Source organism: Epinephelus lanceolatus, chromosome 3, assembly GCF_041903045.1.
Source record: "Epinephelus lanceolatus isolate andai-2023 chromosome 3, ASM4190304v1, whole genome shotgun sequence".
In the NCBI taxonomy this organism is placed as follows: domain Eukaryota; kingdom Metazoa; phylum Chordata; class Actinopteri; order Perciformes; family Serranidae; genus Epinephelus; species Epinephelus lanceolatus.
In genome coordinates this window covers 7,389,816-7,533,994 of record NC_135736.1, presented here as the reverse complement: position 1 = coordinate 7,533,994, position 144,179 = coordinate 7,389,816, and the positions used below count along the sequence as shown (strand labels likewise).

The window sequence follows — 144,179 nt, the reverse complement described above, 5'->3', positions numbered from 1 at the left end:
AAAGTGACTCAGCAGAGGTGGGATATCGTTACGATCAGAGCCAAGTGGGAAGGATTAAGGGAAAGAAATGACTCAGCAGAAATTCTACGATAAAAGAGCGAGCGCAAACAAAGAAATTCCAGCCTTGCTCCGGAGCTTGGCTCATTTGGGTTGTGATGTGTTTGTTGCCTGCGAGCACATTAAACTCAGTTGCATCTGATTCTATGTGTCTCCAGTGATTTTTTTTTACCTCTGAGTATCTGAGTTTTTGATATCTAATGGAAGATAAAGAAAGTCCGTTTGAGAGGAAAAGAGCGAGGTCGCGAGCTAACTGGCCCGGCTCGGGACCTTGACTTTTTTGCTTCTACAAGATCTTGATGGATGTAAAGTGGCCTATAGTGCTGAGCTCAGCCCTTGGCGCTGAATATGATGAAACTGGAGGTGAAAAGGGTGGAGGAGGGTGGTGCCAATACGCACTGAAATGACAGCTGACAGCAGGAGAGAGGAGAACATTAGAAATCTAGTTGGCTTAACATAAAAAGCAAGAGATATAGTCAGCTGATAAACAACAAAGTGGGATAAGTAATGAGAGAGAAATGTCAATGAATTAGTAGCCTAAATATAGTCTTCCTAGGCTTCACTACAATGATGTATATGAAGGCTAAATGAGGTCATGTGGCTGAATGGGGTTTTTTTTTTCATTCCATTATCTTTTTTCCACTGGAAAAAAGGCCACTCCAAAAATAAGTTAAAAAAAAACAAAAAACAAGAAAGCAAAAAAATCTACCAATGTGAAAATTCGCTTGAAAAGATTTCTTGAAATAAGACATTATATTTAAGCCTTACAAGATAAGAGATCTTAAAATTAGCAGAGAAAACTCATTCTTAGCTATATTGTACTAGTATTGTGAAGTTTTGTGTCTTATAATAAGCTGGTGATGCTCAAAAATAGTATTTTTCCCCTCAAAAGGCTTTGGCGTTGCTTCTTATGTTACATATTTGTGGCATTGACTCTGAAACAACTTCTGAGTCACATTAACACCGTGCACAGTCGCAGCCCTGACTTGTGGTGTGTGGAATTGATGGCTGTCCGATTGGGTACAGGGTGTATAACTCCTCCTACTATCACGTAAAGTGGACACACACGCATCATCTTCTCCAAGTTGAAGTGGCGGAGGCGGAAGGACCGACTCGCCATGGTTTACCCAGAGCAGGTGAAAGGACATCCGCAGACGACCAAAGAAATGCAAGCCCTGTGCCTGAGGGGGAGGGCTCAAGCATCGCCATCCCAACAGTAAATCGTACACAAGTCGTGACACAAGCACAAATCGGGCTGTGTTTGATCCGAGCACGTCAACTAAACATGTTTGTTTTTGTCAATGACAGACTCAGGTTGTAATTTCAAACTAAAGTAGGCTAATAGCAGTGTTGAAAGTAATGCGTTACTGTAATTCCACTACTAACGAGTAATCGAACCAGTTCCCTCCTTTATTAGCTTATTGGAATACAAGTTCAGTTCAAAGGCCTATAGAAATCTTAATTTATTGGCAAGAGAGCAAGTGAAGGGATACTTTTTAGTGTGTATGTCAATCTTAACACTCATGAAGTACAGGTTTTTCTGATGCTGTCAACGTCATTGTTTTTTTTTACAGTTTTGTTTTAATTATTTGTTGTTTTTGTTGTTATTTTACATACTCAAAATAAAGACATCAATCAGTAAAAATTTACCCATCTTATACCTTTTTATAGGAAGGAATCTAGCTAGCTAGATTACCTGGGTAGTTACTGTCAGAGTGTCTGGTGGTGCTACCCACCAATGCCAACATTTTTCCTGTTTTAATAGATAAGTTTGTTGTTAATCTGTTTCAGAGTGGATTTCAAGAAGATGGAGAAGGTCGCATAAATGTTCACCTACCTAAACATGCAACTGCCTTTGTGCTTCAAGCCAGAGAAACCCATCAACTGACACAGTGGTTTATTTTCCAATTAATTGTATTTCATTTTTAGTAGCAAGCTTGAAAGCAATAAGCTTAAACTGTAGAATGACACATACTTTGCTTATAAAATCTGCCCATCCACTATATTTAGAATAGAATAGAGACAACATAATACATACAACACTCATACTTTTATTGAGCACTGTCCACTTGTGATCCTATTGCTCAAAACATGTTATATGACCAACTGTAGATAAGGTCTTAAAGCTGCAGAAGGCCATATTATTTCATTATAGTTGCTATTATTTCATTGCACATCACTAACTATGTAACTGAAGGGTAAAGTGTTTCTGTGAGTTTGCGTGTTGACTGCATTTTTATATGAATTTCATAATGTAGTATTTTTTTGGTTTGTTTGGTTTTTTTTTCCTCCCCAGAAAGCTGTTAACCAAATGGTGAGTGGAGTCCTGCAATATCAGGCCACATTACTGAGAAAACATCTATGTTTTAAATGTGTCAGTGTATTGTTTTGAATGCCAACCTCTCTCTGCAGTTGGGTGGAATGATCATCATTTAGCTCACGAGGCAGAAGTTCCCTACCTAGCTCAAGCCAATATTTTTGTGGATGTTCAAAAGTTTGTTGATTATACACCATACTACTATGTAAATTTCAATAATAGCAAGTACATTCCACTGAAGTTTGATCTCACAGACATCATCAAACATCATTCTTAAGTCTGTATTGAGTGCGGGTATTTGGGCTTTTTGGGCTTTTTTAAGCACTAACAAACACTGTTATTGATAACAGTATGTATTTTTACTTCTTATTTTTGTAATAATGCGTTGCAGTCTGTCCAGAATATATCAGAACAGAGAAGGATATTTAATTCCAGCTTTTGCTTCTGTCTTTTTTACATATCACATGGACATGGTTTGATGGAAATGTAAGAAAAATAGCAATTTTCAATAAAGCAGATTTGTTGTTTTAATTGAGTTAGTTAAGTGTATTTCTTGAAACAAGACGATTCATCTTTTACAAATAATACAGCAGCTTAAAAACTTTTTTGACATTTTGAAAATGTCAAAAAAGCTGGTTTCATCTGAGATATGACTCAAAACAAGATGTTTTCAAGACTATTTCACTTAACAAGATATTCAAGATGCACCATCTAAAAACAAGCTCCTATAGCTCACTTAAATGTTACTTTTTAGGTGATTATGTCTTGTATTAAGTGTGATGAGATATTTTGACTAGAAATTAGAAAAATATACTTGGCAAGATTTTGAGTTTTTGCAGAGGAACTACAACCATGGACACTCTTGTCTCTCATAGATGCCCATTAGCATTGGCAGCAACAGAAGCTTGCCTTGCTCCCAAACTGCACAAAGAGGCTGGGGCATGACCTTGCAACAAGATGTGCGAGGTCATGCCATAAAAATTATTTCATGGACAAAACCCACCTCCAACTGTATCTCGATGACTATTGAGATTCATTTTCTTTTAAGCATTTATACCCGTTGTGTATGACAAGGTCAAAAAAATGAGGTGCACATAGCTGTCAGTAGTGAGACTAACAAGTTGACATCTGCAGGCATATGTCTTGAATGAGTCATACACGTGAAGTGAAGCCTGTACTGCAGGTTTTTGTAATAAACCGCTACATTTCTTACCCACAGTTCCAACACAATGGTCTTCATAGCAATCAAGCTGAATGTCTCCTCAAGAGAAGTATTTTGTTAACATTTTACTTGCAACACGGGGCCGGATGTGGTCCATGTCTAAGTAATTTCTTTTTTCTGCTCGACACTTTTGCACTCACTGAAGCAAAAAAAACCTCAAGCACAAACATAGGTCACAACATGGGATTGTGACAGGTGCAGGATTTGGAGCTGTTTACAGGCGCCTTTGACAGAGCTACTTTGGCTGCTGAGTAACACGTAAAGTCATGTAATTACTTTTTCAATGAGTAATTGATTACAATTAACTTGCCCAACACACAGAAACTGATGTGCTATTCTGATGTTTATATGTTGGTCAAAGATATATGATGGAAAAATCATGGATATTTGCTGGAAAATCTCAAAAGATTCTTCAAAATATGTATAATCAATGTTTATATTTAATCTGATATTTTACTTTGGACCAGTGGTCGAAAGTAACCTGAACATTTTTCTGTTTAGAGCAGCACACACCGATGTACGACCTGGTGGTCTATAAAAAAAAAACATAACTCAGCACCTAACTACAGTAAAAACTGAAAAGCCAAAGAAAATGGCAACTTATGAGTCACAGTAGCATGGTAATTGTTTTCACATAACTAAAAGGCATTAGTCTGTTATGGCAAGTTTTCATAAGAAGTGTCCAAATGTAGTCCCGCTCCACAGTGGGGGTGTGTGTGTGTGTGGGGGGGGGATCGCTCAGTAAATGACTTGCTGGGTTAAATGCAGAGCTGCTGTTTCTTGCTGGCAACACATCGCCTCAGACAAGTGAACAGAAATTTACCTTCACTGTCAAATAATACTGAAAGGTTTTTTTTTTTTGGGGGGGGGGGGGGGGGGGGGGGATTTATTGAATAAACCTGCTGACCATGTTTTCAGCACAGCGAGAGACATCATTAAAGCGTGTGTGCCATTAAAGCAAGCTGTTAAGGTAATATTTCTGAAGGCCAATTGTGGGAGTAAGTGGTTTTCTGATCATAAAATGCTACACTTACAGCCTGTGCCTGCCACTCTAAAAACTGCTGGGTTAGAAGTAACCCAATTTAGGTTGTTTTGATAACCCACTGCTGGGTCAAAAAGGGACTGAGTTGTTATAACCCAACAGGGTTGGGTCATGGGTTAGACTAGACTCATTTTTATTTATTTATTCATTTATTTTTATTATTATTATTTTTTTCTTCCTTTCCCCCCTTCCTCACTCTGAAATTATATAAAGCAAAGTAAGCTCTGGCTGTGCATCCCCACCTTATGTCACTGTACTCGCTGGGCACTAATAAGATTTTTCTCGCCAGTTATATTTTAGGGGTCCTTTTGATTGTCCCCTGGCACACTGGCTCTATTATGTTGGTATACTGTAGATTATTTTATGTTGGAAGCTTAGGAACTTCACTCTGTGTTTTATGTTCTGTCTTTTTGTCTTATCTGTGTACATGTCCTTCAGAAATCAGGTTGCACTGGCAAACTCTATCATTTAAAGAGAATTATGGTTGGTCTTAACCATCTAACTCTGAATGTGCAAGGCTTAAACTCTCCAGTAAAAAGATTGAAGTGCCTGCAGTATCTATATCGCTCTTATGCAAGAAACAAATCTGAAATCTGCAGATGTCAATAGATTTCAGGCTATAATATATAAAGTGTTAGCTTTTTCTTCTACCCCAAATAAGACGAAGGGGGTGCTGATTTTAGTTAGAAGGAAATTAAATTTATCCCTAAAATTATCTGGTTCCGATGATGAAGGAAGATTTTGCTATGTGATTGTGACTTTCAACAATTCTAAGATCTGTCTGACAGTTCAATTCAGTTCAATTCAATTCAATTCAATTCAATTCAATTCAATTCAATTCAATTCAATTCAATTTATGCCCCCAATGTCTTAAATGTCTTATTTTTTTTGACTCTATCAAATCCACCCTGCTGTCGTTTCCTGATACTATTCTGATTTTGGGTGGGGACTTCAATGTGTTAGTTGATCCTGATATTGATTCTTCTAGTCCTAAACAGGATTCACGAAAAGCCTCATCTGCCTGTATAAGATCTTTTTTAAAGGACTTAAATTTGGTCGATATATGGCGTCTTTTAAACCCTGCAGCTAAGGATTACACATTTTTTTCTGCACGACATCACTCATTTTCTCGTATTGATTATTTTTTCATTTCTCCCATGTTATTAAAGTGCACCTCCTATGTATCCATACTTCCCATGCTACTCTCTGACCATTCTCCAATTATACTCTCTTTAGAAAATATTTCAGGCTTAGCTAAATTTAAGAGATGTTCTGTTAAGTTAACATACCGGTCACTTTCTACTGCACAGGCGGAATTTCTTCATTTGAAAATGTTTTTGCAGAAAGACCTAGTATGCTCTTAGCTCTTAAATCAAAACAATCAGAACAATTGGCCTCTGTGGAGTGTGTTAAGGATAAAGATGGTGTACTGTGTACTAATCCATTGGACATCAATCATGCTTTCACATCCTTTTACTCCAATTTATATTCGTCCGCAGCATCTGGTGAGAGGCAGTATGTGGTGGAGTTCCTTAACTCTTTAAATTTACCATCCCTCTCACCTTTGCAATCTTCACAATTAGATGCTCCAATTACTTTAAAAGAGCTCAAGGATTCTCTTGATGCAATGCCAAAAAACAAATTGCCTGGTCTGGATGGAATCCCTTCAGAACTGCTTTCTGAGCTATGGCATATAGTAGGTCCCATCCTCCTTGGGTCTATTAATTATTCTCTTATGAACGGCTCTTACCACAGGGATCAAAATATTGCTCTTATCTCTCTTCTTTTAAAAAAGGATAAGGATCCATTGGGGTGCTCCAGTTACCGTCCTATAACCATTATTATTTGTTGCCGTTTGGCATGTGATAACATCTGCCATTTACTACATATAATTGAGGCAGCATTTGAAGAACATCCTTGGGCAGTCTTATCTTTAGACGCAGAGAAGGCATTTGATTGCGTCGATGTGGACTGTTTTGCGACGTTTTGATTTTGGTTCCTCTTCTATAAAAATGGTTGGCACCAGGGGCGATTCTAGGGTCAGAGGTTTAGGGGAGCTGAGCACCCAGAGAGCTGCCCGGCCAGGCAAGATAAATTTCACTGTTTTGTACATTTTAACTCAATTTCATTCCCACATTTGTGAAAGAAAAATACTTTTTGGGAAAGTCTGTGACTAAACCATCAAATCTGATAAAGGTTATTTAAATGCTGAGCCACAGCAAAAGTGGAATGGATTGGAATCATAAAAGAAACATATCGTAACCCTAATTTCTGGGGGAAGACAACTCATTTTGATACAGCAGCTCCTCAACATACACATAAACAGTATGTATGTTTCTGGAGTAAACCAGCCCCCTATAGTGAGTACCAAAAATACCAAAAATGGACCTTGGACTTATTTTTTGGACTTTTATTTGAAATGCAATGCACAACATGTAACATTAACACATTAACAGTAATTGACTTTTTCATTGTTTGTCTCTGCCTTTTTCCTTCTTGCCTGTATTATATAATACAAATACATAAATAAAAATACACTTCAAAAAAGAAAAGTGCTTGAAATCTACAAAATAATAATAATAATAAATACACACAATAGGAGTTATAATGTTAATGGGCATCCAGTCAGTTAGCTAGTCAGTAGCACCTTGGCTTTAATCAAGGGCGTAGGTTTGATTTTCACATTGGTAGGGACATAAAAGTGCTCCATGGCGGCGACCTGTACGTTGATGATTTTTTAATGCAATTTCACGTCATGTGAAACTGATCACTGCTTTGTAATGAATATTTAGATATCTACACTAAATACAAGAATGTCTTGGTTAATGTATTCTCTAATGTTATCAGTTACATGAATATACACTGATAACTTCACCACATCTGTCCGTATGTGCTTCCCAGGGTAAACTATAATAATAACAATAACAGTATACTTCGAAGGGCGTAACTTCAGTACCAGCCTGCGGTCTGCAGTTGGGTTGATAATAGTGATCCAAATTGATATTGATATTGGGTAAAAACATATATTATGCATGAATCAATATTTTTATTTACCTCTAGTCACAATGCTGAATCTCACTATCAACATATATCCTTCATGATTCAATCTCACCTGTGAGGCTCCTGTCTCTCCTCCATTTCCTTCTGTCTCTCTTCCTGCCTCTCCTCCTCCATCTCCTCCAGTCTCTCTACTACTTGTCATCTGACAAAAACTGGATCTCTAGATCCATCTGTAAAAATAGTCAAAGTATTGTCTCTAATTGAATTTAGATGTTCTGCTATTTTTGGAGCTACCAGCTTCTTATCTTTTTCCTGTAGAAAGACCAGTTCAATGTTCAGCTTGGGCAGCACCCAATATGGCATAGGTAGACAGCTTGTATGTTCCGCTACACTAACCTGTTCCAAACCCAGCCTCCCAGCCCACTGATTTATATTTGCAGAAAATGTTTTATACTTATTGCCTCCGTCAGACTCTTGTAACAGGCACCTTGCTGGAAAAGTTTGATGACACCCACTTAGTTTTACCCAGTACTGTAACCCTAACTTAATGCGCCTTAACCGTAAGGGCATTTCTCCCGTTTCAATAAGCAGGGCAGGGACTGGCGAAGTTCTGAAGGCCCCACAGCAAAGCCTCAAAGCCCTGGCCTGCAGCACATCCAGCCTTGCCAGAACAGATTTGGACGCAGACCCATACACAAAGCACCCATAGTCAAGAGAAGATCTGATCATGGCCTGGAAAATTAGAAGCATTGTCTCCCTGTCAGCCCCCCACTCACAGCCAGCCAGACTTCTGATAACATTCAAAACTTTTTCACATTTCACCAAAATTTTACTGACATGCACAGCCCAAGTCATCCGCTCTTCAAACCAAACGCCCAAAAATTTGAACGCTTTTACCTTCTCCAGTGGAGACCCATACGTATACAATCCAATATTAGGCAGCTTCCTTTTAAATCCAAATACCATATATTTAGACTTAGAGGCAGATATTTTGAAGCCCCATGTGTTCCCCCATTCCTCTACTGACTCTAATGCTCTTTGAATCTGCTTTAAAATAAACTCAACATTTCGCCCTCTTTTCCAGATAGCCCCATCATCGGCAAACAAAGACAACCCGAATGCTCCCTCTACTTTGCCGAAAATGTCATTAATCATTATATTAAATAAAACTGGACTAATAACACTTCCCTGTGGGGTTCCATTCTCTATTTCTACACTCTTTGAGCTAACACCACCCACCATAACTTGTATAGTTCTATTCATTAAAAAATCCTTGATCCAATTAAACATCCACCCCCTCACTCCTAAGTCAAACATTTTAATCATTAAACCCTCCTTCCACAAAGAATCATATGCCTTCTCAATATCCAAAAATACACTGACTACACTCTCCTTATTGCTAAATGCCCTTTTAATGTCCTGATCTAAGACTGCAACTGACTCCATTGTGGACCTCCCATTTCGGAAGCCATTCTGGAAACCAACAAGGAGTCCTTTGGTCTCTAAAAAATACACTAATCTATTAGTAACAGTTCTCTCCATAATTTTACATAGCACTGCTGTGAGTGTTATAGGGCAGTATGAGCTAGGGTCAGATGCCTCTTTGCCTGGCTTCATGATAGGGACCACAACCGCATGTTTCCATTCCTTTGGCAAGCAACCCCCTGCTCACACAGTATTAAACAAAGCCAAAATGTCCTCAAGTACCATATCATCCAGATGTTTAAATAACTCGTATGACAACCTATCTCTCCCTGGGGTAGTATTTGCCCCAGACATAATTGCTTCTTTCAACTCTTTAATAGTAAAAAACAGATTAATGGGATTATCATTATCTAAACTCCCCTCCAGTTTCCACTGGTTAACTGTCATCACCTCTGTCCTCTTCCTACATGTCTCAACTCCCAGGCTCCCTGAACTGTGCACTGCTTGAAAAATTTCCACAAACATGTCTGCTTTTTCTTTATTGGAAACTGCTACAATCTCTCCTTTTCGTAACACAGGTATTGATCTGCTTTTATATACCCCTGACATTTTATGTACAGCTGACCACAGCTGCCTTACTGGAATCTCAGGACCTAGCATACCACAAAATTTCCTCCAACTACATCTCTTCGCCTCTTTTATAACTTTTCTTGCCACTGCCCTTAGTCTTTTATACCCTGTTGCATTAAACATTATTGGATACTTTTTTAATCTTCTATATGCTACATTCCTATTCCTTACAGCTTCGTCACACTCTTTTTTCCACCATGGAACCAGCATACGAGGCCTAGGTGCCTGCTTCACAGGAATGGAACACCGAGCAACCTCATGTAACATGAAGCTAATGGCAGCATTCCAATTGTCCACAGAATCCTCACTATCAACCTCTCCAATTAAGCTTTGGGCACTCTCCTGGAATTTATCCCATTTAGCTTTAGAAAAATTATATTTAGGAATGTTCTCTTCCACTTCTCTCCTCAAATCCCTACCAAACCTGCAAATAATTGGATAATGATTGCTACGCAGATTGTGTTTGTCCATTACATCCCATTCACCAATTCTAGCTAAGTTTGAGGAAGCAATTGATAAATCTATATGGCTACACGTATTTCTCAGAATATCATACCTAGTTGGCCTTCCATCATTTATCACTACCAGATCATACTTATCTAAAAAATCTTCTATTATCACACCATTACTATCCCTGTGGTCACTGCCCCATAAAGGATTATGCGCATTAAAATCTCCCACCCATATAACAGGACACCTTACCTTCTCCATTATATCATCAAAATCTGACAGTACCAAAGGTTTACAGGGATTATAATAATTTAGCACAGTTATAGAATTATGACTGCTCCAAACCTCCACAGCCAGACACTCATTACAAGAGTAAACATCAACTTTTCTATATTGCAATCCATTCTTAACAAAAGTTGCACAACCCCCACCTGATCTATCAGACCTATCTAGCCTCAAACACTCATATCCTGGGATTACAAAATCCAGACAGGGCTTTAGCCATGTTTCTTGAATACATATCAATTCTGGTGCCTCTTTACATTCATTAACAAATCTCTTTAACTCCTGGCCATTTGCAATCAGACTCCAGGCATTCCATTGAAGAATATACCACATTCAAATGTTAAGGAACCTCATCATCATCGCTTACATCCTCCAAACTGCTGGTCCTCATCAACTGTGACATGTCCATGCCCTGATTCTCTATCATGTATTGATGCAACTTTTCTGGCAGCTGCTTTGTTCTGAGGAACCTTTCGGCAGCCCCCACCACTAGCCTGATGATGTCTGACCTGTTAACTGCTTTTTGAGCTCCCACCAACACATCAGAGACAAAAGCCAAAAATGATTCCTTATTAAAAATCAACATGTCAGAGGGAAGCGACGGCAGCAGTTTTGGCACATTTGGCTGGCTCCCCGTCACTGCTCCTTCCCTGGCAGTGGAATCTGTGCGTTCTCTAGCCACTCCTTGAACTGCCTCTGCATAGGACACCTTGTCATTCTCCCTCACAGCCTGCACTCGCCTAGCCTGGACTGAGTGCATACAACCACAAAACGCTGCTGCATGATCCCCACCACAATTAGGGCACTTCGGAGCCTCTACCTCACAGTTTTGAATTACATGATCTCCATCACATTTTGCACACTTTCTTTTACCCCGACAAGACCCGGCCACATGTCCAAATCGCTGGCAATTATAACAGCGCAGCGGAGGTCTGATGTACTCCCTTACCTGATATGCCATACTTCCTAAAAACACTCTCTGCGGCAGCACACTGTCTGTGAATGTTAATAGGACCGGTGGATCCCCATCGGCTCCCTCCCTGTGCCTAAATCTCAGTACCTCAGTTACCTGGCCGCCCTTAACATTTTCTAAGATTTCCTTCTCCGACAAGCCAGCAAACACTCCATACACAACTCCCCTGAGCCCCCTGCTGGCTTCCTTTAGGAACCAAACTCTCCACCTTAACCACCAACTTCCCCACTGCCCGAGCATCATTATATTGTTTCTTGTTTTTGCAGCAAACTCTCAGCATTCCATTATATAGTATCTTGGCTTGAAAATCCCTGCCTATCTGGTTCTCTAAAGTGTTAGTTACCTTTAATGGATTTATTGCTTTAAACCCCAGATCTCCCTGATTAGCCCCCTTAACTTTAAACAGTACCACAAACTCTTCATTTGCTCCAGTTCTCCTAATTTTATTTCCTTCATCTCCTGACATGTCAGGTCTCTCACTCGATGCCATTCTCTTGTTCCCCCCCTTTTCCCAACACACTGTCTGCCAATTACCACTCTGAGCCCCCCCCCCCCAGAAGCCATGGGCCTCAAAACCCCTTACTTTCCTTAACACTGATCTAAATCTATACTAGCCCTATTCTTATGAAAAAGAAACAAAGATATACAGCGTGAACAAAAAAAAGAAAAAGAAAAAAAAACCGAAGGCCCAGCGCAACGTCAGAAACTATCTCACACAGCTCCTCGTGCAGTTGCTGACCACGCGTCCCAACCGACTTCCAGTCGGGGAAAGGTGGGAGGGATGGGGTGGATCAAACCATTTTTGAGGCTGGGGGGGGGGTGCTGTATTTTTGTTGTTAAAATATTACGTTGCAACCAAGTTTGACACTTGACTTTGACACTTTTGTAGCTTGTTAAAAAGGGACATACAGTAAAAAAAAAAAATTAAAAAAATCTCTCAAATTTTAGGGGTGCTGGGATTCAATTTAGGGGTGCTTCAGCACCCCCAAAAATGGGCTAGAAATGCCTATGGTTGGCACGCTATATTCCTCTCCCTCTGCTCGCGTTCAGACTGGTCACTCTGGCCCCTCTGATTTTGTTTTATCAGGAGGAACCAGGTAAGGCTGCCCTCTCTCCCCAAGTCTCTTTGCTCTGTCTCTGGAACCATTAGCTCAGGCAGTCAGGGAAAGTCTTAATATATTACCCATTAAAATTAAAGGGACATCACATCATACTTCTCAGTATGCTGACGAAATCAATACTCATGCCCCTATTCAAGTCTAGTTCAACTTACAATTTATCTAATGTCCCAGTTTCTTTACAATCTCAGGGTTTTACTTATTTAGGTATACATATCAGACCAACAATTTCACAAATAATTAAGGACAATTTTAGCTTAATTCTCACCAAAGTTAAGAAAGACCTTAGCAATTGGTCAGCTTTAAATGCCGGCCTACATGGTCATGTTTCAGCTATAAAGATAAACATACTCCCTAGAATTAACTTCTTATTTGCCATGTTATCTGCCCCCCCCCCCCCCCTATTTGGCATAACAATGCCCTGTTATCTGGATCAGCAACCTTTTTCACAGTGGTCTAAACAAGGTATTCATGTGTTGGGTGATGTTTTTAATCATCAAGGCTTTTGTTCTATTCAAGATTTAAAGGATTCTTATTCTCTTCCAGGCACTTCTTGTTTTTTTTTTCATCTTAAGCTCCGCACAGCACTTAAAACATATGGCGTTCCCTGGAGTACATCTCTACTTCATCACCCTTTGGTAGCAGTCCTAACAAACAGTACTAAATTGGTAGCCTCAATCTATAGAAAACTCTCCTCACACGACTACAAAGCTCTTCCAATAACTGCTAGTTGGGAGAATGATTTTAAATCTCTCAAGTTTAAGTGGAACTGGTCAGTCATTTGGAACATGGTATTTTCTTCTTCTAAAAATATGGCTCATCAGATATGGAGCTTTATCCCTATCTTTATTCAGATCTAACTGGTCTATCAGTTTTAGAGCATTATTTATTGATTTCACGCTCAAAAACCCTGCCCTTGCATTCAAATAGCCTCTGCTTGCGCTTGGATCTACTCTGTTTCTGCTCAAATTGTGTGCATGCACCATGTTGCTCGCACTCAGATAACATGTTGCTCGCACTCAGATACCATGTTGCTCGCACTCAGATACCATGTTGCTTGCACAGATTTCCTGATAGAGCTGTTTCCTGTTTATCCACCGCCAGTGGCTCGCACGTGTGGCATCATCCATAACTCCTCCCACAAGTCTTCAACAGCCACTCCCGCTGCGGAAGGCCACCTCAGTCTGTTTAAACTAAAAGGGTTCCACCAACATGACTACCCAACGAGGCGGAAAATTGGGTGCCTTGGATCAACTCGCCAATCCGCCTCTGTGTGTCTAAATGCTCACAGCTTGCCAGCAAATCAGCCCAACATTTGCAGAAAATCTGGCAGTGTAATAGGGGCTATAGAGACGGACAAGAGGAGAAACTCAATTACAACCTGCTGTACATGTTTAACTTGTAATGACATGTTGAAGGTTTTTTTTTTTTTTTTACCAGTTTTTCTTTGCTATGTAATAAACTGTGAGTTTCATGTGTAGTTGTTGCTCCTTGAAGAGATAACATTGAATTGGCAATTAATCTTCTGTAGTGCTTAACAGTTACTGTACAGAGTAGGCCTAATAATGTTAGCTTATGTTAGCAAGCTGAGTCATTAATAGGTCTGATTTGTGCCATAATGGTGTAATGCAAAATGTTACACATTAAATTCACAAGTTTTTACATGACTGACAAAACAAACTACAACACAACAGGCCAATGTTTAATGTGAGTTTAATGTGGGCCAATGTTTAATGTGAGCCAAGCGGCACATCTCACAACACCACACAAATGGCCACAAAGTACTTTATAATGTTATTTATAGGGAAAATATGCTAAGCATAATTTAATGTTTTTATCACAAATATGCATGTCAGTATTTGTTGGATGGATCACCAGCCAACATTGATATGGCATGTTTTAATTGAGCGACAGCAATGAGGTATTTAATGGCACAGAGAAAATGACCTAGTAGTGTTCAAAAGTGTTGTTTTTTTCATGTAGCAGATGAGCTCACTATATAATCCTCTACAGAGAACTCTAACCTGACCTCCTTCTCTGCTCCCATAGTAGTTACTATGGACCCTAGATGCCACCTTACAATAAACGTAAGCATGGGTTGTAATAAGCTGCTTGTACAGTCAACCGTTTTTTTGGTGAGAGTGACCTGTGTAAAATGTATAAAATTGTATAGAAAATGTCTAACATAAATGTCACACTCATGTTTCTCAGACCAAACCTTCTTTTGGCAAACAATTACATACAAAAAAAAAAGTTTTCAATATATGTTTATGGACTAATTAGATCAGTAAGCCAGAAAACAACAGAATTACATTATCATATCCGTATACAGCTAACCAAAGCCATAAGTTAATATTTATATTAACACTCATATATATACTCCTCCTCAGTATTTACTTTTGTAAAATAAGAGCCAAAGTATTAATAAAATGTATTTCTATAATTAGTCAAGTCAAAGTTTATTCATAAAGCACATTTAAAAAACAACCTCAGTTGACCAAAGTGCTGTACAGTTACTAAGATACAATATAAATAATCAAACACAAATATGGTAATAGATAAAACAATAATAAGAAATCAATTTAGAACAAAGTTACAATAAAAGAGAAAGTAAGAAACAAAGAGCCAAGAATACTCGCCTAGCATGGATTGAACACCAAGGAGAAAAGATGGAGCAACTGGTTTGACGACCTAAGTGCCCTGGTAGTAGTGTGAGGCTGAACAAGCTCTGAGAAATAAGATGGTGCCAAACCATTTAAACATTTTAAAACAATTAATAAAACTCTGAACTGGATCCTAAAATTAACGGGCAGCCAGTGCAAAGATGCAAGGACAGGACTAATGTGATCACGCTTTTTCTTTCCAGTCAGCAGGCGGGCGGCTGCATTTTGGATTGCCTGTAAACGGTGCAGTGCTGACTGGCCGAGACCAACAAACAAAGAATTACAGTAGTCTAAGCGTGATTAAACAAAGGTATGGATAACTCTCTCAAAATCATTTATGGGAAGATATGCCTTTACTTTTGTTAATAGTCTCAACTGAAAAAAGCTCATTTTGACTATAGAGCTTATTTGTTTATCAAATCTAAAATCACTAAGTAAAACCATGGTTCCTTGCAAAAGGATGACAATGAGACTTAAGGGTCCCAATGGCACTGCCATAGCCATCCAAGAAGTTTTGTTGGCCAAATAAAATGATCTCAGTTTTATTTTTGTTCAAGGAGAGAAAGTTTACTTCCATCCTTTATTGAGGCAGTCAAATAAAACTTGGAAGAGGTTCGATCATTTGTTTTTAACTGCACATAGATATGTACATCATCTGCAAAGCAATGAAACGAAGAATACTGGCCCAGCTGGACAGAAAAGCTTCTATCTGAGAGGTAGGATTGAAACCACTTCAGAACAGTACCCCTAATGCCCACACAAGTATTTAAGCGTGACAGGAGAATATTGTGATCAACTGTATCAAAAGCAGCTGTCAGATCCAGAAGGACCAAGACAGCAGAGTTACTACAGTCAAGTGTTAAAAGACGGTCATTTAAAAAGCTTAAAACCAGACTAGAACTTTTCAGAAATGCCATTTAGATCAATAAAAGACTGCAGCTGTTCATATACCACCTTCTCCAAGACCTTAGAAAAAAAAGGAAGCTTGGAGATGAGCCTAAAGTTGGATAAGACTGTGGGTTTAAGATTTGAGCACTTCTTCCACCACTGTTCCTGTGTGCAGGCCTGCTGTCAGGGGGCAGTCAAAGGGTATACCCAATGCCCAGGGGGTGTCCATACAAAGGTCTGTGACTGACCCTTACGGCCCTGACACACAAAGCTGATGGTCACCCTTCAAACATTTCGTGATGGCTTGTATTACTGTTTACTGGCGCACAGTAAATATGCTTTGATCTTTCAACGCTGGATTGTGTTGTTAATGTGTTAATTGGCAAACTAGTGTCCTGTTGGTCCTCCTGTTTCCTTTTTGGATGATGACTACCACCACCTGCTGGTGCGGAGAGTTACTTCCTCTCACACAGACTGAACGTACGTGCTGGTTGGCCATCAGCTGTAGTCTTTGCGGTGTGTTCATGTGCAACTTTTTTTGGCTGTGGCACAGGTGACATGAGGCAAAGCAGCAGAGGGCTTTTGTTGGCACTAGTTCTCTGAAGTCAGTTTGGTGTGTCTGGGCCATTTAATGGGATCAAGTAGCAACAATTTACTCAGGCCTACTGACCTATACCACTGACTATACAAGTTATATGTATTTACACTTTATGTTATCATTAAAACACATTTTACCTTGTTATCTGATACCCACCTCCTGCATGCTGTTATTGTAAAAATAATGCCGTCCAGTTTCTACCATACCAAGTACTACAGGCAGAAGCTGAACGTGTTAAGGTGAGTAGCTAGGCAGACGAGCAAATAAAACCCACTCTAGCTGGTTTAGTTACAAAGTTATGTGAAACATGACACCATAAGACATCCATTAGTACCAATCATGTCATGTTGTCAGGACGGGGATCAATAATGCTCCAAATTCAGGCTAAATTTTAGCGAGGGAAAAACATTTTTCAAAATGCTGTTTATGAGTATTTCTTCTGGGTTGAACTGTCGTGGTGAAGAAAGCGCTGAGCCAGAAGGCAAAGCTTTTGATTTACTGGTTGAGCTACGTCCCAACCCTCACCTATGGTCATGAGCTTTGGATAGTGACTGAAAGGATCTGATCAGGATGCCTCCTGGGTGCCTCCTGTTGGAGGTGTTCCAGGCACGTCCAACTGAAGGGAGGCAATGGGGCAGACCCAGAACACACTGAAGGGACTATATATCTCGTCTGGCCTGGGAACACCGTAGGATCACCCAGGAGGAGCTGGAAAGTGTTGCTGGGGAGAGGGACATCTGGAGTACTTTGACCTGGCCTTGGATAAGCAATTGAAAATGGAATGGAATGGAAAAATGGGGTCCATAAACAGTTTTGGAGTTGCATAAATAACACATTATAGACACTGGATTTGGAAATTATACTAGATGAAGAGTAACTGACTTGACCTTTTGTGCTTTGTTATCATATTGAGTATATGTGTGCAAAACAGAGCATGAGCTGGACAGGTTTATAACACTGGGTATGGAAATAATTATTAGAGACTCTGTTTCTGTCACAACAAGGCTAATGGCCAAGAGCTTATTTGAAATTGCTTGTGTGAGCTAAAGCTGGATGGTGGTGTGAATGAGTGGCCCCATTTGAAAAATGTTGTCCCCTGACCATAATTCCTGACAGCTGCCCTGCCTGTGTGTATTATGGTAAATAGATAAACTGTGTGTTAAATTAGTTGTTGTAAATTGAATTTATGAGAGGAAAAAGACACATTTCTTTTTAAATAATGGTTTAACAATATATCAATTTGTGTGCAATGATAAATGGTATGGTCCATGTTTTGCATTTTCTCTGTATTTGCAACTTTTGATCTACAATAGAATACTGATCAGCCTACTGCTGTGACTTGATCACTCTGGAGAATAACCACAGGGGGGACAACAGATGAAGGCAAGTTGGAGCAAACTTATTTCCATGTAATTCTGCTAACTCTTCCCTCCACCTGTGCTATCACATTCTGAAATAGAACCACATCTCTCAAACTTTTCTTGGTCTTGTTGTACTTCACCGTGTCTCCTGAAAATACATTGTTGGACGGATTTTTGTAACCACTTAAGCGTCAAACAATCTAGTATATAAATGTAATTTCTAGGAGACGGGTTTGCACTTATCAATTTCGGGTTTATGATGAATGCTTTATTTCTCCTTTCTGTTGCAGAGGATTATGCCTGTGTACACCAAGAATATATAGTTCCTCTTTCTGTAGCCTTCAGTGTCGCACCTTTCTACCCTTTCCTGTTTGAAGAAACATTAGGTCAGATCCAAGCTTCAGTAGCGACAAATATGTCACATTGCTGCCATAAGCACAGACTAAGAGGGTACAGTCAGTGTTAAAGTGCATGGGCCAGTTTGAACAGGTGGGATTTCAGATGGGATTTGAAGGATGTAATGCTGTTGCACTGTCAAATGTGCGGAGGTAGGGAGTTCCAGAGCCTGGGGGCAGTGCAGCTGAAAGCCCTGGCGCCCATGGTGCTGAGGCGTGAGGTGGGGATGGTCAGGAGACCAGCAGAGAAAGGAGCGCAAGGAGCGGGAGGGGGTGCACTACTGGAGGAGGTCAGAGAGATAGGTGGGGGCTAGGTTGTGGAGGGCTTTGAAGGTAAGCAGAAGGTTTTTGTAATCAATCCGGTACTGAACAGGGAGCCAGTGTAGCTGGAGGAGAATGGGGTTGATGTGATCAGATGATTTTGTGATCCGGGCAGCAGAGTTTTGAATGATTTGCAGCCTGCTAATGAGTTTGGTGAGAAGGCCAGAGAGTACTGCATTACAATAGTCAATACGAGATGTAACAAATGTATGGCCCAAGACGTCAGTGCTGGACTGGGACACTGATGGGCAGAGTCTAGAAATGTTGCGGAGGTGAAAGAAAGAAATGTTCACATTGCACATCTGTGCAATACTAAATAACATGTATTGCACATGACACTGCTCAAGCAGGCGACTAGTGAACCGACTGAGCCATTACTGAACTGCTGAATGAATGAGACAAATCAAAGTCTGCTTATACCTTTTAGCATCAGATACTTCTGATGACTTAGAGTAGTTGACAATAGTGCTATTATAGTATGAATGCCTAGTAAAAGCACCAGATGGCACCATAAACAGTTACTATTAGGACCAATATGCTGTGCACTAAGAAGAAGAATTCAAGTGTGGTTCAAGTAAAATCACCAAATAGTCTTCTAATCCTAACTCATCCCCTTTGTCATTCTCAGTCTAGAAGACTGCTACTCTGTCTTGCCAAGGCTTCAAAATGTTTCTCCAGCCTGCACAATTGTTAAATCATCTGACGTTCATCCTTACACACTCTGGTACAACCAGATAGGGGAGAGCGGGGTCGGTTGGGACACTTTTGTATTGACACAAAATAACTTTTCATTATTCAAAGACCACTTGAATGGTAACGAAAATTATATGATTCCTGAACAGATACAGGTGTCTTTTAACAATATTTAATTTTTTTAGAGCTCTACCCAAACGTGAAAGGCACAATTTTGTTAAATGTATACGGAGTGCATTTCCCCCAAAAGTCAACCTGCCCCAGACAATTAGGACAGTGCAGGGTCAGTTTGGACACCTTGTTTTGAGCTAAAAAAATAATAAAAAAAAAAAAACAGTCTAAACCAAACAGTTTATCCAGGAAATCAAGGGTAAACAGATTTATGAGCTATGATATAATCTGCTGTTAGCAGAAAACTATCATTCATGCCTCCTAGAGTGTAGCAATTCCCCTCTGCAGCACAGGGGTGTGTGAGGAGGGCAAAAAGGGTTTCTGACCTGCTGCAGCTTAAATAAACACTCAGTGACTTCACAGAGGGTCTTATTCAATTAGGAAAAGCCTTTGTCTTGTTTTGCCACTTTTTTTAACAAGGTAGGAACTACCCCAGCAGTGTTGGGCTTGTTACTCCAAAAATGTAATATATTACTCATTGCTCGTTACTCTTTTAAAAAGTAATAATATTACATTCCTTATTACTCCCTGCCAACAGTAATTCATTACACTATTTGTCATATTACTTTTCCATTGCACCCCATAAAATTGATAGTTCTCCCCAAAATCCAGATGTATGCCTCTGTGTGAATGTCTGGGTGATTGCTGGTAAATGTAGCTAAGGCTCCAAGCAAATGATTTGTTGTTTTTTTTGTACCTGGGGGTCTTCAGCTGCCTGTGACCAGTATTTTCCAAAGGCTCCGCCTGAAAGCCAGAGACTCATTTCATTCACAAAATATGCAGCCACAAGCTTCATCACTTCTTTGTAGCCTGCAGCTGTCCACAATTAAAATCCAGTTTTGGTTGTTTAGCCAGTGTGGCACTACAGCCAACCTCCATGGCCGAGGACAGCTCACCTTTAGTGGGGTGTATTTCCTGGAGCTTCGCTTTGTTCTGCTGTCGGCTGTAGTCAGTATTTCAGACTGGAGGTATCAAGATGTGTTTTTTTTGCAGTGATAAAGAGTTTTATTATGACTACCAATATGACTAACTGCCTCAGCCTATGAATCAAGCCAAATACCTGTCTGTAATGCATGGGAATTGAGGCAAATGTCTGCTCAAGTATATCTGAACAAAATCATAAATACTGTGTCTCGCAGCTTAAAAGGCACTACCTGACCCTGCTTGCTTTTCTCTGTAATCATCCTCACTGATTGTGGCAATTACACTGTTTAGGACCGTAGCTTAGAAACAGACAAGTGGCATCAGATCTAAAATTAGGTACTGGATATGTCAAATAGACTTGCAAGGTAATGCAGAAAATGGTGAAAACTAATCAGTTTTTGTCTCATCTTAAATCATCTTCTTCTACCTTTGACAAAATCACATTTAAGTATTGGTGAATAAAATAACAAAAAGAAGTTATCCAACATTTGAGCACCAGGCGTGAAAGGATGAATCCCATCACATCTAAAAATATGAAGTGTTGCCTGCAGATTGAACCCTTTCAGAGGCGAATATGAAAGAAATCTCTGTCAGGTTAAAGGCCAAGGGACTGGATGATACACTGTCTCCAATTTGATGCATTTTTGTGACAAAGCAACAGTACCTCAATTCAGACCATGTTACCCTTTGGGATCAAAAGGAACATTTGACTCTCACAAGTTTTCTTTTTACTTTGATGTTCTTTCAGTTAGAAAAACTAATTAAAGAAACTCATTATGAATCACCTGCATTTGGTGGCAGCAGTCAAAAGCACTGGTAGTCTGTTTAATCACACACCTGTCAATCTCCTACAGTTATAAAGCACTACCTTCACCATAAAGGGAAGATGAAGGGAAGGAGCTAACAATCTCTGGTGGACGAAAGAAAACCTAGCACCATTAAGCTACTAAATGCCAAGGTTAGTTGCAAACATAACAATGATAAAATATTATTCACAGGAAGAGCAATCTTGGGACTGAAAGAAAAAGGCTTTTTTCGTGTAAATGGAAATCTATCTATCTAGCCCAGGGTTTTTAGTCCTCAATTAATTCTGAAAGTGATGCAACAAAAAACGGGTGAAATCACCTCTTTTGGCCACAAATGAACATTAAGAATCTGGTGGGAAATTAACAAATAGGAGGCTTGTCTTCACACCCCGTGGAGCCCAAGCAAAGGTGTGTAAAAACAACCACCGGAAGGCATTATGGTTTAACTTAAAGACACAGACAACCATTCACACTTACATTCACATCTATGGCCAATTTAGAGTCGCCAGTTATCCTAGCCTGTATGTCTTTGGATTGTGGGAGGAAGCAGGAGAACCCAGAGAAAACCCACACCGACAGGGGGAGAACATGCAGGCTCCACACAGAAGGGTTCCCCCACCCCGGGGGTCCAACCTCCCACCCAGGGTTTGAAACAGGAACCCACTGCACCACAGTGCTGCCCAACTGGGGTTAGTTATTTCACAAATAGAGAAAGATTAAAAAAAAATATTATTAAAACTAGAAAGCATCTTGGGATGGCATCACTCAGCTGCAATACAGTGATCTATCACTTGAAGCGTATGTAAGAAAGGGTGGAAACTGGGGGGGCCAATCGCCCCTTCAGTACCTCCTAGCACCTTAGTTCCAGTCCCTTTGTTTGGACCATATCCATCTTCAAACTCAGCCTTTATTCTGATCTAAACTACACATTTGTAAAGTGTCGTGACTGTGTCTCTCATGGTTTCAAAATTTGTTTTTGCTGCTGAGTCAGTTTTACATCCTGAATATATGCTTCACACACATATTATAGACCTCTCTGTCTGCTTCTCTCTGAAATCGCTTTTTCATGTTACCCAAAAATTTGATAATATTTAATCAGGAAGTGCAGTTAGTTATAGTGTGGGCTCCATGCTAGCTCTGACAGCTTGAGCATCACAAAGGGCGTGGCATAGCATTGGTGTCACCAGGACCACCCAGAGAGTGGTCGTTGTGAAGATCAAATGTATTGGGTAAATATTTTCTGTATACTTTTGACTTAATGTTGATTTTCTTCTTCTTCTTCTTTTTCTTCTTCTTCTTCTTTTTCTTCTCCTTCTTCTTCTTCTTCTTCTTCTGATTATTATTATTATTATTATTATCTGTCCAAAGTTGCCTTAAAGGGGTAGTCTACCAATCTGAACATGAATGAACATTGAAATCAGTTTACTTGTCATGGGGAGTACTACCCTGCCTGTTTTGGCTTTGGAGGAGCTTTGTCAGGTCTGACACCAAATTAACCCTGTAGATGTCATCAGGGTTATGTCGGACTGGGCTTGAGCTGCTCCACAGACAATGAGTAGGAGCCTGATTTTTTGGGCCCACAAAATGTTTGTTTATTTTTATAACTGAATGAGCTTTATTCTATTGTAGAGTTCTCAGTTCTGAAACAGAGCATGTACCCATATACTCAGAGCATTCCCCCTGGCTGCTCTCTGTGTCATCTACAACATCTTTCCCAATTGATTGTTGGAGCATTTCCAGACTTTATACCATATGACATCACAAATTTGACTTTCGGCACTCTAGGTTTTGGATTTGGGAGAGTTGTTCATGCTTACTAATATAATTATTAATATTAATAATATTATTACACCATAGGAATATGTATGAATTTTTAATTTTTCCTCAAGTGTATTGAAAGCCCTGTTTTTAAGGTTGTGTAAATGTTAGGAAGAAATAAACTTGATAATCCTCAGAATTCTTACCGCTTGCTGTTTTACCAGCATTTACTTGTACTTTTACTTTCAATACTTCATTAAATTTGATACAATAAAAATACTTTTGATACATCAGTACTTTTATTTAAGTCAGTACTTTTATTTAAGTCATATTCTGGTAAGATATCTGTACTTCTACTCAAGTATGGCTTTCAGGCACTTCACTGCACCACCACTGCAAAAAAGACATTTCTCAGATTGAGAAAAAAATAGATAAGTGAACTGTTTGATTGTACATAGGAATTAATACTGACACTTCATATAGTGGCTCATGTGATCATCTGATTATCCACTTTGTAAGTTTATTGCTGGGTTTTTTTCTTGTCTTACTCATTTATTTGGTCATACATTATTTTTCATCTTCTTTAATTCATTTTGAAATGATTGCCTTTTGTAACTTGACATTCCCCTGTATTAAAACGCTGATGGTACATTGTTGCAGTGGAAAAGGCTGTTTTGTACATGACGCAATTTAAAAGGAAAAAAAAGTGTGGAGAATACGTCATGGGTTATCACCCAATCGCATCGTTCTAAAAGTAAAAAAAACAGTAGTACACTACGCGTCTCTACTGCGCAGACTCACACACAGAGGAGGAGACAGGGCTCGCTTCCCCACAGAGGAATTTAAGTCTTCTTAAAAAGGTAATAAAATACAACTCCTTTGGCTCGTTTGCAGTCTTTTCGATGGTCACAAGTGTAGGTAACCTTTATTTCGTTCACTGTCTGTATGTAGAATATCAAAGCCCCATCAATACTATTCTCCTGCGTCCCACTTGTGTTATTATGCTAACCGGCGATAGCTAGCTAATCTAGCTAACATCACCAAGTAGTAGTTAGCTTGGCACCTTCCTCTAAAGCTAACGTCAGCTTTTGTTTCGTTCGGCACCTCTGGTTCTGGTTTGTCCTGTGAGCCCTCGCTCCTCGAGGTTTTTGTACACCCGGACACACGAAACTGATCAAATAACATATCCAATTAGTTATTAGATATGATATCGACCAGGGTTGAAGTGAGCACTGTTTTCATTGATAGTCGGAATAATGAACTGTAGTGGTTGTCATTGGTAAACCTCTGTGCCGTCTATACATACACACATAGGTACATACATACATATATGTATGTGTGTGTGTGTGTGTGTGTGTGTGTGTAAAGGTCATTCATATAGCACAATTTAATTCTATTCAACAAACAGTATTAAACACAGTATGAAATCCATCATGAAACTCACATTCAAAGGATAGAAACCATTTTAAATGGTATCGTGGGATATAAACAGGGAAATAATGACAACGTAGCCAGAGTTGTACATTAAAGGACCAGTGTGTAGGAGCATCTATTGGCAGAAATGGAATACTGTATTCATAACTATGCGTTGATTAGTTTATGATCACCTGAAAATAAAAATTGTTGAGTTTTTGTTAACTTAGAATGAGCTGTGTATGTCTACTAAGTGAGCAGGTTGTCTTTCATGAAGTATGCCATGTTGTTCTACAGCATCCCAGAACGGACAAACCAAACACTGGCTCAAGATCTGGTCATTTGCATGTATGCGTCAGCCACTGTAGTTCTCCTAACCCAGGGATATTTAACCTGTGGCTCTGGAGCCACATGTGGCTCTTCGGCTAGTGTCCAGTGGCTCCCTGTGGTTTTGACAGAAAAATTCTATAATGATAAGGTTATTCTGTTGTAGGCCAAAATAAATTCTTAGATTCTCCAATTGCAACAAAACACCAAATGAAAAACTGTTGTAAGATTTAGTCAGCTAAAAGTGCATAATACGTAAATGGCCTGGTGCTTTTCCCTCTAGATTTTGCTGAACATCAGCAGTGGTCGCTAGTCTTGAGTCTAGCCTTGGCTTGGCTAGCTATGGATTTGGTTTTTGTAAACTTAATAGGCTGCGTTATCCTCATTATAAGGTTCTAGACAGATTTTTCTTTCTTTAATTTTTTGTCAAAAATGGCTCTTTTGACAGTAAAGGTTGCTCTCCCGTCTTAAATGCTTTGCACATGGGAGAAGTTTCAGTTTTGCAGCCTTACCACTAAATGCCACTAAATTCTACACACTGGACTTTTAAGTGTAAGGTATATAATGATGATGCTCTATAGTGCTCAGTAACTAAATGCTTTGATTTTTATTTAAGACACTGGATGTGTTTAAAGGACCTCTGCCAGATGACAGAATCGCATCGTAACAGTCAGAGATGTATTTTGGTCCCAGGTCATAGAGAGACTTATAGAAAAGCAGCAGTTATTTAAACTCTCTCTGATAACTATTTAGTTTGTAAGGTTCTACTATATTTTTCTACTATAAGTTTTTGTTAAATTTAAGATGACATTATTATTTGGACAGTCTGATGGCCTGATGGTAAATGCAGCTACAAGGACTGTGAACATAGAGCTTAAAAGCTCTGAAGTTAACATGTTAAAGTTGAACTGTACGGGCACTGTGAATTACAACATCCCCTGTCTGAGTGCAGCTAGGGACCTGCATCTGTCTCACCATGTTCTCTGTCATCTCTGCTGTCCATTATAAAGCCATAAAATTGGTAACAAAATACTTGCAAAAATTGACCTGTATAAAGCCATCTCTGCTTATGCGTTTTGGTGGGAAAGGAGACAAATGATGAAACTGAATGAAAAGCTGAAACTTTCTTCAGGTCTTAAGTCTTGTTCTGTAATGTATGCATATCTGTAAGCAAGGCAAAGTTGACATATTCTGCTGTGATGTTGGCAAAATGTTTGAGTGCTTTCCCATAAAAAGTCAAAAGCTGAGAAATATATCAAGAATTGGCCATTGTTGTTTGCTATTGAGCCACCTTTTTAGATTCCTTTATGTCATGCAAAAAGGTAAACATGCCTTAGGAATAATTGAGCAGATGTGCTTGAAGTTTACACGCTTCTGAAATTAACATTTCACTGCTTTGAAAACTACAAACCCTAGCTTCCTTTGTTACTTACCAGAATGAAAATACATCTGATAGTATCTTTTATTTGTGTTTCTGTGTGCACGCTTGTTTTCTTTGCATCAGCTCTCAGGAGCTCATCACCACCAGTAAAGCTGTATAAGCACCGGGTTGACGGGACTGAAGGAAGTGGCGCGTCGTACGGGGAGCTGCCTGCTGAAATCGCCATGAGTTACAAACCCATTGCTCCTGCGCCGTCTGGCTCCAACCACACGCCTCCAGGTTCTGACACCTAGCAGCCACGTAGCCATAATGTTGGACATGCAGTTATTTGCCAGTTGCCATTTTTCTTTGTTACGGATATAAAACATTTTACACCATGGCCATGAGACATAATTTTGCTTTACACTCTAATTACTATTGTAAATCAAAATTAGTCTAGCCAATATTAGATTGCAAATAACCATAGCAACAAGACATAATCATTGTCATGACTCCTCACAAAGAGAATGCAAAGGGCCATGGTATACAAGTGATAAAGCGCTCTAAGGTGTCTATAGTGGAAAAAATAATGGACTTGGTTTATGTGTATCAGGGACCCTTACAGTGAATTATTACTTACAATTACTTAATGAAATGTTTCAGAGGGCAAATTTCTTCTAATTGTTTTTGTGTTGCAAATTCCAGCTACAGTGTGTTACATCTGTCCTCCTCCTCTGTCCAGGATCCTCTGTCCCCTCTCCATCCCTGCCCTCGTCATCCAACTTTAGGCCGGCATTTAGTGACTTTGGCCCACCCTCCATGGGCTTTGTTCAGGTATGTTTGCAGTGTTTTGTAATTCTTAGTAATACCATATACATACATAAACCCCAATTCCAAAAAGTTGGGACACTATAAAACGTAAATAAAAACAGAATGCAATGATTTGCAAATCCTTTTTGACATACAGGAAATAAGTATTTAACGTGAACATTTGTTTTGTTTCACATTAGTACAATGCAGCCATTCACATAAAATTCTGCCAGGCATTGGGTCTCATTTACCAATATATTCCCAAGTTTTTTCTTAAGATAAGATAAGATAAGATACACCTTTATTGATCCCACAATTGAGAAATTCCAGTGTTACAGTTACAGTAGTCAAGGGGAAAGAGTCAAATTAAAGATTTCAGTATTTAAAAACTTAAAAAAAAGTAGGCATGCAGAAAAAAGTACAAAAAAATACAAGAAACAGCAATAAATAATAATAATAATAATAATAATGAGTAGTGGATAAAAAGTGAGCAATGGATTAAAGTGAACATATTTAGTGCAAAGTGAATATTGAATGTGCAAATAAACAACAACATGGGGGACAGCAACGCTTATAGTGGTGTCCCTAAAGTGTCCATGGTGCAGTTTACTGTGAGCAGTGCTGGTTATGTAGCCTGACAGCAGCAGGCAGGAAGGACCTGTGATAGTGTTCCTTCACACACTTTGGGTGAATCAGTCTATCGCTGAAGGAGCTCTCCAGAGCTTTTATCTCCTCCTGCAGGGGGTGTGAGTCATTAGTCCTCAGAGATGACAGCTTGGCTTAAAGTTGTTTTTAAGAAAGGTCCTAGGAAATGTCTATGTCAGATCCATGACATGTCTGTAAACAGCAGAATTGTTCACATCTGTGTTTTTATAATGATGAATCCCATTGCCCTCGTAAGTTAAAAGCGTGTGCCAGTTAATTCTAAAGAGCACAGGTAAACACTCTGCAAGTCCCTATAAAAGAGCATAAGCACAAGGCAGTGTGCACACAGGGAGACTGAACGAGGAGAAAAGTCAAGAATGTTTACCAGATGTCCAAAGAGGGTAATAATAATAAAAATCATAATAACCTTTATTTATATAGCACTTTTCAAAACATATGTTACAAAGTGCTTTACAGAACAATTAAAACATAGAGTACACAATTCCAATGCATGAAAACAGTAAATGACAGATAAAATCAAAAAAGGCTTTCCAGTAAAAATGTGTTTTTAGAAGAGATTTAAAAGAGATCACTAAAATCAATTCTAAAACGTACTGGCAGCCAATGTAGAGATGCTAAAATAGGTGTGATGTGATCGTGTTTTTTAGTTCTGGTTAAAAGCCTCGCAGCAGAGTTCTGCACCATTATATTGGTGTAAAGCACTGGACTTCAAACATAAAACAAACTTTTGTTTTGAAGTGGAGGTGCTTCTGCAGAGAGTGAACGCCAAACGAGCTGTCACATTTAGTAGCATCAGGCGTGGATATAAAATGCTACACACAAAAAAAATAAAATGAAAAAAATTCATGGGATGCTAGAAATACTTGTTAATCAACCACCTGACCAGCAAACCACAAACTTAACAGAGCTGTCAAGGGAGTGTGTGTTTAGAGAGAAAGAGAGGGCAAGAGAGGGAGATCATAAATAACTAAAGTTATTAATAATTTGTCACTTTTTATCTCACCTGTCCAACCCCTTACATAATTGCGCAATCACAGTTCCCATAAATATAACTTACTTGAATTAAATGTAAAGGTGAGTCATCACTGAGACTGTTTTTCCTCCAAAATTGTTGCATGTCTAAAAACAAATACAACCTTGCGTTGTGTCAATCACGCTTACACACTGACTCCAAAACTTTCACTCGTCACAAGTTTTTGGAACAGGTTCAGTTTGCTGCGCTTTTTTGCATTTCAATAGTTGTTCAACCAAGAAGCAGTGAAGTAAATGTGGGGAAGGGACACAACCCCAACAAGGGATAGAAACGGGTTGCAGAGAGTGGTGACAGACAGGGAGGGAACTCCAGAGGAGAGACGCAAGGGAGCAAATGTGTTTTTTCATGTTGTCTGACATTGTGAATCTTTGCAACAAATAGAACAATAAAAAGCATCAGACTGTGCAAGGTTTCTGAGTGTAACAGTTTTTTTCTGATGACAGATTTCTTAAAAAACGCTTATGAAAGCTGTAGTCTGAAGTCTGTAGTCTTCATTTTAAAAGACCATAATGCTTCTATTTAAATAATGAAAGAAGTTATTGAATATATAATAAATGATAAAATATTATTGTTATATAAATCCTATAATAATAAACGACTATAGAATTGAAAAAACACAACAACCAATTATTCTTCACAAACAGATCATCACAAAATGTGCACAAGAGCGTTCTTGAGTGTGCATAGATTCTGTTTTACCTGAGAACAAATCCCAAATAGGATAACATTGGTCATTATCATTGTGAAAATTACATAGAGCTGAAAACACCCCATCACTGCCGCAGCGTAACTTGTTGTATGACGCATGTCAAGTGTTCCCCTAGCACACACAGAACTCCCCACACTGCAGCAAGAGAAGACAACACAGTTATTACTACTTTTTCCAAAGGATTTGTGCTTGTTTCACCTCTGCATTAGCTGAAAATCGTGTGCATTTTATGTGTGGACACCCATTAATTAAACTTGATTTCTCACTTGTAGAGCCGATCTCTGGAGCTCTGGCTCACCAGGCAATATCTTCTTGGCCTTGTCTTTATAGTGATGGGATTGCTGGTTGTATAGCTTGGGATATTTTTCAACCTCAACACTCTCTCCTCATCTGTTCTTTGATACACATGAGAGACAGCAATTGCAACAGTATTCTGTTTATGCATCCATGGTGAGGAGAGGAGTCAAGCTGTCATAGGAGCAGCGGGGGGTATTATTCCTTAAGTGGCATTCAGTGCTGATGTGTTTTGGCCTTGGTGTGCTTTGGCCTTAAGTGGGTTTTAAGAATACATTTTTTTTTTTAAAAATGATAGATGAACAAGTCAATAAAGCAGAAGGACACAGGAAGAAAGTATTGGACAGGCTAACTGAAATGTATTAAATACTTGGAGAAGCCTTGGTTTGCAATGCCAGCTTCAAGATGCTTCCTGGATGTAGAAACTAATCTCTCTTAAACAACCAGTGTCGTTGGTTCCCAGATGCTTACTGAGTGCTATTGAAAGAAAGGGTGGTAAACATGCTCGTGTCCCAAATTTTTTGGAACATGTTGCAGGCATCAAATTCACAATGAGTGTATATTTACATTAAATATTGTGTCTTGTGCCGTATTTAGTTGAATATAGACCGTTTCAAACTGGACAACATAAACATTCTAAATGGGTCCCTTTGTATTTCCTGTTTGAATGTATGTTAATGCAGAAACTGACAGGAAGTAAACAGGGACCAAAGTTGTCGCCCTAGCAACAGAATAGCAATGAAATGGTCCATAGGTTGGCAGGGATTTGCAAATCATTCCATTCTGTTTTTAATCATGTTCAACGCAGTGTCCAAGCTTTTTGTATTGGGCTTGTATATGCATACAAGTAGACCGAATCAAGTAACAACCAGTTTTAATGATTTGTTTCATGTGTGCTTGTGCAGGTTGAAGAGTAGAGCTCGAACTTGTTTTACAGCTTTGTCAGTCACTTATCATAAAAGCCCTCTCTAGGGCTGCAGCAGTGTAATACCTGCAAAGAAACTGATTGACTATTGTCTCACAAAATTGTTTGCCTGTTTTTTATTGAAGAGGAACAGAACGTAAATTGTTTCAAACAAACGCTCCAGAACAAGAGTGAGCTGAACACACCCGCCGGCTGTTATTTCAAAGCCGATCATTAATTGTAAACTGGCTTGTTTTTTAGAAACTTAGGTTGATTTTATGAGGAAGCCTTCCTTCATTTGCAGCAGCACAGATCCTGTGAAATTTTAGATTTACTGGTGTGTACCATTAAAAGAAAAAAAATCAACAGTTGAGTTGAAGTACAACATTCAGATACGCAGCAAGACGGAGGAGAGAGTTTGCTGAGTGCATGTCTCTGTATTCAAGGAGTACAGTAAATATTGACAGCTCTGGAAGGCTGTTACTGTGAGGCAGCTGTAGGCATGTGACCTTCATGGCAGTGGTGAGATAGCAAAGGGCATGAAAAAAAAAACATATTTTTTCACATATATGTAGTGGAACAGTGGAAGGGAGGAATGGACTGATTGTAGCTGTGAAAGCAGGGGCATGCAGAAATGCTTAGATGGGAGCAGTTGGGGAGCAGTCTGTTAGACATACAAATGAATGTTATCAATGTTAATTTGATAATTATTTCAGTCATGTTGCAGTTCTACTTAGCATTTTGAATTATTGTCTTCAAAATATAGATACCATATGCCTTCCTGTATAATAACTTCATGCTACAGTTGTGTTCAAAATTTTACATACACTTGGAAAGAAGTTGTTTGTCATGACTTCCAATAATTTCTACAACCCTTATTTTTATGTGTTTGGAGGACATTCTATTTTGTAACAAAAAAACACTCAGGAGTTTTGGTTGTTTTATGAATCTATAATGGTCTCCTGAAAATGTGACCACATCTACCATGTCAAAAATATACACACAGCAACATGAATTATCAATTTTGGTGATGTACAAAGCTGTGTCAGTCAAATTTGCTTGTTGACATGGCCTCTTAATTTCTTTCTTTCTCCAGCTGGTGACTTCCCTGAGTCCATTAAAATTGGGATTTTTGGTGCACTCATTCGTTTCAGCCACAAACACTAAAATAGGAAAGTCTAGGGAGCTCAGCGTGGATCTAAAAAAAGCAGATCATTGACTTGAAGAAGTCAGGAAAGTCACTCGGTTCATAACAATTCAAAACAGCTATAAGTCCCAGGATCCAATGTGCAAATAATTGTTTCTAAGTATAAAGTGCATAGCACAGTTATGTCACTGCCATGATTAAGAAGAAAACATAAGCTATCACCTGCAGCCAAGAGAGAACTGGTTAGGATGGTCAACCAACCATCTGCAATGAATCAGAAGCAGCTAGAACACAGGTGTCAGTGTCCACAGTCAAGCGTGTTTTACATCGCCATGGGCTGCCACGCAAGAATGAAGTCCTTTGGTCAGTAGCGGCATCTCAAGACTTGAAGTGTGCTGCAGATCATATGGAAGAAAAGGCTTTTTGGAGGAAAGGTCTGTTGTCAGATGAAATAAAAATTGAGGTATTTGGCCAGAATGACAAGAAATACATTTGGAATAGAGAAGATGAGGCCTTTTACCCCAAGCATATCACACCTACAGTCAAGCATAGTGGTGGCAGTGTAATGCTCTTGGTCTGTTTTGCTGCCAGTGGAACTGGTGCTTTACACAAAGTGAATGGAATAATGAAGAAGGAGGATTATCTCCAAACCCCTCAGGAAAACCTAAAATCATTAGCCAGAAGGTTGAGTCTTAGACACAGTTGGGTATTCCAACAGGACAGTGACCATAAACACATCAACAGTGGTAACAGAATTATTAAATCAGGCTAGAATTAAGGTTCTGCAATGGCCTTCCCAAAGTTCTGGCTTGAACCCCATTGAGAACATATGGGCTGTGCTGAAGAAACAAGTCTGTGCCAGAAAGCCAACGGATTTAGTCAAACTGTGTTGACTTTATCTAGAGAAGTGGTCAAAAATATAACTAGAAGCTTGCCAAGAGCCTGTGGATGGCTACCAGAATCACCCAATAGAGGCGAAAATGGCCAAAGGGCTTCTAAAATATAAGCATTGCTGTGTGTATATTTTTGGCCACACAGATTTGGTCACATTTTCAAGAGATCCATAATAAATTCATGAGAGAACCAAAATTCCTGAATGTTTTTTTTGTAACAAAGTAGTATGCACTTCAGTCATTCCATCACAGGAAAATTAGAGTGTAGTAATTATTGGAAAGTCAGGACTTCCACGACAAACATGTTCTTTACAAGTGTATGTAAACTTCTGACCACAACTGTGTCATATTAGCAAAGAGTCTTCATTTTCCATTGTTCTTTGTTTTTCCTTGTAATGGGATGATGGGAGTTTCCAGCTGTGACAAGTCCTGACAGATCTTTTTTTTTTTTTCTTCTCCCCAAACATGACATGTTTGTGAAAAACACAAACAGCCTGTCAAAGTGTCTCAAGGGTCCACCTACAGTGAGCTTCTGTCTGTCATCGAGGAGATGAGCCGTGAGATCAGGCCAACATACGCTGGGAGCAAGAGCGCTATGGAGAGGCTAAAGAGAGGTATGTTGATGACCTTTGTCATCAGTTAATGAGAATCAAAGAAATCTCTTGTGATCTTGTGTGAGAGCAGGGCTTTGTTCTGTGTACAACAGGAACATTGTGCAAAATATTATTAAAGGGGAACTAAAGCCCCCTCTCTGGGCATTACTCCACCCACAGCTTGAATTCAGAAAAGATAGGCTGAGCTGAGGGGCAGGGGGGTTGGCGTGTGGGACAGGCGAGCAGCTGAGGAAGGGGGCGGGGTGAAGATTGTCCCTCGCTGCGGGGAGAGGAGAGGGCTTCCCCGGAGGTCGGCCTCTTTACCCGGTCCCTCTCCTCCACACTTAGACTTATTTTCATTGTGGCGATGGTGGCTTGGAAAACCGCCCCTAACTGTGTCACACGGGCAGAAGGGAAGGTGGCTGGAGATCGGCCTCTTTCCCCCTGTTCACCCTTCTCCCCATCTCCACATTCTTTCACCCTGCCGACAGTGGAGCTTATTTTCATTGTGCCGATGGTGGCTTGGAAAACCGCCCCTAACTGTGTCACACGGGCAGAAGGGAACGCGGCTGGAGTCTTATTTTATCCTACTTGGTTCTATTTCTCCCTCTCTGGGAGTCTGGGCTCACCGTGCAGCAGCCCACCGCATCCATCCACCCCTCCCTCCCTCACGGCCCCGCACATATACCACCGAGGCTTGGCTCTCTCTCACCGCACAGCGGCCCTCCACATCCCTCCCTCGCCACCCCGCACATATACTCCTGAGCCTCGGCGCCTCTCCTTGACCAACTAACCTAAATACTATAAACACACTACTAACTGTAAACCTACACTAAAATACACTATGCTAACAATACGATTCGACAAATTACTAGCTATTCTCTCTGCTCTACTACTCTCTCTGCTCTGATCCAACCTACTTGCTATCAGTTTGATAACTGCGGACAGAATGGTTTTATAGCAAGGGGAGGAGTAAAGGGAGGAGGGCAGGTTTAGCGTGGACGGTTAGTGACGTCATTCGCCCCGAAAAAGAGTCATTCGCCTCCAATGTAATGTAATGTAAATTCAAATGTAGTAACCAGGTTTCAAGCTGTAGAGGGCACTCCATACCACATTTTTAAAATAAAATGTAGATTTTCAACAGTTTGCACTAAACTGTCAAGATTTTGAGCAGGATCAGTCAGTAACACTACTATACAACCAGAAACAATGATTATCAGCTGAAAAAAATGGTTTTAGGATTTAGTTACTCTTTAACCAGTAGCTTCAGTACAAAAGAATCTGTATCAGACTTCTATGATAAAACAGTATGGCAGGTGTGTATAGTGTGTATAGAGTCAGGATATTTTCACATCTAACTGGTCAAATTAATCATTTATTTCAACCAAACCAGAGTTGGTGATTGATGGAACAGTGGAAACATGAACCACAATGTTTTTTTGTGAGTTTTATTTTGTTTCTGTCAACTTTAAGTGAAGTGTGTTTTACTATGATAAAATTACTTTTTATTTAAATATAATCTGGTGGGTTTGAAGATAGCAATTTTGGGGCTGTTTCTGGTTAGATAGAAAGGATCTTATTTTTTAACAAAAAGGTCTATCTCTGTAGGGATCCTTTCCATAATGTTGTCAGACACCTCGAATGATGAGTCTGAGCCTATCAGTGATAAAAACAAGCACTTTTTGGGGGCGTGCATTGATGGTGCTCAGTTCCCCCGAAGGATTACATTGCAGCCTGTTTGGCTGCTACTGGCTCTAGCAAAAATTGTCATACAGCCACTTGGACACAAACACATGGGAAAGTAGTCTAGGTTGAAAAGAAAACAGAGTTACCCTTTAATGGTAAATTCCATAATTTTCACACCAAAGAGAAAGCAAAGAGAAGTATTACCAGATTAGTACCTTTCCACATCCAGGGTTTAAGTAAAGTCATAAGCAAAGAAAATAAGAAAAGGAAAAACACTTGTTGATTTTGCTGTTAATATACAAATATTTTTATACATACTACAGTGGGATATGTGGACATCAACCAATGGAGAAGTGAAGCCATTGTCCACAAAACACAAGGGGTTAAACAGACCATGTTTTGGTTTAACATTTAAGATTCATTCAGATTCAGATTTAAAATTCAGTGTTAACATCCTTTGTCAATGCCGATCAATATATAGTCAGTGAGGGAAGGAAAACTTAGAATGGTAAATGAAACCAATAAAGAATAAAAATAATAAAAATGAATAAATAAAAAGACCAACACCCACGTATAAGAAAGGATGGTTGTAAAAAATAAGATTGTATCACAAATAATGCCTCTCACCCTCATCTTTATTTCTATTGACTAACATTCTATTTCAGTACATTTCTAAAGGATGGCTATAAAAAGGGGATATAACAACTATAACAACTACTAACTATATACAACTAGAGAGGTAGAGATAAAGAATAAATATGCTTGCAGCAGTTTGGCTTTACAGATTGCACATTACTATACAATATCTGGACAAATAAGAGAACACAGTAGAGAAAACAGTTAAGGATGTTCCCTCAAGTGATTATCTGAACAAAATCAGGTCTCAGTGGCTTGACATATTGCACCAATTTCTCCCAGTGCTGCATGAAAATGTCCATCTTTAGGTGTACAGAGAAAGTAACCCTCTCCATCATGTATATCTCCATTGTCACATCTATCCAGTCATTTATTGTCGGACCAATGTGCATCATTCATTTTCTTGTCAGAGCCTTTTTCCCTGCTGCCATCAATATACACATGAAGCATTTGCCAATACTTTTTACTTCAGGGGGGATACAGCCTAAATATATAACTCTGAAATCTAATGGTATGTGCAAATTAAAAATTTGTTGTATTGCTGTGTATATCTTTCTAGTAATTCCTCCAGCACTACTACTGTCATAGTGTGCTGTCAAGAGAGGAGTGATAAAAAAATTGAACATTTTTCCAGCAAAATTCTTTCCATGCATGAAGTGCTTTTCCATTGAAAAGAATATCTTGCCATATTTCATCTGTGATTGACAGGTCTCCTTCCTTTTCTCATCTAATCATAATATATTTTGTTGAATAGACTTTTAGGCAGTGGAGAGATTTATAGAGTTGGGAGATGACCCCTTTCTTTTAGTATCCATTTATATGCATTTATAAATAGTTGAATGAAGGGTTTACTGGCTTCACTGATATCCTTTTTGGATTTTTTGATTGTAATCATTTCTTAATTGGAGGTATCTATAAAAGTCCTGCTTTTATAATGAAAATGTCACTCTTAAGGTTTGGAACAACGTAATTTCATCTTTCTGTATAATTCTAGATAGGGATGTTATGCCTTTTTTTAATCCAAAACTTAAATCTATCATCCAGCAAGTAAAATCTGAGTCACATGCACACCAACTCAGGTTTTTAATATCTTTCTCCAATTTATGCTTTTTTTATAACAGCTTTCCAAACCTCAAAATAGATAGATATAGAATACAGCAATGCTCTAATCTGTGCTGAGATATAGTAATTTTTCAAGGATGGTAAGCCCCAGCCTCATTTTTCTTTGGGGAGTTGTAATGTTTTGTACTGTACTCGGGGACTCCTTCCTTACCATATAAATCTTGATATCATTTGTCCTACTCTATGAATTGGTGTGGGGTGATTGTAATTGGGAGGGTTTGAAAAAGATACAAAAATCTCGGCAGAATGTTGATTTTAATTTGTTTAAATTCTTGAACCTCCACTTCAGTGGATATGCATTCTTGAGTTTTTCTTATGTTGTATATCAGAGTTTCTGTTTTATCTAAGTTCAATTTGTAACCTGATAGTGGACCTATAGAGAATTCATCACTTCTGGTATAGATATTTCAGGGTTTTTTAATTGTAAAAGAACATCATCTGCATAACAAGCCATTTTATGTTCTACTCCATTAATTTCAATACCCTTAATTTTGTCATTCTAATTACAATTTTGTGGCCCGAGGAGGAAATGATCATTCTGCTACTCCCTTTTCTGCTCTGTTTTTTCAATTCTGATGAATAGAAATGAAGGTATGTAGCATTAATGGATGGGTGTGATTGAAATAGAATCACATGCATTAAAAACCGGAGTAACTGCAGTCACTATGGTGCTAATTGAACAGGCAGATAGAAGGCTGAACCCAATGTTCTCTATACCTGACCTGCTATTTTCTTGGTTAAGAGCAGCCTTTTTGTTATCTCAGCAATAGTGGTGGCTTGGATGCATTAGCATTTTTTAGTTGAGGTAGACTCGGCCAGAAGACAGAAATTGCTGCCAATTATTTGAGCAATTTATCTTATTAATGTAAAACTGTTGATTTAATGCCTCCTTGCACTTTGTGTCTGTCTCGTGCAGGAATAATCCATGCCCGTGCACTGGTCAGGGAGTGTCTTGCAGAGACGGAGAGAAGCGCCCGCACATAACCTTTTCGAAAGCTCCCTTCACTCCTCACTCTTTCCCTGTAGAAGCCTGTCCTCATCAAGATCCTCATCGTCTGTTTTACAACCTTTTTTTTGTGACCCTCTCACCTTTTGCGCTTTCCTCAGCAGCTTTTTATAGGTGCATTATGTCCTTCTTGTCTCCACTGTTCCCTGCATTCCACCACACCGATTTTGGTAATCACAAACTATCTGTGAACTGTGGGGTGTACACAAAATGCATTTTTGTATCTATTTGAAATGAGAGTGTGGGGAATTTCATCCCATTTTCAAGTTGAGCTGTGGATTACAACCTTAGTAAAATGAGTAGGAATGTTTAAAGTATTATTTGTTCAATAATGGCAATTGACCAAGAAAGTTCAGGGTTTTTAACGATGAAATGTTCCAGCTGCTCAAGTTTCTATTCTGAACGTAACTGTGGAACCACTGAATATTTTTTTTGTTAATCAGAGCATCTTGAATATACCCCATTTCCATCCACCCTTGTTTTGTTTCATCATATTTTGTAGTGAAAAACACACATTAGATGTTTCTCAATCCCAAGAACGCTGTACATCTCAAGTCAATTTGTTAGTATGGAAATTTTGTAAACCAGATTTTTGCAGTTCTGTATGTATATCTTAATTAAATAACAGAAAAAAAACACGTTGAACGGCTGTTTGATTTGTGTAACATAATTAATAGGTTGCTGTGGAGTTGATGGGTACATTTTCTACTTCAGCTGTGATGATTTATCAGACATTGATGAGGCACATTGATATGAAATGTGTTTTTAATTCAAATAAAACCTTCATTATTGATGGTTGACAAAAACGCTGTCAACACATTGTCAATTAACCTTGAAATCCTTCAGGCTTAATGAATAAACCCCATAATGAAGCCCACAATATGTGAGAGTTGTGAAAACCAGTTTACCTTGTGCTAAGAATTAATTTTTCAATTTATTAAAATCATATCATAAATTATTTTCATATCGTGTCGGCACGTCACAACTATATTCAACACCTACATACTGTTCATATTCTACACCTTCACAGTATGGTACCCAAAAAATCCCCCTATAGCAAGTGTCTATACCAAATTTTAAGCCACAGATGTATTAAGAATGTATAAATAGCTTATCTGACTGATGGTAATTTATCCTTGTTTAATGTGTCATATAGCTGGAAGAGTGTAATTTTCAGGTTTTATACCCCTTGTTAGCATTATCTACTATCACACATCATCATGTTCTATTTTACATGAAAACATAATAGCCATAATGATTTGACTCTATTTTACTGAGACTGGAAATGGCCAGAACATTCTGAAACCATGGGACTTATGGCAGTTACAACCATCAAGTACTGTCTTTACTGCTATATTGTTTAAAAAAAACAAAAACATTATACCTACTTCCTTATTAGAACTATTAACTATTAATTCAACATCAAACCAGCAAACAAAAACAATTGCTAAGGGACTATTCTTTATCAAAGGAGGAGGGTGGCTGGGGTGTGAATTTTGTTTATTATTTATTGTTATCCTTTGATGTTTTAAAGTTCAAAGTAAAAAGTTGAAGTCGAAATCTTGGAGAAGAAAAAAGTCTGTTTTTCACTTTTGTCGTGCATACTGGTTAGTTAGTAGGGGTGGGAATCTCCAGGCACCTCACGATTCCATTCGAATGGTTAGTTCATGCAAACCCTTCAGTTTTAAATGAGACAAAATATCACGATTATCAGATTTGGCGATGAACGCTTATCGCACATGGTGTGTCCAAGGACCAGCTGAAATTTGAAAATCCAATGTTAATTTCTGTTTTTACAGTTTCTGGTTGTGATAAATGGTGTCATGTTGGCAACTTTTCGTTCAAAATCTTTTTTATTGCAATTTTTCACTGTATATCAAAAGTGCAGGAGTATGAGGTAAGCAAAGGTATATATCAACAGCAGCTAGCATCAGTGTATCCAAGGAAATATGGACTGAGTAAACATAAATCAGGGTAAGGAAAAAAAGGGAAACAGAACAGTTCAAAAACAATACACATATAGAAAAGTACAAAATAATCCCTCCCCAGTCACTGCTAGTGTACTAGAGATAATATGAACTCACTGTCACACCTAGAGTCTGCACTGAGTGAATGAATAGTGTGCAGCGAAGTTAAGCTGCAACCAGAGGCCTCACCTTTATAGGGTCTGGAATGCTTTTAGAAGAGGACCCCACGCTTTCTGTGTATGCCCCTCCCCTAAGGCAAAATAAAAACACTGCATGTGTGTTTCCCACAGTCACAAGAAATTGTTCCTGTTTTGGAGTCCCTTTTGTTGCAGCTCAGGTACATTTATAGTCTCATGATTCCCCAGCCCCTTCTTTTGATCTCTGTTGGTTAGATGGGATTGCTGGGTTTTAATTTGTTTTTGTTTGGGAATATTGCAGGTGCTTGTGTTTGCAGGTGCAGAGCTCACAACAATGTGAGGACAGCCTGTGACGTCTGTGTTATGTGCACCAGATATGATCACGCCTTTGCTGTTTTACTCTTTCACTGTTTTGAGATTTCCCCATGAAACTTCGATGACCAACATGTGCCTTTCTCAGTGGGAACACAAGACGTTTTAATGTCAGTATCAAGGTCCCCCTTGAGCTCTGTCACTACTGTCCCATAAAAACATGGAATGGACAGTTTCACAGTTCCAGGATTCCATAAGACCACTGTTTTACTTGATTTGTCCCACACTGGAAGATTGAAAATCCATGTCAATAGATTCGAGTCCAACTGACCCAGAACGACCTCAATGTGCAAAAATTTGTAGCACCTTTACAAAAGTATGAAATGTTATTCATTTTCATTTTAGCAACTTTTGGTTCACTTTAGAAAATGTCCTCAAATTTCAGGCTAGAAGAAAAGCTTTTAGAGTGTCAGGCAGGGGCGTCAAACGTACGGCCTGCAGACCAGGACCAGCTCACCAAAGGGTCCAATCCGGCCCACTGGATGAATTTACATACATAATATTTGGTGCTCCTCAAAGTCCAGGAGGGATCCTTAAACGGCTGAATTTCAAGGAGGCTACATCATCAAATCCCTGGAAGGACTGCTCCAGTGTCAAGGATCCTTCTAATTCTTGCAAGGACACAGTCCTTCCTTTAGAGGATTTTGAAGAATGCACGTGTGTATCCTCAGTGGGCAGGAAGTACCTGCAATTCTTTGTGCACAGTTTGCCAGAATAAAAAGCAAGGCTTCTTCAATGACGCACACTTCAATGACTTGGAGGCCGAGGAGGAATCCTTGACTTTCAGAGGCACCAGCTGATGCACTTGTGAAGGGGTACCAGGTTTCAGGAACAACAAGCAGAGTATTTCATGACCAGAATAAAGTACTCTGAAAAAATTAATACCTAGTAGTCATAATAAAAGATAAACATTGTGCAAAATACTGTAAATCAGCAGCTTCAGTACAAAACAATCTGTTTCAGACCTCTATCTTTCAACATTATCGGTGGCACCCTGCTGCTAAGGCACTACCAAAATGTTTGATTTGACAGTGGTTTGTACCTGCTTCCCCAACAGCTTCCACTGTAGCTTGGTGATGCTGGCATTGCTACAGAGGAGCACATGTAATGACAGTAAGTAGCAGACTGACTGAATGAGTGAGTCTGTTCATCCATTTTGTAAATTGATGAACATTTTCAGAATGGACTCGTACTTCTTTACACTAAAAGAAATGGAAACATTTAAAAGTGTTTTTATTAATAGGTTAGATGAAATGGTTTTACTGGTCCAGCCCACATCAGATCCAACTGGGCTGTATGTGGTCAGAGAACTAGACCGATTTTGGTACCCGTGATGATAAGGTTAGGGTGATTACTGCTGTTAAATGTCAAAATGTGTACGTAAGTATAAAAGAAAATGCAAAGCCGGGGATAAACACAAATTTATTTTCAGTTACATAATCACAACCTCGACAACATCTCACTTCGGTAGAGCTGGGCTAATGACCCGCTGCTTCACATGAAGAGTGATGATATGCTCTTACTAAGCAGGAGAAGGAGACAATGAGGACTTTGTTGAGTACATCTCGACAAAAACATAATGGTATACTTCTTACATAAATGAAATAAGTACATAGGAGAAAGCAAAGATAACACAAGTCCATGTGTTATATATAATGATTGTCACAGACAGCTCGGTTTCGCAGTCGCATCCACCAGGAGATAATGGTCTCCTGCTTATTCCAGTGCCTCCACTGTGACCAAGATTATAGAGGGGCTCTGGCGGTGAAAGGCAGAGGTGTGCATGTGAGTACATGATGTCCCTTGTGCAAAAAAAATAAATAAATAAAAAATATTCCTTGGTTTTCTGACAGGAGAGCATTTCTACCTGGAATCCACTGAACCTTGTTGGGCTGTGTAATTTTAGGATTATCCAGCAGCTCTGCACATACTTCAAAAAAAGCATGCAAAGAAAAAATGCTTTAGCTAGCTGTTTCTAATACTGTGGCAAACAGCTCTTTGCTTTATAGATCGTCATACAATGACTTTTGGGCCATTACTGTGAGCAAGTTATTTACCAAGACCGTTAAAACTTCTGGAGCCATAACAAGCTAAGAGTTCCCTTGGACTGAAGACCATGATGCTCTGATATAATGATGCCGTTGGCTGGAACATATTTTATGTATGGTTTCTGTGGGATACTGGACTTTCATTAGTGTCAAGCTGATAAAGTCAGCATGTCCTCATAAAAATCTTAATTTGACCTTTAGAGAGTGGGAGCCTAGAGGAACAAGGCAAGACTGAGAGTCACACCTCAGTATATATATATATATATCTCTCTATATATAGAGATATATAGATGTATATATATGAGTGACATTGTGTGTATGACCCGACAGTGTGTGAGAAGGTTTCTGTGTGTACCATGGAGGGCAGGGTGGCAGAGTGTATGGCTTGGGTGCATGGATAAAAACGAAAACACGAGCAGCGTCTACTGTTTCTTCTCCATCTTGAAATTCACAGGTATCCTCTTGTTCCAACCCACTGTGAGATTCAACCCTGCGAGAAAGAAGAGCAGATACGTCTTTAAGTTTCAGCTATATGACATTATACCAAATAAGCCTCAATAGTTGCGAGATAGATGCCATGAAAACAAATGAAACTCAAAGCAGACTGACTGTAGTGGCAGTGGCTGGTGGTGTGTTGTAGTTAAATAGGCCTTTGTAGCGACCCTTTTCCTCCTTCTCTTTGGTGCGGATCCTCTCCTCCATGGCCTTCAGCTCCTTGGCAACAGACGGCCCCAGAGAGGGGTCCAGCTCCAACACCTTATTGAAGTCCGCCCGTGCCTCTACCTCATTCCACACTGCAGCGTGGGCCTTAGCCCGCTTGTAGAAGGCCTTCACATTGTCTGTTAGGGAGGGAACAAAGAAAATAAATAAAGCTGTTGGCACTGTTATCAACAACTTAACATGAAAACAGATTCACAACATTTGCAGACAGGGCTGTGCCAACAATCTGAGACAACACACTTCAAGCAATTTAAAGGAGGATGATAGCTTCTAGGACAACACTAATACGAGCTGTTATGAAGTTGAAATGAGGCCCTGAGCACACCAAAACTCAATGCTGGAAACGCATCACCAACAAAACCTTGTTTTCCTATGGTACAGCACATCTTGCGTGTACCTCTCTCTTGTGCCACGTTTTTCTAGTGGTTTTTAGATGTGCATAAAAGTTTAAATACTCTCAACTTTTCAGCGCAAGGATCGAAGTCCACACTTTTTTAAATCTACACCGATCAAAATGTAGTAGAAACAGAAATCTTTCCTCTCTGCCTGTTTTTGTACAGCACCAGCGAAGCCTTACCCTCATATTTGAAGACAATGGACGTGCAGTGTTCTATGACTTCGTAGTACTGGCCCTGGAGTAGCTTGCACTGGCAGTAGTTGAGGAGCAGTGGTGTGATCATATGGTCCAACTTTACCCATGCTTCATCTCCAGGGTGCTCCTTAAAGAGAGACAAAGGTCACAGAGAGGAGTTAGAGAATGTATTTTATTATAAATTCAAGTGTCTATACTAAAGTAGATACTAAAACTGGATCTGATCTTCATTCTATTGTATTCAGCTGTACTCAAACCTTCATCTGTAGATTTTTGAGGCAGGCAACTCCATTGTAGTACTTCTCTGTGGCTTCCTGAATCTGGCCCTGTTTGAAAAGTGTGTTGCCCTCCTCATGGATTTGAGGCACGAACTCGAGTTTCTCTTCATCTGTCATAGCCCACACATCGAGCTGGAACGTTCCTGGAGGCATAACCTGCGCAGAGACAGAGACTGAAGATCAGTGGAAGCTGGAGCTTACACGGTAGCAGAGTAAAACCAAGGTTGTGCTTAGTAGCACATAGTAACTCTGTGGGGTACATATATTTTACATCTAATGCCATTCATTACAATACCCCTGCAATGAGTCTCATCTTCGTGGAAGCCTTATAAATTTCTGTTTTGGCTTAAGCTTTGCATTATATCAAGAGGTCTTTCAAATACTTTGTCACCCTCATTAGTCTAATACCTAGATAGGGTCCCCCTGCACCCCCCGGTACTTCTAATCAGTGTTTCTAGATTGGAAAACATGTGTAGAAAATGACTAGCTATGGCCTCAAGCTGATAAAATGTCCCACATACCATTTTTATGCAAATTACAATTATAAAATTACAATTTTCGCCATATGTCAGCCAATATTTCAGGTAACTGAAAAAATAAGGTGAGCAGCCCCATGTTTTGAAGGGTGTGGGTCATGATAAAACTATTCCTAACATGATCACATGTGTCTGTGGTATGCTAGAATGCAAATTAGTGCTTTAATTACAAAATAATCACAGTTTTACAAAATAATAGACTTCAATTAAAGTGCGTCTAGACAAATGATCAGTGTAATTGTTGGCTGACAAATCAAACAACAATGTCTGCCTACCTGGCAAAAGCCATGGTAGTTTTTCTTGTTGACAAATAACTGCCTGCATAGACAGTGATGTTCACAGTAGAATTTTATGTAAGCCTGAGTGACATTCATCAGCTCTCTGTTTTATCAGTCTCCCTTGACTCGTTTGTGTTGTATGGGCCATGTGGTCATGGTGATGTAAATGCCTCTCTGACCACTGAAATTTAGTGGTGGATCTAGCGCATCTGCTGGCTACAACAACTGTCAAACAGCGTACAGACTTCACCTACTCAATACACCACAGGCGTATGCCGGCATGGCAATGGTGCAGACCCACAGTGGACTTAAGATGACGTAAGATTCAGGCAGATATGTGGGTCTCTAGTGATTGGTTAGGGTAAAACCAAATCCTCCTCCCCCACAGAAATCAATGAAGTGGACGCAATGTCAGACTGAAGATGGAGACGGAGTGAATTAAGTTGACAAGTCTGTTTGATATCTGGCAACTATGATGTCGTTGTGTGCCAGATTTTCTTTATATGGTCATTTGCTTCGAGCATCGAGCTTGGAGCACGCTACAGCGAGTGTTTACATTAGCCTACACTATACGTAGCCTCCACTGCTAGATGCTAACATCAGGGAAACTTGGCTGCCGACGTTAGAAATTTCTCCCTGATTTATGATCATATTCCTGCTGGAACATGTCTGGATTTGTTTACCTGAACATAAACATAACAGGTCACCTTTAAACATGTTCAAGTAAGATATAAAAAAGGGACTGGTATTTCTACCAAAACTGAGGTATAGGGTTAGTGCTACAATGTAAAGAAAAACCTCACAGAAACAACACCGTTTTGACATTGCAGACCTGAATACAACCCAATAAAATACCAACATTGATATGAAACTGTGGGCTCTTCCATGCCTGCTCACCTCCAGCAGCTCGATGGTGAAGACAAGAGGCTGTAGACTGGCTTGAAGCTGATCCAGGTCCTTGTGCCCCAGAGAGTGGTGGGAGTGGATCTGGGCAATGCCACAGCAATGCCTCTGACCTTCCAGCGGGTCCTTACCAGCGCTGATGTTTCTCAGGGACTGGGACACAAGCGGGTACAGCGACGTGTGCTGAGGGGTGAACAGAAATGGTCAGTGGCAAAGAAATAAACAAGACTGCCACTCCATCCCATATGGCCAGCTCACTAACCTTGATGTCGCAGGTAAATTCTGCAATTTCGCCCTTTTTCATGGTGATGACCACCCTCTCCCACACAGCTAATTTGAACTTCTTGCCCAAGATGAGCTCCATGGGTTTGTTGCGGCCCCCCATGGTTCTGGAGTCATCCAGCACTGTGCCATCCAACAGGCTGGTGCGGTAGTGGAAGACTACCTGTGAAGAAGAGTAAGGACGAACACGGGCAACATTAAACACTGCTCAACAGAACTATCTGTTTAAAATAACTGTTGCGTATCCACCGCTTTAAGGACACGAGATTGATAAACCGTGTTTTCTAGACACAAAAGCAATATCGGCACTTGTCTGACAGGCCTGGAGAACGTCTACGCTCCGTCATTTTCTGACCAATCACAACAATGGAAAATTGATTGACGTGGTACGCCGCCCAATCAGCATTCGTATACGCCTAACATCCTGTCCCGCCCCTGATCTTTCCATCAGATGAAAAAATAAGGGGAAAAAACAGAACCCGGCTAAAAAAAAAACAGCCAGTACCAAGAAAATCTAGCATATTATCACCACTAAGACAGCAAAACTCACACGCTTGCAAACGGATTCCTATACACTAGGGCACTGCGGTTGGTGTAACGTCAACATCAACCTAAGTTAGCTGATAGTCTAACGTTAATGTGTTAGCTTGTGGTAGCATTAGCTAACGTGCTTCGTCGCATTTCTCAAACTAATTCAAAGGACTGGACTCACACCGCCGACATAGTATAGTTTACCTTGGTTCCATTAGGAAAGGACGATAGCTCTCCTTTACCAGGACTGATCAATTTCTTTCTTATTCCTTCCTCGAAAAGCTTGCGTGCCTCTTCCTCCATCCTTGACCGAGTCTCAGTTCACGACAAGTGACGATGTCTGCCGAAGCAAGTCGTTTCGTGAGACGTCGCTGTAGGCCACAGAGCGCCCTCTAGAGGTACACTGCGTAAGTGTCATTACAGAAGAGGCCGAGGACTGCAAGGCTCCTTTTTCACAATAAAATAGTTAATTGTCTTGCACACCATTTCAGTAAAATATACATAACAAATCAAGTCTTAATTCACGGAAAACACAATGTATTAGTCTCTTACCACTATACTTAAGATTTTTAGGGACTTGTACTCTGAAGAAGTAATTTAAGGGACTGTTCCTTACTGATGAGGGTTGAGGCGGGGGTTGCAAAAAGGGAGAGGCATGTTAAATAATTTTTGAGCATTGAAGAGAGACTTGAGTTTTTTATTTTGGTTTAGGGGAGGGACGAATACATTTAAATGATTGTATTTTGTATTTATTTCACCACCAATTTTGAGAAAACGTGAGGCATGTTTTCTTTAAAAATTGCCATGATTACACCATTTATCATAAGCAGAAACTGCAAAAACAAAAATTAGTGTTGCATTTTCAAATTTCTGATGGTCATTGGAAACACCATGTGCCATGAACGCTTCCATCAGATAAAAAAACAAACAAATCTGAGCTTAAAATACTGATATTTCATCAAAAGCATCATCATTTAAACTTTGGTCAAAAATAAACTGTTTGCATGAACTAGTTTTTTTTTTTTCAACTCCAGGATTTCATCTTCAACTTATTACTTTTAACTTTCAAAGTAATCAAATCGTATCTTGAGGTGCCTGTGGATTCCAACCCCTACTAACTAACCAGCATGCACGACAAGAGTAAAAAACAGAGACCTTTTTTCAACTCCAGGCTTTCCTTTTCAGCTTTAACTTTCAAAAATCAAAGGGTACATTTTAAAAATCTAATTACTTATTTATGATTGAGAGAGGGTCATGCATTTTCCACCAGTCACTCAGGGAGGGTCAAAGAAAAATATCTGTAGCTCCAAGGCAGGTTAAAAAACAAAGTCACACCCCAGCAACCCCCTCTCCTGATAAATAAAGAATAGTCCCCAATCTAATAACATTTCACTATCTTTTAGAGGAAATGATTATACTGCCTAATGGCTATAGTCACTGGTTACTTTGCAGATTCACTTTTTCAAACAAAATCTCTGATGAGCTGCTGAAAGACAGTGCATGACTCTCTTAATCTACCTCAGTCGACTGCAGTATTGATTTGCATGATGTAAACAATAATCATGGTCACTTTATTGTTAATTCTGAGGTCAAAAATGCTATGAGTTGTCATTTACACCTACAGTTCTTAAAGCAGGCAAAATAACTGCAAAGTGCTGTATGTGTGAACTGTAGATGTGCTGGAGCTACTGTGTATGTGATGCCATATTAAAATTGGCACCTGATGTACCTACTTCAGGGTTTATACAGAGATAAGGGTAGAATTGGTGTGTAGATGGATACTCTGCTATGAGAGAATGAACATTTTCATGCAAAAAAAAATGAGTTCAAGCTGAAGTTAGAATAGAGTGCACAAAATAATGACTCACATCTTTTGGCCTTCAATTTTTAAAGGGCTTAATTGTTTTGTTCGTTTGCTAATGTGCCAGCCAAAAGCCTCTAAAGTACCTTAATAAGCTTTTTATTTTAGCCTCCACAAGCCAAGCCAAACTATTTCAGTAAAACATTATGCTGATTCTCTGTTGAAAACTAAACATTTGCTCAGTTTAATACCAAGGAAACCTGAGCAAATGCAAAAAACTTAATGCCACTTGAAATGTACGAAAAAACTGGATAGTGGTATTTACTACCTGTGTCTTATAGACATTGTGACTGTACAGTATGTTATAGAACAGTGGACAGATGGAGTGGATGGATACAAGCTTAGAGCAAAACATCAGCAGAATAATTACACATTGGAAGGTCCGAACAAAAACAAATATATGTCAGGGACTACTGTGTCTTTCATTTTGAATTAAAGCAATACTGTTACACACTGTTCTATATTATATGTCCCTCTTGAGTTGCCACTGGGCAGAGAACGTAAGCCCAAAACTTTCTCTCCCTTACAATGCAAGAGGGACACACAATATAGAACTGTTACATTACAATTTCTTATGTCGAGAATTTGAATTGTATATGGTAGCTAATGCTGGCTTTCAGGCTGTGAAAATTAATAACTTGTAGGTACTCCATGTAACTGCTTTACTTCCACGGGGCATGGCTACCCTGATAAAATGCTGCACTTCACGATAATAACTGAACGCCAACACTACTATTGTTAAGAGGCTGTTGTGCAATAATTTTTTAAGATAGCAAGTTAGCACGAAGGTTGTGTTATCTTGTGAAACTCGACAACCTAAGGCATTCATTGGCACCAATAATGGTCATGCTAGCTTATCAAGAAGGGGGCAAAGTTGCGTAATGCTCCACAGTTTGGCTAAATTTTGGTGAGGAAACACTGGCTTGGCCATTTTCAAAGGGGTCCCTTGAACTTTCACCTCAAGTTATCTGTATGGAAATGGGTTCTATGGTTTACCCATGAGTCTCCCCTAAAGAGCCTCTGTATTTTTATAGGTGCCCATGTAAACAGATTAGAGCAACGCTGCTAAGGCATGGCTCAACTGCTGAACATCTAGAGATCTGGAGTCTTGCCTATTTTTTTTCCGTGCGATGCACACAGTTTTGTGCAAAAGCAGACAGTGAAAATGGTCTTTTGATGATCATATTGACATTGCTACAGTTAAATGTCTATATCTGTTACTGACATGACAAAAATATACATCCTTTTAGCTCTACCCTTCCTGTCTCCGTTTCAAAGTTAACACCCTCTGACAACGTTTCTGTGGACAAATTCCTCTCATTTGTTGACACAAGGCTTTACATTGTGAAATATCTGCAGGCCTGTGTTGTTGACAATGCAGTGGCTCGCACAGCTCCATATATGGGCCGAGAATCAGCTGTTTATTGTGGAATACTGTAGTTATAGCAGCAGAAAGCTCTGCAGCAGCAACGCTGTCCCTTGAACACCTTACACGTGCGAACAGCAGCAGTTCAGCGAGGCAGCTGTCACACGCTGCTCATGCAGGCAGTGTTGCCAGGGTGCTATAAACTTCAATAGCATAATATAATTGCGTTAATTCAGTGATAGTTTTTGGTTTTCAGGGGCCCCATCTCACCACCCCTATGAAAAATTTCTGGGAGCACCACTGGTAACTGATCAGAGAACTTGTAAATGGCAATAAACAACTTCATGCAATGATATTGGTATGTGTTTGTTTCTCACTGGCTCGAAGGTGTGCATTAAAACACTTAAACTCAAGTTTAATCTCTGTTTAAATGTAGCTACTGATTTGCAAATAAAACCCTTGTAACCATGGCAATATGAAGAGACAGCAGCAAGCCAAGTAAACAAACCACTTGCTTTGTAAAGTCAACTCACTCACATGATAAAAGCAGGATAAGATTATGGTATGACCAAGGTGAGCAGCTCAGAAGTGCATGGGTAAATGATTTTACCACAAGTCCCAGAACTCTGCCTTTGTTGAATTTTGTAGTTGTTAACCACAAACCTCATCAGATTGCTCCTGATTTGGTTTGACCCCTCCCCTCAACACATTGCCCTTGTTTGATAAACTGACTCAACTGACACAAAATAAAATATACAAAAGTTTTATTGTAATTTCACAGTCATTATTCACACGACATGGAAAACACAGGCAAGACCAATCTCCTTCTTTTTTTCGTGTTCACATACAGCAATATCAGTTCATGTAGTGGAAACACAGTCGAGGCACTGAGTGGCTGAATTAGTAGTGGTCATTACAATGACAAGAAAAAACAACCATGTGACAATACATTTTTGTTACAAGTGACAAAATACAAATCATTTTCAGATAGCAAACAAAGAAATGTAGTGTTTCATGAAATGTCATTTTTCAAAATAAGGTAGGTAGAACAATTTGAAGCCTCTTCTTCCACGGACTGCACAGCTGATGTAGATCACATGGTACACTGCAGGAAATGCAGGCAATGATGTCATTAATATCAACTAAACAAGATGTGCATTTACTGGTACAGGCCAGGGTCAAGTAAAAGAAAAGCTCAAGGAAACATAGGATGCATTTACCTCCAGGGATGAAGAGAAGGAATCCAGGTACAAAGAAAATAGCACTTGAAACACCTGTAGGGACAGTTTCATTAGTGAACAACACTGATCAACGCAACCACACATTCAGATAATGGTTCAACATTTTGAGAAATATGCTTATTTGCTTCCTTGTCAGGAGCTGGATGAGAAGATCAACAACAACAATTAACCTGTCTCTGTTCAAGGGTAACTGTCTAAAGCTCACTCATTGACATTTTATATCTTTTTTTTAAATCACTTCTAAAAAAATAAAGTGTAAAGATGGACATAAGAGTGTTTCCCAAAATATCAAACATTTCTTTTGAAAGAGATTCCAACAATGTACTGGCTGCAAGTATCCTCCTTTTATCCTTTCACAAAAGAATGATATTAAAGGCAACTACTTTTGATAGAGTTGCCTAACACAGAAAACAGACACTTTGCCAAATTTTCAACCAGCTTTGTATCATAACAATGTGAGTAGTATGTTTGATGAACTGTCTCAAACTTCCCTCCGTCTTGCCAGCACCCAGATCTCCCTGCTCACTTGTTCTAGGGCTGTTACTCAAACTACAGGAGATAAAATGAATTTGGCTCTTCTAAACTTTTGAAATGTTATCGGACTGAATGGATCAAATTTCGACAGTGAAGCAAGTCATTCTGTGTGGGTTGTGGCTCTCCAAAAATGTATCCACAGATTAACAGATGTCTCTTTCACAATGTAAGTCTAATGGGCCCAGTAGCATCTCGTGTTGACCTGTGAGTTGCACTTCCACTTTTGGCCACTATGTAAAATAGTGCCGCACTGCTCCTAGAGGCTTGGTCAAAACAGATAAGCTTGCATTAAGTCACCCCCCAGCAGGAGCGTTAATTAAGCCCTTTTCTAATGCAGCACCTTTTTTAAGTTATTTTTTCCTCATGTGACAGGTAGCTCTAATTTCATAAATAATTGTGTCTTTCTACTACTTACACGGCCCAGACGACCATCTATTCCAACAAAGAAATACCCCTTTAACATTATCCTTTTATTTTAACAATTTCTGCCACTTGTCACTTGGAAAATGTTCTTACCGACAACTTTGTAGAGTAATTTATTTCTCTCTTTCTATCTGTACAAAAAATTCAATAGTAATGGTAATAGAAGGTTAAAGCGCAATGACAGCAGAAAAGTTGTAACCTGAGACAATTGTTGGTTCCTGACTTAGTTACAAACTACAACTTCACTGTCCAAGAATTTCACTACCAGTTGTCAAGTATAATACCTGTACAGCATGCTGCTACTGTGTACTTTATGCTGGAACATTTTAGGTCCATCTCTCCCACAGGTTTTTGTTTTTCAGCTCTGTTCCTTCACACCAGTAGTAAAAGCAGAGGTATGAACAGGACAGATGTGTCCTGGATTGAGAAACACTGCTTTTTATCATCAAAAGGACTTTGGCCTTGAAAGACTGGCGCTTCCTCACCAGTGTGTGTGTGTGTGTGTGTGTGTGTGTGTGTGTGATGGTGTCACAGGAACAGTGTGCAGACAAGATTACACACAGAGCTGCCAAGCTTTGTTTGTGGGACGCCAGAAAACATTCATAGACTCCAGTCAAAACATACAGTTCTGAATTTTACCATGTAAATACACAGAGCAAAGAACATATTTTTTTATTTGCGCACTAGTTTAAATAAATAGAGATATTTTTAAATGGGAGTTTCTTTTCCAATTTATTTATTTGTTTTGTGTTTGTGAGTTAGTATTTGCTTGTAAATTAATCATTTGCTTAATTTTAAGTTCTTTCATACAATGTTTGTTTTCACTGTTTTCCTGCCTCTATATCAGCTCATACAACAGAGCACACACTTAGCATTACGTGCTTTTTGAAAATGCTTAAATTATTGCTGATAACTTGCATCTGGACCAACAAACTTGTGTCATTACTGGATATCAAAATCATAAAGTTTACCTCGATGGTTTATTTTCCTTACCTGCATTTGGATTCAGCTGTATGACAATACCTGTGAAAATAAGAGCTAAAAACAAACAATACAAAGTACATCAGTGAGGTGGGGGTGACAACCAAGTATATATAAAAAACACTTTTTTTCATTAACTGATAACTGGCATCTTTCATACAGAGAGGATCAACAAGGGGACAAAGTTCAGTGTGCTAAGCATGTGTCTGACACGGCGCTAAACAAACTACCTGGTCTGAACCTTCAAAGCTACTCAAAGCAGTATTCAAATAATAGAGCACATGCACAATTTCACATGAAGCACTATTTTGTCGCAAAAAATAGTTTCTCTGCTGTTTCCATATTCATTTTTGATCTCAATCACTTAAATGTCTTTTTATTACTTTATCAAAGAAAAAAGGGATAATACATTTTAATTCTTAAACCATCTACTGTACGTTTCCAGAAACTAATCTTAAAGAGCCAATTTGAGCAAACATGATTCCAGTGACACTAGAATAAACATGAGGAGAAACATTGGAAACTGTGAGGAAAAAAAGGAGGAGATGGCAGAAATAAAATAAAAGTATTTTATTTTTTTATTTCTCGAAAATAATATCACAATATTTTTAGGCTATATTGCGATATAATATAGATATCACGATCACTTTTGAAATCAACTCTAAAATACTGTAAACTATCCAGGAAGAGGAAGGTTATTTAAGTGTGGGAGTGGCCTATTTTAATCCCTTTTGTTTGAGACCATGCTGCAAGCTGAGTGTGTTTGCTGATTCTGTGAGTTAATCTTTTCTATCTCCCTTAACTTTAGCTTATATTTGAGTTATGATATGTAGTGTGTGAAATAGGGTATGGTGAATGTGCTAGGAAAGGTAGCATCGGCACCGTCGCTACCTGGAGCTCGCATAAACGGAGCCTGGGTTTGTTGAAGGTGGCAGTGCTGTTTGGGCTGAAAAAGCCTGTGAGTTTATCTTCTCTATCTCCTTTAACTTTAATTATATTGGAGTTATGTTATGTAGCATGTGAAATAGGGTATGGTGAGTGTGCTAGGAAAGGTAGCATTGGCATGGTCGCTACCTGGAGCTCGCATAAATGGAGCCTGGGTTTGGTGGAAGGTGGCGGTGCTGTTTGGGCTGAGAAAGCCATGTGTAATGTAAGGTAAAGGAGGTTGTTGGGTTGGTGCGGGGAGCAGTGAGAGCTGGATTAGGGGAGTGTCTCTGGGACGCCAGAGATCACTGTCTAGCCTCCTGGAGGTGTCGTGGGACCAACTAGATGAAACACTGGTGAAAGGAGGTTCCCACCTGATGACCCCAAAGACATGTTAGTTATCACTGCTCTTAAGCCTTGCCATAATAGCTTATCATAGGGCTTAGGAGGTTATTCACTGAGTGCTGATCCTTTATCTAGAGCACAAATTTTTTTATTATAAAGTTAAGTACTGTCATAACAAAGTTAAATTACATAATGTTATAAGAAAAGTTAAAGTACTTTAAATAAAGTACTGTTATAATAAAGTTAAATAAAGTATTGTTATAATTAAATAAATCAAAGTGGAACCACTGGTGCTTTTATTTCAAAGCACTCGGCTCACCTTGGGCCAGAAGTGTTGATGTTTTTGTCAACAGTCACATATTAGCAGTTGGCACAAATTCAAACTGTTGCTGTTGCACCTTTAAACGTGATGATTTATTCACTGTAAGCTGGTAACAAATTAACAGCTCTCCAATTCATATATCAATAATATTTGTAAGTCACATGGGTGCTCCATGGTCACAAAATGTGACTAAATAGTCACGGTCTGGAGCCCTGAGGCACAGACACACAAGCCTTCTCTGCTCACACTATCGGTAATCTCATTAACTTCAGCTGTTACCGGGGTGCAGTTAAAGGTGATGATTTATTCATTGTAAGCTGGTAACAAACTAACAGCTCTCCAATTCCTATGATAATAGTATTTGCAAGACACACTGGTGCTCCATGGTCACAAAATGTGACTAAATAGTAGGGGTCTGGAGCCCTACAGATGAACACACCTTTCCTGCTCACACACGATCACTCGGGAGAAAGTGATCTGGATGGGCAGAGGAGTTTTTGTGTGACGTATCATGTTTGTGGGTCTTTCTTTATGTGTGTCTGTGAGAGGGAGAGAGCCACAGGAGAGAGCGAGAGAACTTAAACGCCGAAGCAAGTCTCATGTCAGTGGCTTAAAAGAAACAAGACAGTTTATATTCCATATTTGGGATATAGTCATTTTGTAAATTCCACATGGAATAAACTGTGATAGACTGAGTATATTCGATATATCACCCACCCTAGTCTCTATGTACAGACTCTACAATGTAGAGTCTGTAGGCAAACCCCAGAGATCTTGCCTCTGGAAGAAGAGCGGAAGAGCCCTGGTTTCCGGTTGTAGGCTGTTTGTAGTCCGCGTGATATTGACCAATCACGTTTGAGCCGGCTGCAGTTGTTGCCAGGTTAAACGGTCCGTGCGGTGAACTAACGAGGCGGAACATAATTGGTGTCACTGCAAACTCTGAATCCATCGCAATGGTTCAGCATATTTACTTATATATAAACGGAAGTCGGAAACGGAAATTCACCTCCTCCGCCCAAATCAAACCAGAATGCCAAAAAATTGGGGGTCTGCCCCCAGAGGCTGTATCGCCATCTGCCGGAAGTCAGACGCCGAATACAGCCGATGGGTTCCGAGAATGCGCCCACCCAGACCAGTAATTATTATTTTTATTTCAACTGTTTTGATTTTTTTATATTTCTGTATTATTTTATCATTCTGTTCTTTCACTGCTTTTATGATTTGTAACTCCAGTATTATTATGTCACATAATGTCATAAAAACAAGACTTACCAACTCCAGTGATGAGGAGAAGGAACGAAGCAAGAACAACTTTCCTGTTTTTCTTCACCAGCGGGTGGGACACCCACCTGAGCAAAACAATTTTTAAAGTAACTGTGTTTGTTGTTGTGAGTGTGATACGTGTGTGTGTGTGTTTGTTTGAACTCACCCACAGCAGTGTGCAGAAAGCTGTGTGACAGAACTCAAGGTGCTGAAGGACCACTGAGAGCTGCAGTAAGACAGAGTGGCAGGGTCGCTGTGGAGAGAGCACAAACACACTTTATCTCACATTCAAAGTACATGCAGGTAAAATCACATCAGTAGCTCCACCTAGAGAACCCACCTGATTTTGAAGAAGTTATTGAAAGAGGAATTTCCATTGCTGCCCAAGGCATCTTCATTTTCCAGATTCTAAAGGAGCAACACATGATAAAGGAGTTGCAGTTTCAAGAAAACAACTTTTTTTATATACTTTACTTGCACGCACAGAAGGTGTGTGTGTGTGTGTGTGTGTGTGTGTGTGTACCTGATACTTTAGGTTACTGTGTTCAGGGGAGCCAGTAGCAGCAGGTGAGGGATGAGTCTGAGGTTTAGAGAAAGAAAGAGGACCAAATGTCATCTCTCCTTCTCTGTCCTTGTCTCTGCCCTTCCATCCCTCTGCCTCTCCATCAGACACAGCTCCCTCCTCATCTCCCTCCAATACAAAGGCATCATCGATACTAAACTGCGTTGCCATGGTGACTGCCTCTTACACCCCGAGGTCCTGTGGCTTGATGCTCACTGTGGGTTCAGAGTAAAGATCAGTGTTATTCACAGTACATTTGTACTCTACCCATTCTTAAGAAATGGGACAAATCATGGCCTACCAAACAATTACAACTAATCAACATTTCTAGTAGAAGTTTAGAAGTTCAATTTTTTAAACTTATAAACTTGCCATGTCAGTAAACAGCCTCGTCCCAGACAAAAATTCACAACTATTAATAGTTAAAAAATATGTTAAAAGCCTTTAAAATCGAAAACTAACAGTGCATACTAATAACATATGTGTAAAAATGTACTTATATATTCATCTTTGTTTTAAAATAACTCCGTTACACTCATTAATTCTGCAGCTTTGATATGTCTTAAAAAAGTTGGTTGCTAACAAGTGGCTAAATGAGACTACAGAAAGTCATCATGCCAAATACGGCTTTACAACCTTGTTGTGGTGGCAACACTGAAGTCATGTGACCGAGGACTGGTTGGTTTATAGCTCTATAACGTTAGCTTTTTACTTCTGGCTATTGCATTTAGGCTTCAATAATCATGAGAGTGGCGTTCGTTTGTGAAGATTATCTGGTTGAACAACACGTGTAAGTATCATAAACATTTGTTTGCCACAGAGACTGTGACAGAAAGACAGAGACAGACTTTTGTCTCTTTTGTTCCATCAACATCACCTTATCAATAAACATTTAGATAGATTATTGACATTTGTGAATCAATGCTGAATTGTCCACGTCTGCCATACAGGCCTTCATCAGCACAGTTCAACTGCCCTGGTGAAGGCCTGTATGGCTGAAACACGTAGGCGTTTTTAAATGACTTTGTAGCCCAGTTAATGAAGGCTTTTTATAAATGTCCCTCTGAGTGCCTCAGATTGTTTTGAAATGTCAAGACTGAGATTCCTGTATTGAAGAGCACCAGAGGCTGACCATTTTCACACTTTCTGAAGACTCCTGCAGCACTCCATGCATTTCTTTTTTCTGATTAGTTATATTTTTTTCTGCACTCATCATACAAGATGTGTCCATGGACTTCAGTAACTTGAAAATCGAACAGTAATTTCTGTTTTTACCAGTTTCTGGCTATGATAAATGGTGTAATTTTGTCAATTTTTAAAGAAAACATGCCTTCCAAATCTGCAGGTCTTCTTTAGAAGTCTGCGGTAAAACATACACACAAAATACAACCATTTAAATGTGTGTGCCCCTCCCCTAAGCCAAAATATAAAAAAAACTCCCCAATGCTTAGAAAAATATTTGACATGCCCCCCTGGTTTAAAATAAACTGAGTTTATTTTAATCAAAATTCCCTATGGTACTCTTAATATGTGGTTTTTGTGCCATAAATGACACACAATTTTGATGCCTTTATGAAGTAAAAATAAGGAAAATGTTTTTTAAAAAACACATTTATTGAATCATTAATCTCTGTTTCTCAAATGATATGAAAATGTATTGAGGATATTAAAACGTTTAAGAATTATTATAAATTCTAGTCACAAAATATGATACTGGATAACTGTCCACACCTCATGGTAAAATGCAGAAAAGCTCCAAGTGTTAAAAATCGAATAAAACCCCAAATCTCTGCTGCAGGCATTACTGTAGCAGTGTTGCCAACAACACATTCAAATATTACAAAAAATATGAAATCCAGTTTATCGTCTGAAAACTGGCTGTTGGCCAAAGTCATCTGGGATAACAAGCAATCGCTAGCAATTTTATGGGCCTTTCATATGTGTGTGTGTGTGTGTGTGTGTGTGTGTGTGTGTGTGTAAATATATATATGTAAACATAGTCAGACAGGATTTTACACAATTGGGTGGGACCCCGAGAGACCCCCAAACAAGTTTGAAAGGTTATAAAGTCTCTACATTATTCTAGGGACTAAATTTCTGTGCCATCTAAGATAACGTTAGAACACTTATCTAGTGTTGTTTTTATGCAAATGTATTTATTTAATATGAGAAGTTCAAGGTTGCACATTTCTATAGGTAGCCAAAACAACTTCCTGATTAAGGTTCACACTGAGTTTTGCCATACGAGGTGACAATTTTGTCATATAGGATAATTTTGTTTATCACAAAGACAACTTATCAACAGAAATTGTGAGGGAGCAACTTTATGAAAGCATTAGAGTAAATGCTTTCATAAGCATTCATAAGCACCCCTCCCCACCAAAATAAGGGTTTTGTCCCAGTTTCCAAGAATGAGTGACTTCACTGTAATGGGAAACATTTTATATATGTCTACACAGCCAGGACAACAGTGGAGTTAAGAAGCTATTAAGTTTACTGTAGGGACTTGTATTTACATTTAGGGTGTAATTTCTGCCTCTGTCAACTTGAGTATTTCTCTTGAAACAGTTGAGGAACGCGTGCGCGTGCCTCTACGCACACAAAAGACTCAGCGGCTCCATACCATCTCGCTATACAATAAACTTTACCACCGTGTACGAAGCTAAAACCGCAAATATGAGCATGAAGTAAGAAAACTGTTACAGTACTGCCTTGGCACGGCCTAACGTTACATATTTCAGCTGACTGGACCACAGTGAACTAAAGTGAACCATGAGCTCACTGGTTGTGTTGTTGGTCCCTGCCATTGTTTGTGCTCTTTCCGCTACTCGATCAGATGACCAGGAGGAAAACTTACTGTCTGAAGTTAATCTTTTCTCCGAGGAGGCTCAGCTCGACTCCACGCTGCCAGCACACAGGTCACATACTTGTACACTCTGTGGAAACTCTCTATGATGTCTTCTTACTGCTCGTTGTTTTGTTCTTTAGTACGAAAAAAGATTTTGTAAAAGTTTTGAGTCTCTTGCTTTTTTTTTTGTTCAACACCCGGCGCTCGATTGCACACGTCTGATTACGCCCAAAGGTCTCCTCGGGAGTCAGTGCACTGAATCGAGTGTCGGTGTGTCGATCGACATTTAATCTCACAGGATCAGTGGAAGAGCAATAACTACACTGTAAAAAATGCTCTATTACAAGTTAAACTCCCGCATTGAAAATGTTACTAAAGTAAAGGTATGTATGTATAAACAGAAAAATATATTTAAAGCATTAAAAGTAGATTAGCATGTGTAAATGTGTAGCTAAGCAACATTTGGCTGTTGTAGTTGAGGTGGAGCGAATTTTGAACTTATTTTATGCCTATAGGACTGCAACTTATTGACTGGTTTTGCTAATCAGTTATTTCCTCGATCAATCAACTCAGTTCAGTTCAGTTCAATTCGGATAGTGAATAGTGACACCTTCACAATTCTCTCTTTCCAAACAATAGTCCAAACCTCATTTTTTGAAATTAATTAAAATAATAAAAAAGGAAAAGCAGCAGAAGTTCACCTGTGAGAAGCTGGAATCTTGAAATGTTTATTATTTTGTACATGGAAAAAATGACTAAAATGACATTCAAAGTAGCTGCTGTTATTTTTTTTTCAGTTGTCTAATCAATTGATCAGCTGACTGTTTCAGCTGCGTTGGAGTGGGACACTTAGGCTTCTGGATAATTAACAGTGTTGATAGTTAAACACAATAACTGTTATTGTGTTAATTCTGAATATTTGCTGGACAGTAAACAGAAGTTTAGCAAACTTAGTTTATTAAACCAAATTCCTCCAGCTGATTCTATTCAGTAGCAGTGTATTTGACCACTGAATACTGTGAATACTATGAATAATGTATGGATGCAGTTTTATTAAACAGAGATATTTAAGGAAATATTGTCATGCTTAAATGCATGATAAGTTTTAATGCTTAAACAATGTTCCACTGTACCAATAAACGTGTCCCACTTCACCTTAAATCACCCATTGTAATGCCACTGTTAAATGTTCTTGAGCATTGACTCTATCAGCTGTTGATGTATGATGTCTCAATAATATTGCTATTGATTTAACCATTAGTTAAGAGGAAATGATTGTATTTTAAATTACTTTTTAATGGGATAGTCTTTTGTTAATATATAGAGTGTGAAGGTTTTAAAATTATTTGCTTAGTTTAAACAGTCTTGAGGGTAAAACCACCTTGTTTTGACCAAATGACGTGAATGTCATCTCCTAATTTATTCTTTAGATTGGATAGAATTCAGAGATGGCTGTTATGTTATTTGGTAATTTTTAATGTGTTTATTAACAGCTATTTAAACACTATTTAAAACCCTTTAATATATTACAATCAAATTCAAATTAATAAGCCTATTTTAAAAACCCCCATTTGGGGTTAAGCCCTGAATTGGCACCGTAATTGGAAAACTAAGATATAAATTAAGTGGCAATGTGGTTTTCTAAATTATTAGGGATTTTTAATCCATGCAGAAAGCCCTTTAAAAACACCAGTTACAGTCCATTACTCTATTGTAACCCTAATCCTAATGACCACAATGACATCTTAAAATAAAACACCAAATATGATTTATGGAAATTATGGATGGAAAGAATAGTAGACAATACAATATATTAGTTTTACATTCTTCATGATGTGATATTAAGAGTACTATGTATTTTAGCAACTGGACTCTCTGTCTAAATGAGTAAAGTTTCCACAGTTGCTTTGGTTGTTCCACCATCTGCCATTTCTGCTACTGGGGACTTGTAACTAAAATAAAAAACTTACAGTAACTATACTCTTATGTTCAGGGGTAGCTAAAACAAAAGCATTACCCTCTTTCTGCTTTGGTTGAGCAGTGGTTGACGCACTTCCTCTGTGCCGTATTATATGGAGCCTTTATTTTCTCAGGAGATCATACCCAGTGACAGACAGAATTGCACAGTAAAAGTGAGGCTTATAGGGAACCAATCTAAATGCCGATGGTGTCATTATCAAATAGCCATTACATTGTGCAATCGACATTTACTTCATAAGATAAAGCAAAAAGTTGTCTATTTCCACTTTAATAACTTCACTAAGTGGTAAATCAAATTGGGAAAAGTACCTCCAGCTGAGGATCATGATAGGTCGATACTTAGACACATATAAATAAAAAACTGTTCTTAATATACTAATTAAGTTAATGACTCCATTAAAACACTGCCTCCATCACTTTGGTACTTCACTGATACATGTTATGATTGTTGTCCACAAATGTGACAACCCTGTTTTCTGCCAATTAGCACAAACTCGGCCTGTGTTTGCCCTCCGCTTGTGTCTGTGTTTATCACCCAGTGCAACCTTCGGCAAAATTAAATCATGTAAACACTTCAGGCAAAAACATTTTAATAGGCAAACTGAAGATGAGCCAAAGTCAAACTGCTTATCCACCCCCAACTACTCATTGCTATGTTTCACTTGCCAAGATTAAGCAGTTACAGTTGATGATAACAAAAAAACAACCTATGCTTAAGCACTGATATCATGCTGTGATAAAATACTATATCTTTGCAATGTAAAAATGAATGCAATAAGGCAAAATAAAAACAGGACCTTGAATCATCCCACTAGTGTCTGTTGCCAACATGTGAAATCATGTGATTTCCAGCAAGTCAGACGACCTGCATTATGCAAACAAACATCTCTAAACCAACAATCACTGATTAGTGGTTGCTGGCTGCAGTTTAGAGGAGCAGACAGTCAGAGGTGGTGAGCGGGTGTGGCAGAAATATTACTGCTAAAAACTGGTGACTGAATTTGGATACATTTGGAAATCCAAGAGGTGTGAGGTATTTAATGTCTCTACTTTTTTGATTAATCTCTGAACCAAAGCAGAAATATACAGATTACTATGCATTACTGTTATATAAAACTATACTTTATCCTCTGAAATCTTTTATATAATTAATCTCTGACAAGGATGTGTTTTTTTGCAAATGGAAGCTGTAGCTAAATGATCATAGTTTTAAAAGAAGGATTCATCACTGTGGTTCACAGATTGCACCACATTATTGATCTTTTTGCCGGCTCGATGCCATATTCATTTGGAAATCCTCACTTGCAAAACAACTATCAACTTGCCAAATGCTCCTTTTACTCCTTGTTCTGCTTTAGATGAAACTACAGGCCGTACTCTGCCTCTTGCTGCTGCTCGTTTTCGAGGTAAACTTACCCAAGAAATGTAGCATGAGCTCTTCATAGCTCAGGCCGAATGTTTCCAAATATCTTTATTGTTATACTACATGACCAAAGAGCTGAAACATCATCCTCCTTGCAGCTTTACGTCAAACATATAACTCTGTGTTTCTGTTTAGCTTTCTTCATGCAGACATTTCGAGGTGATACCTGGTTCTAATCTGGAGCTGCCCTGTCTCTCATTTCAAGATGTCTACACTGGAGGGACCATCACCTGGAAATTCAATGGTCTTATAACATTTATGTAACTACAACCACTGTACTCACTGTATTGTAAATGTACACAGTTATACATATTTTCAATTTGATTTTTTTTGGAATACAGGTGAAGATCTAAGTCTCAGCGCTCAGTCGCCTGACTCGCCAAGAATGAAAAAGGGTGGCATGGTTCTCTCTGTATCCCCTGTTACTGCCGCCAGCCAGGGCGAGTACAGTTGTACGATAGAGGAGAACAATCTGGAGATGTCAAGTACATACACCATTGAAGTTGGTGAGGAACATAGATGCATTTCCCTTTTATCACACACATTTGGAGCATTTTGAATTTTGGTAGAATGAGTATAACATTTAACAAAAAGCTTGTATCTAGAAGAGTTTGAAGTGTTTGTGCCTTTTTCTGCAGTACACATGATCTATACCATGAAGGTGACCCAAGGCTCCACAGCTCAACTCCAGTGCCATTTCCCAACTTCCAGCCAAGTCACAGCCAATGCACTTTGGTTCAAAGTGGACAATAATGGCACGAGGACACAGCTGGACACTGAAGACGAGTCAAGTGATAACAGAGTGAACCTGCTTTATCCACTCGACCATGATCAGACCATCACGATCAAAAACATTGTCATGGAGGATTCTGGAAATTACTTGTGTGAATCTGCTGGGGGGCAAACACTGAGCTCAGTATATATCATTGTTCAAGGTAGGTTCAGCAACCTTTTCTGTTCTACTTATGTTACTGCAAACTATATGTACAATTAGGTATTTTTTCAATAAGGAAATGTGGATACAGCATTTTTGTACATTTTTAACTGTCTGCTTAACTCTCTTTCAGTTGCTCCTACTCCTGTCCCTCACTCGTGCCTTGGCTTCACCGCAGCATGGGAGCCCTGCCAGGATGAGAACAGTCGCACAGGGGAACCCATTTTGCAGGAGTCCATCACAGAGTTTTCAATGAAGCTGTATTCTTACCTCAGAGAATCACAACCCTCCAGCAATCTACTCTTCTCTCCTATCAGTATCAGCGGGGTGCTGTCCCATTTGTTGCTAGGTATGACAAAAAGAAGAAGGTTCCTCTTATAAAAATGAATCAACTAATATAACTAATCATTTAATCTTGAATATTTTAAAAGTATTCTTATTGTCAACAAATCCGACAAAAAGACCAAGTATTGCCCAGGTGTCAAAAGTCTGCTTTGTGCCACAGGCCTTCATCATTGTCTGTGTTGCATGCATGCTTATATTCTACTGTTGTTCTAAATATGACAATATTCTGAATTTGATGTTGGTCATATAAACAGCATATTCCATTTAATATTCAAAATGAGGCCTTTTTCCGACTTTTCCAATTAAGAAATGTGAGACATGCCGGTATTATTTGGGTTTTAGGAGCATTCTTTGGACATGTATACAGCACATTCAGTAAATGCGTCTAAATAGGTTTTTTTTACTACCATTTGCGACTCATGGCCTCTTGTCTGTTTACATTTGTAGTCAGAAGGAGAAACACACCTTCCTTTTAAACATTATGAAAGACTTGAATATTGACAGATTCTAGAATATGTGCAAATATCGCAGCACAAGAAGTTGGTTAAAGGCATGAAAGAGTGAGTCTGTGTTCACATGATTCAACAAGTCCACCACTGGTAAGAAACTGAAAAATCCTATTTTGATGCAGAGAAGCAAAATGACATGCAGCTTCAGCCAGTCTGCTTTACCATGTTTTGACATGATAAATGACATGTTTGGGCGCGGAGTATACATGGCTGCATGGAACTGGTATATTAGTGGAATGTTCAGTTTCATTAGCAGTGTAAACAACTGAGTAAAAATATTGTCTTTTTCAGAACAAGGGCAAAAAACAGAGTATTTTGTGCATGTAAACATAGCGACTGTGCACTGGGTCACATGTTGCTTCATTATGAGAAATGTGGGCACTGTAGTTTACTTTGAGTTGATCTCTCATACATTGTCCCGCTATGGGGTGCTGTTTGTAAAGTGGCGCGCACTGAAATTAACAGCAACATTTTGCCACATTTAACTTAAGACAATGTTTAAAAAAAGTGGTGTGAATTTTTTAAAGTCACTTTTTACCACATTTATAGCAATATTTGAAATATGTTAGATATAATGTCACAGTTAAATGTAGATATTAAATGTTAAACCTAAATGTTAAATCTGAATCTAAATGTTAAATGTTAAATCTAAATCTAAATGTTAAATATAATCAAAATGTTAAATATAAATCTAAATGTTAAATCTAAATGTGCTTGGTGAAACTTAATATTTAGCTCATATGCAAATGCACACTACCAACGGAAGTACCAAAATAAAAGCCTGGGTGGTCAGACTGTGTTTATAGCATCAAATAACAAATTAAAACCCAAACTAATTGGAGAAAATGAACACGAACATATATCAGCGTGATAAGAACTACCTTAAATGACAGAAACCATGTTTGGGGAAATTTTTGTTTTTTTTTTAGTGTCCCATCTGCCAACATGGAGGGTGCAGAATTTATGGGTACACTCCACTGTCGGTCACTTTCTCCGTGCTCTCCTTGCTTGCCAACATGCCAACTTGTCCGGCGATTTAGCTGAAAACACTGGAAGGGCCGTTTTGGCCGCAATTCAGAATTTCAGCAGTGCATCATTGGTGACAGCGACAGTATCCACCATAGAGCCACCACAGCACTCAGTAAGTGTGTTTTCTAACTCACGTAGCATATGTTCCTTATGTTAAGATGTAAGGTATATGAAACTAGCTAATGTTAGCCCAGTAGAGATTTGCTGCTAGCATCAATGTACTTCACGCATAGCGTATTTGTTTCGTTTTTGACCACTGGACATTGTAACGTTACAACACACAAAAAGAAAATGTCACTAATATTTTGTAAATGTCTCCTCAGGCTTCCACCAAATCTCTACTGGGCTAATGTTAGCTAGTTTCATATAGCTTACATAAGGAACACATGCTACGCAAGTTAGAAAACAAACTTACCGAGTGCTGTGGTGGCTCTATGGTGGATACAGTCACTGTCGCCAACGATGCACTGCTGAAATTCAGATGGGACACTAAAAACTCAAAGCACACGTCAAATAAAATTTCCCCAAACATGGTTTCTGTCATTTAAGGTAGTTCTTATCACGCTGATGTATGTTCAAGTGTTCATTTTCTCCAGTTAGTTTGATTTGACCACTCAGGCTTTTATTTTGGTACATCCGTTGACCGGCAGTGTGCATTTGCATATTAGCTAATTATGTCGTTTCACCAAGCACATTTAGATTTAACATTTAACATTTAGATTCAGATTTAACATTTGAATTTGGATTTAACATTTAGATTTAGATTTAAATTTAACATTTAGATTTAACATTTAATATTTAGATTTAGATTTAATGTTTAGATTTAGATTTAACATTTAACATTTAGATTTAGATTTAATATTCAGATTTAGATTTAACATTTAACATTTAGATTTAACATTTAATATTTAGATTTAGATTTAACATTTAGATTTAGATTTAGATTTTACATTTAGATCTAGATTTAGATTTTACATTTAACATTTAGATTTAACATTTGGATTTAACATTTAGATTTAGATTTAAATTTAACATTTAGATTAACATTTAGATTTAGATTCATCTTTTGGATTTAACATTTAACATTCAGGGCTCTAGTTTCGCAGACCGGGTGAGGCGGGGGCACACACCTGATTTAACAGATTTAACATTTGGATTTAACATTTAGATAAACATTTAACATTTAGATTTAGATTCATCTTTTGGATTTAACATTTAACATTTAGATTTAGATTTAACATTTAATATTTAGATTTAACATTTAGATTTAGATTTAACATTTGTATTTAACATTTAGATTTTACATTTAGATCTAGATGTAGATTTTACATTTAACATTTAGATTTAACATTTGGATTTAACATTTAGATTTAGATTTAAATTTAACATTTAGATTTAGATTCATCTTTTGGATTTAACATTTAACATTCAGGGCTCTAGTTTCGCAGACCGGGTGCGGCGGGGGCACAGCGCACTTGCGCTTCACCAACTGGGTGTGGCCAGGCGGATTTTGCAAGTTTGGCACACCGTGCGCCTGGCGCAGCTACTCCTCTTTCCCACCTCCGTCCCTCCTACCTGCACAAGTCGGAAAGAGGGAGGAGAGAAGGTGTGGAGTGGGTTTTACACACATCACACCAATCAAATGACCCCTCTCCTCGCCCTTAAATGCGCCGCGCGAGGGCGTAATAAGAGTTTACTCAATTCGCCATGGCAGAAGAGAGCAGCAGCGTCAGATGGCCAAACTTCTCCCAGGAGGAAACTGATGTTTTGGCCTGGGAGGTCCAAGCTCGCAGTGTCCGAATATATGGAACTGCGAGCAGACCTCCACGGGCTGATGATGCAAAGGTAGCCTGGGAGGAGGTCACCACAATTGTAAATCAATGTTGCGTTTCTCTCGTGCGCGCACGCTCTCTCTTTCTCTCTTGCAGTCTCACTCTGTTTCTTTTCTTTTGGCTTTTCTAAGATGACAGATGCTGAATATATACTCCCTATCTGATGCTGTGGCTGTTTGTGGTTGGCTGAGAGGGATGTCAACTCATTAGTTTGCAGCTGTGTTAATCAAATCAGGTTGGGTTTCCATTACGCGTGCCAAACATGCAAACGGTGCCAATCCCCTTTGATCTGACATCACATGTGACGGGACAGTCGATATAGAGATACATTTATGTGCTGATTGCAGATAGTTGCATTGAATAGTGTTTTTTTTGGGTATTTATTGCATCGTTAATGTGCCTGATATTCTGGAAACCTGCCTGTGAGGTTTTGGTGACGTGTGCGCACTGTCCGCCGGTCAGCCAAACTTCGGTTTACACCGGCTGCGCTCCCCCTGCTGACAGTAGACCTGGTTTCAGCTGGCAAGCTTTTAGCGCACCTTCAGCGAAGCCTTTTGGCACAAAACTGTCACTGCGCCAAGCTGGATCTGTCGACACCTCCCCCTGCTGCGCTGCCACACCCATCTCAGCGCACCTCGGTCTGCCAGACTACCAAACTGAGCGCGCCTCGGGTTGCGCTGCTCGAAACGAGCTCTGCGCAGGGTTCGCTACCCTAAATATTTATAGGCAGCCCTGTCGCTAGAAGAAAATGTTGGCATAGTATGTTTCTGCAAACCACGAATATGTTACATTTGCATCTTGTATGATATCAATGTTTCTAAAGTGACGTACTATCATGAAGAGGTGAAAGGACTTTTTCTTTTTCTTTTTTTGTCTGTGTCTGACACCAGAAGTCACTGACCAAGTGTGAGTATTCCACAATGTCAAAGTGAGATCAGGTTAGTTTTTCCAGTGGGGATAGTGCCACAAAAACAGTTGTTTTTACCAAGACATCGCTGGGTCTCTTGCAGGGATCCAAACATGATCAGTGGTTCTGCCTCAACCTAACAACACATTAACCACTGTGTTGTTAAAACATAAAGTTTCAGTGTATCTGCTACATAAAATGCAAATGTAATGTATCTGTGGTTTGCGGAACTGTAGGATGCCAACATTTTTTCTGACGATTGGGTCGTTACAGGTCCACCTTCAGTATAGGAACAGCTGGGCTTAGGGCTGATAGCTACAGAAAGGAAGAGTAGGTCTTGAGGGGACAGATCAACGCATTGTTATTTTCCTTTTCATAGAATATGTTGACAATAAAGGCCTTTGCACACAAGTTTTGGAGTCAGTGTGTAAATGTGAGGTTGTATTGATTTTACGTGCAACAATTTTGGACATTGTGTGCAAAGGCCTTAAGAAAAATATAGAATAACACCAATGTTATCCTTAAAAAGTCTTTGGACTAACAAACAACATCAGCCCTGTGTCATCTGTGCACATGTAGACAACATGAACATTTATATAACTTGGAAGTTACATAAAAGATGTTTTTCACTTTAAAATGTCACAGGGGTATTTCTGTACTTAAATTAAATGTCAGACATACCTTGCAGCTTTCAATACCACTCTAAAGTACATTAGGCCTGTGTCTATCTATAAATGGTCTTTTCTTCATTCTGTTACATTTAGGTGCCAGGGATAACACCCGTAGAGCCATTGAGACGGCTGTCAGTGTGCCTCATGACTTCCACTGTGTTCACCTCCAGATGAAGAAGCTTAGAGAGAAGTTGGCCGGCTCCTTGCAGATGGCTTCTCAGATCTACTATAACCCTTATAGTATTACTATCACTGTGTGAAGATCACAAAATAGCTTGTCTGCAGTCAAAGAGATTGATGCAGAGATTCTGAGTGCATACAAAAAGATCCCAATCTCTGTAGCTCATCATGGTTTCTCTGTTCTCCTCCTCAGATATGAATCTGAGCGAGTCCTTTACCAACCAGTCCATCCAGTTTTATGAAGCAAAGCCCACCAGGCTGCTGGAAACCAGTGAGGAAAACACACAGATGATCAACAGCTGGGTGGCAAATAAGACCAACAATAAGATCCAACATTTGGTTGACTCTGTATCACCCAATACACAGATGATGCTGCTCAACGCAGTCTCCTTTAGCGGTCAGTAAAGTGTGTGTGCATAAATGTGTGGATGCCCATGTGGAAGTGATGGAAACTAAAAAACTCTGTGTGTGTGTGTGTGTGTGTGTGCGTGTCTGTGTGTCTGTGTGTGTGTGTGTGTCTGTGTGTGTGTGTGTGTGTGTGTGTGTGTGTGTTTTTCAGGTCAGTGGAAGGTCAAGTATGATATGAAACCCCGGAAAGGACTTTTCACAAAACTGGATGGTGATATGGTGTCGGTGCCAATCCTCTATCATTCGCGATACATGGCAGCTACTAAGTATGTAGTCGAGCTGAAGGCACACGTAAGGAACAGCCAATACCCACTTTAACCCACCCATTCACACAGAGTACAGCTGAGGTTTGTAAACTGTGAGGAGAGTAGAAGGGGGCCATGGGAGATGTGAGGTAAAGATACTGTGTGAGATGAAAGGGGAAACTGCATCAAAATCCGCACTGCTTCTTCAAATCATAGCTCAGTCAAATCTGAGGACACTGACATGAAACATTTGTTTACATTCAGTGTGACTTACAATCTCTCAGAATATCATTTCCATCATGAATAAACATCCATAAATCCTCTTAGCAATCATAGAAAAAGGATGCTTCTTATGACTCAGAACCTGTTTGAGAATCATCAAGTTTTTAAGTTTTCTTCAATATCAGTGTAAACCTGGGATAGCTGCCTATAAATCTATACTTGAATTGCAAACAGTAACTGTTAATAACCACTTTGGCAAACATGTAATGGTGCCAATTTGCCAAGGGGTAAAAGAATACAGGCAAAAGTCTTCGAGTAACTAGCCAACTGAGTGTATGACAACCACATGATTTGTGGATTCCTGTTTTGAAGCCTTGAATTTGGCATACTGACCATCACCATCTTGGATTTTTGGAGCCAGAAGTGACCATATTTGGAATAGAAGGTGGAGCTAACCCTAACAGTAGCTGCTAGCTTGGTAAGCACAGTGCATTTACAGCTATAGTTATCTGCTAATGCTAATGCTAATTTTCACTTGTGAAAAAACAGGCTTAAAACAATTTCTACAAAAATGCAAAAACTAAGTATCCGAGCCCTCAGAGGGTCATGTTATAACCAAACACTGAACAAGAAATTTTTAGGCATAACCAAAATATTACAGTTTAACTCTGATACACTGACAACAGACTGAAATAGCGACAGTGACAGCTACAGCTACACTCTGTGAGTCTGGGGATATGCCATGGTTACGTTACCTAACAAACGTTGTTGTGGTAGCAACCTGTCAATGGGCGGCAACCACCTGTCACTCAAAGCGGCCATGCCCCTACTTATTCATAACTTTAACCCTTAATTACATTTAAACAGGTGAATTATATAAAACTTTTAGCCCTGTAGAGATGTCATGAATGAGGAAATGAACTTTAGAGACCAAAACAGCTTTTTGTACCAGGCTGTAAACACGTTTATTTCTGCTGTAAAGTTGGGCATTTTAACAGGAGAATCTATGGGGATTAACTTGCTTTTGAAGCCAGCCTCCAGTGGCCATTAAAGGAACTGCAATTTTTGGCACTTCTGTGTTGCACCTTGATGGCAACAGTATAAATTTCTTACCACTGGTGCAGTATTGTGGCCTCTGTTTGGTTTAAATCCATTATAACAAAACAAAAACAAAATTCTAAGAGGCTGTTAACTCCTTATACAGGGCACATGCTGCCTGTGTAAAAGTGAATGAAGATTTTACAGAATGGTTTTCCATGCCCTCTGGTGTTAAACAAGGGGATGTTCTATCGCCAGCATTATTTGCTGTCTTTATCAATGATCTGGCAAGAGAGGTAGAACAGCTGGGGGAAGGGGTATTATGTGACCATGTACTTACATACATTTTTCTTAATGCTGATTATATTATTTTGCTGTCAAAAAATGAGGAGGATCTACAAAAAAATGCTGATGTGTTGCTGAAGGGTGCAAAAGATGTAGACTGTATCATTTAAAAAAAAAAACAAGTTATGCATTTTCAGAAAACAGGCATAGAAAGGAGTAGTTTTAAGTATTGTGTTGGTAAGAAACAATTTTACAGATAAATATAAGTATCTTGTTATTTTTTCTAGATGAAAGCATGTCTGTTATAGATGGCGCATCAGTTCTAGCGGACTCTGCAAGTAGGCCGCTGGGAGGTTTTATCGGTAAAACAAAAATGCTGAGAGATATAGGATATTCTGCATATTTCAGACGTAGCAAACATGTTTATGTCCTGTTTAAGATTATGTATCAGGAATATAGGGTGACAAAAAGTTTTAAAAAATGAACATGTCCAGAATCAGACAATTTGTGACTTCATTTGTTTTGGCATTTGTGGGAGACATGAGGTGAGCATGGTGAGCCTGCATGTGGAACAGGCTGTGGTGTGGCGAGTAAAATATTTAACTGGAGGTTAATGGGCACGTGGGAGAGTTTAAACATTGGGTCTGGGCTAAATGCACACAATCGTTGGCAGAGGAAATATGGCAAAAGCCAAAATTGAGAACTTAATGTTTATTTAAGGGAGACTCCAAATGTGGAAAATATTATTAGTATAACTTATGTCAGATATCACTCTGTGCACAGCTAAAGCATGGTATATTACCACTGTAAATTGAAACTGGAGGATACAAATGTGTGACTGAAGATGAAAGACTGAATATTGTGAGCTGAATGAGGTGGGAAATTAAATGAACTTCATTCTTTTTAAGACAAATATTGTTAAAATGTCAAATTCCTGATTTAGCTTTGGTAATGGTGGAGGATGGGGCTTTAAGTGAATATCTTTTTGATAATGTCATGCATTCTCTGAGTATTTTTTTAGGGCGTGGGATAGGAGTAGAAAGAAAGCGTATAACTGACCCCAACTTTGTTTTGTTTTGTTTGGACTGCGGATTATTGGTCTGTGAAATGGATCAAATAGTATTTGGCACTGATTCATGTAGATGTAGATTTTGTCTTGTTTGAATTTATGTATTGTGTCTTGTACTCATAGGGCTTTGTTTGGGCTTTCTGTTTCTTTTTTGTTGTTGGATATCTCTCGATACATTGTTTGTTGGAGATTTATGTCTTTTTTTTTTTGCCTGATAATGTTGGTGCTTATGTCTGGATGTTATATATGTATTGAGCTGTTGGATGATGGTGGGTTACCATACTGGAATTTTGGGTTTGTTATTGGTTGTGTGTGAATAATCCCATGAGAGATGAGTCATCTAAATGTCCAGACACAAAAATAAAATATTCATTCATTTATTCAAGGAATTTATAGGAGAGTATACCCACTTCCTCCTCAGTAACCTACTCATCTACCAAGTACTTCACCCACCTTATCAACGTTCACTCAACTGATACTTCCTGTTTATATCCCCCAAAAATTTTGGACACTATTGTTCCAAAATTTGGTGCATGATTATCCCCTAAAAATCAAAGTAAGACAAAAAATAATAATAGGAGAGACCCATTATTATGTATATATTCAATGTTGCACTGTCAAGAGAGACCCCCACCCCGCCTACGAGAGTAGACGGGGTGGGGGTCTCGGGGGGAAACACAGTAACACCTGGATCTTTTATTTTGCCAACAGGTGGCGAGGTTGGCTCTCACGGGTGACAACAGTCTTTACATCCTGCTGCCTCGCTCCAACAAAGTGAGTGACCTGCAGCAGTTGGAGGAGAAGATGACGGACACAGCTGTGCGTCAAGTGATTGAACAACTGAAAACAACATCTCCTCAGCGTGTCGAGGTCACTCTGCCCAAAATCAAGCTGCAGGTTGAGCCAGACATGAACTTACTCATTAAGAAATTAGGTTTGTTTGTCTTTCATGCTCTTTTCTGTCCATCAGACTCATTCAGCTACGGAAAAAATAAAATACCACAAAAAAAAAAAAACACTGTGCTTTTAGCTTGAGTATTACTTTATCTACCAACCAGCAAGTCTCATTTTGTATATAAGCATACCCTTCTGCTCTTTTATCTCCTGGTATCTAATCCTTTCTTCCCCCGCCATCACCTCTCTGCCCTTTTCTCTCCCTTTGCCCCCAACCAGGACTGTCATTACTCTTTGAGAATCCCAACCTGTGTGGTCTCTACTCGGAAGACAGGATAGCTTTGGATGATGCCAGACACAGAGCCTTCCTCGCACTGACTGAACAAGGAGTTGAGGCCGGGGCCGCCACCAGCATGGCCTTCTCTCGTTCCTTCTCTTCCTTCTCTGCCCTGCGGCCTTTCATCATGCTGCTGTGGAGTGACCAGGCTAATGTACCACTCTTTGTTGGCAGAGTGACCAACCCATGAGAGAGAGAAACGGAGAGAGGGAGTGCAGATGTAACAGATGGGCAAAAGGGCAGGAAAGAAACAAAGATATTATAAACAAAGCCCATCTGGTAGAATGGAAAATACATGTAATAATCTTACTGTGCTTTAACACTGTACATTCAGTATCAGTATTGCTTCAGGTAGTTACTAAAGTGAGCAGTGACCCTCACAGAAACATCCAGTTCTGAATGTGGATTGTTTTCAAGGATGATGATGAATAAACTCATATTAGCACAACACACCTGCTGTCTGTCTTATGTTTTGGAAGAATGAAGCACAATGTGGATCATTCAAAAGAAGAGAGACGACCACTGAAACGACTTCTCTTTATTTTGCGAAGTAGTTACACAAACCCACCACAGGATGGCAGCCATACTGTGTGATTGACATTGACAGTGAATACACAGGGACTGCAGTAGTGAATTCCCCATCTCATTCGCCCCTGCCCTCCTGCATCATTCCCACTGATATCAATTTAAGGAAGACGAAGTGTCAAAATCTGTGACAGTAAAGGTTTTGTCTTTTAAAGCAATAGCTTGCTTGGTAAAGCAAAGCAACTGAGCAAAAAATACCCTGAATCATCGTATTCACAAACAAATACACACTGATGGCAGAGACTGTAAACACATCAGCATTCAGATTGATCAGCTATGGTTGCACTCTATTATACACGCTGATATAATGGTCGCTAAACATGCAGCTGTATTGCAAATAAAGTGATTACAGAAACAAAGCAGGGTCAATAGACAAGTCAGAAAATTTGGTGACTGTAAACAAAACCAACAGATCCAGAGACAGGAAGAAGCAACCATCCAGCCTGAAATGTGAACTCTATTAGATCACTTTCACCCAGCCTAGCCCCAATCAAAGTACTGAGTATTCCCAGAAAATGCATCTTTGATGCCTGGATAACATAATGTTGTTGTTTTGGTTTGATTATCTCACTGCCGACGTGCTGGGAGTTCTGATGTGCATAGAGAAAGTACCGAATAATCTTTGCCCAACCCTCTTGTTAAAGTAATTTAAGGTCTAACTGAAAATGTGTTTAAGCTTCCTGTTACACCACATGGTTTAGTTCCGAGCTTTGATAATGCCCAAGCCCTTTTTTATTCTAAACCTAATTCACCACTGAAGGATCCTTTTTTTTTTCTTTTTTCTTTTTTCTTTTTTTTGCAGTCAGCGATGAGACATTCACAAGGTTGTTGAAGGACACCAAGAATATGAGCAGCCGGATCGATTCAACAGTTAGAAAAACTCCCGGAGGCCACTGACTGACTGTGGGTGTGCTTTTGTGAACCTGTGTATGGCCAGAGCTGTAGTAAAAGATGAACCAGTGGAATACATTTGATATTCTGGCAGGCATTTAGACAGTGGGTGATCTAGCATAGTTTTTCAGTATCTTGGATCCTGGCCTTCGATGATCCACTGTCTCCTGCTGCCATGCACGCAGGGTGAAATTGACTGCCTGAGGTTAAAGGAATAGTTCAGATTTTTTGAAGTAGGGTTGTATGGGGTAACTATCCATTGTCAGTGTGTCAGTCGGTAGATCTCAGTCGGCACTCCCCGTGTTTGGAGAAGCGACAGGAGTACCAATATGGAAACTAAGCAGCGTACTGCTGTAAATGGGGGAGGCAGCAAAATGTATTTTAGCCAACTTAAAAAGTCCAAACTAAAAAGATCCATTACAGTTTAAGTGTATGCTATATTGAGAGTATTTTCACTGCTGTACTTCTCCGTCGGACAGCCCGTTCTGACAGGGAAGCTAATAGCGGCGTCAGGTCCCCATCTGTGCTCTCATCAAAGCCACCATACTCCACTGAATTAAACAGTAATTTTTGCGCACTGAACATAGTTGAGTCTGGCTCTGAAGACAGGGATATGATGGTTTCAGACGGGATGAGCGAGTACACCATTATCTGTATCTATCCATATTTGATCTTAGAAAGGGCAGAGTTTAGACCAGAAGTGGGTGGGGTTTAACTTAAAATGGGTGGGGCCTAATCAGAACTTGTTATTTACATCTGCAGTTGATATTGGCTGATCAGAAGTTGCTTCATTTATTATTTATTATAAAACTATTTACAGAACATATAGAACATCACAGAAGTGAGCTTCAGACAATTTTTTGAGTTAGAGACCGAACACAGCTATTCAAATGATGATTCTCCTTCATGACAACTACAGACATTGACACGTTTTACTTAAATAATACTTGTAAAAAGTACATTTTCCGTACTGGGTATTTATTCCCTCTGACTATTGGGCTCAACCCTAGGCTTCAGAAAAGAACTGTCTGATAGCAAGGTAAAGCAGTGAAAATTCAAAATATAAGTGTGCACTTGATTTTTTTTTAGGAAGGACTTTTTTTTAGGTTGCTAAAAGACATTTTGTTGTTGACCCCCCATCCACAGAAGTACATTGCTTAGCTTTCATGTTGGACTCCAGCCTGCTTCTCCAAACCGGAGACATGCCAGCAGACATGTAATACAATGAGTATAGGTAAGTACTGCATACAACCGCACTTCAAAAGACGTGAACTATCTCCTTTAAAATGTAGGTGGACATCATGTCACAGACATGGACACAATAGTCCTGGTGTCTCTTTTCCAGAGGATGAAATACATGTCACTACAGACCTGATATTTTACAGGTCAGAGGTAATGGGATGAATGCAACACTGATCACAGGAATGACACCCTTTAGATGAAGATGAGGAAGAAGAAGAAGAAGAAGAAGAAGAAGAAGAAGAAGAAGAGCTATGGTTGAGACGGTTGATGTAGATTTCAGCCAAATTTCTTGAACATACTTTTTACATTCTCTCCAGAACAGTGTCTGAGGGTGTAAAATGTTGAATTGGGGACTTTTTTCAGGCTATTGGGAGTCCCTATTCTCATAAATCTGATAATAGGACCAATCAAATGCCTGAATTTTCAAATTAATGCATTACTGCTGGGATATTGCCGTGCAGGGAGAAAATATTGCATCATCTGTGACTCTGTTGGAGCAGAATTGGAGTCACTGAGGTAAAACCTGCTTGGGTCCTGTTGAAATCTGAAAAGCTGCAGTGAAATGAAGCTACAAACGGCACCTCCAAAAAGCAATATCTGTATATCCATTCATCCTTTCATCAGGAAAGCTTAAAAAGAGCGGTCAGAGGTTACAATCAAGATAAAATCCATCCTGAAAGTTGCACTATGACTGGCTGGCAATGGGAGACATTGATGGCAAAGGTTCTGGCACACACATGATTGACAGCTTGTCAGTGTCCCCCAGCCAGGAGCACTCACACCACTGAGGCCTGCGGTGGCGTAGGGTTTCTCTCATGTCTTTCTTGTCCTTTGTTAATATTTCTTCTCACCTCGCTCTGTGCTTCTTAACTTTGGATGGAGACATTTTGAATGGGGTGTGATGTGAATACAGATACACACACACACACACACACACACACACATACACACTGCACAGACAGAAAATGTAGGCACTCATATTCTCATAGCCCTCATGCACACACACGCACACACTGACACATTAATGTCTGGTATGAAGGTGTATAGAAAGCCACTGTCACTTAAAGACAATGAAAGACATAAGAACAAGAACACTGAAACGGTAAAGGTACAAATCCACCATATGGATCATTTTGTGCTTTATAATACGGTGTGTTGTTTTGCATCAGATCAACAACCACTAAAATAGAAACTTCTTCTCAGTACAGAATCACTCTTTCATTACATTTCTGCTTCTTTAACTACGTACCACATTATGAGTCACTAGCGTGCACATACTTTTGGCGCCTTTCACTGAATGAACTTTGAGTACATTAATCTCAAATCTCTTCATTAGGTGTAAATTTGAATGACAGAATATGAGTGACTTCCACGATACATTAAAGTCTAAAGCACAATTTTGTAAGTATTGTTTTGTTACGTTAACACTTTAATGAGGACATTGTCACAATTTGGTTCACCTTTGAAAAAAAAAAAGTATTCAGATTACAACCTTTTACCATCACTAATATTAGTATGAATATCATATACTAATACTTGGTGCAGTAATTGTTGGCGTTATATGATCAGTTTCAACATTATTATTATTATTGCATGTTTTATCCTTTGTTCTTACTACTGTTTGACTTGGTCTCTGTTATCAACCATCTTCCAGTGTGTGTTTGTGTGTGTACGTGTGCGTGTATGCATGAATTTTTTGTGTGATCTAGTCCGGTTTGTCACTGCTCGGGGCTCCTTGCTGTGTGAGCGTATGCCAGTACTCCACTTTCTTCCCTTTGTTTTTGAGACAGTCGAACCAGTGTCTGAGTCTCTGTCCACTTGCATTGATGCCCAGCTCCACTCCGCCTGTAAACACAAAGGCAGAAATGGAGAAGAGTAAGGAGGTGATGGGAATTTTATTTTGGTGGGTGACGAAAGGAGAAAGAAAGTGGGAGGAATCAAGGAAAGGAATAAAAGGTGAAAGGCCAGTGGTGGAGGAAGCACTCAGATCCTTAAGTTAGGTCAAAGTACAAATACAACAATGTAAAAACACTCCATTACAAGTAAAATTTCTGCAGGAAAGTGTCACCTGGAACTGATATATTATTATATATTGCATTATTTAAAGCTTGGGTAGGCAAAATCTAATCTGTAAGCATACTGTAGACCAAGTCGACTGCAAACTAAACTCTGCACCCTCTCTTGGCTCTGTGTTTAGGCTTTAGAAAATCTAGCCCGTGGCAGGAGACTTTTGCCAATCACAGGTCATTTCAGAGAGAGGGCGTTCCTACTGGCTGCTCTACAAATGCAGATGTGCGGTCACATCCCTTTGGTAAAAGTCTGATTCAGTGCCAGAGAATCCTGCAGAGAAAGTTACTATTCCAGCATTGGCAATAACTGCCTACACTGCAGATCAACCCAAAAAAGGAAGACAAACTTATCAAAAAGAGAGTCTAAAAGAGAAACTGAAAAAAACTGCAATAAAACACGTGTTATCAACAAAGCATTTCAGGGATGGAGATTAGCCCTCTGCTGACATGAACTAAAGGCTCATAGCTGCAGCTTCAAGTTCATGTTTATGTAGCTAACGTTAGCTGGAGCCTTGAATCACAGAGTGTTCTTTGCCTCACTGCCCTCCGCAACAGACCACTTCAGAGGGAGGAGAGCGTGAAGCAGCTCCAGAGATGCACCTCCTGTCAGCGGCCACAGTAAAACAACCAGCGCAAATCCCAACCCCGCCGGATCAGCAAACTTTCTGTTGCTGCCTTGGTCTGGAGGTCTGGAGCTACCACCCACTTTCCTCCTGGGGAAGCATTCCATAGTGAAGGGGAGTGAGGCAGAGGGTCCATTGGGTGGTTTGCTAGTTCATTCTTTTCTCATTTGTGGTCTGATAAGAGGGAGAGAGTGGGGCAAGGAAGGACTGAGCGAATGTGTCGTGTACAACGCTACAATAAAATAAAACTAAATAAATCAATGTATGGGGAAACACTGGGTTACTGTATGAAGGATGTGCATACAGTATGTCTGTGGTCATCTGCTGGGAGGGCCTTAGGACAGACAGGGGTGAGCTGCAGGAAGAGCTTGTATTTCCAAATTTTGCTGTTTTTTTTTCTTTTCAGATTTTTGTCTACACTTTCCTCTTTGTCCCTACTCATGCTTTTTTGGTAAAATGTGAGGTAATGTTAGGCCCTTAAAAATGGAGAAAATTAAAATCATGAATTTTCTTTCTTTTTTTTTTCTTGGTCACTTGGGGGAGACAGAAAAAAGTTGTTAACACACACCCCAGTCACCAGAAAAAAATGTTGGTATTGTATGTGTACTGTATGATAAATTTGCACATTTCATACATTTCAGTTGGTTTTTATTGAGACATCGCTGTTTTCCGAGATTTTGCCCCCCAAACAGAGTGCTTTGAGCAAAAACATGATATTTTCCTTACCATGTCCATAAGCAAGTGGTTTTTGTGCTTAAACCTAACCACACGTTAACCACAGCGTTGCTAAAATGTAAATGTACAGTTTCAACATATCTGCAACATAATGACGTGCAAATATATCAGTGTTTTGCAGAACATACAATGCCAATATTTTTTTCTGGCGACTGGGTTGGAACACAACACTGACGCTGAACTTACTTACACACCCAGCAGCTATCATTCATCTGGACTTGACCTATGGCTAAGCCCCGCCCTCAAACGCGATGAGCCAATCACAGTGCCTAAAACCATTCCCATACACTCGGACATTCTCTGCCTGGACGTCCATTGAAATGCATTGCAAAAAGTCAGTTTCATTCAGATTTATGAGCTTTTTCTGAGATTTGAAGTTTAAAAATAGTCAAACGGTTTGCATGGGGTACATGCAACTCCGACACAAGGTATCCTGAGAGGCTGGGCGACAGGGTGTCTTTTTTACACTTTCCTAAACCACATCTCAACCGAGAAACATGTCTTCTTTGGATAAAGTTGTGCCGTAATGTTAGACGACAACATTAACTCAACGTGAATAAGATTAACAATGATGTCTACATCTGTTCTAAGGTAAGTCAACATTGTGTTTGAGGCAACATATTGTCACTTTGCTGGAAAGAAATATAAAGTTATCTTTAACATCTCTAGCTGACGTTAGCTAAAGTTAGCCTAATGTTAGCTCCTAGCTGCATTGTTCATCATGTCACCTTGTTTGCTGGGAGGTCATTAGCCTATTTTGTTCTAGATTTTGTACTTTGGTGATCAAACATCATTGTTAGTTGTTGTCCAAAGGGTTCTAGTTAAGCTAACGTTAACTTCTGGGGCTTAGCTTCATTAATTTATCTGTAATTGCAGAGATAACAAAGGTTAACAAACGTTATGCTGAATGATTCAGTGTAAATACTGTAGCACCAAACTAACGGAGAGACACTCTTGGTAAAGATGGTAAAAAGGCTGTTATCCTTTTCTCATATTCTGAGCCAAAAACCTTAACTTCAGTGGCACTTTGATGCACCAAAATTTGATCGTTATGTCTCCAAAAATCATCAATTGCCTCCTGCAAATATACTGTGACACCTGCCATAGCGTTGGTCACTGAATATTGATATTTTGTCTGAGTGAGTGGAGGGGGGCGTGGCTTAGCCATAGGTCAATTGTGTTTCTGCCAAGTCAACATTCATTCTCTTTCACCTCTGTTTTTGGTCTCCTCCAACTCCTGAGGGAAATATCTGTCTTTTTAGCTGCTAAATGCTCCACTCAGTTCACCAGACAATCTTTAACTTAATCTGTCTGCGGTTTGCTGAGCAGATAGTGCACAGTGTTGAGAGCTTTTGAGAGCTTTTTTTAGGGAGAAAACAACGCCATGACAACAGTTAAAGTTCAGCAAAATGTTAAAGTTGCAGCCGCACAGCTAAACAATGAGCTGAAACTCACTGTAACGTGAAGGTTCGATAGGTGGTATTTAGACACTCTTCATGAGAGGAAACAGCAAGATTGAGACAGATGACTGTTAAGCAGAACTTTACTGAGGCTCCCGGCATCTGAATCACAACAACAATTACACTTCCTTGTCTCTAACCCCCATGTGACTAACCCAACCAATCAGAGGCCAGGAATGACCTAGACCAGGGTAAATATAACTGAAATGAGGTAAAACCACAGAAGCAGATTCAAGAGACTGTTTTAACTGTTTCAAAAGATGCTGGTGTAAATATCTGAACTGTAAATATGTAGATAATAAAGCACAAATATATGACTAATTGACAGCGTAAACATTGGAAATATATTTTTGGTAAATTAACTCAAATGTATAAATTAACTTAACTTTTAAATCTTACACTCACTATAAACCTCTGTAAAACCGAGAGGAGCTGCCGATTAGCGTGATAATTCTCTGTCAGCCCATTAGAGAACTCCTTCTCACATTTTCATTTGATACATTGTCATGATGATGCTTTAAATGACACCATATGAGACATTTTCAGTGGAACTGCTAACAACTGATAGACATGTAAAATGTGACAAGGGGCTCCAGCTAGAGTCTGTTTGATTTAATCTTATAAGCTTATCATGTATTTTTAAGTAAAACCTTATCTTGAAAAGTAACTATAGGTGCCAGATAAAAAGTACATTATTTCCCTCATAAATTTAATCAAGAAGAAAATAAAAAGTGGTGTAAAATGTAACTAATCAAGTAAGGAACAAGTATCTCAAAAATGACTAGCAATGCTTAAGTAAATGTAGTTACTTTCCACCACTGGTGACATTAGAAAACAACAACAAACAAGGGGACAGCCTTACAGACATTTTGCCTTCTTGTTAAAATCTAATACTCAGTAATGTAGCTGCTTTGGCAATAATGTAGCCTACATTCATGCCAATAAAGATGATTATTATTTGATGAGTAGACAGACATGGGAGAAAAGACGGAAGTAAAAAGACATTTGAGACAAAGTCCTCCAGGCAGAGAGAGAGAGAAACAGGCTGCTAGCTGGGGAATTACAAGACAGAGAGATTGAGATAACGAAAGATTTATTGAAAGAGCATGGAGGAAATAAATATGCATAGAAGCAGGAAATGACTCAGGTGAAAGTGAGCGGAGGTGACGGAGGCGTTGGTGGAGAGGCAGACCGTAAGCCAGAGAGATGCAGGCAGTTGTCACACCGAGGTTATTACAAAGCCATTCCCTTGGCTGTGATTGCACAGTTAATGGAGCGTGAAGTTTTAAACACCGTATTTTGGCAATGCTGCCTTCTAACAGCGCCTTGGAAAATGATGGCCGCGAGCAAACCAGGCTCGATTGTTGATCTGCAACTCATCTGAGCCCAGTATTAAATGCTGCCTTGAGATGCTGCTTCTGGGAGGAAAAAGGCAGCCTTTAAGTGTTTCCTATCTTGTATCCTCCCTCCCTGTCCTTTCACACAGGACTCAGAGAGAAGTTCGAAACCTGTTGACAGAGTTTCGATGGCATAATCACGAACATTACTTAGTCACCTCCGCCCCCACAACACTCCCACCACCTCCGAACAGAGATCGATGGAGTGTTGTCTGAGCCTGCGGGTTGCCAATGACAAACGGTCAGCCATCCTGACATGCGTTTGGGGACAGAAGAAGGATGAGGAACCAGAGCCGGAGGAGATGGCACAGACAAGGGTGAGGCTGACACTGGCGAGCAGGTGTGCAGCAACATTTGCACAGGTTCGACCCTGTTCTCTGTCTGCTTATTTTTACCCCTCACAACATTGTCCTCCGCTGCACATCTGCCTCATTCGACCCAACCAGCAGATACACAAGAATGTGTGAACTAAATATCCAGCACAAATGTAGACTGGAAGGCATACGCTTCAAACAAAGTGCTCGTTGGCTCATCAATCATTGTGTCTGACCATTTTAGCAACTTTCTAAAAACCAACAGTCTAACAAACATCCCTACTTCGCCCAGCGATAGGCCAGGAGTGCGTTGGTGAGAAAGTATGTAGGATTTTGACTTTTCACTCTAAGGGCTCATTTATGCTCCTCATTAGATATGAACACAGAGATGGATGGAACCTTTTGTCTATACTCTGCGTTCATTGCATTGTACTTGAGCATGCTTTCTGAAAACTTATGGATATGGACAAAACAGAGCATTACCAACGGAGATCATGGAGGCAATGTAGTGTTGTTCATGCATAATAGGACCATAGAGGATGACAAAGAAATAATAGCATTACAGAATGAATTTTTAATATTGTGAAAAGAATTCCTGGTCCACATGTCAGCATGCCTTCAAAACAATGTAATAACTTTTATATTTATTGTTAATATTACAAAAAAGAACAAGAGCTAATGGGAAATCAACACAAATGAACAACTTTGCGAACAAGCAAAAATTATTCCTTTTTTTCTTTTTCTGTATTGTGCCCTGATGGCTTTTTACGCAATTTATGTAAAGTTACGGAGGTAAGGTTTGGGCAAGTAAAGTTACAGTGGTTACGTTAAGGAAAAGAAACATGGTGAGGATGTACCTTAAAATCACTCAAGGTTCACTCAGAGTTCACGTGGTTCTAAACAAGTGTCTCCTGGGGAAAGTCCCGGGAGGAAAGACCATGGTTTTGTGACCCATCCACGACCCCAACCTGTCTCCTCACAGACTGCTAAGGACTGCTCTCTAGTTTACTCCCATCAGCACACTAGTCACATGACCACAGCCTTCCAAAATACGTGGGTTGTGCATGAATTACTGGCTCATGATTATGTGGGATATGTATGAATTTGGATGCATTACTTTTTGTAGAAAAACATACACTTTATGAGAACAGCCTGTGCAGGCAGGATTCAGTCGAAAAAATTTTGACCTCGCTTCTCAGGGCTTCCGTAATAAACTGTATTTAATTGGATCAGTTGCATCTTGCCCAATAACTCACCTGCTTATCAGCACACATACTGATTTTGGGTATCAGATCAACTAACCCTTTCTTAAGACTTGATATGAACTTGTCTCAATTGACATGAGACTTGTCTTCCACCAAAAGACTTTAAGGACCAGTGTGTAGGATTTAGGAGGATAAATTGGCAGAAATTGAATATAATATTAAAGTATGTTTTCTTTAGTGTATAATCACCTGAAAATGTGAATTGTTGTGTTCTCCTTCTAAGAAGCCATTTGTGTTTCCATAGGGAGCAGGTCTTTGTTTATGGAGATTGCCATGTTGTATCACCACGTTTCTACAGTAGCTCAGAATGGACAAACCAAACTAAACACTGGCTCTAGATAAGGCCATTTGCGTTTTTGTGTTGGCCACGTTAGTTAGAAGCCAAACTGCAATGTGCAGCACCAGACAAAAATTGACATATAACGTGAAACTGCTTTATTCAGTGTTTCTAGTAGTTGACATCACGTGGTCTGTTTGTTTAGAGAGGAAGAAGCCTTTGTGGATATTCCGGTGAAAATGTTGTGGACATCTGCATCTTATGTCATCGGAGTAAAAAAAGGTTGACTTCACATTAGCAAGTGTTGCACTAGCAACGTGCCAAAGTCTTTACCAGTTTAAATTGCCAGGTCTGTTTATTAAGGAAAGGAAGAGACTCACAATTAAATCTCCTGGATGTCTGCATCAGAAAAAGGTGAGCACACATTAGCTTATGAGAGAAAAGGGGTGAGCATACAATAGCATGTTGTGGGTGAGCCTTGTTATGCTGAATAGCGTCGGAGAAGTACTGATCTGTAACGTGAAACTGCTTTGTTTAGTGTTTTTAGCTAATCTTATTGCCTGGTCTGTTTTTTTCGGGAGAAAAAGAGACTTCTGTAGATAATTTGGCCCCCATTATAAACTTCTGAACAATAAACAGTGAAGGAATTCTGGACAGCAGAAGTTTTTGCTGGTTGCAATCTGCAATTTACTGCTACATGCCACCAAATTCCCCCAAATCGTACACACATCACCTTTAAAGACTTGTATATCTATATCTATAGGCCCAATCCCAATACACCCCTTAACCCTACCACTTGCCCCTACCCCTCTGTTTCACGTGTTCACGCATAGGGGTAGGGATGTCCCGATTCTCATTGAGGCAGAGGGGAAGGGCAGAGAGCTAGGGCTATATGGCCCTCCAAACGGAGTTTTTTCAGAGGCACACTTCAAAGCGAGTGCTACGAGAAATCTCCCAGAATGCCTTGTGAATCACCGGCAAGATGGCAGGGAAGGCTTCAGAGGTAATGAATGAAAACCATAAATGTAAGTATTTTCTTCGTAACCAAAGATTTAAAGACTATGATAACCATCGGAAATGTCGTTTCAATGTATTATATAAATTTGTTCTAACAGACATAACAAAAGTATGTTTCCCCGGCAACATACTCGTTGCGCCTTTTTATGATGTCACAGATGACTAATGATGACGTTTCCGGGTATGAAGGGTTGTCCCATTTCATAGGGGAATATTTCAACCCCTACCCCTTGTAACTTTGTTGCAAGGGGCAAGGGGCACTCGAAAAAGAGGGGTAGGGGTAGGGGCGAAAATGAGAAATGGGATTGGGCCATAGTGTCTCTTCAGTTTCTTCGGCTGTTGTCTCATGAAATAGACTTTGTAAAACACAACGTGACTCACTCAGAAGAGGTTGAGAATGATTCATGGTGAGGATGAAATTTCCCATCTCTCCTTGTGTATCGATCTTTCCAACAAGTCATCCACTTGATTTATTGCCTGTGTTTTTTTGTGTACGTTTGCCCTCAAATTTATTCCCTCATTGTCGAGTTTTCTCCTCCATGTATCTCTGAAATCTCACCTTTTACCAGGTGACAGCCCCTATATCTTCTGCCAAGCCTATTAGCCTGCTTCTTACTGCTCTCACTCTTACACAAGTGACTGGGACTATGTTCACTTGCCTCTTTATCAGATCTCTTTCTCCATTTTTCTGTGTTGCTATGTCATTTTTCTCCCAGCCCCAATTAACATAACTGGCATGCTAGCAGACCTGTAATGATAATGGTCAGGGGAATGGCCGTTATCTGGGGCTGTATGTTAGACTGATGGCCTTTTCTCCCAGCAGGGCTAATAACTCACTGTGCTTATCTTTACACTGGGTGTCTCCCAACAACCCACCCACGGCCTCACACTCATGTGCACACACACACAGACACACACATACACACACACGCAAACATGCACACACACACATTAGACAGAGTAAAACGCTTTGATCTGAAGGCCTCCAAGCTCACAGGGTGGTAATCCATTCTGACTGTGCCTCCCCACTACTTCCCCATCACTCCCTAAGCTCCCATGTGTTCCATTGCTGTGATATACACATCAGGCCATGCCAAAGCTGTTAAGCATTCTGACGAAGCAGCAGCAATCTGATGTGCCAAGTCCACGAAGGATGGGGATCCTTTTTGATTTCTAAAGCATCTCCATTTCCTTTTCCACTCAAACTCGCCTTGGCTTGCTCAAATCGTTCTCCTCAAGCCTCATAATTACCCCTCATCTCCGCATTTTCTTTCTTTCTTTTTTTTTTTTTTACTTTTCTCTCCACCCACGCTCGGCCTGGTTTTTATGTTTTCTGCAATTGCGTCGCTTTCATTCAAACACTCTTGTACAGTCATCTACTTTGCTGCCGCAGCTTCCCTCTCCACCCCTCCCCTCCATACATCAGCTTTTTCTTAGCCTACCTATGAAGTCGTTGCTCATTCCCAAGTCATAGTCCCACACAGAGATCTCCAGGGTTTTCTTCGCCAGCTGGTCCAGCGTTACTTCGTATGAAAACTCCTATGCAGGTGGTGCACACAAGAGCATATTTATATCAGTGAGTCATTAACACGAGAGTTGAAAGGAAATGAATTAGTAATTTAATTCATTTTCAGTAGAAACATGCAGATTGATGGTGAGAAAACATTCAAGGAAGGCATGTCAGATTTGAAGTAAGTCTAAAACAGTATACTTAATTGCAATGCTCATCCAAACCTCAGACACACCACAGAACATCTTGAGCTCAGTACAGCAAGATGCTGCCAGGTGTACTGTGGTTATTTGCAGAGCGGGAGACAAGTTGTACCTCATTGAATTCGGGGTTGAGAGTCTTTTTCTTCACTGATGTCTTGTACTTGGACTTTTTCCCCATGTCTGGCTGCAAGATGCTGAGGAAGTGAGAAAAAAGAGAGCAAGGGATTAAAAGTACAGAAATTCATTGGGCCCCTGTACACTCTAAAGGTTGTGTCCAACCTCAGGAAACAGCTTTAACTTTAAGAACTATTTCACTGCTGGAGATATATATATATATATATATATATATATACATATATATATTTTTTCCATAAAACTTGGCTGTCCATGCAGTAGAAAGACACAGATACTTTTGAAATTGGTCCTACATGACCAGAGAAAAAGGGCTGTGGCATTCGCTTTTGCTCAAGAGGTAGAAAACACTTCCCACAGCTTCATGACATTTACACCACACATTGCAAAAGTAAAGTCCAAAACATCATTAAGGACACCTGCCATCCCGCTCATGCTCTGTTCTCACTCCTTCCATCGAAAAAACATCACTGGAGCATCAAATCACACACCACCTGTCTCAGTAATAGCTTCTTTCCTCAGGCAGTTAGGTTGCTGAACAGTTTATGCATTCATATGCACTGCACATTGTTGCCTGTAGATTGCATACACTATATAATTTTTTTTCATTTTTTGTTAATGGGAGAAGGGGAAGGGTGCCCTTTGTGTGGGCTGGGAGTGCCACTGAGCACAAGAATTTCATTGAAATTCTTTACACATGACTAGAAACCTGAACCTACACCTACAACCAGAATACACTGTGCTGCTGCACTGGGCCAAGAAAGGCTCATGGTAGGGGGTGATGTAATACAAGTTGCCCGTCTGAAAACATTATGGTGGCTGGCTGGTGCCAAACAATCTTAAGTTCTAGTTAGAAGGTAAGCTAAAATATGTTTCTGAAAACATATGAAGTGAGAAATGACCAGATGTTCTTTGATACAACGTTATCAGCGATATGCTGAGTATTGCAATAACATTTATTGCAATACATTACTCTTTTCAACAGCAAATTTAGGAAAAACATTCTCAACATTTGTTCTAATCTAATAAGATCACAATTTTAGTCTGTTTATCTCACTTCAATCATTTTATTGTGGTAACTAGATCTTGTGGACTGAAAAATCTATTTATTATTTTAGTCAGCAACCAATAGTATAACTCGTATTTGCAATCTTACTATATAATGATGAAAACTCTGTCTGTGTGTGTCTGTGTGTCTGTTCCACGTTTTTCTCCTCACTGACTTGGTCAATCCATGTGAAATTTGGCACAGTGGTAGAGGGTCATGGGAGGATGCGAATGAAGCAATATTACATCAATTGGCCAAAGGCGGTCGCTATAGCAACCGATTGAAATATCTCATGCCCCGTATGTCGTAGAGACATGAAACTTTGCACAGAGATGCCTCTCCTCATGAGGAACACATTTGCCTCAAGAACCCATACTTCCGGTTATATAGATTTTCTGCCATTTTGAATTTTGTGAAAAACACTTAAAATGGATCTCTTCCTAGAAAGTTTGACCGATCTGCATGAAACCCGGTGAACATAATCTAGAGACCAATATCTAAAGTTCCCTCTTGGCAAAAGTTGGAAAACTTACTAAAACTGAGCTTCTATAAGGCAATGAATATTGCGGAGGGCGTGGCTCATCACATAAAGGTGTATAACATCTCAAGGGTTTCACCCATCACCACGCAACTTTGTAGGCATATGACCACACATAATCTGAGGGGACCCCTCCATTATTGACCTGATCAAACACAATGGGGGCGCTAGAGAGCTAATTTCTTATCTAGGCCTAACCGCCATATCAATTTTTACTGAACTTGGTAGATATGTAGAACAGGACGCCTCAAGGTGACTGGAGAAATTTAACTCTATTTGGCAACTGGGTGGCGCTATAACAACATAAAAATGCTTAAAAATGGCTAAAATGCAACCAATCGCTGTGGCTCCCCCTGTGGCCGAATGTTTGTTTGTTTTTTTTTCTAATTTTTGGTATGACTAAGACATGGTATGGTATGCTGTACATAATCACGGAAACTGTCAGTGTGTCATTCTGTCAGTCAGTCATTCTGTCTGTCCCACGTTTTTCTTCTCACTGATGTGGTCAATCTATGTGAAACTGCACATAGGCATTGAGGATTGGCATAGGTAGAAGGTGACAAAGCTACCAATGGGTATGGACTAGTGTAAATAATTTATATTATAAAAAAACGATACTTGCCATTTGTGTATCAATACAATATTGCAAAGCAAAATATTGCGATACTATGCTGTATCTATTTTTCCCCCATCCCTACAATACAGCAACTAAATCAGGGTTTTTTCTCTGATCAGCACGGCTTAGTTTTATCATTTGATCTGAGTTTGAGAGAAAGAGAGAGAGAGGGAGAGAAGGGGCGCAGCTCTCTCAATTCGCTTCCATAGGCATTTTGTGCCATTGGGTGGATTTGAGTTGGGCGATGAGCAGGGAGATCTGAGCACTGGTAAGATGAAAGGAAGTTTACCACAGTTCATGTACACATACTAACCACACTGTTATGATGCAAAGCTGGTTGAAAATTGGCAAAATATCCCTTAAAGGGAATAGCTTGGTATTTTGTGAAATACGCAGATACAGTAAAAATAAAACTAGTGTTAGCAGCCGGTTAACTTAGCTTGAAAACCTGAAAACATGGGTAAACAGATAGGCTTACACTCCGGGTTTTGTACAGATTAAAGAACAAGTTACAGTGAGATTTAGAAGTGTTGGTTGGTGATTTGGACAGACTCAGGCTAGCTGTTCCCTTCTTTTTCCAGTCATGTTAAGCTAAGCTACCTGACTGCTGGCTGCACATTTATTAGTGCCATGCATCCCTCTGATCCATTTTTCTAATTTAGTTTTGTTGTAATCTTTTAGGTGCCTGGTAAAAGAATTTTGATGTTTCCATCTTGGACTTCCAACCAAAATTCAAAATGGGCATTATAATGAAACACCATACAGAGACAAATGAACACAGTTTTCTGTGTAACTTTAGCATGGGGAATTGACTGGTGGGGTCATTTTCATGATACATTAACACCAGGGCTGTCAGGTTCAATGAGTTAATTCTTATGTGATTAACTCATTGAACCTGGTGTTAATGTATCATGAAAATGACCACGCCAGTCAATTCCCCATGCTAAAGTTACACAGAAAACTGTGTTCATTTTTCCTTATGTGACCTTATGTGATTAAGGTCCAAACATGACACTTTAAAAAAAAATCATGTTAATTACATGCTGCTATTTTATCCCTTTGATGCACCCTTAATTTTAGTCAAGCTGCTGCAGCAGCTTCCTGCTGCTGCAGTGATGGATAAAAAGGACACCACTGCTCTTTTGAATTGCTCCTTTCACTTTAAGTTTACAAGTCAAAAGTAATATGCACCTTGTGTCAAACAGAATTAAAATATCACCATAGTGCTTCCAGTTTGAGCTACCACCTATGAGATGAGCATACAGGTATAGCTAATCAGACTGATGTCATCAGGTAACCACATCACCAAAGATGGCAAAGCACTTTTTTGGAGTGAATGAATCACCACAGACCTCTGGATGAAGACTAACTGAAGAAGTTAACTACAGCATTTGCTGAATGGGTGACAACTGACTGCAGACCAGTTAACATTGTGAAAGACTGGGGTCTAGGGGACGTCCTCAGGTTGGCAGGTTGTGACCAGTCATATGCCTTACCATTGCAGGGAACAATAGTTTCATGCATACAGGACCTGTATGAATCAGAGAGAGCAACTGAACGGGAACTCCTGAAAAAGTGCTAATGCTGTCATATTAAATGGGATCACTGAACGTCAGTGAGTAATCAAAATGTAATCTCTGCGTAATTGCGATCCATACTGACACTGATTAGGCATTGCAATCCTTTGCCTTAACTGTTGGATATACAGAAGAACGACGCTATGCAGGAACATGCCTAGCACCTCCCCAAAGTTGCAAATTAATGGGGCATTGCAAGGAAGGTGATAATAACTGGCACAGACGGTGCACAGAATATGACAGCAGCAGCAAGACTCCTGCCACACAAACACACGCTGTGCACTGCACACAGTTTCCAGACGTCGATTGCAACATCAGTCCGTGACAGTGGTTTTGACTATGTGTTGCTGCAAACTAGTAGGACTTGCCTTACCTTGTTATATGGACTTCAAAAATTTTGAAATTCATGTGATTAAAATGTTAATGTCAATTATTGCAATAAATAAATACAATTAACTCTTTCACAGCCCTTATTAAAACTTGAAAAATCTGAAAGTCAGATCAGTTGATGTACTTCCTTCGTCTCTGAGCAGTGTAGGATGAAGGGGTAACTGTAAATAAAGGTTTGTACAACAGAGATCCTCAATTGCATTTTTCCTTTGAAACGAGGCCAGAACAATCATTATTGCTGAGATTAAAGCAATTAATCCGTTGCTTTAATCTTTTGCCCTGTTGTGACAGTGAACTTTGCTGAATGGCAGAAACAAAGGCAGACTGAAAGTTTGCAAAATCTCTCTCTGAGATAACTGTGACCCAGAAGTCTTTTGAACAAAGGCAGGGACAGTGAGAGAGTGAAAGAGGAACAGAGAGAGACAGTAGACCACAGCAAGATCGTAATCACGCCGATGTCGGAGGACTGTACGCTCCAGCGAAGAGGCAACAGAAGGATCGCTGGAGGGCAATGGGAGTCATCATCAGCATAAATTCCAAGTCAAGATGTTCAGGCGGTGAGATATCTCACTCTTTCAGCCCCCCTCCGCTAGTGACGAATCCTAGCCTGACAGCTGATGCATGAGATGGGCTTGGGGTTGTCACTGCAGAGCCGGAATCAGAGCGAGAGTGAAGGATGGAGGGATGGAGGTGGGGAAGGAACAGGAGGAGGAGGAGGAATTGATAAAAAGCAAGGTGGTGACACAAAGACTTGAGACATTATGCGCTTGTCAATGATGAAAATGTCATTTTTTTATGATATGAAATGATTGGGCTGAAGTTGTCCTCATCAGTGACAATTGTGACTTCAGGCCTCCTACTTGTTGTTGACAACAAGATGCAAGCACACAGTTTACTGGAAGTCATAACTTATTAATGTTTTCATTGTCCTGTCTTAACCACGATTGACCAAAGGGGCCTCAATATCAAAGTTTGTCCACATGAACACAGCAACAACCTGCACCTGCTGTAGGCAGCTTTATCAGCTGAGAGTTTGAAAGATAAATCTAAGGGATCACATGATGGTTAGAGTGCATTTATAAGGAACAATAGGCCTAATACATGTCACTGTTACACAAAATTCAGTTTACTTTTTCTGAATCAGTCTGAGATGGAGCAGTCATTCCCTGGCTGAATTGCTCACCACATGTATCTACATAACGAACTAAAAAAACCTGTGAAGGGAAATTGCAAGAAGAAATCACTGTATTACTCAGAGTTAGTTAGAATATTCAAATATGATGATCCTGTGGTGGGTGGGTTAGAAACAGGAGATGACAAATCAGTATATAGGTGGGAGGTGTCTAGTTGAGTCAGCTGGTGCAGCTACAGTACAAAAAGCTTAAAGGTTCAGAGTGTAAGATTCAGAGGGATTTAGTGGCACCTAGTGGTGATGATTACATATTACAACCAAGTGAAACTTCATCCAGCTAGAGTTCCTTCAGTGTTCATTGTTCAGGAGGTTTTTACCAGGAGCCAAATTATCCGCAGAGGTCTCTTCCTCTCCAGAACAAACAGACCAGGTGATTTAAACTGGTAAAAACCCCGGATAAGCACGTTGCTTAACAAATCAATGTTTCTCTGATGCTCTTTGGTGTTTTAGAGACAGTTGGCTCACCCACCACATGCCACTGTGTGCTCCCCTTTTTCTTTGGTAAAATCCATGGGCTGTTCTCACAAAGGTTCCTAGTACAAAGAGTTGCTCCTATTTATGAATTTATAAGAAAATTCCTAGAATGTGACGTTTTCTTAGAATTTTTCCTTAAAGTTAAGACTAGATCCTTGTAAAGACAAAAGTTATTCACAGAGCATCTTAAACCTTAAAAGAGCTCCTAAGGTGAAAACTGTTAGGAGTATAGAGGAGGACTTTTAAGAGGCTTAAGAGGAGAGGAGAAAATGGCAGAAAGACAAATCGGTCAGAGAAATATTCTCCAGATGCTGGATGACAGTGAGTAAATAAAATGCTACAGATTAGAGTGTGCAGGGATAATATGTGTGGTCAGTCTCATTAGGGATACGCACACATTTCCCACCCAGCACTATAACGCCAGAAATAAAATCATCACAAAACTAAGATATTTGGAAAATTGGAAAAATGCAACAGTGCAGCAGTCATGACATGTGTCTGTGTTACCCTTCCATCAGCAGAGTGATCACACTGACAATGACATCGCTGTCACAGTCAGCAGTTCCTGTGCATTCTAATCCCCATAATTACCACACTATTTAGTATGTCAGAAAAAGATTTAGTATGTACCAATGCATATGTCAAATGCAGTATGCCAAAAATACCAGGATGTTCTACTACACCCAGTCTGATTTTGCAGTTTGCAAACCAGTGTGCTTTTCTGGATATTCTGACCCACAATCCTCTGCACTCTCCTCGGCATTTTGTTTAATCTCCATGGTAACGAATATATGAGTAAAAGGGTCAAAGTTCAGGGCGTAACGTTATGAGGAAGTGGTATGTCCCGATTGTGTAGCTGCAGTACCTACTAAAAGTAAAAAGAAAAAGTATGCATCAGCTGTCATTTCATTTCCCCTGTGTGTCCACACCTTGCTCAGAGTTGCTCTGAGAACTTTCCTAAATCACTTATAAGCCAGGATTCCTTACTTAAAGTTTTTAGGCTAAGTTAGGAGCTCTCTGAGAGTATTCTCAGAATGTGTACAAATAAGACCCCAGAAGTTTAGGAGGTTTTTAACGGGCACTGAATTATCTGCAAAGGTCTCCTCCTCTGCAAAACAAACAGACATACTAAATAAACACAGACACGACAATATTCCATGTCAGCTAATACATCCCCCTAAATCCTACACACTGGACCTTATTTTCAACATTGTGATAAGTAAGGACCTCAGCTGTTTGTTGCGAATAAACACATAAAACGGTCCAGTGGACAAATTTGAATTATTATGAAAATTTGCATGAAGCCGCTCTGTCTGAAGACATTTCATAAAGGTTACTCTCAACAGCTGTGTGTCTTCTTTGGTTTATATTGCACCTGTAAAAACAGAGTTTACAAAGTGCTTGACAGATGCAACATTATGAATAAATACAAATAAAAAGAATAAAATCAATTAAAGGACAATAAAAGCAATGAAAGGATGATAATAAAGAAGAGACATAACATAGAAGCAGCTTTATAAAACAGGGTTTTAAGAAGTGGTTTAAACAAAGTCACTGATTCTACAAGCCCTATCTCCTCCACTGGGTTGTTATGAAGCTGACAGGACCTGATGGCAAAAACATGGTCACCTTTAGATTTAAGCGTCAACTTTGGAATGGCCAGAGAGGCTACCTGAGGATCTCAAGCTGCAAACTAGCTCATAGAGTGTGAGACACATCTGGCTGACAATGGGCTGAGAGCCGAGTCCAGACTATGTCACTCTTGCAACAAGGAGGAGGAGACGTCACAAGCAGGAGTAGCCAGACAAAAGCCTGGCGTGGCTGCTGGATTTCTTTCAACCCCCCAAAATCTATACATCAAAATGAAGCTAAGAATCTGTAGTTTTTACTGTATGTTTCAATTTACTTTATCTAAAAACTATTGGAAAAAAAGATTTACCTTGTATTTCAGCCAGATTGCATTTGTTTAAAATGTAACTAACAGCATGTATCAGCCATATGGAATGTTGACTTCAGCATCCTCTAACACTCTATCATGTATTTAATGGTCATTTAAACAGATGGAAACAAAAAGCACTGGGAAATAAATACAGCATTAGGGAATAAAAGTCCCCTTACATAAATATAATTGAAAATCATCTTTAAAAAAAAAGAAAAGACAAAACTAAAAAACTACATAGACTCATTTGTTTGTTTAGCCCTGTGATAGTCTGGCAACGTGTCAAGGGTGTGCCCCGCCTCTCGCCCAGTGTCAGTTGGGATAGGCTCCATCTGTGACTTCCACTATAAACTAACAATACATGTATTGGTATTGAAAAGTTCCGTACACATTACAAATGGATGGACATGTTGAACTATCCTGTGACATTTGGAAAACAAATATACAGCTTAAACTGTGTTTAATATAATGTTCTCAGTGCCACTGCACTCAACAAGGCAGTTCACATGATGGAACATGCAACATGCTGTCTCTCCCTCCCACCCCCAAACCAGAACATTCTACTCCAGTGACACACTCTGGGAGGCAGCTACGCTAAGCTAGCTTGATGTAAGATGGTTAGTAACACCATTACCAGACCAGAAACAAGATCCTCCGATAACCTACAGGTCCGGGTTTTTGGAGCCACTTCAGTTTCGCTGTGAGTTATGAGGGTAATGGTGAGAGAGAGAGAGAAGGGGTAAAAACCCACTGAGCCAAAGAACAAGCTGCCGCACAACTACAGGCTCTCCTTAGCAACTAACCAAGTAGCACAAAACCCCTGAACCAGGGAACAAGTAGCTGCTGCGTGCCTCTTGTTCTAGCCTCTCGTTCAACAGCTAATGTTATCACAAAGCACACACCCATAGCACTGAGCTGTAACTGCCAGCATATTGGCTAGGCGATTCAGTCAGAGGACTGAAAGGTACATTCGTGACAACTGTTTAGCTTGTGTTTATATGATTGTTGCATTTAACAGAGATGTTAATTCATGTATATATTTGACTGAAAGAGGTCAGAGAGTGCTTACCCAGACTTTAATGAGCCCATTTCAAGCTAGACCGTAACTCCAGCTTTACACAAAATAACAAAAGCCCAATTTATATTAGTTTTCATACATTTCAGATTTTAAAAATCAAGTGAATTTCTCTGGCATTTCTACTTTTTTGCTGTACTGAAAACATACCTAATCATGACACCACTGTACATATCGAATCAAACTGTGAATTTTGTGAACCATTACATCCCTGATATAAACCATGCCCACTTTGGGTCTTCTATCTGAATACATTTAAGGATCATTTGTTGGTTGAACAGATACAGATAATGACATCTGTGTACATTTGTGGGTGAGAGAGAGTGACTTTTGTTTGTTAATGCCCTCAGGAAGGACACACATAGACAATTCAGTAGCCAAACTGCAAATGTTCTGCACATACTACTAATAACCCCACTGTATACCTACTACACTCCAGATTATAATGTTGTTGACTTGATGACGTTACCAAACAGCCTGTTGTTACTAGTCACAGGCTCTGTTAGGCCTTTATGGTATTTTTAAAGGTCATTTTCTCCACAAGCTAATCAGCATTAAAATACCTGATGCTTATACAATGCTCTGGCTGCCTTCGCAGGGATAAAAAACGAGAAGAAAGAAAGAAATCCACTGAGCGGAGTGGCCAAACAAAGCCTCTATTTGACCAGCAGCATGTGAGAGGGTGAGGTGAGAGCCCAGGGGACGTCTCAGTCTGAGCTGCTGTGCCAAATCACATTTTACACACGGCTCCGAGGCCGTTCAGACGGGGGATTCCAATTTCCAGAATAACAAAACATCATTTGACAGCGACATTCATAATAATGATAGCATAAATAAAAAATATTCTGCACAGCAGCAACCAAACTATGGCCAAATTACCGTAGAAAACTCAATGTGAAGAAGAATTCATAGCATGGAAGGCTGGCCCATAGAGATAGGGGGGATTATCCTTTCAGTTTTTGTTGGCTGTTTCTTTAAAAAGTAGGTCATTCACAGCAAAATACAGTAAACTAACCAACCATATGTTTCTATGCTGTACACTACTATTTTGGCCATGTGTCACAAACTTCCGCTGACTGATAAGGTTAACAGGAATGACAGCTGCTCTTCTCTATAATGATGATGAGGATTAAACACTGTTCCATGAAACTATTTTGTTTTTTTCTCTATAGGGAACAGTTTGGAACTCTTGCTAAGAATGACATATATAAAGGGTGGACGAAATACAGGAACACCCAGACATAGCAAATCTCATGCAGCAACACAACAGCCTCAAAACATCTGCCACTGCCAGAGTATGTTTTGCAGGGCATACATAATGTGTTAGATATGTATTGCAGGTGTTAATGATTTTGTTGTCACCTCCTGTAACTATGCTATCTTCACATTACAACCTCATGCTACAGTCATTAGCTCACTGTATTATAGCTATTACACCTTGTTCATTTTATCCAAGTCTCTTAATCAAAATGTTCTGATCTTTTCTTTGAGTATGTTTTAAAGTTTGTTTTTCAAAATCTGTATTTTAGTGATACAATACTCACATGTCTATATGTACAGTGGCAGAGTAAGTCATTTTAATCATCTCCTGTCCATACTGGCCATAAAGCAATTCTTCCTGGCATGATTCCACTGTAAAGGATCGGGGACACAATCCAAAGTCCTTGTTCTGTGTGAAAATACTTCAGGCGAAACTAATATGAGGCTCCAGCAGTCTCATTTAACCAAATCCAGTGGGTATCCTCCAATATAAAAGTCTTCTTAATATGAAAATCCTCGTTATGTTACTATATCCTTCAATTCAGTTTCCCTACTGAATTTCATGCTAAAGATCTGTACCTTTGGAAGATACCGATTTGATTTGGCAAACTCAGACTGCTGACGCCTCAAATTAGCTTTGTGTCAGCTTCACTGTAGATTTTGTCACCCACATAAGGTTTGTCCATACCTCAGTACAGATGCTGGAGGCTTGTATATGGACAGTTGACACACACACAGCTTCTATAGACAATTGCTCCATGCATGCTCGCTAGAAAACAAGATGCCCACTTCATGATAATGAGAAGAGCATCTTTGTTTGTTGTATTTGGCTGAAGAAAAAGAAAAGTCAGAAAAGGAATATGATGCGTGACTGCTTAACCAGAATAGGACCAAGGATAAAGAATACGATACGCTACATACAGTACACAAAACAAACTTCCGGTATATTTTCCTGGCAATTTTGAAATGCACATTATGTGAACCCTGGTGGCCGTGTGGATGCAGCAAGTATGAACTGGGGTTTACATCAGAGTCACAAGAAGGGTCCTCTGTACATCCAATGTACGTATGGGCATGTGAGTACTGTAAAATGCTAGACTTGCAAGTTTTTGTCTTTTTGTTGTTTGTTTAAACCTACTAGGGAGGACCAGCTGTATAGAGCTTTGGCTTCTTGACCTCTTCTGTCCTTTTTTCTTTCATTTTGCATTTGTCTTTATGCTGTTTTCTATGTGTATATTGAATTAAATTACACCAGGTCATCTAACAGGACAGAGTTGAACACAAGCAGAAATATTGAAAATTCAACATATCTGGTCAACCCAGTCACCAGAATAAATGTTGGCATTATACTTTTATGCAAACCCACGAATATGTAACATTTGTACGTTATTATGTAGCTGACACTTTGAAGCTTTGAGGGGATTTTTAGGTGTCAACGACGCTGTGGTTAATGTGTGGTTAGGTTTAGGCACAAAAACCACTTGGTTATAGTTAGGAAGAATCATCTTTCGATCCTGGCTGGAAACACAACAAAGTTACCATAAAGCACATCTACTTTTCCTGGCACTATCCCTGATGGCTTTCCAAAACACACCCATGTTTCTTGCCTAAAACGCAGCTTGTAAAACAGTGATGTTTGTTAAAATTCACCTACGTTTGGTGCCTAAAAATCAGTTTATAAAACAGTGAGAGATCGCTATAAAGCACACGTTTCCAGTCTAAAACGCTGCTTGTAAAACAGTGATGGGTCATTAAAAAACACCCACATTTGGGGCCTAAAAAGCAGTTTAATAAAGCAGCAACAGATCACTGAAAAACACTTATGTTTCATGCTTAAAACAGTGATGAATAGCTAATACACCCATGTTTGGTGCATGAAAAGCAATTTACAAAACAGCAAAGAGTCACTAAATAACATCCACATTTGGTGCCTAAAAAAGCACAAATACACCCACGTACAGTCCCTGAAAAGCAGTTTATAAAACAATGTCAAGTCACATTTGGTGCCTAAATAGCAGTTTATAAAACAGCAAAGAGTCACTAAAAAACATCCACATTTGGTACCTAAAAAAAGCACAAATACACCCACGTAAGGTTCCTGTAACAACACAACCACGTTTGGTTCCTAAAAAGAAGTTTATAAAACAGCAACAGGTCACTAAAGCAATCTGTTTTGTTGTTGTCTCGCCTAGGTGTCACATCATTAACCATCCCCTTTATTTCTGGCTGTCAACGTCAGCTTTATATATTATGTCACTTTTAAATGTTGATATGATATATATAAAACATATACATGTAACTTATTAGTGGTTTGTAGAAACGTACATCTGTATTTGGTGCCATTACAACAATTGTACCCATGAAATTACATTTCTTCATCTCTCATCTCTCTTTGGTCTTTATGCCATTGGACCCACATGACAATTCCATAACAACTTGACAACTGAGCATGTGGTACCTAAAATCATTCTGACAGTCAGGGAGAGACGAGCTGAAGAGCGAGAGCATCCTTGTGAATGAGAGAAAGAAACAACAAAAGTATACAAGTGACAGGGAGACATGTGGGAGAGGGAGCTGGTGTTTAAAACAGGAACCAAAGTTATGACACCGAGATGCAAAAACCAACAAAAAAAATGTGATAGAAATATGAGTGACAATTGGAAAGAGGAGCTAAATATATGCCTGCTGCATTTTCACTTCACACAAGCGTTCAGAGGGAAAAAGTGAGAGAACACAGAGCTGTGAAGCCTGGCAGTGTGCTTGGTCAGCAGGAAATATCTGACATGTTTTGCACTTTTTTCTGCCTTCACCTGTCTTTTTTTTCCCCCTGACAGAATAATTTATTCTTTAAACATTTTAGGTAATGTGTGAAGAGCAGGGGAGAGGAGGGTCCTTCTGAAGGATGTAAACTCATTTAGTCTTGAAATGCTAATTTGTCCTTTTAAATAGAAGACAAATTAGTTCTGCGATAACTCTGACCTTGTGTCACTTGAATGGCTTCTAAAGGCTGCTTGAGAGAAAAGACCAATTGGAAAAGCCCTCTGGACAAATGCACAGAAATACACACACACACACACAGCACAGCACAGATCAAGAGAGACACTAAGGCATCAAGATCAGCTTTAGTTACAGATTCCTCAAGAGAACTGCTGGTGCTACAGCTGCAGGACATCGCCGCTCTGACAGTAAGCCAGAAAGCTAGCTAAGCAAATTAATTCCTTACTCCTATGTGGCTTAATAGCTCAGTGTACTCTAGAGATGTAATCCACCTATGCCAGCAATACATTCACCCCCTATTCTTTGCTTTTTTGTGTAAAGTTAACTTCACTAAAACTTCAGCTTTAATTATGTTGGGTCTATGGTAGAAAACACAAAAGGATGCATTAAAAGAGCAGCATATACTCTGCAGACCAACCACTGAACTGGGGTAAACTAGGCTCTTTGTGATGGATACAGAGCCCCTGTTACAAAAGAGAACAAAAGGAAATGTTGGCAGACAGACAAATGAAAAATCCAAACAACTTAAGTGCCAGAAAAAGGAATCAGATCAGAGCAGTGGCTAAACCAAATCATGTAACCTAAAAGAGTCTGTACGGAGAGAAACCTCGGTAAAGGGATGCAGAACAAGACAAGGGAGACACAACAAAAAGGAATGAAATGCAACACAGTGGGTAAGAGAGAAAAGAGAGACGGGAGGAAGAGGAAGAGCCAGATACTCTGGGTGCATACGTAATTTTTTGATGTACTCAAAAACACTGTGCATCAAAGTAGACTGATAAAGCACAAAGCGTCACTTTTAAAGTAGGGAAACAAATCGATACCTTGGAGAGAAACAAGAAAAATATGTGTGAGTGTGTGTGTCTCAGCAAGACGTGAGCTTCCTCTTTATTTTTTCTTTCCCTCATCTCTCTGCACAAAGACCTTCAAAATCCCAATACTGTGGGTGAATGCTGAAAAAATTTTGTTCAATATTTCCCACTCATAAAACTGACTGAAGAACACCACCGGATACAAATGTTTTTCGATTCAATAATTGAAGCTGTCCCTGTTATTCAGACCAAACTTCCATCTCTCTGCTTTCCATCTTCCATCTACAGCAAATCCTCTAAACTACAAAATATGTTGTTCATCCATGCCACTAGAAAGATACTGTTTTCTGATCTGACATTGTTATGGTTAAGGTTTGATTAGGTTTAAAGATTTGGGTTGAGATAAGTAACTGCAACATCTATAACAACCCGGTCTCATTCCAAAGTCATCCAATACCGGCACTTGGTCAGTGGCTTCCAGCATCAGACACCGGCGTAAAAGACATCCTTTCACGTCGGCATGATACACGGACAGTTGCCTTTACTGTTTAACGGTGCCTGGCAGCATCAGGAGGAAACAAGGCAGGATGCATTTGTTTTTGAAGAAAAAAAAACGTCACTTCACTGTGCTGTACCAACGTAGTGCATTTATTTTGAAAGAGACTATATACAAACGGTATATTTCGTGTGAACATGGAAGTGTATTTCGAAAACAGACAATGCATGTAATAGGCAGAAGTTGACACAGCGTCCCAGAACATCAAAACAACCAACGCACCCAGGGTACCTTGCAAGTCATATGTCGACGTGGAAAGTCCATGACCAAACATCGATAAGCGACGAGGCCAGAGTGATAATGTGTTGTTTATAAACTGCATATGCATATAATATGCATTTTATCCAAAGTGCTCTACAATTCAGTGTTTTAGTACTTGACATGGGTCTTGGTCTCCAGACCGGTCTAAAGACCACTTTTTGAAGGTCTCGTTCTCATCTTGGACTTAGCCGCAATTTTACTTGGTCTCATCTCGGTCTGAGATGAAGAGGATTCAGAACACTTCATATGTATGGTATGGGATAAAAAGAGATGAATAAAGAGTTACTGTTTTCTGGGGGTATTTTCATAGGAATGTGGATCTTAATCTCTCAGTTTGAGGAGTGCCTATAATTTGCATGTTCCAAATTTTCTTGTTAAGTGTGGGACTCGCATTGGTCTGGTCTGGACTGACTCTCAATCCCTAATAATCTTGGTCTTGTCTCAGTCTCCATAGACTCTGGTCTTGGCCATGACTTAGTCTCGTTTTAAATTGTCTTGACTACAGCATAATCACAATTTGTCTCTCATACATCCATTCACACACACACTTGGCATGATGACCTGAAGCAATCTGGGATTCAGTGTATTTCGCAAGGACACTTCGACGTGGAGGGGAGGGGAATTGAACCTCCAACCCTTAGGAGATATAGTGGTTTGGGTTAAAATGACTACTCTGTTAAGGTAAGGGGACCTTCATCGTCATAAACTACAATAATAACTACATTTTAAAGGTTGTGGAACAGTCATGGTTGAAACAAACACACATTGACTGTCAATAGGAAATGAACTGCTGTGTCTTGTGTTAAAGTCTGACGTTTCATTGTCCCACTCATCCACCCCGACCTCCCTCTGCAGGCTTTGTGACTCTAAAATAACATCACACCACTTTCTCCTCCATGCTCGAGGGACAACTCATACTTCCTATCCTAGAGGGCTTTGTCACTTCATGAGTGGACAGTTAAAACATGTAGTGTGCATTATGTCAGCCAGTTTGTGTAAAGCTGGACCTGTGATCCTGCAATAATGCATGTACATTTTTCCCTGGATTTATGCAGAGAATGATGTCATGGGTAATTGTAATTCACTGGGGATGAGGAGTAAAGGTTGACCAAAGAACACCTGGTGATCCCCAGAAAGACATACAGAGACTGGGATACACCCAGTCAGACAGAAAGAAAGCTGATGACCCAGAACTCTGCAGGACCCTATTTGATGGCCTATTATCCAGGAGGGGTGTCAGGCAAAAGTAAGGTAGTAGGTTGGTGTTGTCTGTTACACAGTAATGTAACACGTTACTGTTCTAAATTCAGTAATCACATTATGGTTACTAATTATCAGTCAAACAGTTATGTAATTACTTGCATTACATGTGTTCCTCAATCATTTGCATATTAGCAGATATAGAAAAAACAACAAATGTGCTGACAACAGTAATACTGTCCAGTGTGTCCAGAGGCTCTTCAGCCCGCCCAGTCTTGAGCTGACTCCGAGGAGGAACAGGTTGTCTGACAAACAACAGATCTGATGATCTACTTGAGTGATAAACACATCAAAGAAGCTGGACTAGTCCGATATACAGTACAGGCCAAAAGTTTGGACACACCTTCTCATTCAATGCGTTTTCTTTATTTTCATGACTATTTACATTGTAGATTCTCACTGAAGGCATCAAAACTATGAATGAACACATGTGGAGTTATGTACTTAACAAAAAAAGGTGAAATAACTGAAAACATGTTTTATATTCTAGTTTCTTCAAAATAGCCACCCTTTGCTCTGATTACTGCTTTGCACACTCTTGGCATTCTCTCGATGAGCTTCAAGAGGTAGTCACCTGAAATGGTTTTCCAACAGTCTTGAAGGAGTTCCCAGAGGTGTTTAGCACTTGTTGGCCCCTTTGCCTTCACTCTGCGGTCCAGCTCACCCCAAACCATCTTGATTGGGTTCAGGTCCGGTGACTGTGGAGGCCAGGTCATCTGCCGCAGCACTCCATCACTCTCCTTCTTGGTCAAATAGCCCTTACACAGCCTGGAGGTGTGTTTGGGGTCATTGTCCTGTTGAAAAATAAATGATCGTCCAACTAAACGCAAACCGGATGGGATGGCATGTCGCTGCAGGATGCTGTGGTAGCCATGCTGGTTCAGTGTGCCTTCAATTTTGAATAAATCCCCAACAGTGTCACCAGCAAAACACCCCCACACCATCACACCTCCTCCTCCATGCTTCACAGTGGGAACCAGGCATGTGGAATCCATCCGTTCACCTTTTCTGCGTCTCACAAAGACACGGCGGTTGGAACCAAAGATCTCAAATTTGGACTCATCAGACCAAAGCACAGATTTCCACTGGTCTAATGTCCATTCCTTGTGTTTCTTGGCCCAAACAAATCTCTTCTGCTTGTTGCCTCTCCTTAGCAGTGGTTTCCTAGCAGCTATTTGACCATGAAGGCCTGATTCGCGCAGTCTCCTCTTGACAGTTGTTCTTGAGATGGGTCTGCTGCTAGAACTCTGTGTGGCATTCATCTGGTCTCTGATCTGAGCTGCTGTGAACTTGTGATTTCTGAGGCTGGTGACCTGGATGAACTTATCCTCAGAAGCGGAGGTGACTCTTGGTCTTCCTTTCCTGGGTCGGTCCTCATGTGTGCCAGTTTCGCTGTAGCGCTTGATGGTTTTTGCGACTCCACTTGGGGACACGTTTAAAGTTTTTGCAATTTTCCGGACTGACTGACCTTCATTTCTTAAAGTAATGATGGCCACTCGTTTTTCTTTAGTTAGCTGATTAGTTCTTGCCATAATATGAATTTTAACAGTTGTCCAATAGGGCTGTCGGCTGTGTATTAACCTGACTTCTGCACAACACAACTGATGGTCCCAACCCCATTGATAAAGCAAGAAATTCCACTAATTAACCCTGATAAGGCACACCTGTGAAGTGGAAACCATTTCAGGTGACTACCTCTTGAAGCTCATCGAGAGAATGCCAAGAGTGTGCAAAGCAGTAATCAGAGCAAAGGGTGGCTATTTTGAAGAAACTAGAATATAAAACATGTTTTCAGTTATTTCACCTTTTTTTGTTAAGTACATAACTCCACATGTGTTCATTCATAGTTTTGATGCCTTCAGTGAGAATCTACAATGTAAATAGTCATGAAAATAAAGAAAACGCATTGAATGAGAAGGTGTGTCCAAACTTTTGGCCTGTACTGTATACCCATGGTGAACAACCTTAATGACTTTGAGTGTGTTTGGTGTGTTCAATGCTGTTCATTTGCCATTTATACATGTTTTTTCCTTTTAACTCTCATCATCTAATGCTGTTAGGAGAGCCAGTGTCTTACATTATTTTATTGAGGCCTATTGATACATTATTAATATGCATTTAATATTTGTACTATGTGGTGTTAGGAAAGCCAACCTCTTTTATATATTGATATATTTTCATTTTGAGGCAGTTAAAGTCTACTGCAGTTCCTACTTGATTTTCCATATCCTTGTTTTGTGGTGATATGTGAGAATATGTAAGGCTTAATGTTGTATTGCTAAATTGAACATAGCGTTAGTTCGGGCAGGACATGATGTCAAGCTCAGCTTACATCCCAGCTACATCAATTGATCTCAAACAGCCCAATAAAACTGATGTGACAGCTGATTGACGAAAGGGCGTCAGCTGATAGATCACATGATTCCTTTCTATGCAAGCAACTGGCAAATCTCATTCAGGGCACCCTTTTAAAACTGCTTTGGCCTGCCTACTGTTGCTGCTTCCTCTGCAAGTTGCTTTGCAACCCGCCTCCACCCCAGCTCCTCCTTTTCATGCTGTATCTGACTTATCAATGTCATTTCTGGTTGTCTTTGTTGCTGCTCTCCGCGCATGGAAGGGCAGGGAGGTTTGCCTCTCTCCCCTGCAGAGGGGCCCAAGAACAGAGCCATACCACCAAATATAATGCTGCACCAAATATGATATTGCAAATGGAAATAAAAGTTTTCTTTGACAAAAGTGTTCCTGACTGAGCTGGCAATTATGTGACAATGCGTCTCAGGCAATGCTGCAGAGCAACGCAAAAGTAATGTAACAAGTAGTGTAATGAATTACCTTCTGAAGGGAGTAATTCGTTAAAGTAATGAATTACTCTCTTTTAAAGTAATGAGCGATCTGTAATATATTACTATATTTGAGCAACAACCCCAACACTGAAGCTGACTTTGTCATGAGGGGGTGGAGGGGATGGTGAATGCTGTAACACCTGGACAAGATGCCTGCCAAGCTGCAGATCACTGTTTGAGACCAACAAACGGTTATCGTTATTTCCTGCAGCTTTTTAAGGCACCAAACATGCATGATTTGTAGTGACCTGTCACTGTTTTTCCAGCAGAGATAGTGCCATCTTTTACAGGGACACTGCTGCAATTCCAGCAGGAATTTTGCCCCCAAAAATGAGTATTTAAAGCCAAAACATTTCCTACCATATTCAAGTGTTTTTGTGCCTGAACCTAACCACAAGTTAACCACAGTATTCACATGACCTCTACATGAGTTCTTAAACTGCACACCTTTTTCCAAAGCATTTTATACCCTGATGAAGACCCTCTAGTTAAAACACATTGGTTTACCCATGAATCACTGAGGGATTTTTAACTACAGTCAAATCATCTTGGATGCATTTTCGGACTGCCTGAACTATGGACTTTCACACTAAGTGAGCTGGCCAGTGCTTGTTTTTTTTATCTTTATATTAACCACAGTATTGCTGTTGTAAAGTTTCCAGGTATCCACTATATGCTGAGATATTTCCTGGTGATTGGGTTAAAATTATGCACACAAGAATGTAAAGTATATATAAAAAACAGGCAGGCAAAAGTCATTTAATGACACCAATGTACATTCACTTCCGTGCCGCCGGCAGAAGCATATTCCACTTAAATGCACATTAGGCACACAAAGGATCAGGAGGAGACTCATACAGGCTAATCCATCTTTTACCACCATCCTCAGGCCATAAACACATTCTCATGGTCAAAAAGATCAAATGCAAGTCAGCAGTAGTTTATCTATTATTCAGCCTTCAATAAATGTATTCCAATCACATTCTTTGGATAAACTAAAGAAACTAAAAGCTACTTTAGAGCCGTTAAAACTTCCTTTACAAGCAATTTCAGGAACCTGCCTCGAAGCCTCCCACTACTGGAGGAGGCGTAGACTGCAGGATTGGTTGTCCTGTGTGGGAGCTCTCTTACTCCCTGCACTGTTGGTATTTAAGTAAACCAGGCAGATCAGAGATGGAGCTGTGTGGGTTTTATCTGTCACTAGGGTGGCTCAGGTGTGCAGTGTTGGACTTTGCCTTTCCTCGGCTCTGTGTTTGAAAGGCACTTTTAAAAAGCCTTGCATCGGCTGAGATAAGTGCTCTGTCCGGCACAATAGTAGTACAGTATGACTGGCAATATGGCTAGACCCACAACTAGCAATTATTTTAATTATTGATTAATCTATAGATTTTTTTTATTAATTGGTTAATCATTTCATCAATAAAATCTCTAAAGGTGATATCTTCAAATTGTTTGTTTTATCAAACCAACAGACCAAAAGATATTTTATTTATAATGACACAAAAAAAGAGAAAAGCAGCAAATCCTCACATTGGAGAAACTGGAAACTGGCTTCTCTTCTTTAAAATGACTATAATAATTCTCAGATTATCAAAATTGTTGATAATTAATTTTCTGTCTCAGCGTTGAACTGATCCATGTCTACCTTTTTTCTGCTGTGTAATTGGGACTGCTGTCTCTGCTGGATAGCAGTGACATTTTCAGACTCAGTGGCATTACAGGCAGCTGGCCTATCAGACACCTCCATCATGTGTCTTGGAGACTGTCATGGTTATATTCTCCATCAGCTTACTAAAATGGAGCTTTATTGTGTGAGGCTTATAGTGGCTTTACATTTGGTCTGTGGGTTTGTGCCACGCTGGTGTCAGAGCGGGGTGTCTGGCTTCGCCCACTCCATCCTGTCAGGTTATGTTCTGTTATGATGCACTTAGTCCACACAGATTTATGTGCTGTATTCACAGTGCATGAGTGACACAATACCTATACTCAAAAAGTCAGTATGCAGAATAAGGGCCCGTCCCAATACCCCCCTTAGCCCTACCACTTGGCCCTACCCCTACATTTGCACGTTCCGCGAGGGGTAGGGGTGTCCCAATTCCTTTTTGCATGTAGAGGTAGGGGGCATAATGAGGGGCAGTGGGTATCAAACTAGCCCTTTGGAGCAAGGGATTTCATATGCTGACTTGCCAGCGAGGGGTAGACATCGCCATGGCTACAACCGAGCAAGAGACAGGGAAAAAAGTCCATACATAGCTAACGTTACCATCGTCAGGTTGCTTGTTAGCTAGCTAGCTAGCTAGCTCGCACTGGCTTCTGTCATCTGTCCTGTTCTGCAAAATTGTCGGATTTTTCACATTACGATAACACGCCAGCTAGTATAACTATGCTGCCTCGTACTGTTAGCTGGTTAGCTAGCTATCTAGCTAGCAGAAGTCCCCTGTCGTCTGTCGTTCATCAAACAAGGCATGATGAATAATGCAAACGCGATTGGTAGGATGAACTCAACCGGAGACTCCATTGTATATGCTGGTTGGAAATGTAGATGGCTCGCAGCTTCCTGTTTAAAATAGTTACGTGGACGTAACCGACGCGGTGACGTAGTGAGTGGTGTCCCAATTCCTAGGGAAAGATTTCAACCCCTACCCCTCGTTGCTTCATTTCGAGGGACAAGGGGTAGTGGGCAAGGGCTAAGGGGTAGTAGACAAGGGGGGTATTGGGATGGGGCCTAAATGCTTGATTTCGAAGGGTGCTCTTAATGTACACTATTGTCCCACAATGCAATGAACAGTAGAAATGCAGGAGCTGCTCACAGCTGAATAAAAAAAGATGTGACTGGGGACAAAACTCAGAAAACAAACAAAAAGTCTTACATCTTTGGAGAAACATTTTGCTGGCTGTTTGTGAAAATAAATTGGCAGTGGCATTCTACAGTCACAGCTTTTCCTCTGTGTTTGAGCCCTTATTGCGGCTGCTAGTGTTTTCTAAGTTTTGGATCTGGAAAACAGAATAGGTGCAGAGTGCAGAGGTCTACAAAGCTTCAGGTGGCAATCCAAAGACTTGTGCTAGCATAGCACATTTTATTTTAGTGTGTAATACAGTCCAGAACACACTGTCAATTATTTCCAAAATAAAGCTGTTCTGGGATAAAAACCTTCCTGAGTCATATACCACATTACTGACAACATGTTCAGTGCCATCGTTTTTTAACTGAGTGTCCCTTCAGTATCCACACTTGGAAGCCAACGATGAGGACATACAAGACGGGTGACAAATTAAAAAGAAAATCCATCCATCCCTTTAATAGGAACAGTGGCCCTGTTATGCTGTGGGGGACATTATGTTGGCATGATTTGGTCCATTTGTCTCCTTCAGGGAAGGGTCACTGCAGATTCAAGTTGTTCTGAGTGATCATCTTTATCCTATGATGAAACATTTCCCTCCTGAAGGGAGTGGTCTCCTCCAGGATGAAAATGCTGCCATTCATAGGGCTAAAGGGGTCACTGAATGGTTTGATGAGTATAAAAATTATGTGAATCATGTGCCATGGCCTTCGCAGTCTCCACATTTCAACCCAATTGAACATCTATGGGAGATTATGGACTGACTTGTTAGACAGTGCTTTCCTCCACCATCAATGAAACACCAATTGAGGGAATATCTTTTGGAGGAGTGGTGCTAAATCACCCCAGTGGAGTTACATAGACTTGTGGAATCAGTGTCAAGGTGCATTGAAGCTGTTGTAATTATCAGGTTCACATACAGTAGAAGTGTATGCACATCCCAGTATTATATCAAACATATCAAAATCAGGAACTAAAATTCCCACCTTGTGCTTGAATACCTCTGTGAACTAGTCAATTGTTGCAGTTAGAGTTTACATCCGTGTCTGTCCAGAGTCATATGTAGCCATGATAGTAGACAGTGACTATGGATGTTTCTGCAAAGAAGCTTTAACTTCTAAAACATGTATGCCTTACACACATCCTTCCCTCTCCAGCACAGAAGATCTATCAGCACAGTTTCAAGGTGGACACCCAAGATTAGTGTCACCAATTCAATATCTGACCAAATGTCTCTCCTTCTGTTCTTGAGTTATGACGTTAAGTAATGGCTAAAATGTCATCATTTTATCCTATTTGACATGTGTGAATCTTTTCATAATTAGCATATGAATTCTTACGTTATGACCAAAACTATTTTTTTTTTTTTTTTTTTGAGGTTATGGTGACCTTGACCTTTGACCACCAAAATGTAATAAGTTCATTGTTGAGTCCAAGTTAACATTTGTGCCAAAATTGAGAAAATTCCCTCAAGGAGTTTTTGAGATATTGCATTCATGAAAATGGGCCAGACAGACAGATAGATGGACAACTCGAAAACATAACTGGCTATGGCTGTTGCTGGTGTGGAGGCACAAAAAAGGCACCCCCACACACATTTAATCCAATTTACACACCTGAGTGAATAAACTCATAGTCACTGATCTCATGTTGTTTCCCATACATGTGGTCACTGTGACTCTATTGGTCATGCTAACTTTGCGCTCACTCTCTACATTGTGGAGATTTAGGGAAGTGAGAGCTCATGCAAAACAACTTAGATCCCTGTGAAGTGAGCCGATGGGGCTATTCCTGGTGGCCCTACTTTTGAGTTTTCGTTGGCTCAGAAACAACTATTCAAATAATTAATGCAAAAATTATATATTTTCTCCTGAATCACTACAACCGAGGTGGTGAGTCACAAAGAAGTCACAACAGCCACATCTACTCTATGAGAAATATGCCAGGTTTAAATAAATCTACACACCCGGTCTTTCCGTGGTACTACAAGAACATCACACACTTGTGAATTGCTAATGCAGAATGGCTGAACTTGAGCATAATTTGTAGGATCCCAGGTTTGTTCATAAAAATCAGACATGACTTACATTTTGACGAAGGGGTCAGAGTAGCCATTGGAGTCCATGGCAGCCAGATGGGCACAGCGTATGATCCCAACCAGCAGACAGCCCTTCTCTGTGTTATAGCACAGTGACACCAGGATGCGGCCACGCTGGGGACACAGAAAACAACAGTGTCAGACACAGCACCTGTTTTCAACCTGACATTTCCCTCTTGAGTGAATACAGCGGGGAATCCAGCAGTCGGGTCAATGAAGTTTCTTGAAGCACTTTTAACTCAAAGCAACATATGTAAAACATGAATCAAATGGAAATAAAATAATAGTGATTTGTTGTAGCATTGTCAGTGTCTAGGATATATTGTTTTTTGTTATGTATGGGCAACAGGAGTATTCAAATTAAAGCTTATAATTAAAGGCTTTATCTGAGCCCGGCATATCGACATTGCTCCTTTCTCCTTCTAATCTCTGGGTTGAACCATACACTGAGTCTAATCAGAGACCAAACGCTATTAGCCCCTGTCTCTAAAATCATGAAGAGCAACGAGATAGCGACCACCAGAGGAGGAAAACACTGGAGCGCCAGCCTTGGTGTAATTTACAACATGTAGTTATATAGAGCCCTGTGAGTGGTTTCCTTTCACACCAGTCTATTAGACTTCATGCCTCAGACACATATACTACTTAAAAAAGGCCTAATTAAACTTTCTTTTCCTTTAGTAATGGTGGAAACAGAGAATAAATTACAACTGCTGAAAAGATAAGAAAATGTATCAGATAAAGGAGAGTAATAGGAAATTCTAGTGAGCTATGTTTTGGTTGAAGGCGGTAATAATAAGATCGGTGATGATAAAGCTGATGATAGTTTTACCTCCTCCTCTGCCACGACCGCTCCCTGCTCCACTGTTTGATTGTTAGCTTCTTTATTCTGAAATGAGTAAGAGAGACATCATGGTTATAGCCCACAGAGCCTCCAGGTGCATATCTATTACACATTATCATGCAGCAATTCAAATTGATGACTGATTGCCCCCAAGGCAAACATGCACAATGGAAATAGAAGACATCTTGATATATATGTCCACAGAAACCCATTTGGTATGTATGTGCGTGCACACACACACACACACACACACACACACACACACACACATAATGTACCTACCTGTGCAATTCTCTCGAGGCCCATATTGTAGCGCTTGTTCTCGCCCTCTTTCAGTTTCTTCAGAGCCACTCTCACCTCTCCGATGAATTCATTTCTTCCGAGTCTGTCCATGTCACACACACACAGCCTTTTCGCACGCAGACATGCATACAAATGCAGAGATACAGAGGAGAGAAGCAGGTGAGTCAGTGAAAAGTTACAGATGAACCCCCCGCCGCCGCTCTGCTCTGCTCATTATTGTGAACCAAGCGTAGACTGTGCCAAATATATCCAAAGTGCATCTGAACAATCAATCAGCTCTCCCATCTGCAACACAAGACGGGTTCCCGGTGGTTTCACGTGAGCAGCCTCGTGAATGATGAGAAGTTGTGTGACTGCTGAGGAAAGAGAGGGTTTCCAAAGGCTTTCAATCACTGCTGTTGTTCCATCAGACACTAATGTGTTGTAAATGAAACATGTAAGAGGAAGGGGATTGTTTGAAGCAGGTAATCAGTTGAAAGGACATAGTGATGTGTTGTCTAAAGGTAAAACAAATTAAAAGGATTGATATCAGTTCATTTGCATTCCCTTTGTGTTACAGCACTCTGGTCTCAGAAATATGTGAAATGGACACAAACTTTTAACAACGCACTACATGGTGGTGGGCACACAATGTGTGCTGGCAACACAACAGCAATGCCATGGTCAATTACTGTAGGATCCTTGTCATGTTGGACACGCAAAATCAGTATAAAGAGCATGAAAGTCCATGTGTGGCAGGAGGGCTGGTGGATGGGTCAAACAAAACATGGACTTTAAACCAGTAGACTGCCAGTCATGTCACGAGTGAAAGCAAAAATGAACAGTTTCACTTCAAAGTCCTCAAAAAACGGCACTTGGGCTGTAACTTTCGGTGTCAGACACCAACAAAAAAAGCCGTCCTTTTACGTCAGCATGATACACGACTGTTCACCAGTATTGTTTAACGGTGCACAGGGCCATCAGGGAAAGAAGTGTCTGGACAACAACGTATGTTAAGGTGGCAAAAGTCCAAGTAGGGCGGGTGGGAGGGGTGTTGGTTGGGTCCAGCGCCCACCGACTTTGACCCAGAAGGCTGGTGTTTGCCTCCTGTATGAGTGCAAAGTCAATCCCTGTCCTTCTGTCCTGAACTCAGGATCAAGCATTTATTGTTGAAGGAAAAAATCAGCAATTTACAGTGTTGTACCGATGTAGTGTGTTTATTTTGAAAGAGACTGTCTGCAAACTGTACATTTCCTGTGATGTATAGCATGTAACAAGCAGAAATTGACACAGCATCCCAGAACGTCATCAACCAATGCACACAGGGTATCTTGCACGTCATATTTCAATGTTGAAAGTCCATGAACAAACGTTGATATGTGACGAGGTTGGAGTTGAGAATGTGTTGGAAATCCATTTATTCCTATGAGTCTTAGGGCCCCAGGAAGAGCGCTGGGCTTTGAAGCCAATTTTCATTTTGACCAAACAGTAAATTACAACTTCAGAGTCCGTCAGGTGATGCCACTGGGCCAAGACTTTTTCCCATAGACCAACATTGTAAAAGAGATGTCTGTAACTCATTGGATAATTTTTCTGAGCAGCACAACTCTTGCAAAATGACTTGTTTCACAATCAGGATTTAATTTATTCTGTCTGATAACATTTGGAGTACTAGTAGATAGCCCCAAGATTAAATAATTTTATTCCAATTCAAGCTAGTGGAACACTGCTGGAAGCAGCAGGCTCGACCTGCAGAAGTCTCTAGTGGCCCAATGATGTGGAAGCAGCACTGATCATCCTGGTAATTTTATAGGCTGCAGTTGAACCATTTTGGCTTCATGTGCCTGCCACTAAGCAACACATAGACACATAGACACTTTATGTAACAACCCAAAGTACATAAATTTACATCACTCATGTCCCATAAATTAGTTATTTCAACTGAAACCACGATCTTTGCCTAACTTAACCAAGGTTTTTTTTCACTAAACCTAACCTGGCTGTGTCTTTCTTTCCCTAATCCTCACCAAAATGTGACTGTTTCAGAACGTTATCGACTTTAACAATTTTTTTTTCAATTGTGACCATTTGTAATAGGCTTTGGCATTGTTTTCATGCTGCCAGCTCGTAATTTTAACACGTCATGCCCACCACCACATAATGTATTGTTAAGAGGTTGTGTCCATTTCACTTATTTCTGTGAGAATTCATTGGTTATATCTAGATTAAGGTTTCAGTGTGTTACAGAATCTGAAGATGTTCTGTGATACACAGTAAAGACAAAACAGTTGACAGCCATGCATGAATCTCCCTTTGGTTGCACTCTGAATTTAAAAAGAGACAACGGAATCAATATCTTTGTCTATAGCTATAGTTCTGTAAAATGATTTCCTCCACAGAGTGCACTTATTTAAACTGATGCTGATGTTTGATGGAGGGTGAATATTCCATCAGCTACAGTACAGTCTTCACAGCCCATCACCTGCTTCAATATTCCCTCTGTGCTCAAATATTCCCAGATGGACTGTCACTGCTCTTGATTTCTTCCTCGCTCTTCACTCTCTATTCTCAACCTTTCTCTCTGGCTCTCTACACACACGCGTGCACACACACTTTCCCCCTCTTCCTGTTCTCTTCCTGTCCCTCTGACATTTGGACATTTGACATGCTGGTTCCAGTCTTTTAGTCATAACGGATGAGTATCTCTAGCAGGAGCTTCAGAATAACTCTGACTCATGACCACTGCTGTCAGATGATTTATGTGCCTTTGCTCTGTCATACATGCAGGGTGTCTGCGATGAGACGAAGGTTGCGGTGGAATGTGACACCAGTTCTGCCTAAACTTTTTGGCTTCTTTTTTGCAAACACACCATCCGTTTTCTTCGCACCCATTCCCACAAGTCTTAGGGTGTAGACCTCCTCTAAAAACCAAACAGATGCTCAGGAAATCTGTTCAACCTGCGGTGCCAAATTTAGCGTGGAGTCAGTGGCAAAATCTGCCTCATGAGTTACATTAGATTATCAAGGTGTTTTAGCACTCCTGCATGGTGTCTGTACTTGTGAAAATATCTCTTTAACAGTCTCAAACAAGTAGGAAGACTGTCAACATATATCTGACTTCGATGACAACAAGGGTGACCTTTGCTGTTGCATTTTTAAATATATTATTGAAATAAGGATCGTTGGTATGTAATATGGAGCTCACTGGTATTTTAAATGTTGTAGTATAAATTTAAAAAAAAGTAAGCCCCACTTTGTTATGCCATATTGCTTTTACTTCCATGTTGTAGGGATTTGTGTGATTAAAGGCTTAACACTCTGTTTCCTACATTTGGGAATCACTTCATGTTCCCAAATATTAGGTGAACCGCTCAAGTCAGTTTGAATGATACAGTATGTTATATGCCAAATGAAATATTTAAGACATTAATATTATGAAAATAAATTGCATCGCTACTTAGGATTATACTCTACATATATTAAGGGGGGTAAATCCCTGCAATGTATGCTTATTATGTTATTAGAGATGCAGATCTAACTTTAATATCAGATCATGTTTTAAAGACTAAAGGAATCTTCTGCTGAATACTAATCAACTCATGTCTTTTATTGCAAGATTAAGGGCCCATCTTAGCAACACACCAAGCAACACATAGCCCAGAACACCTGTCATTGATAGGTTCAGACAGACATAGGTAGCAAATGCACTTGCACCCATATGTGTACCCATGGGTGTAAAGGTTTTAAAATGAGGTGTGGTCAGATGCATTGCTGGTGGATTGCTATTTTGGGGCAGAACAAAGTAATTGTGCCATTGACCAATAAAGCATTGTCTAAAGTCAGAATGACTGAGTATTTGTCTGCTATTTAAAGGCCCATTATTAAGATAGTAAAATGTGCCTACATGGGCGGGTTCAAAGCACATGTACACTCTGCTTGTTACACACAGAGGGATGCGCAGATGGGTTTCAGGTGGGCAAATTCATACATCATTACTGAGGAAAATGTTAATTACATTCCCTAAAATGTGAACATAGCAGAGAGCAGAGCAGAGCTGCAGATCTGCTGTCCGACTCTCCATTGAGAGAGATACTGTGTGCATGTACAAGGACTAGCGTAACTTTATTATTTCAGAAACTACCAGTTTAGGTCTGTGTCCTCTGTCAAGTTTATTACTAAAGTTTTTCGTTTTTCTGCTTTAACGTCCCACAATATTTGCTGCAGTGACATTACTGCTCTGACTGCATTCCTCAGAAAAGATGCAGAAATCCACTCGCTTCTCCAATTTGCTGGATTCCCCATGAAAATAGCGCACCTGGCTTTTAAAGGCAATGGGAAATGACAGTTTGACTGGTTGAATACACAACTATGATTTATTAAGGGACTACATTCAACCCCTGTGCCCGTAGACCCTTACTTTGCATCCAAATTACATGTCATGTAACTAGCAAAGAGGTATTGGACACATCCTAAATGCACTTGCGCCATACACTTTAGACATAGATCGTTAGTGGAGGGGCGGCTGTGGAAGACATGCAGCTCCTCCAATCTGCATGTCTAAGTGTCCTCGGGCAAGATAGTGAACCCCAAATTGCTTCAAATGGCTGTGCCATCGGTGTGTGAGTGCATGTGAATGTTTAACTGAGTAGCAGGTGGCACCTTGTTTGGTAGCTTTGGCCACCAATGTATGTTTGTGTGTGTGAATGGGTGAATACATGTAGTGTGAAAGCACTTTGAGTGGTCAACAGACTAGAAAGGCATTATAAAAGTGCAAGTCCATTTACCAAGTCCTAATGGGGCCCTAAGAGTCAACCATCATGCCAGCAGCTTTGTGATGCTGTACCAAGGCACATCAGTTTTATCATGTTTACCGTCTTAATTTACCATATAAGCAAGCTAAAATCTGCCAGTTAGCACAAAACAGAACATTCTCACTTCCAACTCATCAAATACTGCTGTTTGGTCATTGGACCCTTCACATATGATGTGCTAGGAATCCTCCTACGTCTGTTAACATTCAGGGATGCTGTGTCAGTTTATGCCTGTTACATGCATTTTGTCTTTTTCAAAATACACCATCATATTCACAGGAACTGCACAGTTTCTGCTCGTTCCATGCATACAATCTTTCAAAATAAACTTATAACATTGGTAAAAGACCTCATATTAATCTTATTCCCTTGTGCAACTTGCTTAGGCTTAGAAAAAAAAAACATCATGGTTTGGCTCAACATTTATATGGGAAATGAACACTGGGCTCCAAGGTGAAAGTTCAGTGTTTGTTGGACGTCAGCATATAGGGACTTTCAAGTTTCTTCAATTACATTGTTATCTGGCAGCATTTCATCTGATGCTGTCTGGCAGCATTATACATTGGCACCGCCTGGTGGCATATCATACCTCTGCAAAAGGATGCCTTATTGTGCCAGTGTGTAAAGAAATCACTGACCAAGTGGCTGTATTTGACGACTGCGGAATGAATACAGGTTGAAGAGAAAGTATGGCTGAGGCTGTTGAGAATGTCATTAATTTTCAGGTATTTTGACATAAACCTAATTGTTTTACTGATTAGCATTAGATGATTATTACTGAGGGGGGCATGGATGTCTGTATGAAATTTCATTGCTCTGTCCAATAGTTGTTGAAACATTTCACTCCTAACCACAGATGTAAACCTCGTGGTGGCGCCAAAGGAAAAAGTGAGACGGTTACCAGCATCAGCAGGATTCTGTTGTCTGGGGACCATGAATGTCTGTACAAAATTCCACAGCAATCCATCCAATAGTTGTTGAGATATTTCAGTCCGGAAATATAGTGAACTAACCAACAGAGCGACATTGCCGCTAGCATTGCAGAAAGAAAACACCCAAAACTGAAAATATCATTCTTATCCTCACATCTAACAACTAATCAAAGATCTTTTCCCCCCTCCCTGACCATATCAATTCCCAACTATACATCTCACCTGAGGCATCCAGTAGCCAATCTCAGCCTCACCCTCAATCCAATACTAAATCAAGTCCTATATTTGTCCCTATCTCCCAACAGCCGAGGACAGTGCGAGTCTATTACGAAGCCTGACAGAGGGACGGAGAGATAGAGGGAAGAAATTGAGAGAGAGACTAGACCTGGCAGTGACATCATGTTGGTTAGTTCTTTAACACACACACACACACACACACACACACACACACACACACACAAACTGATAATCGTTTCAGTGGAAAAGCCAAAAGGAGTATTAAAGATGAGATTCTCCCCAAAGTCATGAATGTACAATTCACCTCAATTTTTTTGTGCATCTTTAAAAGCCATCATAAAGCGTTGAGTCATTTAAATGAGGGGAGGGTTTGAGGCACCACATTATCACTGTCACTGCCGTACTAAATCATTTGAAATTTGCCCAAAGGCAGAGGCAGACTGCAGCAACTGATAGAGAAATTTGGACCTTATCTCCTAATCATGTCGGCCTCACTACAATAAAACAATCTTCAGAGCAGCTCAATCTGTCTCATATTCAGACTTCAAAGGAGACTGATAAATCTACTTGTTCCCAGTGCAGTTACTCATGTGTCTGGTATTTTCTAGAAATTTGTGACAGCTCTCAATATCAGCCTTGAAACACCAGAGATCAGTGAAAACTCTTTTTCAAATGAGACAATTGCATTTTTTGACTCAAAACAGACTTCATAACTTCCACTTCGGTTGATTTTTCACTCAAGACTTGAGCACCTCAGGCAGCCTTACTGCACCAATTGAAGGATTAGCGGGTATGAGGCCAACCGTGAAGTCTGGATTGAGGACATTAGTTATTAGTTTACTCAGCTGATTCATTCTTAATAACAGACCGGACCTCCAGTGGCCCTTAGAGATAAAGTTTGCACATTGAGGAACACTTGAATGCAAAACATAACAAAAAGAATGCTGTTACAACTTTGAGAGATCTTTCTCAAAGCCATTTCATATCCAGCCACTATTTAGCTGTCCCTTTCTATTTAAGTGCATTCTGCTTCAGCATAATGGCTTTATATAATCAGTGTAACTGCAAATGAGTGAATGAATGGCGAAATAAATAAATAACTGCACAAAACCAGTCCTCTCCCTCCATTTTACACACCGCATAAATCTTTTTACAGCAGTTATCCTCCAGGACAAAGAGGGGTGCAGCAGAATGGACTTGACGCCAAAGAAACTTTTAATGACTCAAAAGTTTTTGGCTACACTCCAGCTTTTATCACTGTCTCTGATGTGGGCTGAAGAACCAAACACTAAGAAATTGCTTAAAGACATAATCATGAAAGACTTTCAGGACATCAAACCACATTTCTGAGGCTATTTATGGATGGCAGTTTTCTGCAGCCAATGCATTTACACTCAGGATTTACCGTTCTATATAGTTGTTTTTATTGGTAGTGGCGGAGTCCGCCATTCCTGGGCTGAGTTTAGATTCCCTAAGCCCAAAGGATTCTCAGGAAACAATGCATGTCTATAACTAACCCAGCCTCACTGTTTACTGTCCACTCTTTTAAGTCACTGCTAGTGCAAACTAAGCATTTCAACTACCACTGCCTCAGAGTAACTACCTTTACATGCACACTAATATTCCACTATTATTCCAAATGTGACAATATTCTGAATTTGATATGGGTCATTTAAACAACATATTTCATTTAGATATTCCAAATGATTTAAACATGTGGGATATGCTGGTATTATTAAGGTTTTAGAAGAATGCTTTGGACATGTATACAGCACATTTGGAATATGTGTCTCAACTGACCCCTTGCTAAGTCCCGCCCCTCGAATGCAGACTGGCCAATTACAGCCCAGCATTGGCCAGCTCAGACAAGGGTCAAGCAACAACACGGCTGTTCTCCATTGACTTTCATGGTTTCCTTCATTTTCAGGCTTGTTTCGTGAATTTCAAGCTAAACATTAAGTTGGAGGCACGTGTGATAATCATACTTGTTACCTGGAGAGGTTGGAAGGAGATATATGTTTCTTCCCGGTTCCAAAACCAAATCAAAGTCTGAAAAGTAAAAGAGTTAACTGGCTAGGTCGCTAGCTAGTGAAGCTACAGCCTACTGAATGTATATACAGTGCTAGCTACTTTTGCTTTTTAATGATTATGACTCTGAATAAAGACCTACCCTGCTCTACAAGAAACAATTAAGGGAAGCAGAGAAACTTTGCCAACATTCAACCAGCAATGCATCATCACAGTGTGTGCAGATGAACAGTGTTTGGCTTCCCCTGGAGCTCCCTGCCTGTCTTTCAGCCCGCCTGGACGGGCTGAAGGAAAGCCAAACACCAGTCATCTACCTATAGTTCAGCTTTAGCTTCTATCTTTATCCTTTTAACCTGCTTTGCTGCTGAGTGAGTTTGACATCCTGGATATATCCTTCGAACACATATTATAGACCTGTCTGTCTGCTTCTCTCTGGAACCAGTTCTTCGTTTTTCAAAAAATGTTATGATATTTCTTCAGGGAGTGCAGTTGGTTACACTGTGGCCTCCCTGCTAGCTCTGACAGCTTGATAGACAACATCACAAGGGGGCGGGGCTTGCCAAAGGGTCAGATTGGGCTTTTACCACAGCTTGTGACACACAGCCTCTTGCCTGCTTAGTTAGCTCTGGGCGAAGTCATGAATGTGCTGTACACAGACCAACTAGGTGTTGTCCACACAGTTTGTAAGAGCGAGTAGAGATGCATGCATAAAAGACGACATTTCTGGACACCAGAAGAAAAAAAACCTACTTTTAAACATTCTGAAGCTGGTTTTTGGATATATGCAAATATTACAGTGTGGACACTTTTAAGAAGGTGGTTGAAGGAATAAAACAGGGAGGCTGTTTTCGCACCATCCAACAAGTACGCCACTGGTGGAAACTTGCAGATGCAGAGATGCACAAGCAGCCTCAGCTGTCTCAATTTTCTATATTGTGATGTATGAGTTGGAGTACACATTATTGCATTTTAATAGGAATATTAGTGGAATATTAATTTTCATTAGCCATGTAAGCAGCTTGATGGGTTAGCCTGTGTTTTTTTTTAGAATAAGGGCAAAAAATGGAAGACTCTGTGCATGTAAACACGTTAAAGGCGTTCAGTTGCTGAAAGGTGATGCTCGCACTGATCGTAACCAACTTTACTGTGTCCTGCCATCTTGTGGGAAACTATTTGTACTGTCTGAAGCATTAAATCAGCTAACAGTTGAAATTATTTTTGACTGACATCATTATTAAAACGAGTTTGTTTGGCTGCACTGGAATCAGATACACCAGTTGCTCTTCTGTTGTACTTTTGACAGCAGCTGTTTGTTGTGTTATTGAAAAGCACTTGGCGCTAAGTGTCAGCCAGGAGTTAGGGAAAGGACTATAACTGACAATACCTGAATAAAAACACTGCATAGAAATGATCTTTTGTCTTACTTGGAAACACATTCTTCTAAAACTGAATGGTTTTGCTCTGACTGCAGTATGGCCCAGTTTAACTGTAAACTTTGCACTGTCCAGTCTTCAGACAGGTCTACAGAGAGGCTGAGTCTGGACAGAGTCCTCCCGCTCAGCAGTGTACAGAGCACAAGGATCAAAGAGTACAGCATCCCCTCCTCCGCACCCTGCTGAGATCGACAGAGCGGGCGCAACCCAGTGAGTAAACATCTCTCTGGGGATCCCTCTCTGCTTGTCCTGTCTCTGACTGTTCGCTGCTTTCTGTGGAGTAATGAGAACAAAGTCTGTCTATTGGCTGAGGTATCGTGCTGGCGCCTGAACACATCCACAGAGAATCTGAGCAGATTTTCTTCCTCTCTCTATCTCTCTCTGTCTGTCGCGTGCTGTCCCCCCGTTCCTCGCTGTCAGACAGCGTTTCATTCACTCCTGCTCGTTTGCCGTCTCACAGATTTTTCACTGTCCTCATTCTTTCGGTTTTTGGGCTCCCCTTTGAGTAAACTCCTCCCCATCACTCGCCCTCTTTTCTCGGCTAAGTGAATTTTCTCATTCATCACTTTATCCATCACACTACATTCTCCGAGAGCCAGTCTCTCTGTCTCCTTTCCGGCTGACCCATGGATTCTCTCCATCCCTCCATTCTGTCATCTCCATTCTCAATCTTGGCCTCCCTAGTTTCCTCTTCCACACTGCCTTCTCTGTCACTTGACATCATTCATGCTTTTCCTTCTGCTCTTTTTGTTGATCTTAGCAGTCACCTGTCTCTCTCTCTATTCATTTCTTGCTTTCCGGCCACACTCCGCCTCCTCTTCCTCGTTTTGGCTTCCCAGAGCCCCCATGCTGGTTTGTGTCTGTGGGCTACGTCCTTGAACAGAGGTCAGGTGGGTTTCCTCTGGTTTGAGGGGTGACTCCTCATGCTCCTGTTTGTGTGCGTACGAGTGTGTCTGTGTGTTTGGGGAGGGAGAGTAAATGTTATTTCTGAGCGTGTGTGTTTGTAAAAGCTCAAGGACGTGTGTTGTTTGCGTATGTGTGTGTTTTCTCTACATACAGGGGAGGGGCTATGCATGTTCTTTCCTGCCAGTGATTGCCCTTGACATACACACAAGAGGATGAGCACACACCTGACTGCCTAGATTTGTGTGTGCGGCGTATTCATGTGTGCGTCCATGCTCGTGTTTCCTCAGGATAAACAATACCATCCAACCCTATTATGAAGCTGCTGAGCAAACTGACACTGATTGTACACAGCGCCCATGTTCACAAACAAAACACGAAACTCCGTCTCTGATTCAACTTACACATGCAGGATGACACGAGTGCGTCAGACTTTTTGGGCCAAGATGGCTACACTTGACCTCAATCACTCCATATGGAGAGCACAGTGGGAAGGAGGAGGGCGGAGACTCGCCGCACAGCCAACACCTGAGCGGTTACCGCAGCAACAGCAAGTGGAACAGTTGGCTGGCGTCGCCTGGCTGAAATAATGAATTACCTGGAAAAGCCCACTGGGAAGCATAGACGGCTGCTGGCAGTTCACTGGAGGTTTGGAAGCATGGATCTTCATTCTCTGCGTAATAAACTGGTCATTTGGCTGTCTGGGGAGTGCTAATTGTCGGGCAGAGTGAGATTCAGAGTGGAGCACCTACCTGAGCGTTTTGGTGGTCATGTCGGCTGCTGTGATGCCATGATACACCAGCGTTTCGTTCCACACTGGGTTCAGCGTATTCTTCAGGGTTTTTGTGCGTAGCTTGTTTGCCTGAGGAGACAAAGAAGAAATATTAAAAAAGAAACTCATGGCAAGGGAAGGATCAAAAGAGGAATGTTTTAAGGGTGAAGGAGGGAACTCATCAGAATCAGAGAAAGAGAGTGAGAGAAAGAGAATAAAAGATCATGAAAAGGAAGCAAAACGAGTAACACTGAAAGATCAAGAAGGAAAGACAGAGAGAGAGAGAAAGAGAGCGGGGAAACATCATTTATCTCTGTCCCTCAGGAAATGGCAGACATCTGCTGCCTACTTTGTAGAGGAGAGTGAGAGGACGGGAGGCTTCCCTTGCCTCACCTGTCCGTCTGTCTCCTCCCCAACATGATAAGACAGTGCATTAGCACCAGCCAGACTTCCAAAACAAGCACTGTGTCCCAAACACAACACAACACAGCAGCCAATTAAGTTGCACAACACATTCAGCATGAAAAATTAAAGCTTTCCAAGACAGGAAATGCCCACGAGCCCTTAATAGCTTCACCATCCATAAATAAAGTTTGCAGCCACTTGCTGCTTCATTCCCCACCGTTGCCTTCAGGATGTCTTCATTTTGTTTAAGTTTTTATTTGGGATTTTCTTTTATATGTATTTTAATGTTTATAAACCCTTCAGGCAATTGGTTGTGCAATCCAATAAAATGTATTTTTGCTGACTCCCTAGATACATAATTCCACACAAGCCAAACCTCTGGCCGAAATTACAAATTTCTAGAGACATTTTTATTATAAAATGTGGGTTAATAAGAACTTATAGAGCCAAGGGCAGAACTAATTGGCTGTTTAGAGCTGCAGGAGTGGCTAACAGTAGTGGAGAGTATTTACTTAAGTACTATAAGTACAACTGAGGTGCTTCTGCTTCACTTTCGTGTTTCATTTTTTTTTTACTTTACTTCTGCTCCACTACTTTTTCCCACAGCTATAGCTGCTATGACGTTGCAGATTTAGATTTAAAATGCCTATCATGAGGATATAGAATATGCTAAAGGATAAGTCTAGTAATTAATTTTTTTATCATTGTGAAAAAAAAAGCATTAAAAGACCAAAACCAACAACAAACTGATCATACTAACAAGTATAATCTTCGCAGCCAAAGCTAGATAAAGAGTAGCTTATTCCTCTGTGCCACAGGGCTCTATTAGCGTGCATGAAACTATCAAAATTCCCCCCAGTGATTTAGCACATCCTCTAAAGGCTTAGTAAAACAGATTTAAACCAAAAGCATGACTCTAAGATCAGGACTGTAAAATGAAAAGTTCAAGTTCACTTAAGGTTGAAATCAGGCAAAAGTCAGAAACAGGCAGACGGAGATGAGCCAAACTTATCCAATCGGGAATCAGGCCAGTGAGCAGATGTCCAAAATGAAGGCAGGGGGTTAAACAGGCAAAACTTAGGCAGGCAGAGAAAAATGGCAGGAACCCATGGGCTGGTATATGCTTGCGGGCTGATCAGGATGTGGGTGGGGGAGCTCAGGTGAAAGTCTCCAATCAGGGTCCCAAAATGCCAAAACCCAGGAGTGCTACTCAGGATCATACCCCTCCAAATGGACCACTAAGTGAAGACCTCTCAGCCTGCTGGCAGGACTTAAGTTGGTGCCTAATGCTGAAGGCAGGTTGGCCATTGATGGGAGGATGGTGGGGGCCTTGGGAAGGGCTGATCCGGAAGACATAGAAAGTGGGGTTGATCCACATGAACTGGGGCTAATAAAGAATGACTGCAGCTGGGTTGATAACTGTGGGGATGAAGAAGGGGCCCACAAAGCAAGGAGCCACTTTCCTAGACTCCACTCTCAGAGTTAGGTCCCACATAGCCAGCCAGACCCTATGTCTCAAGAAGTAGCACGGGGCTGGAGTGCGGCACCAGTTGGAGCTCTTCTGACAACATTCAGAGGTGCAGATGAGTGAGATGTGGGCCTTCATCAAGGTATGGTGACAATTGCAAACAAAACTGAACTGTAGGGACACTGGCCTCCTTTTCCTGTTTAGGGAAGGGTAGTGGCAGAGCTGGAAATTGTGTTGTGTGTGCACCCTATTCACAGCAGTTGTTTGAACCACGAGACAGGATTGTGAGAGGAGATGCACAGCAGAGCCATCTCCGTGTTCTGGTTCAAGCACTCTGAAACCTCTGATCCTTAACGGATTGCTGGGAAAAAACAGCACCTACTCCTGCCTCAAAGGCGTCAACCTCCACCACAAACTGGCATGAGGGATCAGGAAGGTTGAGGATGGGAGCTGTTTTGAGATGATGCTGTATCTCTGTAATTACAAATGAAGTATCGGTAGAAATCACCGAACTCCAGGACGACTATTTGCAAGCGGGAGGGACAGGCCAGATGTAATTAAGTTGTATAGCCAACTCTGGCTAAACTAATAATGAATAAGTTCATGACTGCATTGACCTTGATGGGGTCCATCTGGATGCTACCTGCAGCGACAATGAGCCCCAGGAATGACACCTCAGAGACATAAATCTCACACTTCTCTGCCTGAATGAACAGCTGCTTTTCCAGCAGTCACTACTCCTGGAAAAGATCAGAATGTCATCCAAATATACCAAAACTAACTTGTCCAGCATGTCCCATAGCACGTCTTTCACAACAGCTTGAAGAACTGTTGGAGCATTGGTCAGGCCCAAAGGCATCACCATTCAAAGTGGCCGCCTGGTGTGTTAAAGACACACCAACAGGGTCATCATTAGGGTTACAGTATTCTGGAGATTTTATAGAGCTCCTTTCAGAGCCACAGAAGACATTATACAACTGTTTTCACAGGCTCATGACAACTAACCTGACCTTCATGTGTAAAATCTGTGGAGTGCCCCTTTAAAAACACATCAACAAGCCACAGACACTGCTTTATTTTGAGTCCATCTCACAGAGACTGTCCTGATGCCATAAATACTCACTAGAGTGTATTATTCCAACACTGAAAATAGTCCCCAAAATTGCAATATTTAGGATGCAATTACACCAAATCTGGTATTACAGGAGTGTGTCACTTACAGTAAATGGCCCATTTGTGGGGGACTGGAGGTTAAAAGTCAATCTCCCCAGCTAAGCAACTGTACTACGGAGCCCCTGAAGTCCCCAAAAAAGAAAAAAACTATTGTGCGAGATACTATCTTGTGCGCACGAGATAGTATCTCACACAATAGTTGTTTTTTTTTTTGAGTATTTGTCTTTGGTACATTTATTTTTGTCTGCTTAAAGATCTAGCGTGTAGGACTTAATGGCACCTAGTGGTGAGGTTGTAGACCAGCAACCAGGGTTGGGTAAGGGTTACTTTAAAAGTAATTAAAGTACTTTACTGCATTACTTTTTAAAAAAGTAACCAGTTACTTTACTGCGTTACTCCCTGAATAAAGTAACTCAAGTACATTTAAAGTACTTCCAACGTTACTCCCTGAGAAAAGTAACTCAAGCACTTTTAAAGTACTTTTGAGTATTCTACATTTCCTATTGGGCAATGGACCACAGGGCGCTCAGCCTACATTTTTTTGTCTCCACAATTAAAGTTATGGACCACTTGCCCTTCACTGAGATCCAGTTCTCCCATCACAGCCGTCACTTTGACCAGTAGAAACACAGAACGATCTGCTGCCGTAGACAACTGTATGACAACAACACCCCAGCATGTTTAATATTTCCTCTAGGGATGTTACCACACAGAGTAAAAGGGGCAAATGATGGTGTGAAACAGCAGAGGCACTTTGTCAACCCGCTGAGTTAACGTTACTGTCATTAGCATCAAGCTTCATTTGAAACAAACTACATTATAAACGGTCCGTTATTTATTAATCCCTCTGTGTGTTTATATATTTACTTTTTATCCGCTCCCGTTGTCTTCGTAAAGTTAACACATTGTGCCGTCATTTCAAACTCAACACTTCCTGATTTTCCTTCAAATTAAAAGCCCCTTATAGCTGCGGCTGAGAGAATCCCTCAATTTTCTAAATAGGCTTTTTTTCTGAAACATTTGTCAGAACTTCCTGTGGAAGATACAGTAGCTTGAATGTTTACGTACGGTAGCTACTTCAAATGTAGCTCCTGCCATCTGCTGATGCTTTTAGGTGACTACAACAACATGTCGGCTGGCACATGAACACACACAGTGACTCAAATAATAGTAAAAGTAATAAAAATAGGACAAGAATAACCCGATGACATCACACACGTCATGTATAATGACCGGGGATAATCGGTGAGTACCATCGTGTAGTGTGTCATGTCTGTCGGCCAAGTCACGGCACGATTTTATGACTCCACAGCTGTGTAATGTGACTTTCAGAATGGGCAGAAAAGTCGTGTAGTGTGTACCAGGCATCGGAGCTGAAGGACCAGTGTTTTAAAATTAATGGAAATAACTGATGGCTTGTAGAAAATGTACTCATGTATTTGATTACTCAAACAGCAAACTAACGCGTTAGGTTACTTGTTACTGCAAAAACTAATCAAAGTACTCTAAAGTGTTACTTTGTAACGCGTTATACCCAACTCTGCTTGCAACCAAGTGAAACTTCTACAGTGTGCCAAGCATGTAGGAGAACTACAGCAGCCAACACAAAAATGTGAAAGTATAACAAAACCAATGGCCCTATCTAGAGCCCGTGTTTGATTTGTCCATTCTGGGCTACTATAGAACAACATGGTGGACTTCGTGGAAGAGGACCTGCTACCTATGTAGATATAAACAGGTAACTCTAAGGTAATGAAAACAAAATGATTCTTAGTTTCAGGTGATTATACACTAAAGAAAATATACTTATCTTATTTTCCATTTCTGTCAACGTATCCTGCTGAATCCTTCACACTGGACCTTTAAAAGGTCTGTAGGATTCCTTTTGATTATCATTACTTGAGTATTGCTGCAATAGACACACATGTAAACATACATTTAGAGCCAGTGCTCTTCTTTGTAGCATAGTGCACAAGCTGTTAATAAACACATTATTTTTTTACCCACTATAACAATATCTTTATATTTAAAAATAGAAAGAGACTGTATTACCACTACTTTATTACTACTTTATTAGTGGACTGCAGGAGTCTTTCTGGTCTGAGCGCAGATTGCAACATTGGCCACTGCAGCATGACATCAGGTTGCACTTCACCAAAAGTTGAATCTGTTTCAACTTTTTACCGCAGATCGCTGCAATATTTTATTTATTTTTTTGGCGCACCACCACAGCCACAAGCATTAGAGGAATAATTCGCCAACATGCTTTGTATCACATCAATGTGGGTAGTTTGTGTAAATTAATTATGGTAAACTTGGTAAATGTGTTATCTGGTGGAGTTTTGTTGGCACCAATGCTGCCACCACGGACACAAACTCGGACTGAAATTCAATCAAACAGTAAAACTCGGTAGTGCTAATCTAATATTAATCAAGATTATAGTACTGCACTGCCTATTTCTTGACTAAAATGTTTTCATAATCATATTTTAGTGCCCTACTTAGCTCTAATAGTGAGAGTTTGTTGACAGGAAGTGGGCGCCATAATGTTTCCTGTACTGTAAAAATAGGTAAAACGAAGCAGTACTGATCAAATAAAAGATTCTGTTACAGAGTTGCATTTTTCTCGTCTCAAATGTTTTCAGAAACGTGTTTCAGCTGACTGTTGAGCTGTAATACAGATCATTTGTTACCAGCTGGCCACCACTGTGTCAAACAGATGAGTTTGCATCACGCCACGCACCGACCGGAACATTTAATGGTCTGGTGTGGCACAGAGCATTCTGGTAGTTGTAGGATTTGTTTTCTCTGGTCATGTAGCACCACTTTCAAAAATATTTGTATCTTTTTACTGCATAGATAGACTAGTTTTATAAAAGCCCATCTTTCCAACAGTCAAATGAGTTGGAGGAGTGATGTTTTTGCGGCGGATTTGGTGTGTATGCAGCCTAACTCCTGCATGAGAATGCTTGATCAGAACGACAGTGCCCAGCTTTTAGGGAGTTGTTTATTTGAAATTATGTATTTGTGACCCATTTTTAAAGATTTGCATCTTCAGTAGGAACACTTTGCTCGGGGCTGAGTGCCACAGCTCTGCACAGAGAAGTATGAAAGTATTGAGAGAAGGACGAACAAATTGTTGATCTTGGTCTTGGGATTTGTTGACATAAACAAAAAATATAGAGCATCGACTGCCTTCAAAATGGTCAGAAATATCTCCACCTCTACCAGTCACACTAAGATGCTGCCATTGTAATACATTAGTAACACTGGGACTGAGCCATATTGCATCATGTGATTCTCTATTATTAATTCTTTTCCTAAAGTAAAATTTCGAAGGCAGGACCTTTTTTTTGTAAGAGAGTATTTTTACTTTAGATTACGGTATGGCTATTTTTATTCAAGTGAAGGCTCTGCCACCACTGGTGTTTATGCATAACTATGTGTCTACACATACACTCAGCTGGTAAAGAAAGTGTGTAGACTGTTCTCTCCAAATACTCTTGCTCGTGTCTGAAGCTTCGCAGATAAACACCTCATCTTTCGCCCTCTCTCTCTTTTCCTTTCTGCCACAGTCAGCCTCTTGCTAACGCCTCAGGGCCAGATGCTGAGCCCTTCTTTTCCATCTTCTCTCTCCCTTGCTCTGTTTTTGTCCCCACATCCCATTGTTCTGCCTGTGCTGCCTTCCCCTCTCACTCCCTTCCCTCCCGTCACTGTCCTTTTTTCATTCTCCATTTTCTGCTGGAAAGTTTTGGCTTATCTACAAGAGTCAGCCCCCAAGAGCTCGCTCTATGAAGGGAACAAGTGTTTTCGATTCGTGTCATTTGTTTGATTCATTAATGTGCAGGAGGAGACGTTCACTAGCAGAGTCACGACTTGACCTGCACAGCTGTATGTGTGCCAGCACAACTCAACAAAACAACTATTTCGCAAAATAATCGTTGTCCCTGATTGACTGAATTGGGTTGGTTTTCTGAGCACACATCCAAGCACATGCTACATCTACAAACACTTAAACACCAGTTCCTTCTACCTGCCCTCTGTCACTCCATGCCTGCATTTTCCCTCTACACTGATGCTGTTGCATCTGTTTCTAAATGTTTTATCTCTAGCCCTCCATCTGTCCATCACACCCTCCTGTCTTTCTCTCCATCTGCCTGCGTGGATCTTTTTTGCTTGTTCCGCACTCTCTCTCTCTCAATCCCTACTTCCCAGAGCTGTGGATGAAGAGTCTGGCTGTGAGTGAATTTTCCATGCACATCGACTAGGAATGGGAAGATGAAAACACCAATGACCAACAGAGACTCCAGGCTACTACTGTGTCTGTATACATGTTTGTGTGTGGGACTGAGGGAGGGAGTGATCGAGGAGGAGGAACAGATGAAGGCAGCGTCTCTGTGTGACTGTGACTAAAGCCTTAGCATGTGTCTGCAAAGACGCAAGGTCATGCGCCGCATGTGTTGCAGTGTGTGTTTCCAGCATGCTGAACTGTACACTGGTTAGAGAGCGCGTGCTGGAGGATGTGAAAAGGAGCGGGGCCGGGGAAGACGTGTGTCTCTGCTCTCTGTGTTTTGACAACTCAGTTCTTTCACAGAAACTGAAACCTTTTTGTGTTCTGGATTACTCATTGCAACATTTGCATGCTGAGTCTGGACGAGGAGTGGGTGGGTGTGTGAGTGTGTGTCCGTCATGCTCACTTCTGCACGTGCATGCTCCCACTTTTCAAGTGACGTGTCTCCCGTCTGGTGGGTATTTAACAAACGGCTGTTCATGGGTACTTACCTACTCATTGACGCTTTCTCTGCAACCCCCCCACCACCACCTCCACCCCCCCCATCAACACTCGGCTGTTGACGTGAGCCGTGTAACAATCCTCCCTGTTTCCATGACAACCACCTGCTGCTGTCCTCCCCTCATCTGTCTCTCCCTCCCTCCCTTTCTCCATTCCCTCTCTCTCTCTCTCTCTCTCTCTCTCTCTCTCTCCCCCTTTTCCCCCTCTCAGTTGTCTCCCTTCTCTCCGCACACTGTTGGTATTTCAAGGTCAAAGAGGGTCACAGCCAGATAGTGAGATAGAGACAGAGATAGGGGTGGAAAGTGGGGAAAGGAGAGCGATAACAATGCGAGAGAAGACACAGAGGGAGGCTGGAGGACAAAAAAATCCCCCAGACGTTGTTATTGTTAGCACCTTAGACCTCAGACGGTCGCCTTATTCAACCTAGCTTGGCTCGCCGTCCTCCCTGCACTTATCATAACCTCGTTTTGTGTCAACCTTGAGCCAAAATGGCTGACAACAGGTTGCACTCTGCCATAGCTGTGGGGTTGCTGTTGCGGTGAGCCTTATCTTCCCTGCTGCTTGAGCCGAAAACAAGACAAGAGAGGTGCAGCAGACCTGAACGTGTTTGTGCTCGATAAAGCGGAGCATTGGACGAGCCACATTAAGCGGTAACCAACCGAAATGCTCCCCGCTCAACGGCTTGCGATGACACATTAATTTAGCCCACTGCCAAGATGTTGTTGTTTTTTTTCTGGCAAGAGTTTTTTGACCTTTGTCTGAATCAACAAGGGAGACTATTATGTGCAAAAAGTAAATAACAGTTTTGTTTTCTAGTTGAATGACGTGAAATGTTTCCTATTTTCAGTCTTTTCAGCAAGTTGATTGTAGATTGTCTTCTAGCAGCAGATTGTGTGTGATTAGGGAGTGTCAGTGTCTGGTAGCATGTTACGTTAATTGCCATTGAGGTAAGGTTGGAGCAGTGACCTTGCTAGCCCCGGGGAGAAGATGAAGCTTGACGTATGGATCAGCCAGTCCATTGGAGTCCATGGCTTTCAGTCCCTGTGGACACAAGCAGACACACACAGACACACACACACGCATGCTGTAGTGTCAAAGGTGACGTCATCATGCCCTCAAACACTTCACACAACTGACAGGGTCAGAAAAAGACAGCGGATATGACAGACCTCTTCTACTGTAGTTACATCTCAATGGCGCTTCTGGGTGTTTCTTTCCATGCCACTGTTTCCTACCATCCTTGACTCCTTTGTGTTGTCCTCAAGGGAACCGTTCAGCGAGATTTACATAATTAACATCATGTGACAGTACACAATATGTAATAAAAGGCGCGTGTCCTCGTGCGATGGCCAAACTAAATGTGTCTGCTACAGCGACAGAGTGACATTATCCAACATTTCACAGCGCCATGAGATGATTTAGTCTGGAATTGACAAGCTGCTGAGGGTGTGTGGCGAACACGTTACTTTAAAAAGCTTGAGAAAGAGAGAGAGAGCAGCCTGACGTCTTGTGCAAACATAAAAACATTACAGGAGAACGTTTTCATTTGGACTTCAAGGGGAATTACACAACTACACAGACACAGACAGACAGAAGTCTGTTTATATGAAGAAGAAATTGAAATTGTGTGTACCTTTGCTTTGTGAATAGTACAATGAAGACAGTTGTTCTCCTGATCAAAGAGCAGGGTGAACTCCAACGTTCCCAGGTAGGCTGAAAACAACACAAACCGTGGCAATTACTGCCAGTAAAGGGACAAACACACTCAGTCATACACACACTGAAAAGCTCTGAGTCATATCTGTAGCAGATGGCCTCTTAAAAACATGATGCTGCCTAATATGAATTGATCTGTCTTGTTTGATTACTGTTTGGGAATGAGCAGAAACTTTGCAGGCTGAGCCCCACTATCGCTACATTGTCTAATAAATCATCGGTGCTGCTGTGTCAAATAAAGTGGGAGTGACAAACACTCTTGGAGAAATGCTTGACTCCACAATTACTCTTCAAGCATATGTTGTGCTTCTGGGGAAAATGCAGGGGGAAAAAAAGATGTCTCCTCTCCAGAGTTTTGGAAGTGTTTGTTTTGCCTTGTAAATTTCACATGAATAAACACATGCACTCAATATTCAACACAACTTCACCACTAAACTTTGAAGGCCCTCCTCAGAACTCACTGTCATCATCATCAGAGTCGACCGCCTCCTCCCTGTCTCCGTCGTTGTCCCCCCTCCTCTCCCCATCCTTGTATCCTCCGCCCGTCTCCCCATTAAAAGTCTCCTCTTTCAGGATCTTCTTCTCCCTTGGGGGTGGTGGCGTGCAGGGGTAGTCGTGGAAACGTGGGAAGAAGTCTGAGATCTGTGGGATGGGGAGGATGGGGCCCGGGCACACGTTGATGGCAAAGTGCTCCTGCATAGAGATCTTGACTGGCGAGGGCGGGGGCGGGCCAGCAGAGTGGGGCGTCGCCATGGGGGAGGAGGCGGATGAGGAAGGGGTGGAGGTGGAGGAGGAAGGGGGGATGGCCAGGTGGGAGGTGGAAGGGGGCGGCGGGGGTTTGGAGACGCTCATGTCGACTGTCGAACGGGACTGAAAATGAACAGAAAAAGAAATAAGATGAGGTGAGAAAGAGAGCTGGGATCAGAGGGGAGGAAGAGACATGTAAGTTGCATCCTCTGCCTCCTCTAAGTGTCCTAATCTATTCAAGGCAACTTTGTCAATATGTTAAAATCACAGCACATTTAAAACATCCTGAGGAAAACTGAAGCATCTGTCTATTTCCATCCATTGATGCAAACCTGACTTCTCAACAGCCAAAATAGAATCTGCCAGAACCTTTGGCACTTCAAGTGTGACTCACACATTGTGTCAGCACACCGAGTCTGTGCTCTGAATTAATATTCAAATGTAGTGCTGTAAAGTATGAACAAGTGATGTCACTTGTGTATCTGCACTTCACTCTAATCCTTCCCTTATCTCGCTCTTTCACTCCTCTCTCTCTCTCTCTCTCTCATCTGCGAGTCCCCTGAGCAATATTTACATAATACCATTTGAAGCCGTTCTCAGTCCTTAACTTATTTGTCACCAAAGGAAGCGTAATAACTGTTGCCAAAACTCCGACCTTGTTAAGCCAAACGCTATCATTTCCTATTTTCCTCACAGTGATTAAGAAAGACAGAAGACATGTTTTGTCTTCCCACAGTGCCAATGTGTCTTTTATTATTTCAAGAGCAGGTTTAATTTCAGTGATCACAGAGACAGACCTAAAACTGTTTCCTTTGTTTACTGGTGCTGTCCCAGATTAGACTAGTGAGGACAACACGAACTAGATAACAAAAACGCAGTGGTGTTCACCTTAAACACGCACACATGAATCAGGTCCTTTGAGGGTGCATATGTCCATCATGTTGCTGTTTACTGTCTACTTGTGACCTCTGTCCCTTTATGTCTGTGCAGTTTGCTTGTGTTGTCATGATTTTCAAGTCTATTCTTCCAGCAGCGTTGCTCTTTTAGTTTCTGACTGATGCATCTGTTGTGTGAACGCACATGACCAGCCTGTTTGGCTGACTGTTGTTTGTCTAGTGTTGCTTTGAAAGCTCTCACATCAAAGTGTTGACTCGTGGGCTACAACTACTGATTGCTGTTTTCATTATCAGTTCATCTCTTTCTTCCCAAGTAATGAATCTATCCTTACGTTTATAAAATGTCAGAAAAAAGTTTTAAAAAAATGCCCGGCACAAGTTTCCCAAATGCTTGTTATGTCTCACTGACTGTCCAAAAAAACAAAAGAGATTAAATTTAGCTTGAGAAGCTACAAACAGAGAGTGATTGGCATTTTGCTTGGAAATCGACTTGAAATATCAATATCTCATCAAAAATTAAGATGAATTTTCTGTCAATCAACTTAAATTAATTCACTGTTTCAGCTCTAGTTAAAGGGATAGTTTGGCTTTTTTGAAGTGGGGTTGTATAGGGTCATAACCCAAAGTCAATGTATTAAGTACAGAAGATGTCAGCAGGCACACTCCCAGTTTGAAGAAGCAGACTGGAGTCTAACATGAAAGCTAAGCAATGTACTGCTGTGGATGGGGCCACAGCAAATTAGATTTTAACCACTTAAATAAATAGCATATTATAGTAGTATTTTTACTGCTTTATCTTTCCATCAGACAGCCCGTTTCGATAGGGAAGCCGTTTACGGCTTTAGTTCCCTATCTATGCTCTCGTCAAAGCCACCAGATTCCATTGACAAAAACAATGATTTTAGCTCACTAAACACAGGAGCTGTTGGTCTACCACTGCCTCGATCAATTAGTTAGTATTATAATGTGACTTTTGGGAATTCGAATGAACCCTTTTAAATTCCCACAATGACACTAACAAAATGACACCCCTCTGTTGTACTTTGATAAATGCTTTTAGATCAGCAGGATTTTTCATTGTGTGTTTAAATTATCTTGAATGTCCCCCTTGACATATACATTATGCATGTAGCCGAAAGATTAGAATCTGCCTTTAAAGTGAAAATGCCTTAGCTGAATGTAGAAGCCAGAAAAAAACAGCAAGAGGTGATTCTTCCTCAGTGTGGGTGAAGATACTGAGATTTTTGTTTACATCGGTATCACTATAACGCACCTCTAGTGTATCATAAAACACACAGAGTCTCTCCTTCTGACACACTGACATATGTGTCGATACACTGAACACACTGAAGCTCTTGTTAATCAGCCAATGTAGCCTTCGTATCCACACAGAACAAGACTTAACTCAGTTGTAAACTTGCATTTCCTCGAGCACATTGCTTCTTCCTCACTTTACTAAGTTACAGCACCAGGCAGACTCTCTCTGACACACACATGTAAAACCACACATGCACACACACATATAAAGACCCCAAACTGCCTCTTCCCATCTTCAATACCTACACTCATTCAGTCACTCAGGCTGCTCCTTATGTAACAATACCCATATTCACTCCTTGGGTACCCACGTTTAAATGATCACTTGCAGCATGCTGATTACAAACTCAATCACTCTCAACCTCCTTACATACAGAGACATGCACATGCAAGCACATCTTCACACACACACGCACTCAAACATAAATATAGCAATCCACAAATACGTACCCAGGGACAGTCTTCATCTGTGCCAGCACTCCATCTTGCCTGCTCTCACGTCCTCTGTCTCTCACATACTGAGGAGCATGCAGACCAGCTTTGAGTCAATATATCCCTCTGTACTCTCTCTCTCTCATTCTCTCCCTGTCTCTGTTCGTTTGCTCTCCTCCTCTCCTCTCCTCCGTCCCTCCCTCTTCCCTATCCCCTGGAGTTGTGACGTATCTGGTTAAAAACCCCGTCAGTCCTTTGCAGACTGTGCATATAGTGCTGTCACTCACTTTCTCAGCAGTGGGGAGATTTAAGGAAACCCGGAAAAAGATGCACAAGTGTGCATGTGTGTGCGTGTTGATGATGTACTGTATGAGAGGAGGGACTGCAAAGAGAGAGAAAGTGAAAGACAGACAAGCAGAGCAAGACAGAGAGACAGATGAGGAGACAAACTGACATCATTCAGACACACAGACAAACACACAGGAGCACCAGCAAAAACAAACACAAAGAGGCATATAAATACGTATACATATTGTAGATGGAGAAGAGGAGGGGTGTGAAAACACTGAACGCACACAAAAGGAAACATTGCCCTGGGATGAAATAAAAAAAAAAATCCACCAGCTGAAGGACAGAGAGAGGAAATTAAATTCAGCATGTTGACTGAGCTGAACAAAATACACTGCCAGATAACTTTGTGTTGGCTATGACTATGGCCAATATCAGCCAGGCAGGCATATGTGAGTGTCTGTGTGTGTGCGCGTGCGTGCGTGCGCTTTGTCTGTATGCGTCCAACTGTAGCAGTCCTCATAGTAACGGCTGACACCTGCCACAGTAATAAAATGAATCAAAGACAACAACACATAAATAACAGAGGACTCATGCAGCGTGACACTGCAGTAAATTACTGCTGGACTCAAGAATGTGGATACAATGGATGAATGAGAAGGATAAGCAGTAGATGCGTGGGTGAGAGAATATATAAAAGCAAATATAAAGTCTAGATCTTGATACTTGATGATTTTTTTTCCTCTGTTTTTTTTTTTTTTACAAAAATCACCAGATAATATGATTTTGAACTGAAGACATGTTTCAGTCTCAACAGAAACACACTGCTTCTGTTTGGACTCACAGAGCTCTCGGCTGTAAAACCTTGTTAAATGTAATTATAGTATCTACACCTGTGATTAGTGTTGTCTGTACACTGATCAGCTACAACATAAAACCACGGACAGCTGAAGTGAATAACATTGATCATCTTGTTGCACATCAGTGTGGGCTGGTCCTGGCATTCACACGGATGCTACCTGGGGTGCACCACTCACCCAAAAAAAACACTGCAGATTGAGTACACCCCCTCATGGCAATGGCATTCCCCAATGGCAGTGGCATGGGCACAGGACCTTTTGGTTGTCCTGCGGTGTCTGGCATCAGGGTGTTGGCAGAATTAGCAATGGATCCTATGATTTCTGTGGGTTGTGAGGGTGGGGTATCAGCACGTCATACAAATGCTCAATGAGATTGGGATCTGGGGAATTTGGAGGCCAGGTCGACACAGTGTTTGGGTGGGTGGTGCATTTCACCTGGCATAGGTAATGCCATAGGTTTCCCAGCAGAACTTTGGATAATAATGATTAATCCATCAATCAATCATTTATTTGTCACACTGAATTATACTACATGTAGGTCCAACTCCAGTGAAATGTGATCCCATCATCTCCTTTAACTTGTGCACTGTAATTTTTGTTCTTTTTTTATGTCTTCTTACATTGTTGGCTGCTGCTTTATAATTGTGAGTGTGTCTGGATGATTCTAGTAATCCATGGATTCTGCTTGTGGAATGATTTAACTGTGCTCACATCCCGACCTCAACAAGACAGCCGTATGGTTGCTCCTGAAAGGAGTTTACTAGTGACCCACAGCAGGAACAGGACAGTGTCTCACATTCCCACTGTCACACCAGTCCTTATTCACTGTAAAGCACACGCCTTCTCCCCTTCTCTCCCCAAGTCCTCTGCTCTGTCAGATCAGCATATAGAAAGAGTCACCTGGTTGAATGGCACTGTCCAGAATTTAGCCAGGTTTTGGTGAATCACAAGATATCACATTTCCTGATATGCTACTGGAAACTAATGTGGAACAGAGGTCATCCAGTTTATTTTTCAACACCTGGACAATGGCTAGCAAGATGCTAGTTCAGCTGGTGACCAGTCTTCACCATCCTCTGCTCCATGTTTATTGATGTTTACATTTGAAAACCTAAATATGGCTAGCTAGCAGCTATCTAGCAGAATCAGCAGGAGGAGATTTTACAGACTGGTGAGATGATTTCTTCATCCTGATGAGTGACTCGCAGCCACACGCCACCACCATCGAAAGCCAACCACACAAAGCATCACAAACACTTGCAACATAGACATAAGAGCCAAATTTAGCACAAATTTAGCAGAACTGATGGAGAGGCAATCGTCCCATCCTAAGTAATAACATGTCATGAGGTGATCAATATCAGTCACTTTATCTGTCGTGGTTTTAATTGTGTGGCCAATCGGTCCACTTTGTACACAGTGTTCACCTCCCAAATTCCAAAAAAGTCAATTTGGACTTCTGTTACTCAGATTTTTTAATGATTGGTAATAGTTTGCTCATAAGAGGGAGTAACTGACCCAAAACATTAGTAAAGTCTCTATCCATGATACTGCAGATTTCTTTGTGTGTGAATGAGTTTTTGAAAGGAATACTTGTTTGTGAATAGCCAATATAAAACCTAAGCTATGTACTTATTGGATGTAAAAATAATTCTGTATTTTGTCATATTTACCAAATGTGGCATAAGAAAGGGTTAACACTTAAATATGTTATTTGTGTTGTGGTTGAATAAGGTCAGAAGAAAAGAAAATCTGAAGGGGGGAAAAATGGCTGATTTTACAATAATTATTGTAATTAAGTATAAAAAAAAGGGGTCTGTGGGATCCAAAACAATGACAAAATAAAGCTTAAAAACACAAGGGCTAAGGAAAGAACATTTCAAAATTTGAAAATAAATAGTAAAAAAAAATGTAGAAAACAAAGCTAAATATGGTTCAGAGGATTAGAAACAGACATAAAAATGAAAAAAGTAATTGACTGAGCTAAAACACATTCTCTTTGTGATGTATAGCAGCAGAGCTCCTTTGATTACAGCACGTGCCTGAGGCTATGAAAACATGACAACATAACATTTCAGTGACGTATTATTGGTTGGAAAACCATCAGAGCACTAATTGATAACTATGTGATTTTCCACGGTTGATAAGTAACAGATGAACAACAATGAGCTGGGTCAATTAAATTAATGGTCAGCTGGAGGAAGAAGTGGGGTGAATACATGTGGATGCGTGTGCTCGTCCATTTGTAAACACTTTGATTTAGGTAGGGCATCTCATTACTATCAGCATCACCTCATCAATATTACGTTAACAGACCATTATACTGTATATTCATTAATCTGCAAAAAGAAGACGAGGACTAAATGAGTTGAAATGAGATAAATGAAAGCTCAGTCTACCGATGCCAAACTATCTCATATAAATAGGTGCTTTAGGCATGGGCTACACGCTTTAAGCGGCCTGAAATTAATGCAGAAGTGCTCTTGTCAGAAGCTGACAGAGTCCTCTCTTGATCTACATGATGTTGGTCTCCACAGAGCTGTTCGTCCCTTTGGTGAAAATAAAAAAAAGCATGTGTGTGCAACAGTGCATAGGTGAGGGCAAACTCCACCCACAGCGGCAGTTATCAGACAGCTGCAGAGCACTCACAGCTGACCTGCTGACCACCAAAACTCTCAGACGCTCTCCTTGTGGCTGGGCACCCACGAGACACACCAGGAGGGCTCTTACTGCAGTCTCAACACGTTTAGGTCATGGGTGATTTACTCAGGATTACAGTTTTCTGATGTACTTTCGCAGGGTTGGTTAAAAAAAAATACATTAAAAACAAACAAACAAAAAAAAAATCACCCTTAGTGGTATCTTGCCAGCGTTGGACACTGAGGTCATGTCTGTCTGGGAAGTCAGAGTTTTTAGGCTGATGCCAGTATTTTTAGACTGAGCTAATGAACTATATCAGTATTCCTCCACCAGATTTTCATTTCTGGTAGTGTGCTCAGAGCTTTTAAACAGATTTGGGACCTTTTTGTTTGGAAATAAAGTGGCAAAAAGACTATGTCATTTGGCACTTACAATACAGAAAACTGAGACAGACAGCTATATTAGTTACATTTTAGCTAGTTGAGGTTATTAGTGGTGATTTATTTCTAAAGAATTTTCCAGAAAGCATCAAATGGACAATTATAACTGAATACCTCAATCAGGACTAAAATCATTACCTCATTCTATCAGAAATTTGTGACATTTTGTCAGAATTAGCAAGAATAATTGAGTTATGGCCAAAAACATGTTTTGTGAGGTCACAGTGACCTTTGACCTTTGACAGCCAAAATGTAATCAGTTCATTATTGACTCCAAGTGGACGGTTGTGCCAAATTTGTGGAAATTTCCTCTAGGTGTTCCTGAGACAGACGGACGGACAGAGGGATGAAGGGATGTATGGATGCACGTATGGAAGGACATATGGACAACCCGAAAACGTAATGCCTCCAACCATAGCTGTCACCAGCACTGAGGCATAAAAGAGAAAAATCCACATAACTGAAAAATATTTATCAGAATTTCCAGAATCTCAACTCGGTCTCAATCCAAAGTCATCAAAGTCCTGCGCTTGGGCAGTGAAAACAAGCCGTCCTTTCATGTCAGTATGATACGCAGCTGGTCACCTTTATTGTTTAACAGGGTGGGTGGGACAGGTGGTGGATGGGTCCAACAGCCACCGACCTTCACCCGGGAGGCCAGTGTTCACCTCTCGTAAGATTGTAAAGCTAAACCCTGTTCTTTTGTCCTAAACCCAACCGCATGCCTGTGTTGGCTGAACGTAACCACGTGTGTTTATTGTTGAAGGAAAAAAGACGTCAATTTCCGGTGTCGTACCGACGTAGTGTGTTTATTTTGAAAGAGAAAACAGAAGTGTATTTTGAAGAAAGGCATTGCATTTATAACAGGCAGAACTTGACACCATGTCTCAGAACGTCAGGGTACCTTGTCGTATCTGGAGGTGGAGAGTCCATGACCAAATGTCGATATGTGATGAGGGCGGAGTGAGAATGTGTTGAAATCCTAGCTATGGCCCTTACCCAAAGTAACCATTTTCATTTGTTTATTTTGTCCTGCTAAAGAAATAAGGCCTAGTTGAGACTGCCAGCCAAAATCTGTTTTTTGGCATATCCAGATTGATTTTAGAAGTGCATGAAATTCCATTTTTGCAAAACGGATTCAAACCACATTTGGATGTGGTCTAAAAATGCAGTTCCAATCAGATCTCTACAAATCCAGAGTGACAGAAGTGCTGAGCAGAATCCATGCTGCTACTAGCAGAGCACTATGACAGACAACACAACAAGTAACAGTCCACGGACAGATGGTGAAATATATTGTCCATTGGCACTGTGGGGGAAGGCTTCTGCGCGGTGACTTGACAGTGCAACTGCTTGAAGGCTGAAAATGACTAACTTCCATTTCTCATGCTTCTGCAGTGGAAAGCTGCGTCACCAGTTTAGCTTCAAAGTAACTGATGCCTACGTCATTTCCACAGCAAACCCAAGCAGATAGGTTGGTGATGTCTGGACAGACAAATGAAAAAAAGATCTGATCACTTGCACATAGAAATGTGAACAGTCTGTCTTATGGATCTGAGTTGAGAAACAAATCTGATTTGCCTGCAGTCTGAACATAACCAAAGTCTGCCCACAAACAGCATCCTGGTTACTCTGGATTAAGGGTTGACATTTTTTTCAGGAATGTGTGGGTCACGGGACTCCTGTGGGATTCTTGGGAATGGGAGTCAATTTCACCACTCATCACACAATCTGGAAATCCATCGGTAAAAAAAAAAAAAAATCTTCCTTTACCTCTGGAAGCACTGCCCGTAGTTTTTCGACTAACAAAAGTGCGGGGGCCTCGGGGATCGCTCACCCCCTTCACTTTCGGTGGTGCCCCCAGTGTTACACTCCTACCTGCAACTCGGACCAAACCGCGGTAAACAACATGGATCTTTCAGAAGAGCAGTTCGACAACATTTTCGCAGAAGTTGCAACTCTACATAAAGGGGATAACGTTAGAGTTGGGTAACATTATAACGTGAATTACCGTTAACCAACGATGAAATTAACTTAAGTGTTAAGACTTACCATTTCGAACTGCAGACAGTCTTGACTGGACTTCTATATAGTATAAAAACGTTGTGGCTAATGCCCTTTTTTTCCTGTCGTGAGGAGTGGAAGGTGTGCTGGTGGATGCACAATGCTTGTAAGTTGTGCTGTTGTCCATGTTTTTCACGTTGACGAGATGGCGTTTTGGGTGGAGCCGTCACCATGGACGCAGAGCTTGCAGTTTCTGTAGGTAGGCTACACATTTCCTGGGGACACCTGCATGTCTTGGCCCCGCCCCCCTCCATTGTGATTGGCTAAAGCGCAGCATCATTCAATCTCAAAGCCCCCCCACCCCCGTAGTTGTCTTTCACACAGGGCTGAGATTCTACAATGTAAATTGCAGAATCTGTCTTGAGAGATTACTCATCACGTGACTGGGATGGGAATCATAATAACAATACTGAGTTCACAATGTGGTGTCAGCAGCTATTACTTCATTTTCCCATAGCATAGGTTATGCCTGTGCGCATGAGCACTTTCTATCTTATGTTAAGCATATGAGGTGAAATGGATTGTTCATTAAGATTATATTATTGAGATGCTAATTTACGTTAGCGCATCTGTGGTAGTATCCATTTTGTGTTAGCAACGAGCTCACCAACTAAGCACTAGGTATTTGCCACATGGCGTTTAGAATCAGAACAAGGTTAATTACCATGAAGGTTTTCAGTTACAAGTTGGTGTTTGGTACATAAAATAAGCACATTAAGATGGAATGAAATTGAAGGCAAAGTACTGAAATAGTCAAAAATAAATATATGTAACAGGGTCAATTGTGCAGCAGTAGTATGTGTAACACAGTCAAATGTACATTTTGAAGTATTATAATTCCACAAAATTTGTTTCAGTTGTTTACCTGACACACCTGGGCCTCCGTACTCAACATGTGGAATGTTTCATACCCAGTTCTTGTACCCCTACGTTTACCTTTGGGGGTACCCCACCTATAAAGGGGTGTCTCCCGCCTTGCCTCTCCCCTTTTGTTGTTGTGCTCTGTGGGAGAGGTATGCGACATTGCTCTTGTGGTCATTTCTGTTTTTTAGCACTGTTTATTTGTTCACTTTATGCTTATATAATCTTGTGTTGCTTCAGTTGAGTAGGGGACAGGGTTTGTATTGTTGTGTATGATGGAGGATTTTTGTTTTTGCCACTTGTTGTCAGGTATGTTTTCTGTGTTTCATTGTACTTAATTGAATGTAACATGGCCCCTTTTTCGCTGTTGTGCTCTGTGGGAAAGGGGCTGGATTTGTTGTTGTTTGTGTGATTGTGTATGACGGAGGATTTTGTTTTGCCACTTGTTGTCAGGAATAAATGAAGACGTAGAAACACCTGAGCGTGGAGCAGGAACTGTAGGTAACGCACAGCACATGGAAAAGGACCATTACGCCAACTGAGAGCCCAATGTCAAAGTATTGAGTCATTTCCGTGAGCGCACACGTTTTGTGTTTTGTTTTGGTTTTTTCATTCAAATGAGAACAATTCTGAGCAGGTAGTCCACGTGTTCCTCTGAACAAAACCCTTCCATTTTAGGTTGAAAAGTGATGACTCACACTCACACACACTCAGTATTATCTGAATGAAAACGTGACAACATCACAACCACACACTTACAATGCTGCCACTGAGGATTAATAAGTGCATTTGACAGGTGCAAGGCTTTAATTTGACACCATTTTCCTTTCACAGCGACACCAAATCACATGGATCTGTCTGGTTTAGCGTGTCCAGGCCGGTTCTGAGGAAGAAATGCAATCAATTGTGCTTGAAGAATGAAGTCTGGACAATGGCGCTGCAGTATCGATCTTTCTCAGGGGTAAACATTAGGCAGCCTGTCAGATGGATATTTAACACAGTGGCATTGCCCATGAGCTGACAA

The 144,179-nt window shown here is 40.3% G+C and overlaps 5 protein-coding genes and 1 long non-coding RNA gene across 9 annotated transcripts in view; 3 read left to right on the top strand and 3 right to left on the bottom strand.

The window, feature by feature from the left end:
- LOC144459677 (uncharacterized) overlaps positions 1–199 on the top strand; it is a 3,385-nt gene extending 3,186 nt beyond the window's left edge. Inside the window, exon 2 of the long non-coding RNA XR_013488514.1 lies at positions 1–199. This exon is cut by the window's left edge and continues 1,069 nt beyond it. This is a non-coding gene — a long non-coding RNA (uncharacterized LOC144459677).
- A 23,684-nt stretch (positions 200–23,883) lies between these two features.
- On the top strand, positions 23,884–38,421 carry cdk2ap2 (cyclin dependent kinase 2 associated protein 2). The gene is made up of 5 exons (XM_033623158.2): positions 23,884–23,957; positions 26,342–26,497; positions 26,940–27,031; positions 33,147–33,267; positions 37,607–38,421. Exons 2-5 carry the CDS (start codon positions 26,443–26,445, stop codon positions 37,672–37,674), a joined length of 336 nt encoding a protein of 111 aa, XP_033479049.1. The 5' UTR covers positions 23,884–23,957; positions 26,342–26,442; the 3' UTR covers positions 37,675–38,421.
- A 3,155-nt stretch (positions 38,422–41,576) lies between these two features.
- aip (aryl hydrocarbon receptor interacting protein) lies at positions 41,577–46,699 on the bottom strand. Its single transcript, XM_033623096.2, has 7 exons — positions 46,545–46,699; positions 45,790–45,972; positions 45,522–45,710; positions 43,790–43,966; positions 43,518–43,659; positions 42,830–43,059; positions 41,577–42,710 (listed from the first exon to the last, which is right to left on the bottom strand). Exons 1-7 carry the CDS (start codon positions 46,641–46,643, stop codon positions 42,705–42,707), a joined length of 1,026 nt encoding a protein of 341 aa, XP_033478987.1. The 5' UTR covers positions 46,644–46,699; the 3' UTR covers positions 41,577–42,704.
- A 3,615-nt stretch (positions 46,700–50,314) lies between these two features.
- Positions 50,315–59,159, bottom strand: tmem134 (transmembrane protein 134). Of its 2 annotated transcripts, XM_033622974.2 has the most exons (8): positions 59,020–59,159; positions 56,124–56,377; positions 55,941–56,008; positions 55,767–55,853; positions 55,610–55,686; positions 52,759–52,803; positions 50,788–50,841; positions 50,315–50,672 (listed from the first exon to the last, which is right to left on the bottom strand). In XM_033622974.2, exons 2-8 carry the CDS (start codon positions 56,331–56,333, stop codon positions 50,590–50,592), a joined length of 624 nt encoding a protein of 207 aa, XP_033478865.1. In that variant the 5' UTR covers positions 56,334–56,377; positions 59,020–59,159; the 3' UTR covers positions 50,315–50,589. The 2 variants fall into 2 exon arrangements, with proteins under 2 accessions (XP_033478865.1, XP_078020206.1); XM_078164080.1 differs by lacking the exon at positions 52,759–52,803.
- Positions 59,058–73,768, top strand: serping1 (serpin peptidase inhibitor, clade G (C1 inhibitor), member 1). Of its 3 annotated transcripts, none has more exons than XM_078164035.1 (11): positions 59,058–59,080; positions 62,349–62,396; positions 62,549–62,657; positions 62,755–62,919; positions 63,052–63,348; positions 63,481–63,696; positions 68,734–68,880; positions 69,014–69,217; positions 69,380–69,519; positions 72,799–73,021; positions 73,261–73,768. In XM_078164035.1, the coding sequence occupies exons 2-11, from the start codon at positions 62,349–62,351 to the stop codon at positions 73,506–73,508; spliced, it is 1,797 nt and encodes a 598-aa protein (XP_078020161.1). In that variant the 5' UTR covers positions 59,058–59,080; the 3' UTR covers positions 73,509–73,768. The 3 variants fall into 3 exon arrangements, with proteins under 3 accessions (XP_078020161.1, XP_033478862.1, XP_033478863.1); XM_033622971.2 differs by lacking the exon at positions 59,058–59,080 and adding an exon at positions 61,867–62,023; XM_033622972.2 differs by lacking the exon at positions 59,058–59,080 and adding an exon at positions 61,868–62,016.
- Positions 73,769–73,841: 73 nt separating this feature from the next.
- Positions 73,842–136,212, bottom strand: doc2g (double C2-like domains, gamma). Its single transcript, XM_033622973.2, has 11 exons — positions 136,021–136,212; positions 133,072–133,480; positions 132,528–132,607; positions 131,861–131,935; positions 123,037–123,146; positions 111,941–112,067; positions 111,647–111,703; positions 110,804–110,928; positions 87,019–87,100; positions 86,636–86,732; positions 73,842–77,881 (listed from the first exon to the last, which is right to left on the bottom strand). The coding sequence occupies exons 2-11, from the start codon at positions 133,460–133,462 to the stop codon at positions 77,742–77,744; spliced, it is 1,284 nt and encodes a 427-aa protein (XP_033478864.1). The 5' UTR covers positions 133,463–133,480; positions 136,021–136,212; the 3' UTR covers positions 73,842–77,741.
- Between the last annotated feature and the right edge of the window lie 7,967 nt (positions 136,213–144,179).

What these genes read in the sequence shown, in the direction of transcription:
- cdk2ap2 (XM_033623158.2), top strand. Translation starts at nt 26,443, where the DNA reads ATGAGTTACAAACCCATTGCTCCTGCGCCGTCTGGCTCCAACCACACG. An exon ending in CTCCAACCACACGCCTCCAG is followed by an intron (nt 26,498 to 26,939) that starts GTTCTGACACCT and finishes TCCTCTGTCCAG; the next exon opens with GATCCTCTGTCCCCTCTCCA. An exon ending in CCTCCATGGGCTTTGTTCAG is followed by an intron (nt 27,032 to 33,146) that starts GTATGTTTGCAG and finishes AAACACAAACAG; the next exon opens with CCTGTCAAAGTGTCTCAAGG.
- aip (XM_033623096.2), bottom strand. Translation starts at nt 46,643, where the DNA reads ATGGAGGAAGAGGCACGCAAGCTTTTCGAGGAAGGAATAAGAAAGAAA. An exon ending in CCTTTCCTAATGGAACCAAG is followed by an intron (nt 45,973 to 46,544) that starts GTAAACTATACT and finishes TCTTCTTCACAG; the next exon opens with GTAGTCTTCCACTACCGCAC. An exon ending in TCACCATCGAGCTGCTGGAG is followed by an intron (nt 43,967 to 45,521) that starts GTGAGCAGGCAT and finishes GTCTCTGCGCAG; the next exon opens with GTTATGCCTCCAGGAACGTT.
- tmem134 (XM_033622974.2), bottom strand. Translation starts at nt 56,333, where the DNA reads ATGGCAACGCAGTTTAGTATCGATGATGCCTTTGTATTGGAGGGAGAT. An exon ending in CTTTCTGCACACTGCTGTGG is followed by an intron (nt 55,687 to 55,766) that starts GTGAGTTCAAAC and finishes TGTTTTGCTCAG; the next exon opens with GTGGGTGTCCCACCCGCTGG. An exon ending in TCTCCTCATCACTGGAGTTG is followed by an intron (nt 52,804 to 55,609) that starts GTAAGTCTTGTT and finishes GTTTGTTTTTAG; the next exon opens with CTCTTATTTTCACAGGTATT.
- serping1 (XM_078164035.1), top strand. Translation starts at nt 62,349, where the DNA reads ATGAAACTACAGGCCGTACTCTGCCTCTTGCTGCTGCTCGTTTTCGAG. An exon ending in TAGTCGAGCTGAAGGCACAC is followed by an intron (nt 69,520 to 72,798) that starts GTAAGGAACAGC and finishes TTTTGCCAACAG; the next exon opens with GTGGCGAGGTTGGCTCTCAC. An exon ending in CTTACTCATTAAGAAATTAG is followed by an intron (nt 73,022 to 73,260) that starts GTTTGTTTGTCT and finishes GCCCCCAACCAG; the next exon opens with GACTGTCATTACTCTTTGAG.
- doc2g (XM_033622973.2), bottom strand. Translation starts at nt 133,462, where the DNA reads ATGAGCGTCTCCAAACCCCCGCCGCCCCCTTCCACCTCCCACCTGGCC. An exon ending in ATGACCACCAAAACGCTCAG is followed by an intron (nt 112,068 to 123,036) that starts GTAGGTGCTCCA and finishes GCGTGCGAAAAG; the next exon opens with GCTGTGTGTGTGTGACATGG. An exon ending in CGGTCGTGGCAGAGGAGGAG is followed by an intron (nt 110,929 to 111,646) that starts GTAAAACTATCA and finishes CTGTGTCCCCAG; the next exon opens with CGTGGCCGCATCCTGGTGTC.